The sequence below is a fragment of the Gossypium hirsutum genome, chromosome D11, assembly GCF_007990345.1.
Source record: "Gossypium hirsutum isolate 1008001.06 chromosome D11, Gossypium_hirsutum_v2.1, whole genome shotgun sequence".
In the NCBI taxonomy this organism is placed as follows: domain Eukaryota; kingdom Viridiplantae; phylum Streptophyta; class Magnoliopsida; order Malvales; family Malvaceae; genus Gossypium; species Gossypium hirsutum.
In genome coordinates this window covers 17,498,836-17,643,014 of record NC_053447.1, presented here as the reverse complement: position 1 = coordinate 17,643,014, position 144,179 = coordinate 17,498,836, and the positions used below count along the sequence as shown (strand labels likewise).

The following is a 144,179-nucleotide window of genomic DNA, read 5'->3' as shown; positions in this document are numbered from 1 at the left end:
TTGGTTAAAATATTGAAGTCAATTTTTTTCTAAAAAATACTCGTCCTAATTTATCATGCCAAAACATCTTTTTCTTTTGTGTTAGAGAGATTTTTAAAAGAAATTCATATCATCATTTTAACTGAAATAGTCAAGAATGTTAACTATTTGGACTAATGAATGTCATGGTAAAAGTAGAGAACCAAATTCTATCAATTTAAAATATAAAAACTAAATCCAAAGGTGAGCATAATAGGGGATCAAAACTATAATTTTACCATTATCTTATAACGACAAAAACGGGGGAAAGGAGTTGTGTCATTTGTTAGTTCAAATAATTAGCACCCTTAATTGTTTGAGTAGATGACATAAGTTTTTTTTAAAAAAAATACTTATTCCAATTAATTATGCTAAAACAATTGTTAGAATAATATTTTTTAAGAAAAAATCATATCAACAATTTAATCCAACTATTTATACAATATTAACTATTTGGATAACTAATAATATTAAAAAAATACAGGGCCAAATTATGTTAGAAATAAAAGTATAGAGACTAAATTTTAATTTAGGCATAGTAGAAGGATAAAAAAAATCAGATTTGACTTTTTCCTGAAATATAAAAAACTGGAAACTAAATGCCATGTGTCAAGAGAAGAATCCTTTTTGTCCTTCTATTTATATACTGGTATGATTTTCACTTAAGCTTCGCGTTGGGTTAATTCTTTATTTCTTGACTAAATTATAGAGTAAAAATATAAAAGTTATAATTTGTTCAAAGTTCTTTTACTTTTCGTATATTTTGAAGTTAATCTCCATATTTTTATTTTCAGCAATTCCGTCTCTTTACTTTTTAAAATTAAAAATTTAGGTACATTTGTTGACATTATTAAAATTTTTTTGTTAAATTTGTTAGTGTAATATTTTGAAATAAAAAAAATTATGTGGTATCAATGCAACAAAAAATAATATTGTAACGAATCTAGATTTAATAAAGAATTTTAACATGCTAAATAATAATATTATAAAAATTAAGTTATTAAATTATGTCAAAATTAAAGTATATAATTAAATCTTAAATTGGATCAAATTTTGATCATTCTTCGTTATGTTGTCAAGTATAGACAGGTTCCTTTGATATATATAGTAGTATAGGTAGTTAAATAGATTAGAAAAAATTGTAATAGGCACAGCTAGCAAAAGAAGTATATATTCTTTTGAAAATGTAAGGTAAATGACTCCAAATTCCAACCATAATAATACATTATAGAAGACACATTTTTCTATTAATACTGTAGAAGAGACAAAATTAAACACACTGCTATTCAAGACAAAAATAAAATAATGGCAAATGACAATAAATTATGTCATATGACATGGAACACAACCCATCCGGTCCTCATTCTCAGCAACGGAGTTGGATCGCTCACTTTCTTTTGAAAGACATGGATTTCTCACTTCTATGGATAGTTCACATTCTTGGCAAACATCTTTAACAACTTATTAGTGAATATTCCTCATCTGTGAACATACTTTTAAAGGATATTAGATTTCACTTTAGCTTCGTACTGCCGTAACAAAATGAGTTTTATTGTACACGTCTTTCACATATGGGTTTGGCTCCAGTTTATTACTTTTTCATTCATATATATCAAATATATGTTTAATCACCGTTCATAAGTTGATTTTTACATTTAATAAATGGGCCTTACACATTTAAAAGATAATGGTCATTATATTAGATATTAATGAATGAACAGATAATGGAATGGATCTTAATCTTTCACATACTCCCTGTAGCAACTCTGTTGGAATCTAATGCCCTTAGTGTAGTATTTTTGTCTATATGTATTTATATTTTTTTGAACGAATTGATTTAATAAAATATATATCAGTTTCATTAATATACTTGTATATTGTCCTTAACTGTTTTTTTCTCACAAAATAAATTGAAAGTAAATATTGACTCACTGATTATTTATCGTTTAACTAATACTAAGTGATATTATGCGATTAGACTATAATACGAAAATACAATTTATATTAGTAAATAATCTAAACACGCATTTAGTCTAATCAGAATTGAATAAATCGATTGAAAGATTAATATATCGTCTATCAAGTTCAATTGGGGAGATACATTATCTTGAGTATCAGAACGGATGACTTCCAGAAAATAGAGATATAGATGAGATGGACTAAGCTGATGGTACATCGGACAAAACCCATGTAGAATAGATCCTAGATCTTTATGGATCCATTCACCTGTGACTTTCATAGTGTGACATATTTAATCATGAGTTGATGATGGATTATGTATGTGTAACTTGTATACTTTGATGCAAATGAAAGATTGAATCCAAATAGATAAAGAATTGAAAGCTGGTGCGTTGGGTATACGACTTTTGCAATATGTAGCGTCATTCACAACAACGGAATTCATAACTCAATTAAAAGGTAAATGATATCCTCTCATTAGCATCACATAATAAATGAAAAGTAATGTGACCACATATCATTTGTGTTGGTGATAAATGATTTAATTACTATTTATTAGTAATTGATTTTCCAAGAAGGAATATATAATGATTATAATGAGATAAATTAATATTATATTGGGAGAACGAATTTATCCTAAAAAGATTAAGAATATACTACAAGAATAACACACTTACAACAGGGACATTGGACGAGCACTCAATGAGTGCTTTTGTAATGATATATAATAAGGGAAAGCTCAATCACTATACTTTAGTGAAATGAATTCGTGACTAAATAATGTTGTAATTAATAAGCAGAAAGTTGAAACTTAATTACAAATTTTTATCATTTTGGGATCAAAGTGTAATTTTACTATTATTAATTTAAATTTTAATAAATTATAAAGGAGTCTAAATAAATTTTTTCCATTTTAAGGGGGTCTGGGCCACTGCTAGCCTCTTCACTTCGTTATTGATTATAAGTGAATAATAACATGACATATCATCATTAAATAAAATAAAAAAAAATATGAAAAACTTTTAAATAAATACTAATAATTCGTCTAAACATTGTAACTATTATAAATAAATTTTAATAATTTAAATTTTAAAATTAAAAGTTGAAGATATCTTAATATTTATTTATTTAAACAGTTATTGAGAGGGTGTGAAATGGTGAGATAGTAAAGTTCGGATTTGCAGTTCTGGTTTTGTTTTATTGGGAAATGTGTAGGGTAAGCAAATACTTCAATCTTAGGCTGTAGAATGTCATTTTTGACCCTCGTAGGTCTGACAAATCATGTGTTGCCTCTTGTTAAAGGGTAAAGTAAATTACAAAACAATCTACAAAGGTGAAACTTATAGCATAGGAAGAAAATATACAAGGCATTGTTCCCAAGAGCCTACACATTAGAATTTGATGAGAGTACCTGCTTGTCACATATACTACAAATTATGAAAAGAGATTAATGAAACCAGAAATATTTATGCATATATTGAAAGAGATGTTTCTCCTCATCCTTATATACACACATATATATATCTTGATAAATTGAAACACAATATACCAGCATAGCAAGAAAAAGTAGTAAATCAGTGGCAACCAGCTCTGGTGTATAGTGAACAATTTGGAGGTACCTTTGTGCCTGGATTACTATCAGGTTCGCAAGACTTGCCAGTATTACGGTCGCAGGCAGCTGGAGAAGGGTCAAGGGCTCTGGTAGTTGGATTTTTACTGCTGGCGAAGTCGATAGCTGCACTTGCTTCAAATACCATTTTGCTTGCTTCTGAATCCATCAACAGCTCCATCGTTTCTATGTCGTCCGAAAGCTGCAGGCACTCCTTATTTGAAGAATCATCGCACCAGCGGCTGCTCATGCTCTTATTCTTCTTAACCGCGTCGGCCGCACAGTGTCGGTTGGTGCTCAATAGCATCATCACCATCAGGATTGCTAAATTGAAACCTCCCAAGATTCTCCTACCAGCTCCCATACTTGACGAAAATCTCTAATCATAGAAATTCACAGCCTTTGAAGTTCATATATACGGAACCAATTCTTATACAGTGAGCACTGAGCAGATAAGTAGGACCAAGTTAAACATAAGCTACATATTCTGAGTTTGCTTTTCTATTACATAGCTAACAAAATTTATCAATAAAGTTACGACTAAATGAAAGTTAGTGCAAATTTTGTAATAAATTATCCAAATAGAATTGATTTTGTTTATCCAAATCCAAAATTGAATCTCTTTATTATAATTTTAGAAACTTAATTTTTTCATGCATTCTCAAATTTATATTCAATTGTTCCGAAAAAAGATTTAATTACAGGAACCAACCTTAGTTTTGGTGAGATCTTACGTTTTAGCTAGTAATATTCAGTATTGTGCTGTATGCTTCTTTTTTTTCGTTCAATCATTAATCGATTATTTGCATAATAGAAAATTTAGTCCAGATTCTATTAATTTATCCCATTTCTAAAAAAAACTTTTAAATAATGAAAAACTATGAAAATATGAAAAGCTGAATATAATAATAAGGTTTCTTGATCCTTCTTTCAGTGAAACAAATGAGACCTGCAGGCACATTTCATAAGCATTTGGATTGAAGTATGATGCATGGCCATGGAACGAAAAGCAAAGACATTATGCGAAATCCCATAAATTATTAACGTAATGAAGTTATATATGTATAGTAGATTTATGTTTCGACCTGGTAACCGAATTCCTTTCATTTGATTTACGTTTGGATTTTCATGGGTTAGAAATTATTTGTAATTTAAAATATTAGTAGGTATAATATTTTATTATTTAGAAAAGTTTAACATATTGATCAGATAGTTGTGTTATTTCATTAAAAGATACATCCATATATAAATAAAAGGGTAGCTCATTAAAATTATAATTTTTTTTTATTAAAAATAACAATACATACAATTAAAGTCTAATGGTTAAATATTTTGAAAAATTTGACCCCTACTCTCTTATTAGGTCGATATTGTAATTCTTTAATAAATTTTTTATAATTTTTATGATTTTTTAAAATTTTAAATTGATTTTTTTAATTTGTTACTAATTTCTAAAATTCCTAAAATTAAAAATTTTTTAATTTCAAAAATTTTTAATTTGCTTCCAATGAAAGAATAGATGTCAATTTGAATAAATGTGTAAAGATTGAGAGCTAAATTTGTTATTATACATTATATACAAACACCAAACTAAAACGGATGAGCTATTTTGCTCACTCATCCAATGTACATGGGATAATTTGCCCTTTTTTTTCAATAGAAAGGTTTAAATGCAATCCAATGTATAGTTCAAAGGGTTTTGTGGTACTTTTATACACAAAGAAATTGCAAGATAAGTCCCTTAATTAGTGTTTTCCTATTATTTTTATAAGGCCTTCCACCTATTTTAATTACAACCTAGGCCCTTCCGATTTTATATCTATTTTAAATTTTGACATTTCAGCATAATTAATTGTAGCTTTTGACCCTCCATGTTTTTAAGATAATTTTCAAAGGTTTTCGTTTTTAAACTTATAAGTTTAGTCCTCCAGGGTTTTAAATGTTTTAGAATTTTGAAACCATGGCTTCATTATTTGCCCAATAAGTCTTTTTGTCTCCAAATTTACTATAAATTTTGAAATTTATCTTCTTCTTTTTTTCTCGTTATTCATTATTTCAAAACAACTTTGAAGTTTTTCCAAAATTTTACATGAATGTTTCCTTACTTTTAATGTAATGATCCAAAAGTTAGTAGTGTCAGAAATGGCGGTTTCAAAATTTTATTTCTCTAAATCGAGCCTATAAACATTAATAATTAATATTTACGAGGCTAGTATTAAATTTTATTAAAGTTTGGTCCTTTAATTTTGATGAATTGATAATTAATTAAGATATAAAAACTAAATTGTAAAACTTTATCGCTATAGATTTTTAATTAGCCAAAGGATCAAATTGATACTTAAACCAATTGCTATTAGTAGATAGTGGAAAAAGATGGTGAAATCCACGATGTTAGATTAATGGCTTGGTTAATTAAGTAAACTATGTTTTAATTAATTAAAATAAGAGTAGTCAACATAAATCAAAGTCTAAAAGATAACTTTAAAGCTTGTCATCTTTATTTTTTTCTCCTTCATCACCGAATCTACAAAGAAACAAAGGAGAAAAACCAAGCTAGGGTTCCAAGCATGCAGTCAAAATTTGGATAGGTAATTTAAGTCTTTTTTTCTTGTAACTTTTATGTTTTTGAGGTCATGGGAGCTTGATTTAGCTAGTTCATGTATCAATTTATAAAATTATTAAAGTTTTTGGAAGTTACCATTGTTTATTTCTTGAGAATTTTGATGTTAAATTGATAGATTTTAAGCTTAGATGTGAAAAAGGATTAGATTATAAAGTTCAATCCTTAGTTTTGTAAAAAACACTAAATCGAATAAAATGTAAAATTGATAGTAGAAATAAGAAATAAGAAATAGGAGGTCCTTAATGATAAATTGGGAAATTGGATTTTAATCCGAGGGTTTAAATTGAAAGTTTTGCTTCTCACATATTTAGGGACTAAATTGAATAAATTGTAAAACTTGTATGAATCAGTGATTGATTGTGAATTGGTCGGAAATTGATAGTACTGTATGTTTTGTGATTATTCGTAGCTAACATTGACCCAAATCCATCGAGAGGGAAAGGAAAAATCCAAAGTCATCGACGAGTAGCTCGTAATTCTGGTTTGTATTTCTGTGATCCGATTCAATTTAATTCTTGTTTGTTAATGTTAAATTGCATGATTTAGTTATGAAGTAAGTATATAATGCTTGTATGTAATGGCCCAAATTCAAGGTTATCGGAATAGTGGTTTCGTAACCACAAATCCGATTTAAAGAGAAATTTATTTTAATATTTTTGCATGAATATTGGTATGAAAGGAGAATCGTATGAAAATATCGATAGAAAAATTTTACCGATTTAGTGGTTAGTTAGAAAAAGAAATTATAGAAGAAATTGGGTAAAAACAAGGTATCGAGAATTCGATCTAGTAAAACCGAATCAAAAATATTTTTATAAATATTTATGAAGTATTAGTAATATGGCATTAAAATTTCGTTAGAAAATTTTAATGTTTGGGTAGTCAATTAAGTGAAAAGGACTAAATTGAAAAAGGTGTAAAAGTTACTAGAAGGATTAAATAGCTCAATTGTTAAATGAAGAGGGACATAAATTGAAAATAACCCCAAAAGGAGATATTTTGGGCGGCATACGCTGAGAAAAATCAGGAGAATTGAAGAATTAAGGGTAAAATTGGAATATTGCAAAATTTGCTTTAAAAGTTAGGACTAAAGTGGAATTATCTAGATTCCTCTTTATTTTTCTACATTCCCATCAGCCAAAAACGTCCTAAGGGTTTCTTCAAGTTGGTTTTTCATAATTTTTGCACCAAGTGAGTTAATACTTGCCTTTTTCTTATAATTTTTGTGTTTCTAAGACTTTTACAACTAGGTCCTATTACTAAATTCATTAGTTTTTGATTTTGTGAATGAATTTGAAAGTTGCTATGAATGTGTGCTGGAAGTTTATGATGAAATAGGATGAAATTGAAGCTTTAATTTGTTTATGAGATGATTTTATTAGGTAATTTCAATAGAAATTGATTTGTAGGACCTAATTGTGAAAATGTTTGGAATCAAAGTCTAGTGCTGAAATTCTGATTTACAAAGGTTATAAAGTAGTCTAAAGTGATGGGATAAAGTGTTAATTAAGAAAAATCAGCTCAATTGAGAGGTTAATTGAGCACGGATGAAATTATCATTTATTGAAAGTTTAGGGAAAAATGGTAATTAACATCATACACTAAAACAGTTTTGGACAGCAGCAGTACTCTAACTTTGAAAAATCACCAAAAATTGTAGAGATCGAATTAGAGGATGAATAAAATATGAAATTAAATCTTATTGAGTCTAGTTTCTTATAAAAGAAACAGTGTAAGCAATGGAATTGTAAATCATGAGATATAATAGATTTTGTAAGACAAGGTCATAATGAATTCGGGTTCCCCTGTTCTGACTTTGGAAAATCATTAAAAATTGTAAAAAAATGATTATGAGTTATAATTTATATGGTTAGAATCCTTAATGAGTCTATTTTCAGAAGAAACAAATGGAAACATCATCCGAATTCTGTACTATGAGATAATTAATTTTTAGTGAAGAGAGGTTGGAACTATCGAACAGTGAAACAGGGGAAACTTTAAAGAATAAACTGTACTTATTTGCTAAACCAAAAATTATGAAAATTTTATGATAAGAAGATATGTGAGTCTAGTTTTATGGAAAATTATAAGATCTTAATTTGGAGTTCCGTAGCTCAAGATATAAATAATTTAGTGACTGTGACCCAGTGAGACAACTTTGAATGCACTATAAATAATAATGGAATTATAGAGAATGTTACATATGAACATGAAAAGTATTAGATTAATGATTAAATTTATTTATTTAGATTCAAAAAATTCAAATATGAAGCAAGATCGAGGAAAAGAAAAAGTTCGGGATTAGTAGATTTTTGGTTACGAACAAGTGTCGAGGTAAGTTCGTGTAACTTGAATTATATTCTTAAATGCTTGAAATGTTTGTTATTGATGTGAAAATGAGTTGGATGTTTATTGTATGATAATTGATGAAGTATTGATATTCTTGATGAAAAGAGAAAATAAATCCCGGTTGAATGAAAGGAAAATTTGATGGATCTCTGAAAAGGAATTGACGGTAAAAAGGATCTAGCCCGGACGGGTGATCCTATCCTGATATAGCCTTCCCGAAGAATATGTGGAAAATGGATTTAGCCCGGACGGGTAATCCGAATTGGGGTCTGAATTTAGCCTGGACTGGTAATTCAGATCCATGCTCATTAGAGTAATTGTCGTTGCAGGGGATTTAGCCTGGACTGGTAATCCCGACAATACTCTATGAGTTTATCTTACAGGAGATTTAGCCTGGACTGGTAATCCCGCTGTAAGGATGAGGTTCGCGGGAGTGTGCTCTCTGAAATGAAAATGTGTGCACATGAATATGAATTGACGGACCCGGATTTGTACACTAAAGTGTACCTCTGAAAATCCATCGAAATTTTAAGAAATTCAACGGGATAAATATGGAAAAATAACAAGGAAATGAGAATCATGGAATTGATGAGCTCATCAATCATGGTATAAATTATTGATACATGAAAATTATTGGACTAATTTGAATGTTGAGCTTGTGCATGATAGGGGAATAATGTATTGAATGGATGTATGAATGTTTATTGTATTGTATTGAAAATATTAGGTAAGTATAAATCTTGTTACATGAGCTTACTAAGCACAAAGTGCTTACCCTGTTTTCTTTTCCCCTATTTTGTAGTGTTAAGAGCTCAGAGGTCGGATTTGGTCGGAGACGCATCACACTATCAACCTCAAGATCTCGGTATATAAAGAAACTTTATTTTAGAAATCAATGGCATGTATAAGCTAGTAAAGTAGATGTTAATGTGAAATGAATGTATAGTTAGCCATTGGTATGGCTAACAAATTTTAGTTTTGGTATGTGATGAGATTATCTTATAAATATGATAAATCTATCTTGAAAATATATTGAAATGGATTGGTTGTGTCGGATTGGTCTCGATTTAAAATTTGAAGGGAAGATTTGATATTTATAAAGGGGTTATATTAAAAAAAATTCAGTAAAATCTGGTAATGCCTCGTATCCTATTCCGACGACGGAAACGAGTAGGGGGTATTACATTGTATGAGTTAAATGAAGATGATGGATATGGTATATCGAGATAGAGGACTAATGAATAGAATAAAAAGTTGTGTGGCTTACTTGATATATGAAATTGAGTTGAGATTTGTTATATACGGTATTGGAATGGTGAATTGATGATGAAATCGAATTGAAAGAATATGAATTGAACTTATAATGAAATTACAAATTGGTTACTTATTAAATGTACAGGCTATACTTTGATTTATCCGATGATGCACTATGTGTGCCAGTATAATTGCTTCGGTATATCCGATAATGCACTGTATGTGTTAGCATAATTGCTTCGGTATATTCAATGATGCACTATGTGTGCCAGTATAATTGTTCTGATTTATTTGATGATGCACTACGCGTATCAGTATAATTGTTTCGACTTGTCCAATGATGCAAAATGTGTATATTTCCTTTGGTTTATCCGATGATGCACTATAGTGCCAAATTAGGATGCAAGTTGGTTAATTCATATATCCATCTTGAAATCCGAGTAAGGTTAATAGTATTATATAAACATAATTTGGCTAGGCTATATGGTTGATTGAAATGAAATATGAACGATCTGGTATAATTGCTCATATATGAATTGTGACATTTGATAGCATGTGAAAGACCATGCAGATTGGCTAGAAATGAGCCTTGAGGATCAACTGAGTATTTACGAAACAATAGACTCGAAAATGATTGAATTGATGAGATGAAATTGAACATGTAAATAAAGAATGTGTATGTATATATATACGTGAGTATATGTTTATTGTAATGCCCCTAGTTTCATAAGCATGGTATGTTATCTAATGTTAAATAATTTAAGTTGGATCAGTGGATAGGTATTGTGATTATATGTGGGAGGTTTGGTTTTTGAATCCTGTGTTGCGCATGTTTAAATTATTTTTGTTTCAGCTATTGTTTGGAAGTTGAATTCTATTGGAAGTCTATTAAAAATCTGGTGGTTAAATCCTATTTGTTTTAATTGATTTAAATCTTATCAAAATTCCTTTTATTTCTCAACTTGGTAACCACCCATTTCTTCTTTTCTTGCTCTCATGTCTGCTTTTGTTATTTTCATCATCTTCCTTTGCTACTTTTTTCTTTTTTTTCTTTCTTTTTCTTCTTGAATATTTGGGTTCTCTTTCAACTCTTTCTTGATTTGTTCTCTGGGTGCATTTCCTTTTTGGTTCAATGTAGGGGTTTAGTGTTGGATTTGTTGCAATTTTGGTTCATCAAAAGTGTAAATTGACTATTATTTTTCTATTTTTCTAGGGTGTTTTTCAATGGGGTTTGAGTTTAAGTTTGAGTATTTGCATTATTTAATATCGTGTTAAGTATTTTCCATGGTTTTTGGATAGACAAAGGTTTAGGGAATCAAGTTTTTCCAACAGAATTTGACTCATCTGGGATACTATTTTCGAGTGGTAAGAGTTCGATTATGATTTTTGAGACTGGAATTTTGGCAAATCATATGTTAATTTTGATGGATTTTAGTGGTTAAGTGATGTGATGTGTTAAACAAACTTAGGGTTCGTGAGTTCCGGACGTGTGGGAGATTGATTTGGATATCAGGTGTGTGAATACAACTCAAAAAATCACTTTGAAACTCGATGAAATCGTAAAACATAGGCTATTACGAAACTGCCCAATTTCCACACGGCCGTGTGGTAGGCCGTGTGAGGTACACGACCGTATGCATTTCTATAGACCGTGTGGACTACACAAGCTAGGCTTTTGGGCCATGTAGGCCACACGATCGTGTGGGCCTTTTGGCCAATTTTAGGGCCCAAATAGGGGTCGTTTAGAGGATCCGATATTTGGGTTTGAGGATGTCATAAGAGTAAAAAAAACCATAAGTTTAACATGTAAGCTCGTATGTGTATCAATAAAAGCATGATAAACATTGTATGATGAAATTTAACTATAAGATATGTTATGCATAAATGAATTTTGTACATGAGCATGTCGTCTGTTTATGATTATATTATGTATAAAATGTATGTATGTTTTGTTTATGCATAGGATGGGATATAATGTATTGGAGGAAGTGTATATAGCAGTATTTACTACAAATATGGTAGCTGGACCGCAAAATTATGTGTAAGGCAGTCCAACTACAATTATAAGAGTGGCATACCGCCACATCATGGTGTGATTGGATGGACGGACTTATGTAGTCCAACATGTGTGATTGGCTGGATAGTGCTGGTGTGTAGCAGATGGGGGTAAGATATATTACGTATGATATGTTTAATATGATCTAGCATGAAATACTGCCTTATGTTAAGTTATAATGTGCTAAGATATGAATAAACTGAAATTTTTGCGATATGTGATATATTGATTGATATATATATATCATTGATGTATGATTTTTGGACTTTGGGCCAAAATGCACACTGGGCTATTAGCTCACGTTTTTGTTTATTTCAGGCGATCCCCCAGCTTAGCTTTGGACGGCGTCACTGGAAACTCGGATTTCATGATTTTAATATACTATATTATGGTATTACTATGTGTTTAAATCGAACATTTCGAACTCTATTGTGGTTTATTAATTTTTGGACATTTTATGTTTGTTTAGTTCACAAGGTTTAAAATGGATAGTTTAAATAAAGCTTAAGTGATAAATAATTCTTCCTAAAGAGACCAAAACGAAACTTTAAGTTTTCAAGTAATTGTCTCTACAAACTAAGTTTGAGGTTTTCATTAAAAATAATTTTGGCAGGCTACGTTTATAAGAGAATTTAACTTGATCTTTTGACATGTTTAATTTTTTTTCAAAAAGCGAGACAATGAAGTTTTAACCTGCTGGAATTGGTTCTTCAAAACAATAGTACTTTCTTTTATCTAGTGATATGACCTTCATAAACCGACCGTAACGTCTAGGTCGGGTTTGGGGTGTTACTTTTATAAATGGTGATATTAAATGATCAAGTATGTATAAAGTGAAGTCTGTATGGAAAATGTTTAGATAGGTGCAAGAAAGTAAGATATGAAATAACCAAATGAATTGATCACTAAGTCTATGTTACAATTTGGTATACGAATTAGTTGAACAATAGACTTGAATTGATTATTTACATTTGAATAACATTTATGTTATATTGAAGTATAGAAATACCACTGAGTTTTATCGCTCAGTGTATGATTTGTTTTTCCGTGTGTAGGTTAGGTCCCAAACGAGATTCCTGAGTACTAACTTCAGCATCCAATCAAGATCCCAAACTCGAAAATGTTTGTATAAATCTCTTTTGCTGGTTATAAGGCATGTACCTAGGTTGAGTCAAGTTTGGTATATAAAGTTATGTGTATATGCACTTATGGTTTAATGGTTAATGTTAGAATTTGGTTGAAAGTAGATGTGATCATGGGTTGGGCTACCCGGCCAGGCCTGATGGCCCGCCCGAAAAATGGGAGGCGGATAAAAATATAGGCCTGGAATATGGGTTTGGGTAAAAAATGAGGCCTGTTTAGAAAATGGGTCGGGCCTCAAGTAAAACTTTTTTGGCCTGGGCCCGGCCCCAACCCGAATTATATATTAAATATATATTTTTTATTTTTAATCAAATATACTTTTTAACTTTCATGTTTCACTTTCGTCATCAGATCGTGCCCTCTCTTTTTTCCCAATTCCAAAATCAAGCTTCAAAATCCCTAAAATTTTGCAGGTTTTTTATACTATTTTGGTGTTGTAAAATTTAATATGGGCCGGGCCGAGTTGAGCTCGGGCTTAGCAATTTTCTTTTGAGCCGGATTTGGACAAATTTTTAGGCCTATATTTCGGGTCAGGCCGAGCCCAGGCCTAGAAAACGGACCTAATATGGCTTGTAATGGAATTAAAGGTAGTTTGAATTGGTATGAAATGTTGCAAATAAATATCTATGTAGTTGGTGAAATAGGTAAGTATGTAAATGATTTAAATGGTTTGCAATAGGTAAATGGCTTGTAGGTGATAATGTATTGGCCTAATATTGTATAAGGTATTGAGTTGCAGGAATTGAGGCTATATAGTTGCAAATATTGGTTGGTTAAAGTTTGAATCCGTTTAGAAACTTGGTTGGAAAATTGCAAGTTGACAATTATTATAAAATTATAGAAACAGTATGTGATGTTGTGACGAGAAAATGCTTATAATGTCACGGCGAGACGAGGAACCCCGTCGTCTGGACAAAATCAAACAGTTTGTCACATCGTGATGAGAAACTCCCTCACGTTGTGATGTCAATTCTGTATTTTGAAACTTTTGCAATTTTGTCCTGATTCTATCTCGGGTTAAACTTAAAGCTTCCATAAACTTGCATAAGACCCGGGAATGTTTACTTATCATATTGTTTGCTTATGATGTTTGTATTTGAATGTTAAATGGTTTGAATCGTGTTTATTATAACATTAGTTGCTTTAGCAACGAATGTAACACATCGTAGCTCAGACCCGACGATAGGGTCGGATATAGGGTGTTACATTTTAAATGCTTTTGCAAACCTATTATATTTTTTAAAATCTAACATGTAGAAAAAATTATTATTAAAAATTAAAATTGAAATATCATTTTATCAATAATATTAAAACTAAATTGTTTTAACAAATATTTGAAATAAAATTTTTATATGAATTTTTTGAAACTTCTTAAAAATTTTAAAACTATTTTTTATATTTTTTTAAAAAAATTCTATTTAATGCTCAAAAAATAAAAAAAAAATTTTATAAAAAGATTAAATTGTCAAAAGTTTTATGCATTTTAAAGTTTAAGAAATTTGAAATTTTAAAAATTTTCAAAGCTCAAAATAAATGTCTTTATCAAATTTTAAATAGATTACATAAGTTTAAAATAAATTTGTATGATTGTGACTGTTATTTAAATAAAATTCATCAGCAACTCAAGTATTGCAGGGGAAAAGAATTAGTTATTGTGATATTACCAATAAAGAAAATGGATTTAGATTTTCTTTTGTTGCTTCTTTGGTTTGTAAACTTTTGATTTATATCAATGAATAAATATTTTAAAGCAATTATTTGTAAAATTTAATTTAAATAACGATTGTTTTGGACATAAAGTTAGATAGAAACATGACCATCCAGCTTTTTGATTTGATTCCAAAACAAAAACTAGGGGTTTAGTGTGGAATAATTGCCTCTTCTTTAAAGGTATGGTCCCTTTTGGATCACTTTAATTGGCAAAGAGAACATGGAATTCTCCACATGAGTTTGGTAATTGCCAAATACAAGCCTACAAAATAAGGGCTTAGACCAATTGGTCCATTCTAACAATAATGTTATGTATAGTGGTAAACACACTAAGTTATGTAATCATTTTTTAAAATATTTAACTTAAATTGGTAACATTGAGATATTTTGATTTTTATTAAAAAATATTATAATATTTTGAGTTCAAATTTTATTAAATGTAGGTATTTTTTTAGAATTTTATAACTTTACAATTGAGTTGGAACATGGTTTGGTTGTCCTCACCATTTCCATCTACAGGATGAAATTTGTATATCTTTCATGTCTGTATTTTTCTTTGAATTTGTGTTCATTTTGGAGATAAAATTTTCTGTTGAATCATAAAGGACTGAGATTTGTTGTCAATATATATACGTGAAGTATTTCTTTTCTTTTTTTAATTTGATTTAGTTGAAATATGTTTTTGTTAGAGTTGTGTGACTCAAATACCTATTTAAATAAAATACAAGTGATAAGAAAGGGGATCTGTGAGGGCCAAAGCTGAGGGCTAATAGTGTTTTAACCTTACTGCATTACTTTTATTAGATTTTGATTAGAATATAGTTTTACAAACCTATAAATAGACATAGTCTATACTCCTCTTGTATCATTTGAATTTGACATAGTGAATTTTCTTCTCCTCCAATGGTTTTTTTCCCGATATAGTTTCCACATAAAATTCTGTGTGTTCTATTTTCTCTTTTTCTTTGCGACTTATTGTCATTATCGACGTTCAATTTTCACAGTTTTATTGTTAAATTTGAAAGTAATATTTAATTTAAATTTAGAAGTGAAATTAATAAGATTCAGAATATCAATAACAAAGAATGAGAAAAAAATGTAATAAATAAAACAAACTAATATCCAAATTAGCTGAGGAAATGAGGAAATATAAAAAAATATAGCAGTGAAAATAAAAAAGTCAGAGAAATGGAGGGTTTTTTTTTCAGAAAATAAAAGAAATAAAGAAAAAGGAAATGAAGACAAATGGGGTTAACTAACTTGAGGTCCCTCTCATTATTTGGATTTTTTTAATAAAAAAGTAACACGTGAGATTTTATAATTGGGTCACATATCGAGACAAATCAAAACTTAACACCGTCACTTAGAAATTTCGGATTGATTAACAACGTAAAAATACAGATACCACATTAAAAAGATTAATCAAAGTTTAAGGGACAAATATATCATTATCTCTAAAAAATTAAAGAATAATATTTAATATATTATTAAGTTACGAATTTCATGTGCTATCCATGTATAATAAAATGATAAACTTTCACCCAAAAATAATAATTCATCATTAATTAAAATAAAAATCAATAAATGAATTACAAATAAATATCAATAACTTAACATAATTGTATTAATTAATAAATATTACAATATATTTAATTCACTTAAATAGCCAAGTCATTTCGGGTGTATTTAACCCGCCATAGTGAAGCAAAATGTTTGGTTGGTTGAATGGTCATTCAGCAGGACTAAGTGACAGAGTCTAGTAATTACCATCTGACACACCGTCTCTTAAAATATATATATTTTTACCTAAATTAGAAAATCATCTAAAACTCCAAAATTAAAGAAATAAAATCAACTAACATATGCCGACAAATCATATCGCATGAAAAGAAAACATAAAAAAAAAAATGAAGAAGAGATTGGTGAGATTTTGAGTTCCAGAAGTGGGAAGAGATGAAGTGATGTTTAGTGTTCATGGGTGGTAGTAGACGACGATGGAGGTGACGGAAGAAGGCTGAATTTTGGGTTTTTATTTTTCTGCTTTTTGAATCTGGACCAAGAGACTGAGACCGAGACTGTGAGAGAGAGGAGATGATTGTGGGGGAGAAAAATGTTTAAAAAAAAAAACATATTAATAACCAGGCTAAAAGCAAATTATTTTAACATTAAATACTATATAATATTTTTCATTATATAAGTTTCCATTAAATTTAAAAGATGACTGTTTAATTACATTTGCAAATAATTTCTTTAAGTTTAATTTCTTAAATATATTTAATTCTCACCTCATAACTATTTAATTCTTGTAAACTAAACATGTCGTTGAAGTTAATAGCATATGCAATACAATGTTAAAACACAAGGACGAAGTCAAAAACTTTTCATGGTTGTATATTTTTATGAGAGTTGTGTTGCAGGCCCATTTACTCGGTGGCCCACTACCCGTTACAAGCCCAAGTGACAAACGGCCCAATAAGCCCAACCGGCCCCAAACTCAGTCAGACTAGGGCGGAAACACTAGCCAAGCCTAGCGCCGTGCCCATCCCTCTGCCATCGCCTTGTCCCACGCCACCACCAACTCCCTCACCTGCCCTCTAACTCCCTGCAAATGAAAGAACACGCAAAGCAGAGACTAAGGGGGGAAAATAACATTTTATTGTATCATTTTCGGGGGATAAAAGGGGGGCTTCATCACGGGATTTAGGGGATTTTTTCTTTTTTTGTAAAAACCCACATCAGAAATCAAAAGGGAATAGAAATTTTAAAAGGTTGAATCCTTGCTATTTCTTCTTGGTTTTCTCTTATTTGTTTGATCTTATTTTGTTTTTTTCTTTGCAAATCTATTCTAAAGTAATTAAAAATCAAAAAAGAGCAAAGAAAAGAATACCTGAATCGGCCCTTGGACTGGCCGGCGATGGTCCTTTGCCGTCGTCGGATTCGGCTCGAGAGGGGCCAAAGGTCTTGTTTTCTCCTCGACTCCCCTTTCAAAAGTTCAGGCCCTCTGAATATGCTTCAACTGCGCAGACCGGGAACTCCGTCGCGTGACGCCGGCCACCGGCCATGGCGGTGATTTGGAGCGGTCGAGAAAAGGGATTGAGGGGTATGGGATTTTCAGTTCGTCTGAAAGAAAAGAGAAAGAAATGGGGGCTGATTTGTTTTTTAGGGTTTTATTTATTTATTTATTTTTATTTATAAGATTCCATACGGCGCCGTTTAAAAGGGAAACCTGCGCACTTTTGCCCTAATGGGTAATTTGCGCCTTCAGTCCCTCCATTTCGCGTTGAAATGCAATCTGACCTTTTTATTTATTAAAATTTGGGATGCGAGTTCTGTGCCTGTTTCAATTGGGTCCTCTGACCATGTGTGCCCTTTGCACTGAAACGCCGCGCACAAGGGGGCTTGGGATATTTTCTCCTTCGCTCCCTCATACTTTCAGCGTATGGCGAGTTGGTCCCTCTTTCCTTTGTTTCTTTTAAATTTAACCCATTTTTCCTTTATTTTTTGGTTATCTTATTAATTAAATTGATAAATGTGATATTATTATTTTTATTTACATACTGTTATTATCCTTATTTTTTATTTTTATTTTACTTCAAATTTTACTATATATATACATATTTAATATTTATATACACATACGCTTACATTTATATATTATAACTTACATACATATATGTATTTGCCTGCATACTTTAAAATTCTATATATGTATATACTTATATATCCTCTTTTGTTTTCATAAATATATATACACGCATATTTATACATATTCTTTATATTTTAAAATTTATTTCTTTTTATGTATTTTCTATTTTTTATAATTCATAAGCATACATTTTAATATATATATATATATAAATATACGTTTTATTTTTTTTTAAAAATAAACATATATATATATGCCTATCTTTAGGTTTTATTTTATTTATTCATTCACTATTTTAAATATTAATTTTGTTTATTTTAATCCTTGCCATTATTATTGCAATTTCATTCTATTAATTATTTATTTGTCATCTTCAAATGTTTTAAAATCTAAATCTATTAGAATTGTATTTGTTTTGTTATTATATTAATATTATTGTTATATTGTTTCTTACATTATTATTCATGCATTTCGATTTATTTGTATCTATGTTATGTGTATACTTTATGACGCATATTATGTTATGGATTTTAAGTCTATGTTGCATATTCATTATAGGTCGTGTACGGTATTCTTTTCCTTCTGAACAATTTTTTTTTTTTTAAATATAATCAAAATCGCACGCATTTGTTTTTTTAAAAAAATTTCCACTAAATCATACTCAAAATTCAAAAGGGTAAAATTTCAAAGATAAAGGCAATATTCCGTATTTAGAAGATTCGAGAAATCGTGCCCTAACTTTCTGAGCTTCGATTTTTCTCGCGTTGATCTTAAATAATCGAATATCCTTTTAAAATTAAAATAAATGAGGTTTAAATAAAAATGAAAAAGCAAGCTTACTCTCAAAATACGATGTGTTGTGTCCTAACTTACTGGATGCGACATTTTGTTACTTCGAGATAAGAAGGCATTTTTCCATTTTGATTTATTCGAGTAATTTTAAAATAACATTAATAAGAAGGATCGTATTTTAAATTCTTTAAAGTTCTCAATTTCCGACACCAAGACATTAAGTAATTAATTAGGTACCAATTTTGGGCGTATCGAGGGTGCTAATCCTTCCTCGAGCGTAACCGACTCCCGAACCCGTTTTTCTGAATTTCGTAGACCAAAAGCGTCGTTTTAATAAAAATTAAATTGTTTATTAAAAACAACCACTTTTCGAGGTGACCCGATCACACCTCATCAAAAAAGATTGGTGGCGACTCCCATTTTCGTTTCCTTTTTCAAAATCCAAGTCGACCCCGTTTTTATCCGAAAAAAGGTGTCAACAGCTTGGCGACTCCACTGGGGAAAAGCACAAAAGTCAAGCCATGAGTTGATTACTTTTTGTCTTTTTGTCAAAAATCAAAAACCTAGTTTAAATATACGATCCTTTCATTGTATTTTTATTTATCTTTATTATGATCTTCGTCATTGTGATTCATAATTGCTGTGTTTAAGTTCAGATGTATTTTTGCACATTGCATTGCATGACCGTTGGTCATACCCTTTTAAGTGGGAGTGAGAAGCTACGCCTTCGTGAGGTTTTCACCTCCGCATGGGATAGTGAATCGCTTTCGGGATACATCCGTACCTATGTCTTCGTGAGATTTTCATCTCCGCATGGCCATAGGGAAATGTATTCCCCTGAACTGAACTCAGTCCGTATGAGCCTATAATGGGTGAGGATCGAGGAATCTGCTGGTTCGGGTACCCTTACTTTAGAACCAACCCTCATATAGTAGACTTAGGAACTTAACCTAGGTAGAGCCACTCCAAACCCCTATTATCTACCCGATTAGGTACTTTTTGTTTTCTGTGCTTGCTTATGTTTTGTACTAACCCTTCTTGTTGTGTTTTGATTATGATTGCATTACATTGCATTTGCATCTTAGGAAAGAGATATGGATTCAAATCCAATTACTAAATTAGAAAGCTTGTCATGGAATACGAATTCCTTGATAAAGTGGAAAACAATACGACTTCCCAAACATATTCTGAGAAACACAAGAATGGCGATGGAAGAGTTCGTGACCTTGCTTGGTGGCCTGGGGATTCGAGACGATTGTCCAAAAACCTTCAACAAGCTGACGAGCTTTATGAAGATGGGCAGATGATGGATCGCGACCAAGATCAAGAAAATGAGCTAGCAATGGCATCTATTGGTGAGATTACCTCAAACATGCGGATGAAGAAAAAATCGATGTTGTTTCTTGGAATATGAGGGTAAGGTCGTACATGTATCCGTTTTATGTAAGGGAATTTGCTTTCTAGAAAAGTTTCCTAAATGTAATTGAATCAGAATCAACGTCTCTTTAGGCATTCATTTCATGCATCTGCATTACATTGCATCATATGCATTAGATTTTCACGAAGTGACCCTAATTATGTAAAATTATTTCAGCTAATCTGGAAAACCAATCAACCAAACATCCTTACGGTACTCGTCGCAAAGCCAAAGAAATGGATCAAAGATTAGAGAAACTGGAGCAAACGCAAAAAGAGATGCAAGACCAGTTACAGGTGCAAATGAAAGAACATATGGAAAAGATCCAGAAAGACATGGCACAAAAGATGAAGGAGTCTCAGGATGAACTAATGACTAAATTGACGCAATTAATAACCAATGGAGTGGATAAAAAGAAAAATCCTGTGGTTTGCGATGAAGAAGGAAACAATGATGAGCCACTTTTTTCTCCAGGATACACGCCTCCGCAAGCGCAAATTCAGATTGAACCACATCCACGAAGATCTTCTGTTTCGATTAGGCCTCAGCACTTTCAAGGTGACGCTTCAATACCGAAGAACCTTCAGGGCAGATCTGGTTCTAGTCCTGACGATAATCTGGTTGTCCCGGACTTCGATGAAGTAGCGGAGAAAGACAAGATGAAGGAGGAGTTACCAAAGCAGTTTGAGGAGAAATGGAAATGGATTGAAGAGAAGTTTAGGGCGATAGAAAGTATCGACGGCTATCGTGGAATAGATGCGAGAGATCTGAGTTTAGTTCCGGATTTGGTGCTTCCTTACAAATTTAAGATGCCGGAATTCGAGAAATATAATGGGACCAGCTGCCCAGAAGCTCATATTACTATGTTCTGTAGGCGTATGGCCGGATACGTCAACAACGACCAACTGCTCATACACTGCTTTCAAGATAGCCTCACAGGGGCAGCGTCTAAGTGGTACAATCAATTGACGCGTATCCAGATTAGTTCTTGGAGGGATTTAGCACAAGCTTTTATGAAACAATACAGTCATGTAGCTGATATGGTCCTTGACAGAATTACCCTTCAAAATATGGAGAAAAAGCCTAATGAAAGTTTTAGGCAATACGCACAAAGGTGGAGGGAGGTCGCTATTCAAGTTCAGCCGCCACTCCTGGAGAAAGAAATGACGATGCTCTTCATCCACACATTGAAGGCCCCGTTCATCACTCACATGTTGGGAAACGCTTCGATGAGTTTTTTAGACATAGTCATGAGCGGTGAAATGATTGAAAGTGCCGTGAGAAGTGGAAAGATTGATGCTGGGGAGAATACTAGAAGGTCAGACTTAAAGAGGAAGGAAAATGATGTGAGCAATGTGAACACCTACAACAAATCGATTACACAGCCAAGAAAGGTGATTACTAGTCAGCAAGGTTCATCTAGACAAGAATCGTATGTGAAGCAAGGCACTGAGAACCTTCAATTCACGCCAATTCCGATGGCATATAAGGAGTTGTATCAAAGCTTATTCAACGCACGTGTTGTTGCCCCTCTCTACACGAAACCTCCACAGCCACCGTACCCCAAATGGCACGATGCGAATGCACATTGCGAATATCATGCGGGAAATACGGGGCATTCCATAGAGAACTGCATAGCCTTCAAGAAACTGGTTGAAAAGCTCATCAACATGGGTGTCGTCAAGTTTGGTGACTCATCTAATGCAGAAAATTCGCCACCCAATCATGATTAACAATGGGGTGAACGCAATATATGAGAAAGTGTTGGGAAGTTGTCACATCAATACCATATATGAAGGCATAATTGAAAAAGGATCTTATTAGATGTTCGCTCTTATAAGACCTGGGAGTTTTCTAAAGAAACCTTTGTAGTATTTAGAGCTTACTCAGAGTAATATTCAAAACACACTTGTTGCTTTCAGCCTAGAGCAACAAGAAGTCTTTTGTGAAAAAGGCTTATGTCTGAACGTCATTATGGAATGCATCTTTGCGATCTTTTGAACTAATATTTTTTTCATTGATTATACTTCTATTCTTCCATCCAAATCATTCTTTCATTCATTCATAATCATACTATGCAGATAATTATTCTTAAATTCATACATTCTTATATATATTATCTTGTACCTACAATAGGTCCCTGGATATCAACGACATGAATGACACTGCTACAGACTTAGAACCTCCTTTTGAGCGAGATATGTGTTTTGAGGGATCTCACGACTTTGAAGATGACACAGATCGTAGCTTATCTCCAAACTTGTTGAGGATGGTAGAACAAAAGGATAAACAGATCCTACCTCTCAGTGAATCATTAGAAATTGTGAGCTTGATGAAGACTAGAATTGACCTGCCTACAGAGACGAAAAATTCAAAGATGTCTTTGTATGATCATACCAGGGTATGCCTCGATTCTTATAATAAAACCTGCACAACAGTACGATGTCAGAAATTTACAGTGCGAACGATGCAATTCTTTACCGGGGCAATACCGTTCTCGTCAATTCAGCATAGCTTTGCCCATTTGAAGTCGAATTTCCATCTCTTCAGGTTGTTGTTGGGTCCATCCTGATCAAAGAGGAAGATCCAAAGTTTTTGTCGCAGTTGCGGCCCAAAAGGCTTAAGAATAAAAAACAAAAAGAAGAAAAAATCAAAATCAAGATCAAAATGAAAATGAGAAAAGAAAGAAGAATGAAAAAGAGAAATCTAGATGAAAAATCAGAATGAAAAAGAAAAGAAAAAAGGGAGAGGCCAAAGCGAAAGCCCGCAAAGGGCATTTTATGACCAAATAAGGTTTTGAGATGAAATCCCGAAAAAGGTGACTCAAATTTTGAGCACAATGGGGCATGGACATCACCATTATCGAAGACTTCTAATGGGCATTGTTTCATTTTGAGAGGCTACTTCATGAGCTAAAGTCATCGTATACCGATACAGAATTTTAGAGAAGAGAGTATTGGAGAATGCATTGAGGTTAAACAATAGCACGATAGCTGAAGTCTCAAATTAGCTCAGAAGTGGACACCACGATTCGTCACTGAAGTTCCTAGAGTTGAACATCAAAAATTGAAGGAAAATGACTGAGACTTACGAGGATTGACGTGAGAAATTACCATTTACCCTAATTGTTTGTCGAACATCGGTATTGGGGCAACACTTCTCTTTTTGGTTTACAGGATTGAGGTAGTTCTACCTATTAAAATCCCCTCGTTGCTTGATGAAGGGATCCAATCGCAATGTGATTATTGGCCCTAGGAAAAGGGTTAAAAGCTATTCATCAGGGTCAGATGTACCATAAATAAATAATATGAGCCCATAATAAACGTGCTCGTCTCAGAGAATTCCACAAGAGGGCTGGAGGTTGAAAAAGACTCTTCCTTAAACGAAAGGATTCTAAAGGGAAATGAATGCCAAACTAGGAAAGTCCCTATGTTGTAAAGAAGACCATTTTTAGAAGAGCACTGATCCTGAGTGAGATTGCTAATCCTATAAACTCGGATCCAGTCTAGAAACACTTCGTTTAAAGAAGAAGGAAGGACCAAGGTGAAAACCTGCAAAAGGGCACTTTGATTCAAAAAAAAAAAAAAAAGAGAAGAAGAAGAAGATGAAAAAAATAAAAAAATGAAACAGTAAAAATGGAGAGGCTAAGGGGAAAACCCGCAAAGGGCACCTTAGGCCAAAGGGGATTTGAGTTGAAAACCGAAAAGGGCGGCTCAAATATTGATCAGAATGGGGCATGAGGTGATATAAGCTGCTCAAGTTTTGTTCATATTGAGGCATGTGTTGATCTTGCCATACCTGAATCAACAGGAAAGGATAGGCGACATCTTGGGGGCATCGACAGAGCATTGTAGATCTCCTAAACACATGTCCAACTCAAAAGGGTCTTCAGAAAGTTTGTGTAGAGAAATCTAAGCTGTGATATCTGGGGCACCTAATTCTCATGTTATTTGTTGTTCTTGGAATACTTTTTCTTTCTTTCCAAGATATACATTCCCAATTAATTCTTTTGTTGTCCTTCTTCACTATTTTCGATAATTTGTTCTTTCGAGCTATGCTCAGAACCAACTTTATTCTTATCCATTGTTATGACCTTTTTGCAAGCATTGGAATAATGATTAATGGACTAATAAAACTTTCACAAAGGAAGTTTTGCATATTACTCTGAAAAGTTTCTAAATAATACAGGAACCTGAAACAGGACTATTGTTTAGAACATGCCAAATTCGAAGGTTGGAAATTTGAGAAGGAAGAGTCTAAGTTTGGACTTTCTCTTCAGATTTTGTTGTCCAAATATTGATTGAGCAAAATGACAAGATGTCGTGTTGGTGGCAAAGCTTCAATGAGCCAACAAGTGATGTTTACCAGGCAAAAGGAGAAGGTCTTCTGGGAGAAGAAAATTTTGCAATTGTGCATGAGCATTTGGTATGACACCTTGGGAATGAGCGAAGCAGATCGAAGACACAAACCTTGCCTCTTTCGGTTGTGATAGAGCTGGTTGAAGACAAAAGATCTTGCCTTCCTACATTAACAGCGAAGCAGATTGAAAACAAAGTCTTGCGTCCATCGATTGCAGTGGAGCTAGTTAAAGAAGCAGATCTTGCCTTTCTGCATTGACAGCGAAGCAGATCGAAGACACAAACCTTGCCTCTTTCGGTTGTGATAGAGCTGGTTGAAGACAAAAGATCTTGCCTTCCTGCATTAACAACGAAGCAGATCGAAAACAAAGCCTTGCGTCCATCGATTGCAGTGGAGCTAGTTAAAGAAGCAGATCTTGCCTTCCTGCATTAACAGCAAAGCAGATCAAAAACAAAGCCTTGCCTCCATCGGTTGCATTGGAGCTGGTTAAAGGTTACAGATTTTGTCTCCCTAAGCCGTAGCGGAGCAGATCAAAGACAGCAAATCTTATCTTCAGGTGTAAGGAAACGGATTCAAACCACAAGTCCTATATCCCCGACCTGTAGTGGAATAGGTTGGAAATTACAAATCTTGTCCCCCTGAAGTCACAGTGGGGCAAACTAAAGCCAGAAATCCTATCTCCCTGAAGTTACAGTGGAGCGGATTAAAATGAGGGATCTTATCTTCCTGAGATTACAGCGGAGCAGACCGAAGACACTATCCTATCTCCCTGAAGTTACAGTGGAGTGGGTTAAAATAAAGGATCTTATCTCTCTGAGGTTACAGCAGAGTAGGTCGCATCAAGTCTTATTTCCCTGAAGATGCAGTGGAATAGATTGAAAACCACAAACCTCGTCCCCCTGAAGTTGCTACGAAGAAGATAAAGGCTACAGGACGCATCTCTCTAAAATGCAGTGGAATGGATCGAAGCAACAAGACCTAGTGGACTGGAATGAAACTACTTGAAATGGAGAAGTACCAGAACAAGTCAAGACTCGGCGAGACCGGGCAGAATGGGCCTTTCTTAGTCTTTGCTCTGTTATCGTTACACGACAACGAGCAAAGAGGGGCAGCTGTTGCAGGCCCATTTACTCGGTGGCCCACTACCCGTTACAAGCCCAAGTGACAAACGGCCCAATAAGCCCAACCGGCCCCAAACTCAGTCAGACTAGGGCGGAAACACTAGCCAAGCCTAGCGCCGTGCCCATCCCTCTGCCATCGCCTTGTCCCACGCCACCACCAACTCCCTCACCTGCCCTCTAACTCCCTGCAAATGAAAGAACACGCAAAGCAGAGACTAAGGGGGGAAAATAACATTTTATTGTATCATTTTTGGGGGATAAAAGGGGGGCTTCATCACGGGATTTAGGGGATTTTTTCTTTTTTTGTAAAAACCCACATCAGAAATCAAAAGGAATAGAAATTTTAAAAGGTTGAATCCTTGCTATTTCTTCTTGGTTTTCTCTTATTTGTTTGATCTTATTTTGTTTTTTTCTTTGCAAATCTATTCTAAAGTAATTAAAAATCAAAAAAGAGAAAAGAAAAGAATACCTGAATCGGCCCTTGGACTGGCCGGCGATGGTCCTTTGCCGTCGTCGGATTCGGCTCGAGAGGGGCCAAAGGTCTTGTTTTCTCCTCGACTCCCCTTTCAAAAGTTCAGGCCCTCTGAATATGCTTCAACTGCGCAGACCGGGAACTCCGTCGCGTGACGCCGGCCACCGGCCATGGCGGTGATTTGGAGCGGTCGAGAAAAGGGATTGAGGGGTATGGGATTTTCAGTTCGTCTGAAAGAAAAGAGAAAGAAATGGGGGCTGATTTGTTTTTTAGGGTTTTATTTATTTATTTATTTTTATTTATAAGATTCCATACGGCGCCGTTTAAAAGGGAAACCTGCGCACTTTTGCCCTAATGGGTAATTTGCGCCTTCGGTCCCTCCATTTCGCGTTGAAATGCAATCTGACCTTTTTATTTATTTAAATTTGGGATGCGAGTTCTGTGCCTGTTTCAATTGGGTCCTCTGACCATGTGTGCCCTTTGCACTGAAACGCCGCGCACAAGGGGGCTTGGGATATTTTCTCCTTCGCTCCCTCATACTTTCAGCGTATGGCGAGTTGGTCCCTCTTTCCTTTGTTTCTTTTAAATTTAACCCATTTTTCCTTTATTTTTTGGTTATCTTATTAATTAAATTGATAAATGTGATATTATTTTTTTTATTTACATACTGTTATTATCCTTATTTTTTATTTTTATTTTACTTCAAATTTTACTATATATATACATATTTAATATTTATATACACATACGCTTACATTTATATATTATAACTTACATACATATATGTATTTGCCTGCATACTTTAAAATTCTATATATGTATATACTTATATATCCTCTTTTATTTTCATAAATATATATACACGCATATTTATACATATTCTTTATATTTTAAAATTTATTTCTTTTTATGTATTTTCTATTTTTTATAATTCATAAGCATACATTTTAATATATATATATATAAATATACGTTTTATTTTTTTTTAAAAATAAACATATATATATATGCCTATCTTTAGGTTTTATTTTATTTATTCATTCACTATTTTAAATATTAATTTTGTTTATTTTAATCCTTGCCATTATTATTGCAATTTCATTCTATTAATTATTTATTTGTCATCTTCAAATGTTTTAAAATCTAAATCTATTAGAATTGTATTTGTTTTGTTATTATATTAATATTATTGTTATATTGTTTCTTACATTATTATTCATGCATTTCGATTTATTTGTATCTATGTTATGTGTATACTTTATGACGCATATTATGTTATGGATTTTAAGTCTATGTTGCATATTCATTATAGGTCGTGTACGGTATTCTTTTCCTTCTGAACAATTTTTTTTTTTTTAAATATAATCAAAATCGCACGCATTTGTTTTTTTAAAAAATTTCCACTAAATCATACTCAAAATTCAAAAGGGTAAAATTTCAAAGATAAAGGCAATATTCCGTATTTAGAAGATTCGAGAAATCGTGCCCTAACTTTCTGAGCTTCGATTTTTCTCGCGTTGATCTTAAATAATCGAATATCCTTTTAAAATTAAAATAAATGAGGTTTAAATAAAAATGAAAAAGCAAGCTTACTCTCAAAAATACGATGTGTTGTGTCCTAACTTACTGGATGCGACATTTTGTTACTTCGAGATAAGAAGGCATTTTTCCATTTTGATTTATTCGAGTAATTTTAAAATAACATTAATAAGAAGGATCGTATTTTAAATTCTTTAAAGTTCTCAATTTCCGACACCAAGACATTAAGTAATTAATTAGGTACCAATTTTGGGCGTATCGAGGGTGCTAATCCTTCCTCGAGCGTAACCGACTCCCGAACCCGTTTTTCTGAATTTCGTAGACCAAAAGCGTCGTTTTAATAAAAATTAAATTGTTTATTAAAAACAACCACTTTTCGAGGTGACCCGATCACACCTCATCAAAAAAAGATTGGTGGCGACTCCCATTTTCGTTTCCTTTTTCAAAATCCAAGTCGACCCCGTTTTTATCCGAAAAAAGGTGTCAACAAGTTGAAATATAATTTTACAATTTTAATAGTTTACATATTTATAATTTTTAAAAGAATAAATAAAAATTTATCGCTTTTGGGAGACAAAATGTGCTTTTAACTTTACTAAATTAAAATATTGTAAAATTTAAAAGGGGAAGAGTTAAATTATACATTTTAAGAGCCATGTTAAAACATGATATATTTTGAGAATTTAAACATTAATTTGCTTCAAGAGTGTGATTGATTGGGTATATTTGCAGTTTCAACATTTAAAGTTTTGGGTTTTCTTAATAATTTTTATATTTTTATAAAAAAATTAAAGGGTATATTTATCATTTCGACATTTAAGATTTTTAGTTTTTTAATATTTTTATAAAAATAAAAACAATGATTCATTAAATTCCGTCCAACAAATTATTATTATGCCTAATTAATTTAATTATAATCCTATTCCATTTTTACAGAAGGACCATTTCACTGTAATTTTATTCTATTCTAGTGAATCAAAAATGTTGTTACTGTCAAAGGATTGGCGTACAGAAAAGATGAGAGAGGTCAACCTCCCGACCTTTTTGCAATTAGGGTTGGAGCTCAAGATATAAGAAAACCCAAAATTTAGACGGAATTGAGCTGTAACTAAGCCTGGCCTAATCTCATCAGGCCTAACCCATAACAAATCCTAAAACTTATAGGTTGATTGTTTGCGCAGATTACAATTTATTAAATTTTAGGATGGTATATGTTGATAATATTATTCATTTTTTAAAATACTATTATGTTTTAAATTTTTCGATAATATTTTTATTGGTTTAAAAACCCCTTATGTAAACATAATTTTTTAAATGATTAAGATATATTTATAGGCAGAATAATAAGAATATGCTGAAAAACAAATTGAGAAAGTTTTTTTTTTAATTTATCGATATAGTTTATTTTTGGAGAAAGAAAAAAGTTTTTATTGTCACATTAGTGAAAACGCATCCTGTAAGACGCGTTTTCAAAAGAAAGAATAAAAACGCGTCCTACGGTAATTATTCCAACTGTAACTTTTCCAATGGCTAAAATGATTTCAACAGCCATAATTTTTCCAATACAAACCTCTTTAAACTTCATTTTTTTTTCAACCAAAAATACTCAATACTCATTCCACAATCCTAAATTCATCAATTCTCAATTCTTAATGATTTTTAAATTCTTTTTTTGAATTTTATTCTCTTCAATTTTATTTTATTCGTTATAATTTTTAAATAGCAAATCAACTTATTTGTTTGAATGACAAACATATCTCCCACATTCAATTACAAATGGTAAGAAAATATTAATAAATTATTTAATTTTAAATAGTTAATTATTATGATATTTAGATTTTTTTTATGTTTATATATTCAACTCAAATGTCAGATTTTGGAGATGTACATAAACAATTTAAGCAAAGGTGCATTGAATGTCATTTATGGACACTTGCGAGACACATGATTTTTAAACGTGACTCAAATGCTCGGGGGACTAAATTCAATCCCCCACTGATCAATGCTTTGGTCGAAAGATGGAGATCGGAGACACACACAGTCCATCTTCTTTGTGGTGAGTGTACAATTGCACTCGAGGATGTTAGTTTATAACTCAGTCTACTAATCAATGGGGGAAGTCATTAATGTTGGATCTGGTGCCCTAAGTGCAATATTTTCGTCTAAAGACACTTGTAATTTTTTGAACAGATTAGTTAATAAAATTATTTATGAATTACATTAATACTTTGTATTATTTTCCTCAAATAATTTTTGTACGCAAAGCAAAATGGAAGCAAATGTTGCTCACTAGTTGTCTAATGTTTAACTAATATTAAGCGGTATTACGTGGTCGGATCGTAATACAGAAAGACAATTTGTATTAGTAGATGAACCTAAATATGTCATTAGTCTAATTGGAAATGAGCAAACCAATTGAAAGACTAATATGTTGTCTATCAAGTCCAATTGGGGAGATGCTTTGTCTTAGGCATCGAAGTGGATGACTCCAAAAGATAGAGACATAGATGTAACTGACTGGACTGACAATACATCAAACAGGACCCAAGAAGAATAGATCCTTAATCCATTTATGGATTTATTCACTCGTGACGTTCATAGTGTGGCATACCTAAATCCTAAGTGGACGGCGGACTATGTGTGTGTGACTCATACACTTTGATTTAAGCAAAAGTTTGAGTTCAAATAGATAAGGAACTGAAAGCTGGTGCATTAGGTGTACGACTTTTGTAGTATGTAGTGTCATTCACATAGTGAAATTCATAGTCCAAAACATGGGTAAATGATATCTTTTCATTGGCATTACATGGTTGATGAAATGCAAACGTGACCACGGGTCGTCCGTTTTTGTGATGGATGACTTGATTACTATTTGATAGTGATTGACTTTTCATGAAAGAAGATGTAATAGTTACCATGAGATAAAATATGATCATATTAGGAGAACGGATATTATCCCAAAGAAATCAAGGATATCCTATGAGGGTAACACACTTATGACAAGGTCATTGGACGAGTATTGAGTATTTGCTTCCATAATGGTATATAGTTGGCGAGAGTTCAATTACGATACTATAGTGGAATTACTTTATGCCTAAATGAATAATTAATAGGATAAAAGCTAGAACTTAATTATAAATCATTTGAGCCTCAACTACATATGTCCAATCGGTCCCTCCACTAGCTCGTTGAAATTATAAATGAATTGCGTGTTTGAATAGAAATGAATGGAATGAATAGGAAAAGAAAAATAAGAAACATTCAATAATGATTATGGTTTTCTCTGAAATGGAGAAATAGAATCATTTGAAAATAAATATAGGTTTCAAAAAATGAAAAATGAAATAAAAATGGAAATGGAAATTATTCATTTTCAATCCTATATGAATTACTTAAAAATGATTGCAATAATGAGTTTATGTTTTTGGACTATTTTGAAGCCCGAAAATGAAAATAAATCATCAGTCATAGTGAACATGTTAAGTTGTGAAATATTTTTAAAAGAAATAAAACCTAAATTAAAATCCTAAATCTACTGACTAAACCCTAAAAATAGTGTTGGGTGTGCCTCATATTTTCGGCCAAACAAATAGTTTGTGACGATGGACAACATTGTGACGATGCGTATGGGGACGTTGCGACATGGCAACATGTTTCCCACATAAATTGGGTTTCTTCTCCTAGTTAAACTCTACTATTTTTTCCCAATTAAACTCTTATTACTCTAAGGATATTTTAGTATGATTTGACCTCTAACCTTAGCCTATTTAAAGGGGCTTTATATCTCTGCTTTGTGCGGCCAATTAAAAGGAAATTAAAAATGTATACTATAGGGCTTTTCTTTTGGGGGCGACAAGATATAGTCGCATATGGAGTTTTGGTGAAAGTTTGAGAGAATTTTGTGAAACCCTTTTTGTGAGAGCTTTGGGTGTGAGCTTTGTATTCGGGGCTTGGGTTTTTGTATTCTCATTATACTCTCGTTTTAATATTAAGTCGATGCCTCATTCGCCTATGGTTTTTTGTTCTTCTTTGAGGGGTTTCCACGTAAAACATTTGCGTTCGTTCTTCTCTATTTTTACTATATCTTTGTTTATACGGGTCGATCCCCAACAAATGGCTTGGCCAAAAGCACCCAAGCTTAACCTATGCTTAACTATATTTAGGCAAAGTTGTTCAATTTAAGTCAAATACAAGTCTTAATCACACTAAATATGGATTGTGCGGACTGAAACACCCTTGATTAATATTTCCTTCCATCAAACATGTATCGAGACACACAACTTTGAATGTTAATTCCGGAATTGGTTCAGTTGTGTTGCGACCCCATAAGTTTGTGTTGCAACTTGACTGTCATTCCTGATGCTTTTGGGCTTAAAAATAGGTGTCTTGCACACTCAATGAAGCTCATTAAAATCACCTTAAGGTCAACATTTGCCCAATAGGTCAACTATCTCGAAATATGGCGTAAAAATGATTATTTTGCAATAATTTAACTTTAAGCTAAGAAAACTGAAAATGCAATAAAATATACTAAAATAGCTAGGAAACAAACTCATTAAATGCCAAAATGTACTTAAATTGCCACTACAATTTATTGTGGTAGGTCAACCATGTAATCACCAAAAAGTGCACTAAGAATGAGCCCAAAATATATTACTTTTGACACTAATCAAATATCAAACGAACCCTAAAACATAAATCTTGCATTGGCTTTTGGGTATGGCTACTTTGATCACTTATGCAAATATACTTTGTCTTTTATTGGTAAAAATACCATGAAGGTCCTTGTATTAAGTGTTAGACTGCAATTTACCCTCTTTCACTAAAAAAATGGGTAACTAGTCCTTATAAGTTAGATAAAAATTTTAATAGAAAGAACTAACGTAATAATTAAAGAGCTGCACGTGATGCCATGTGTGCATCATGATGACGTACATGGACCTGTTTTTAACAATAGAAATAGAGGATACTTTTAATAAAATAACTAATTTACTTTTTGATTTAATATACAATAACTAATTTATCTATTTTTTAAATAAAATAAATGACATGCAATGTGGTGAAGGTGTTTTCTTTTAGGCTTTTTTTACCTAAGTTATACAAAAAAAATAAAATTAATAACTGAAATGGTATGCCCATAAAATTATTTACCAAAATGGTATAGTTTTACCAGTGCCGCCTATCAAATTGGCAGCACTGAACTGAAATGTAATGATCTAAATTATTTAGGGACCTGTTGTGCAATTTTTTCATTTAGAATGGTTGCTGAAAAGAAGGGAAAGGGTGTCGCCTGACAATGTAGCGGCACCAAACTTTATATATGGCTAATTGCCTTGTAAGCCCTCCTTATTTATTATTTTCTTTTATTCCCCTTCAACTCACTATATTGTTTTTAAACAAGCCCTTAACCTATTCTTGTAGTTAAATAAGCCCTTAACTAATGGTTTTTACTCATAAAAACCTTTTATTTTAATATTAAAGTAAATATATTTTACCCAAAGTAAAGCTATTTAAAAAAATATATAAACTAATTCACATTTTATGTTGATGTGTATTTGATGAGAATAGTTTATTAAATAAAAATAAATAAAATTTTAAAATTTCTTGAGAGTGCTTATATACATGATATTTTTAACTACTCTTTTGAAATTTTTAATTACTTTTTTAGATTTTATGTTGATGTTAAAGTGTATATAATTTCTATTGCATCAACAAAAAATTAAGATAAGAGCTTGAAATTCAAAATATATTTACTTTAATATTAAAATAAATGGCTTTTATGAGTAAAAACCATAAGTTAAGGGCTTATTTATCAACAAAAAATTAAGATAAGAGCTTGAAATTCAAAATATATTTACTTTAATATTAAAATAAATGGCTTTTATGAGTAAAAACCATAAGTTAAGGGCTTATTTAACTATAAAAATAAGTTAAGGGCATGTTTAAAAATAATATAGTGAGTTGAAGAGAATAAAAATAAAAATAAATAAGGAGGGCTTACAAGACAATTAATCATATTTAAAATTTGATGCCGCCACACACTCTTTCTCCCCTTTTTTTTTAGCAGCCACTCTAAATGTAAAAATTACATAACAAATCTCTAAATACTTTAGATCATTATATTTTAATTCGATATCCCCAATTTGACAAGTGGTTATGAGCATATTTCACCTTTTCTTTTATTTTAATCTACTGTGTTATATTATAGGACAAAACAAGCCACCCACCGTTGTCTGATTCTCCATTGTAATAATGCCATGTTGATGTAATCTCTCAACCTTGGAAGAGATGCTGTACGTTACTTTTTCTGTTTTTTGAGAATTGGACGTTACTAATTTAAACACTCAAATTTGTTTTTACTTCAAATTCAGATAATAACAAAAATGGTAAGCAGCTAATAATCTCCACTTAATAGTAAAAATTTAGTATCTATTCCAAATAATTTCATATCCCACCTCCAATTATAGAAAAACAAGATGGTGGTGTTAATCCTTTTACTAATGGGGCCATCTCCATTTCACAATACTAGCCTTATATTTTGATAAACCTTCCTAATCAGTAGAGCAGAAAAGTCTCACCTACCACCTACGGGGGGCAATAATGGGAAAGCACTGCAGCAGCCAATTTTCTATAAATTGAAGAGGCCATAAACGCTGTTAAATGCAGTGAGCAATTTGGATACAGCAGTCAGCCAAGGACTACAACAATGGTGGTGAAGGTGTATGGCCCAGCCTTTGCTTCTCCAAAGCGAGTGATTGCATGTCTTATTGAAAAGGAGATTGAATTCGAGACTGTCCCTGTTGATTTGCTTAAAGGAGAGCACAAAGACCCTGAATTTCTCAAGCTCCAGGTCACCTTCTTAAGCTTCCCCCCCCCCCGCTTTTTTTTTTTGGTTAAGAAATTCCAGTTCTCAGTGAAAATTAATGTTAAACAATCAATCATCTCAATCTCTTCTTTGCAGCCTTTTGGAACAGTTCCTGTCACTCAAGATGGAGATTATGTTTTATATGGTAAGTTATCTCCTGTTTTTCTTACATGTAGATTCAGATGCTATCTTCTCCCCCAAATTTTTTAGGGTCTTTGAGAATATATAAGATTAAAAAAAAGGGGCACTAAAAATTTATTCTGAGTCTAATAAATCGTTGAAAGCTGAGTGTTCGCAATGAATAATCTGCCTCTAAAAATTTGTGTGGTTTATTGATTGATTTTTTTCTCTACTAAAAAACTAAATAATTTAGTTGTGTTAATAAAAATTGACTAATAGGTGGTACGTCACGTGCATCATAAATAAAAATCAATTTTTAATAATAAAAATAGATAAAATAAAATAATTAATTTATTAAAAAAATTGATTTATCTATTATTTAGTAAAAAGAAAAGGGTAAAATACAATTTTACTTACTATAGTGAATGACTGGTTGTCTGGTTCCAGTGTTTCATATTATAATGCAAGTCATAGTCCTTTTCCTAGAAAACAAAGACAGTAGTGGTCCCGGAGAATTCCATATTTTCTAATATATAGAATACGATTGATAAATGCACCTAGAAAGACTTTAATTTCTGAGTGCTCACTCTTTAGCAAAGAAAGATGACATTCTAAACCACTTTCTTAAAAACTAATCTTTCTTACTTTAATATTTATATTAATTAAACAGCACCAAATGATGATTTTTACAATTTGGGTTTTTGCAGAATCCCGTGCAATCATAAGATACTATGCAGAAAAATACAAATCACAAGGGACTGATCTACTGGGAAAGACAGTAGAGGAAAGGGGTCAAGTGGAAAATTGGCTAGAGGTTGAGGCACACAATTTCAACCCACCAATTTACGCCTTGACCCTACATTTGATGTTTGCTTCCAAGATGGGGTTCCCTCCTGATGAAAATTTGATCAAGGAAAGCGAGGAAAAGCTAGGCAAAGTTCTGGATATTTATGAGGAGAGGCTGTCAAAGAACAAGTACTTGGCCGGTGATTTCTTCAGCCTTGCTGATCTGAGCCACCTACCATTTACTCAGTACTTGGTGGGTCAAATGGGAAGGGAATACATGATAACCAGCAGGAAGCATGTGAGTGCTTGGTGGGATGATATTAGTAGCAGACCGTCCTGGCAGAAGGTTCTCCAGCTCTATGCTCCTCCTTTCTAAGAATTGAAAATGATGCAATCTGGGGATGGGATCTTTGCAATGATGTCTGCTTTGTGGTTTAGCAGTTTGGTTTGGTTTGGGGTCTGGTCTTTGTTTGAAGAGGCCAACTAGTTATCCTATGTTAGTTATAGTTCAATAAAATGTTGATACGGGTAGGGGGCCGGGTTACAGTTATCCTTGTGTTTGCCTATGTTTGATGTTATGAATAAAGATGAAAAAATCATGGAGATATCAAAGAGAATCAAGTGCTCAATTGGATGTGCTTCAAAGGCAATTTTTTTCTTTTATTTTCTATGGTTTTATTACTTATTGATTTTCTTTTTGTTGGTTTAAATTTTTGAAATAATTGTCCAAAAGGTTTTGGTAGTGTTGGCATTGGAATTAATAAAAGTTGAGCTTAATAATAATGTGATTAGTATAATTTGAACCCAAATCACATTTGGAGGCAATTTACCAAAAAAAGCCCTTTTTTCAAAATTTACAGAAATAGGCCGATTTTTTGATTATTTACCGGAATGGTCCATTTTCTGGGAAATCGCGCCACGTCAGCGCGATGTCAGGGTACATGGCAGGACATCGCGTCCACGTCAGCGCGACCTGCTGACGTGGAAGGAAATCGCGTCGCGCCCTCAAGGACGCGATTTCCTTCCACGTCAGCAGGTCGCGCTGACGTGGACGCGATGTCCTGCCACGTAGCGTGTTCCTGGGGACGCGATTTTGACGTATTTTTCACGTTTGGTTTTTTTGGCTTTTAGGGTTTAGGGTTCAAGCTTTTTAGGGTATTTAGGTTCCGAAATAAATTATATCGAGTTGACGTTTCTGGTCAAATAGTATAAAATCGCTTCTACCAGGATGCTATTTGAGAAGAAATTGTGAAATCGCGCTCTCGTGGACGCGTTTTTGCTATAGTAGGTCATGTAAGAAATAATTTTTTTTCTGACGTTGCAGAGCAAATAGTATAAAATTGTTTCTACAAGGATGCTATTTGAGAAGAAATTGTGAAATCCCGCCCTCGTGGACGCGATTTTGCTACAGTAGGTCATGTAAGAAATAATTTTTTTGTTGACGTTTCTGAGCAAATAGTATAAAATCGCTTCTACCAGGATGCTATTTGAGAAGAAATTGTGAAATCGCGCCCTCGTGGACGCGATTTTGCTACAGTAGCAAGTTTGGACTGAGGTTATATATTAGGCAGAAAATGTTCTTAGAATGCATAAGTCATAGCAGAAACAATTTAGAGAGGCTAAGAAAGTTAGAGTTTCAAAATGAGTGAACGTATGAGTGCTGTTATTTACTTCGATTGTGAGGTTTGCCACACCAAGAATGGTGTTGTTTTTTTGTCAGAGAATACGATGCGACTGTCATTTAACCAGAACATAGATTTGACAGAACTTCGTAAAAGAATTAGGCGTAAAATCTTCGGAACGACGCCAATGAAATTCTGTCAATCACGTATCGGTTTTGTTCTTGTGTTGATCCGGTGACATATGACTCGTTCGACATAAAATGTGCTTGTAGCTTGGAGGCAATGGTGCAGACTCATCTTGCTAGTGGAGCAACTTATATTGAGTTATATGTACAATTTACGTCGCCAACTGATGTACTTCGTCCGATGTTCGAGATGTTTACACGACCCCTGGCCGACACTCGGTTAGCGGGTTACAAAATACGGAACAGCCCATGTTCGGTAGCGGTGTCGAATGAACATCTCCCGCAAGACACTCTGTCGGTGGATGGGACATGTACGTCGGTGGCTCGACGTTTGATGCTGAAAATACGTACTGGGGAACTGCGTCAAGTTCTAGTGGATGGCAATCTACATCCAATTGGGGACGTTATCAAATGTCCAGAAGAAGGGATGACGTACTACCTACGACGTCAACCGGTGAGGGGACGTCGTACGCTGCAGATGATTGTGGGTTAGAAGATGACTCCGATGTGGATCCACCTCGAGAGCCCGGGCCGGATGTTGCAGAAGTGGGATTATTTTCTGAACTGGAGCCTATTTCAATAGAAGGTGAAGATGCTGAAAGGAGTTCAAATGATGAAGAAAATCTACGATTCAGAGCATACTCACCTCCAGCCCACATACATAATGTCGATCTGACAACAGATGATGCGTTAGAGTTTCCAGATCTACCACACCGGTTGCGCGATCGTACAAGTTCGAAGGTAGATTTTGGTGAACTTGAAGTTGGTAATCAGTTTACCAACAAGGATAGTTTTATTGGTGCTTTGAAATAGCATAGCATCAAAAACGGCGTTAATTACCACATCCTTAAATCAAAATCTGATAAGTTTGAGGCGAAGTGTGCGGTGCAAGACGGCACATGTTCATGGAAAATCGTCGCCTCGTTAAGGAAAATGACAGGGTTGTGGGAGATAAATAAGTACAAAGGTCCACATACATGTGCTGCAGGTACATGATTGAATGTATCTGAATAATAATTTTATTTTGCAATGTTGCATTATTTAATGTACTCCCTCTGTAGGTGTTTCACAAGATCATCCCAAAATGGATTCAGCTATGTTAGCCAGCTTGATAATGCCCACGATAAAAACAGATCCCAGGACTTCAGTGCCGGTGATAATTGCCAATATCCATAGCCAAATGGATATTGCCTAAGACATGTTGCTTCGAACTACTACAGGCAATATCCATCCAAGAGCGAACGACGACAAGTGACCAACATGGGTATTTAGTTTATAACTGTATTATTTCGTTTGCCAAATTGAATTAGTTTTATTGGTAGAAGTGGTATAAAATATTCACTATTATCTTATATTGGTAGGGTATGAAATAAATAAAGATCGTTTTCAAGAGATGTCGGCAATTTTACGATCCGAAAACGGAGAAGGGGCGGACTACCTTTGTAACATACGTTTCGAACAGTGGACACAAACATACGATGGAGGCCTCCGATATGGCCTTATGACGTCGAACCTGGCTGAATGCATAAATTATATTCTTAAAAGAATGCGCCATCTACTGATAACATCGGTTGTGCGAGAGATATATTTTCGTTTGGCGACACTAATTCCAAAGCGAGCAGCAACTTATGCTGGCCAAATGCAGGGTGGCCATGTATGGTGCAGTAAGGTAGTTCAGGAAATTAACAAGGCGAAGGCAAGGGCAAACATCATGCACACAGTGTGTCACGATCGAGACAATTTATGGTTTCGCGTGACAGAGTTTGACAGACCGCACCAAGGTGTTGTTGGCGGGCAGTATCGTATACACTTGCGAAACAGGACTTGTGACTGTGGGAAATTTGATGCACTTCGTTATCCATGTGCTCATGTTATTGCAACTTGTCAGAAACTCCGTCTGGATCCGATGAGTTATGTAGACGAAGTGTACAAACTAGAAAACATGTACAACATATGGAGACACGTTTTCCCACCGGTCCCAGATGAACGTAAGTGGCCGCCCGTATCTCTTGCTCCTTTTAAGCTGTTACCGGATAGAGAATTGCGTCGCAAACCAAAGGGTCGACCTTGCTCCACTAGAATACGGAACAATATGGATATCCGAGAAACATCTAGTCAACAGAAGTGCGGATGGTGTAGGAACCCAGGCCATACAAGTCGATCATGCCCTAATCGCAATAGTTGAATGTAATTTTAGAAAAATATATATTTTCTTCAATTATTAATTGATAATTGTATTAATTGTTAGTAAAATTAAAAAATTAGTTTAATTTCTTAATTGTTAGTACCAGTCAAAACATTTTACCAAATCTAATATTATGTAAAATTATGTAAAATTATTAAGCCAAAAAAATTGTGTTAATGGTTACTAAAATTTATCAAATAAACTAAAATTATTAAGTTCAAAAATTGTGTTAATGGTTAGTAAAATTTATCAAATAAACTAAAATTATTAAGTCCAAAAAGTGTGTTAATGGTTAGTAAAATTTATCAAATAAACTAAAATTATTAAGCCAAAAAATGTGTTAATGGTTAGTAAAATTTATCAAATTAAGTTAGGTTAGGGTTAGCGTTTTTAATTAAGTTAGGTTACGGTTAGGTTAGGGTTTTCAATTAAATTAGGGTTAGGGTTAGGGTTTTTAATTAATTTAGGTTAAGGTTAGGGTTTTTAATTAAGTTAGGTTAGGGTTAGGGTTTTTAATTAAGTTAAGTTACGGTTAGGTTAGGGTTTTTAATTAAATTAGGGTTTTTATTTTATTATATCAAATAATATCAAAATTTTCTTCAAAAATTTCTATGCGTATTACATCAAATAAACTTCTATTTTATTACATCAAATAATAAATTTACATACGGTAATCAATGTCTATGCCCGGGGGATTCGGTTCCACATGGCGGTCGTCGATGGTTGCGCGCTGGATTCTTCCTTCCTCTAGCTTCCGGTGGCAGTTGTTCTTCCTCCGGTTGTGATTGTGGTTCTTCCGGTTCGGCATCTGGTTGTCGGACTTGGGACGATGATCCACCTTCAAAGAATAGTGTATGTGGAGGTGTTTGCATCATGAACGGCGACGGTGTTTGAAAGCCATACGTTGATGGCGATTGGTAAAAAGGAGAGCTCCCCGATGGCCCCCCTTGCGATCCCTCCTGCACCGCTAGCCTAGATATCGACGATCCGCTCGGCATAACAGGAAATGGAGCTGAACCGGGCATTTGGCTCCAACCTGCCATAGTATTCGGAAAAGGATACATGTAAGGGTTAGGGTACATATAAGGGCTAGGAAACACACCTGGCATCATAGGGAAAGACGGTTGCGTGGGTATCATCTGTTGAATTGCTGCGTCAGGTGACTGCGTCGGTGCTCTCGTTGGGGCCAGTGATTACATGCCCGCTGATGATGAGCCGGGTGACTATCTGGGCCTCGTTGAGGGGCTGCCTTTGAGGTCTTCTCGTCTTGGATTTAGAGGCCCGCGCCTTTCCCTTCTAAGACGTAATTGCCGTTGCCTCTCCTCTGGCCTAAGTAAATACGGCTTACCATGAATCCTAAACCATGGCATGTATTCTGGAACACACGCTAACTTCAGAACGATGATTTCTTCCCGAGTAGGTAGATATTCATACCGATTTTCCTACATTTCTGTGTACTCGGACCAGTATCTAGGCCAATCCGTACCCAATAGCCGAAGGTCGATTTTGTGGTGCTCGTCAAACTCCTTAGGGTTCGCAGGAATCGGTTGTCTACATCCAAACTGTCGTAGCACTCTGTCTGTCTAGTGGGGCTTCACGGTTGCATAGTTGATCAACACCACTTTCACGTGGCAAGCGTTCGGATTTTGTAAAAACTCTTCCGGGATTACTGCCCGAATTGCCGGATCCTCGTATGGTGTCCATTGAAACTATATGAACATGATAGAAATATGAGTTATATACATAATACTAAATACTAAATACTAAATATCAATCGACTAGCGAATGTATGGAAATATCCATTTGCAATAATACTTACTTTTGCTTCTGACCGTTGGTCCAATAGAAGCCGTATATCTTCAAGTTCATACGGTAATCCACGATAACTTACCGGATGGTTCCACCTAATTAAATAAGTTTTTAGCATACTTTTATTCTTACAAAATCTACATAATAATTCTAAAATGTAATATAAAATTTACCTCGTTATGAGTGGGAATGTATATGGGTGGTTCACTCGAGGACGTAGAAATGGAAAGCGAAACTGTGCCCGTGATTGTAGTAGTGACAGGCAACCTCCGATGTTTGCTCTCCTCGGTCGCGTCACCCCGCACTTCTCCCGATATAATGTTGCCAAGACGACAGACCCCCAACTAAATTTACCGGCTCTCCAAAATCAACGAGTAAAAGTAGCCACCTTAGATGGACACGGTTCCGTGACGTGTCCGGCATCAGATAACCTCCTATTATTTGAAGAATGTATGATCGAGCATATCAGATTCTTTGGATTTCGGTTGAATTTGCATTCGGATCGGGGAAGGTTGCACGTAACCAGCCAATCTCGACCTTACCTTCATCCATTTTTTTCGGAATAGCGCCCAAAAGCTCGTAGCACACCGCCTCCCAATTGCTAGATTGGGCAGACCCGGTGACTGGGTGCCCGTCCATCGGCAATCTCAACTGCATGCTGACATCTTCTAGAGTGATAGTGCACTCTCCACATGGAAGATGAAATGTGCGCGTCTCGGGTCTCCACCTCTCGATCAACGCACTAATCAGTTTCGGGTCCAACTTGCATCCCCGGCCTACCGTCGCCACGTGCCAAAAACCCGCTTCCCGCAGGTAGTTCTCTACTAACGGTGATGGAGGAGCATGCATATTCCGAATATGGCATTCCAATACCCGATCTTCAGACTTTTATAACAAATAATAAATTAATAATTATCTAAAAATACATAAATAAAAAATCTTAAATAATAATTACAAATTAAATTTAATACTTACCATTTTCATTTGCTCCACCGATATGTGATTCCTATCAAAACGAATCAATGATCCGGCCATTTATGAAAATATAAAAAAAAATTAAAATTATTTTAAATAAATATAAAAAATTTATAATTATTTTAAAAAATGGATTTGAGAGAATTTTCGAAGGAAATAGAGAATAAATTGAAACTAAATATGGGTTTCAGAGAATTTTGGAAGGAAATTGAGAGAATTTTGGAATGAAATTGAGAGGATTAGAGAGGAAATATTAGATAGGATTTGTTTGTGAAAAAAATAAAGGGGTGGGGGGTATTTATATTTTTTTTTGACCGTTGGGGTGGGGGCAATGGTCAAATTTTTGACCGTTGGGGTACTGTTCACGCGCGGAGGACATCGCGTCCACGTCAGCGCGATATACTGACGTGGACTCGATGTCCTGCCATGTACCCTGACATAGCACTGACGTGGCGCGATTTCCCGAAAAATGGACCATTCCAGTAAATAATAAAAAAATCGGCCCATTTTGGTAAATTTTGAAAAAAAAAGGGCTTTTTCTGGTAAATTGCCCCACATTTGGGATGATAAATACTTTATCCATCAAGTTACAGGGTTCAAGTTAATTATAGTGTTTTTTATTGTTAATAATTTATACAAAATTTATGATTATAAGTGGTGTAAAAAAGGTAAATTATTTACTATGATATCAAACAAGTGAAGTGGCTTAAAAAAAATTGGAAATTTAATTTTCGAAAGTCAGGATCCTACCATTTATTTCCTCTTTAGCGAATTTGCTGCTCTTTGAGCTTAGCCTTATCTAATTTTTGTAAACATATCACTTTCTTTTACTGTAAGAATGAGGTAGAAGCTTATTAATTATATTCATTCAATTTGCATGGAAAGATATGTATTAAAATTTAATAATAATTTACTTTAGAAAATAAATAACAATTTATTTTTAAACTTAATAATAATAATATGGAGTGTTTAGAGAAGTGCCATAACAATGGCCACTACAATCTGGCATAACTCATTCCCATAACTTGCCATGTTTGCAAATTGGTAAATCTTGTAAACAAATATCTTTGAGGTATGCTCTTTGTTGATATTTTGTACCCATGTTTGAAGAGCAAAACTAATCTATTTTGAAGATTGATTTGGGTTTGATCAAGTAAATCGAATTTCTGTTTTAAAGAGATTGGATAACTTGAATATTTGAAAACTTATGTTAAACTTATTGAAAATAATTTCCATACTCATTATCATGCTTTATTTACTTTATTTATGAGAAGATTGATTGTAATTGATTTAGTATATTATGGCAAATCAAAAGTAATTTAAATACTTGAGATTTGTATAGCTTTTGTAAAGAGTGATTTAGCACTTATTCCTCCTTCCTGAGTAACTTGATTTCAGCCTAAGTTTCAAACTTAGAAAAACAAGATTCTAACTACAAAATTGGGGATAAATCTCAAAATTATACATGAAATTGAATTTAATATGCAATTGTATATATGAATTTTAATTTCGTGCAATTATACACGTGAAACTCTAATTATGTTCAAATCTAAACTTGAAGTTTTAATTTTGATTTAATCATACACATTTAAATAAATAAATACATCAATTTACTTTTTGCATTGGATAAATATAATTATTTATGTATGCAACATATAAAATAAAATGATGTTATATCGATAATTGTGTTAATAATTTATAAGAATTGGACCAAATCAAAATTTTATGTATATAATTACACAAAATCAAAGTTCATACATACATACAATTGCATATTAAAATATTATTCATGTATAGTTTTGAGATTTATTTCTACAAAATTGAAGTTATTGATTTGGTGAAAGTTAGAATTTGTAGTCACTTGTATGGAATGTCGAACCGGATAAACATATAAGTATGCTAATGTTTTGTTATTTAGCAATCTATAAAGCAGTTGGTAATTCACACTGCTTCTAACACTACTGAAATTTCTTGCAAGTTTTTATCTTTACAATCTGATTCAATTAGGGTTGAGCTAATATTATATTTTTTTTTGTTTGAGATAAATTTTTTTTGACGAATATAAACTAAAAATAAGTATATATATAAACAAATAATCACACATTTATTAAATATGCATATTAAATTAGTATTCAAAATTTTTTGATGGTTTCCTATTGAGTCTTAGCTCGATTAATATGAGTATTATTGTCAATATAAGAGGACGTGTGTTTAAATGTGTTGAAACATATTATCTTCTTATTTATACATTGAGGAGGGTGTTGAAAATTATAGATTGCAAATTAATTATTCATGAGCACTTTTTAAATTAAAGTGATGATTCATCATCTTACAAATTTAATTATTCATCAGCACTATTCAAATTAAAAGTGATGATTTATTATCCAATGAATACATTTCCATGGGACATGTTTCTCCCAAGATGTATATCCAATATGAAGGGTTATGGCTCTTCAAAATTGTATTCATTGAGTGCATATAAATAGAGACATTATGGTGCCCACAAATTACACAATTACAATCAATCCTATTTGCAGAAGCTAGAGTAAGAGTTAGAGAATTCCTCGATCTTGCTAATCAAAGGAAATTCAAAACTTCGTTGTATCCCGAAAGGACCTTTGTCTTGACCTTCTAGCAACTTTGTGTGGGGGCAAATAGTTCTCTTTGGAAATCGTCATCCACGCCTCGAAGTTTACTATTTATTTCCATATAAGTCTCTGATTCTATCGTTTCCACTCAAATATCCAACAATAAAAGAGAACTATGTTGGAGATGGCGACGGGGGCTACTACTACATTCAAAATGATGAACAAAGAGTTTGTGAAACTTGATCGATTTGATGGTTCAAACTTTAATCCCTTGAAAGACAATATGTTGTTCCTTCTTACTGTCTTAAATGTGGCGTACGTTCTGGATCTAAACCTACAACCCCGTGGAGGATCTCGCTACCAATGCAAACTCCGAGGAATTGCGAAAGTGGTTGAACTCAATAAGAAGTGCGAAGAAGACAATTTCACATGTCGAGGACACATCCTCAACCCCTTGTCTGATCGATTTTATGATCTTTACATGTCGATGCAATCCCCAGTAGAAATATGGAAAGCTCCTGAAGAGAAATACAACACTGAGAAACAAGGTACTAATAAATTTTTAATGATGAAGTATTTTGAATTCAAAATGCTCGATAGTATCCCGATCATGGATCAAGTCCATGAATTATAAGTCCTTGTAAGCAGGCTTCGTGGTTGAAAGTTGTTATTCTAGAATTGTTACAAGTCGGGGTTATCATCTCGAAGTTGCCTTCGTATTGGAATAATTATCGGAAGAAACTTCTGCATATGACAGAGGACTTCATTGTAGAGAAAATACTTAAGTATTTACGTATTGAAGAAGAAACTCGGAAGCCTGATATGCTGTATCCTTCCCAAAGTTCTAAAGTGAACCATGTGAACGAGTCCAAGAACTCTCAAAATGGTAAGCGAAAGGCCACATCCGAGACCAAGGACGTGCAAGACAAGAAGAAAAAATCTCACAATTGTTATAATTGTAATAAGAAAGGACACTATATTAAGGATTACAGACTTCTCAAAAAGAAGCATGACTGATAAGTCCTGTAATTGATGGCTCAACTTTGGAGCTACTGCCCATGTGTGTAATGATTGACAATAATTCTAGAGTTATGCATTAGTAGCAAATCGTGAAGTGCTTATGGGTAACTATCAATCGATTAAGGTGCTCAATTAAGGGACAGTGGAACTCAACTTCACAACTGGGAAGAAATTGACTTTGACCAATATGTTACATGTTCCCGATGTGAGAAAGAATTTAGTGCCCGCGATTATTCTCTGTAACAAGAGTTTCAAGATTATCTTGGAATTCGATAAGTTTGTCTTACTTAATGGTGACATATATGTAAGAAAATGATATTGTAACGAGGGTATGTTCAAGTTGAGCATTTATATGAATAAAATTAATTCTTCTGCTTATATTGTTAAATCTTATCCGTTGTGTCATACGCGTTTAGCACATTTTAATTTTAAAACTTTACAATATATACAAAAGAATGATTATATAAGTCTAAGTAATGATAAGTTTGTGGGAAAATGTAAAATTTGTATTCAATCAAAAAAGACCAAGAAGCCGTTTCCTACTAAGTGTGAAAGGAAATCACAAGTGTTAGATTTAATTCATTCGGATGTTTGTGAATTAAATGGATTAGACTTAATTCATTCGGATGTTTGTGAATTAAATGGAACACTAACAAGAGGTGAAAAACGATATTTTATCACTTTTATATACGACTTCTCTAGATTTACTTATGTGTATCTCATAAGAAGTAAAGACAAGGCTTTTGATATGTTTAAATGTTTTAAAATTAAGGTTGAAAATTTGTTTAGTAAGAAAGTCAAAGTGTTTCATAGTGATAGAGGTGGTGAATATTTTTCAAATGAATTTAATATATTTTGTGAGGAACAATGTGTGGTACATGAATGTTTCGTGCCTTATACTCCGCAACAAAATGGTTTGGTGGAAAGAAAGAACCGTACTTTAGTAGATATGGTTAACTCCATGTTGTTAAATATTAAACTTTCATAAAATCTATAGGGTGAAGCATTATTGATTGCGTATTATATTCTTAATAGAATACCATCAAGAAAATTAAAAGTATCTCCATATCAGTTATGGGAGGGTCGGATGCCAAAATTAGATTATTTCAAAGTGCGGGGGTGTTTGGCTTACTATAGAGTTCCTGACCAACGAAGAACAAAGTTAGGTCCTAGAGCCATCAATTGTGTATTCGTCGGATATGCCTTACACTCTAAGGCTTATTGTGTTCTTGACTTAGTGTCAAATATGAAAATTGAAACAAGAGACGTTGTATTCATTGAAATGAAGGTTTTTAATAATCTAACAGATTCGGAAAAAGAATATCAGCCAATGATCTCAAGTGATCAAACCAAAAGAAGTCTTTGTGATGATAAGGATACAGAGCCAAGGAAAAGTTAAAGAACGAGAAAAGTAAAGGACTTTGGTCCTGATTTCATTTCCTCAAAAAATCTCTAGCATTTCTTGTTGAAGGAAATAGAGAATCCGTAATTAGGAAGATCCCCGTAATGTTTAATGTGGATGATGATCCCCTCTCCTATGGGGAAGTTATGACTTTTAGGGATGCAACATTTTGGAAAGAGGCAATCAATGATGAAATAGATTCAATATTATTCAACAATACTTGGATTCTAGTTGATCTTCCTCAAGGATCGAAGCCTATCAGGTGTAAATGGGTGTTTAAAAGGAAGAATACTCCAACAGGGGGTTCTCCAACCTTTAATGCCAGGTTGGTGGCTAAAGGATTTAGGCAAACAGAAGGCCTAGATTATTTTGACACTTATGCACCAGTGGTTAGGATGACATCTATTCGAATTCTTATAGCACTTGCATCTATCCATATGTTACATGTACATCAAATGGATGTTAAGACAACTTTTTTGAATGGTGATCTTGAAGAAGAAGTCTACATGGAGCAACCAGAAGGTTTTATGCTTCTTGCGAATGAACATAAGGTGTGTAAGTTGATCAATTCATTATATGGTTTAAAACAAATGCCTAAATAGTGGCATGAGAAATTTGAATCGGTTATCTTGTCATATGGTTTTTTACATAATGGTGCGGATAAATGTATTTACACTAAATTCGTCGATAGGTATGGTGTAATTATTTGTTTCTATGTAGACGATTTGTTGATTTTTGGTACAAACATGGAAGGTGTTTGTGAGACCAAAAAGTATCTAGCCTCGAAATTTAAAATAAAGGATCTCAATGAGGTAGATACAATTCTAGGTATGAAGGTGAAAAAGTATGAAAAGGGCTTTACACTAAGTCAGTCTCTGTAATAGCCCAAATTCAATCGGAATAGTGATTTCGTAACCATAAATCCGATTTAAAGAGAAATTTATTTTAATATTTTTGCAGGAATATTGGTATGATAGGAAAATCGTATGAAAATATCGATAGAAAAATTTTACCGATGTAGTGGTTAGTTAGAAAAAGAAAGTATTGAAGAAATTGGGTAAAAATAAGGTATCGAGACCTCGATCTCGTAAAACCGAGTCAAAAATATTTTTATAAATATTTATGAAGTGTTCGTAATATGGTATTAAAATTTCATTAGAAAATTTTAATGTTTGGGTAGTCAATTAAGTGAAATAGACTAAATTGAAAAATGTGTAAAAGTTACTAGAAGGATTAAATAGCTCAATTGTTAAATGAGGAGGGACATAAATTGAAAATAACCCCAAAAAGAGATATTTTGGGCGGCATAAGCTGAGAAAAATCAGGAGAATTGAAGAATTAAGGGTAAAATTGGAATATTGCAAAATTTACTTTAAAAGTTAGGACTAAAGTGGAATATCTAGAATTCTCTTCATATTTTCTGCACTCTCATCAGCCAAAAACGTCCTAAGGGTTTCTTCAAGCTGGTTTTTCATAATTTTTGCACCAAGTGAGTTAATTATTTCCTTTTTCTTGTAATTTTTGTGTTTCTTAGTCTTTTACAACTAGGTCCTATTACTAAATTCATTAGTTTTTGATTTTATGAATGAATTTGAAAGTTGATATGAATATGTGATGGAAGTTTATGATGAAATAGGATGAAATTGAAGCATTAATTTGTTTATGAGATGATTTTATTAGGTAATTTCAATAGAAATTGATTTATAGGACCTAATTGTGAAAAGGTTTGGAATTAAAGTCTAGTGCTAAAATTCTAATTTCCAAAGATTATAAGGTAGTTTAAAGTGATGGGATAAAGTGTTAATTGAGAAAAATCAGCTCAATTGAGAGGTTAATTGAGCAGGGATGAAATTATCATTTATTGAAAGTTTAGGAAAAAATGGTAATTAACATCATGCACTAAAACAGTTTTGGACAGCAGCAGTAGTCTAACTTTAAAAAATCACAAAAAATTGTAGAGATCGAGTTAGAGAATAAATAAAATATGAAATTAAAGCTTATTGAGTCTAGTTTCTCATAGAGGAAACGGTTTAATCAATGAAATTGTAAATCATGAGATATAATAGATTTTGTGAGACAAGGTCATAATAAATTCGGGTTCCCCTGTTCTGACTTTGGAAAATCATTAAAAATTGTAAAAAATTTATTATGAGTTATAATTTATATGGTTAGAAACCTTAATGAGTCTATTTTCAGAGGAAATAAACGAAAACATCATCCGAATTCCGTACAAAGAGATAATTAATTTTTAGTGAAGAGGGGTCGGAACTGTCAAATAGTGAAACAGGGGAAACTTTAAAGAATAAACTGTACTTATTGGCTAAACCAAAAATTATGAAAATTTTATGGTAAGAAGATATGTGAGTCTAGTTTCAGGAAAAATTAACGGATCTTGATTTGGAGTTCTGTAGCTCAAGATATAAATAATTTAGTGACTGTGACTCAGTGAGACAACTTTGAATGCACTATAAATAATAATGGAGTTATAGAGAATGTTACATACGAACATGAAATGTATTAGATTAATGATTAAACTTATTTATTTAGATCCAGAAAATTCAAATACAAAGCTAGACCGAGGAAAAGAAAAAGTTCGGGATTAGTAGATTTTTGTTTACGAACAAGTATCGAGGTAAGTTCGTGTAACTTGAATTATATTCTTAAATGCTTGAAATGTTTGTTATTGATGAGAATATGAGTTGGATGCTTATTGTATGATAATTGATGAAGTACTGATATTCTTGATGAAAAGAGAAAATAAATCCCGATTGAATGAAAGGAAAAATTCGATGGATCTCTAAAAAGGAATTGACGGTAAAAAGGATCTAGTCCGGACGGGTGATCCTATCCTGATATAGCCCTCTCGAAGAATATGTGGAAAATGGATTTAGCCCGGACGGGTAATCCGAATTAGGGTCTGAATTTAGCCTGTGACTGGTAATTCAGATCCAAGCTCATTAGAGTAATTGTCGTTGCAGGGGATTTAGCCTGGACTGGTAATCCCGACAATACTCTATGAGTTTATATTACAGGGGATTTAGCCTGGACTAGTAATCCCGCTGTAAGGATGAGATTCGCAGGAGTGTGCTCTCTGAAATGGAAATGTGCACACATGAATATGAATTGACGGACCCGAATTTGTACACTAAAGTGTACCTCTGAAAATCCATCGAAATTCCAAGAAATTCAACGGGATAAATATGGAAAAATAACAAGGAAATGGAAATCATGGAATTGATGAGCTCATCAATCATGGTATATATTATTGATACATGGAAATTATTGAACTAACTTGAATGTTGAGTTTGTGCATGATAGGGGAATAATGTGTTGAATGGATGTATGGATGTTTATTGCATTGTATTAAAAATATTAGGTAAGTATAATTCCTGTTACATGAGCTTACTAAGCACAAAGTGCTTACCCTGTTTCTTTTTCCCCTGTTTGTAGAGTTAAGAGCTCGGAGGTCGGATTTGGTCGGAGACACATCACACTATCAACCTCAAGATCTCGGTACATAAAGAAATTTTATTTTGGAAATCAATGGCATGTATAAGCTAGTTAAATAGATGTTAATGTGGAATGAATGTATGGTTAGCCATTGGTATGGTTAACAAATTTTGGTTTTGGTATGTGATGAAATTATCTTATGAATACGATAAATCTATCTTGAAAATATATTGAAATGGATTGGTTGTGTTGGATTGGTATCGGTTTAAAATTTGCAGGGAAGATTAGACATTTATAAAGGGGTTATATTGAGTTTAAAAAAAATTAGTAAAATCTGGTAATGCCTCATACCCTATTTCGGCTACGAATACGGGTAGGGGGTGTTACAGTCTCACCATATCGAGAAAGTATTGGAAAAGTTTTAACACTTGAATATCAAGGATTCAAACACTCCATATGACTCGGTTTTCAAGTTAAGTGAGAATAATGGCAGGGCTATAGCGCAACTTGAGTATGTCAGCTGCAATCGAAAGTCTAATGTATGCAATGCATTGCACTGTACCTGATATCGCATTTGTTGTGCACAAATTGGTGAGATTTACAAATTGTCCTAGTATTGATCATTGGAAAGGCATTTGTAGTATTTTTGGCTATTGTAAGAAAATAAAAAAATTGGGATTATTCTATAGTGATTATCCCGTAGTACGAAAAGGTTACTTGAATGCAAGTTGGATTACAAGTCTATGTGACAATAAGTCCACATCGGGATGGATTTTTACAATTGGAGGTAGAGTCATTAGTTGGGCTTCCAGGAAACAAACTTGCATATCACATTCAACTTTGGAGGCTGAATTTATAGCCTTAACAGCTATTGGCAAGGAAGCGGAATGATTAAAAGATCTCTTGCTAAATATAAAGTTGTGGCCACAACGTAAGTTCCATTTCTGTATATTGTGATAATAAATCTACCATGTTTCAAGCATACAATAAGGTGTACAATGGAAAGTTTAGACATATAAGTTTGAGACATGAGTATAGGAGACAATTGATTAAGGATGGTGTGATAACTGTTACTTATGTTAAGTCAATTGACAATTTAGTGGATTCATTGACAAAAGGTTTGTCAAGGGATTTGGTTAAGAGTACCACCACTAAAATGTGATTAAAATCATTCTAATCATGTCATTGATAATGGAAACCCTACTTTGTTCTAGCCAAAAGTTAGTTTCAAGGTTCAAAAGGTAATAACAAGTTATCGAATGACAACGTACACTAAGAATCAGGATTTAGTGTTTATATTTTAGGAGGATGAATTTTACTCTTAATGGATGGATATTAATTGTCATGAAATCCACCTATTTGCACATGAAGTGGTGCCACTTCAACGAGATTTTCTTTACGGTTTTCTCTTGTACATGTTCATGAAACGGGATGAGCACATGGTCATAACGTGCTAAAGTAAATTAAACTCTTATTCTAATACTTTACGATTATGTGTGAATTTTTTCGATATTGACTTTAAGAGCGACTAGCCACCATTCACTTTGTTGATACTCTTAGAGTTTGCACTAAAGGAAGGTTCAATCTGTGGACACCCTTCTTTATTGATAATCGTTGTGTACTTATTTTTTGAAATTAACAATATAATGGGGGATTGTTGGAAATTATAGATTGCAAATTAATTATTCATGAGCATTATTTAAATTAAAAAGTGATGATTTATCATCTTACAAATTTAATTATTTATAAGCACTATTCAAATTAAAAGTGATGATTTATCATCCAATGGATGCATTTCCATGGAACATGTTTCTCTCAAGAAGTATATCCAATATGAAGGGTTATGACTCTTCAAAATTGTATTCGTTCATTGCAAATAAATAGAGGCATTATGGTGCTCGCAAATTACACAATTACAATCAATCCTATTTTTAAAAACTAGAATAAGAGTTAGGAAATTCCTCAATTTTGCTAATCAAAGGAAATTCAAAACTTCGTTGTATCTAGGGATAACCTTTGTCTTAACCCTCTAGCAACTTTGTCTACTGTTTATTTCCATACAAGTCTTAGTTTTTATTGTCTCCACTCAAATATCTGACAAAGGGGTTATGAGTAATTCTACGTGTAAAAAAGAGTAGATATAAGAAACTATAATAATATTGTTCAAAAAAATTGATGGTTTATAATTTATATTTATATTTTAGAACCTTCCATAGATTTTCTAAATACATCTAAATTTGATATTTATTATTAAAATTAAATAATTAAATCATTTACATTCAAACATAATTAATTTTTATTCCTATATTTAATTCAAATAATTTACTTGGAAGGTGTTTTTTTAAAGAGGTTTTAATTTTTTAATACTTCAACATTTTAATTTTCCGATGAGCTGAAGTATCGGGTAAGAGGAGTCACTCTGTCTGCTGCCCGACCCGTAAATTTAATGAGAAAGAAAGGGAGGATGAGGATCAGGATGAGGATGCGGAAACTTTAGACGGCACTTTTTTTTGAAACCCCGACACCAAAAATACCAGTCTTAAGGATTTGAGTTCGAACCCCCCCAGAGCCAGACATAAACCTCTCCTCTCACACTCGCTTACTATAACTCACTAAATCAGTTATCAAATTTGTCAAGTTTATTATCGTGGACATGGCAGGGGTAGTGAAAGCGCCGGGTGCCTTTGCCATAACTCCACACAAAGTTTCAGTCTGCATTTTGGTTAATATCTATGCTTCACCTTCTCAAATCTCAGTCCCTTTCCCTTTCTCCTCCGTTTCTCAGCACAACCGCCTCGGCTTGTATTTATTAGCTCTCACCAAGGTATTTCCAGCGTTTTCCCCCTTTTCTTTCCAAAAATATCCTTCGCTTTTGTATATATATTTTGCTTTTGGAACCAAATGGCAAGTGAAGCTTAAGTTACTGGCCTTGATGTTTGCGGTGTCCAATTTTGATGTTGCAGTCATGTGATGACATTTTGGAGCCAAAATTAGATCAGCTCATTAACCAATTGAGGGAGGTTGGTGGTTTACTGGATCATTGGTTAACTGATCATGTAACTAGTCGGTTATCTTCTTTATCATCTCCTGATGATCTGTTCAATTTCTTTAACGAGTTGCGAGGTTAGCTTCTTCTTTTTATCCCTTTATTGTTTTCATCACTTTATCATCTTCTTTTTTTTGCTATTATTACTGCTATTTATTTATTTTTTTGTAGAAACACTTGGGGGACCTGATTCAGGAGTTATGGAAGATGACCAGGTTATTTTGGACCCAAACAGTAACCTGGGTATGTTTCTTCGCCGCTGCATACTTGCTTTCAACCTCTTAACTTTTGAGGTATTTCTATCCTGCCTCATAGGTTGTACATATGTTTTGAATTCAATTTTATGCTTTTGTTGGAATAATCATCTGTTTTCTGTGACTAAGATATATATGAAATTGTGATGCAAGAATCAGTATAGAGATAGATATTAGAGCATATTGTTGGTATCACCTTATGGGCTTCGTGGCGGCCATTGAAGTATAAATCTGTCAATCTATATCCTGTTATTGATGGTTGGATGCATATGCTTATGAAAGTATTGAAAGGTCGGGAATTTAATTAACATTATACTCAGCTGTTCTAGTGGAATTTAGTTACATTCTTTATTGTTGAGTTTGTATATATTATACTTAAATGTTATAGGCCCTTGTTCTGTGCTTTTCTTTTAAGTATTTATAATTTTATTTTTTCAGTTAATTTTCATGATCATTATTCTTTTTATGTATAAATAGAAGGTTGAATGTACCGTATGATGGATTCTTGTTTAAGCATAGGCTATGTTTATGACACTGACATTTGTCATGTAATGCAGGGTATCTGCCATCTTTTGACAAATATAGGGATCTATTGTAAAGAAGCCATTTTGAGTTGTTCATCTTACGAGTTGCGTCGGGTAGACGACTCTGGTAATGACTTGGAATCTTTATCTGAGTATGAGAATATGGATCTCAATCTTGTTTTCAAAAAAATAAATGAAGAAATGGAAGCAAGGAAAAGAGCCACTGAACAAGTTTCTTTTCATCTTCATCTTCCAAAGGAACTTTCGACATTGGTGGAAGGTAGTTCCATTCTTGTAAAGCATGTGTTTGTGTTTGTAATTACTTTATGCTGTTTCAACAGGAGACTAATGGTTATACTTGTCATGATGATATGGTTGTAGTGTAATTTTTCTTTGACATATTGCTAATGATATATGCTAGATCACAAAAATTGTATAGCAGAAGCCAATGAATCTAGTTGTTCACTCCAAATCTACTTTCTTCAATCTTAAAGTGAAATATAAGGGATTTTTGTGGGGCAATGTTTAACCATGGCAAGCTCATAAGTAATTCAAAATGTCCTATGCTTAAGATGCCTCAGTTCTTGTGGTTGATGCAACTTTATTTTTAGTTCTTCTCATCCTCATAACCTTAATATGCACATAATTAGGTTTCTTGTTCTGCTGTCTAAACTTTTCTTTTAAGCAAGGTGCCTTGAACTGGAGTTGTCGGTTTTGAAATATGCTTTATTTATCAAAATTGAATGACTCTAAAGTTATTTTTGGTGAATTTGTGTCAAATCTTTACCATTTTACTGGTATTGCTTAGTAGTTTTGAAACTATGCATGCAGATATTGAGGTTTTTGCTGATCCTAAATCAGAGCACAATGACAAAGGCAGAGAATCTTCTTCATATGCTTCTGGTGAATTATTGAGAGATGTTGATCCCAATGGTGGGGTATTTTTGCGTACCAATTGGCAAATACAAGGTTACTTAATGGAGCAAGCTGACGCAATCGAAAAGTAAGCCACTTATTGACTTAAAATCTTTTGCATTCAACTTTTGAAATGCTAATTAAATTGAACTAAACTGCGCGTCTTCTTGTGGCAGGCATGGCAGTTCTTTCACTTTGAATGCCTTTGAACTGACTCTAAGGCTGCTTCAGAAGCTGGCCCCTGAGCTCCATCGTGTAGGTTGACATTTTTTTTAAGTTGCACGTGCTCTTTCTTTCATCTTGCTTTGAGTTGGTATATGACTTGTCTTACTTTTTGCCTCTGTTTTATTGTGGTGCAGGTCCATTTTTTGCGTTACTTGAATAATCTTTATCATGATGACTATTTTTCTGCATTGGAGAATCTTCATCGTTATTTTGATTACAGGTGACTTGGAAACTTATTTTCTTTTTGGTTAAATTGTGAATTTGCCACTATTCTATAGGTGGATATTGAAATTTGGCTCTAGATTTACTTTGATTGATACTTGTAATCATACTTTTGGGTTTAAGAGTAAATTTACTTACTATAACTCATTATTGAAATTTGCCACTTTATTTTTGTTTGAGTGAATTTTCTATTGAAATTTGATTTTTTATTGAATTTTGCCACATTATCTGATGCTTTAAAATGTTTAAGAGTTCATATGGGCTATTCTCCTTAAATATTGAAACCTTTTTGTTTTTCCAGATGTGTCCACCAATATTATTATGGTCTGCAGGTTCATATATGTCCGAGGATATGTTTCTTTTATGGCTTATCTTTTTTTGTTATTCTCTTGGCTTCCAAATATAATCTTGGATGGAAGAAGCTACCTGCTTGAAATTAACCATTCTGATAAATTTTGGCAAAATAGTGCAGGAACTGAGGGATTCGATTTTGTTCCTCCTGCTGGTTGCAATAGTTTTGGAAGATATGAGATTGCTCTGTTATGTTTGGGGATGATGCACTTTCACTTTGGGCATCCTAAGAAGGCTTTGGAGGTAACATGAGAGGACTTTCTCCCCTACAGTATGCCTGATTTGTGCATAACCTGGTAATTATGAAACAGTGGTTGGTAGGACTGTTGATTCGTTGAGGTGACTAAGGCTTGCCCATTTGTTCTGGTCTTTTGGGCTATGCATTTGTCTAATTAATTAATTATTTTTTTTTTGGGGGGGGGGGTGGGGGAGGTTGTCAAATATATTTATCCTAAATCAACAATGCCTAGTCTTAGGTTGTCTCAATATTCTGCTTTGGCTCTCTATGCCTAGGCCAATCAGATTTCTGATGTTATTGCTTTTGGTTGTTGAGCTCAGTTGAAGATGAGAATTGAGATCCTTTTTTTTTTTTGGCTAGAATTTCATCTCCCAAGCGTATTTTTGGAAACCATTGTAACTTGCCCCAACCTCAAACTCAGCACAGCCTTACTGACAAGCTCACTGGAAGCTGACTTTCTTGCCATATTTGTTTTGAAATGGTGATTTTTGTGATGATTTCAGGTCCTAACTGAAGCTGTTCGTGTCGCCCAACAGGTAATTTCATTCTATCAGTCTGATGGTTTTGAATGTTAACCTGTCATATATTTCAATTTCTTTTCATTCTACTAGGTCCAATGGTTTTCAATTTTTGCAGCACAGCAATGATACTTGTCTGGCCTACACTTTAGCTGCTATCTGCAGCTTGTTGTCTGAGATTGGTTTCTCAACCACTAGTGGAATACTTGGATCGCCATTCTCTCCTATGATCAGTGTAGGAACTTCTTTGTCTGTTCAGCAGCAATTGTTTGTTCTCCTGAAAGGATCTCTAAAGAGAGCAGAGAGTTTGAAATTGAAGCAACTGGTAGCTGCCAATCATCTTGCAATGGCTAAATTTGATTTAACGGTAAGAATATGTACCTTTACTTGGCAAAATTTCCTTTACAACTTAATTACACAACCCCCCTTCTACATAGGTTATGCATGTTTGTCATTCATATTACCTTGATTGAAACAGAACTATTTTCTACATAGGTTATGCATGTTTGTCATTCATATTACCTTGATTGAAACAGAACTATTTTCTTAGGAACGAATTTTGCTGCAGCTATGTTTTTGTCTGTAAAATGGACAGCTCTTTGTACACTACTTTTTGTGCATAACAAATTCTCTTATTAAAGAACTGTCTACAAACTGAAATGTTACTGCACATAAATCTGCAAAAGTACAAGCTTTTTAGGGCAAGTGCTAGATCATTTGTTCAAGGCTTCATCTCAAAGTGTATTTTTGCATTACCATCTTCTAAACTTTGTTTTCAGAGGCCTCTAGCTAGGCCTCTTAAAAATCTTCCCCGTGGAATGTGGATGACATCATAGCGATTTGACTGATTGACGATGGAGAATATTCTAATAAAACTTGTAGCCATGCATAGTTTCCTTGGGTGCCATGCTCATGTGTTTCTTCCTATAAGGAGATAGAGAATATCTGGGAGTATAGCGATGTTTATGTATGTTGGAACTCCATATATTATAGGATACTTTCTGCAGTTAGGAAAGAATGCATTTGGAACTTCAGAATTTCTGGATTTGTCTCATTTATATTCAGTTCTTTAAACCTTTACACTATCTTATTTTTTCCAATTTATGGTGTGAATCCAAAACAATCACATTTCTTTATTCTGGACTTGCATGGAAATACTTTTTGGGTCTTATGGGCAAGGGAGCTTGAGTGTTCAAATAAGCTGCATGTGCATGAATATCTCATTTGATTGGTTTGATACAATTGATTTTTAGTTATGTTGATAATTAGACTTTAGAATACTAAATTGAAAGGAAATATTGTACAGCCTCTGTTCACACAATGATGTGAATGAGATATTCATGCACACAAACAAGCCCGTGCATAGACAGATTAATAAGCTTTATGGAAGAGGGGACTGATGCTCATAGCTTTTATGATGGGTCAAAATTTATTTCATTTTCTTTTCTCCTTTTATAAGCACACCATCACCTATGTAGCAGCATTAGAATAATCTTTTCTTATTGGTACTTTTAAGAGTTCTTTCCTTGTAACATCATAGACTCGAAGTTTGTCATGCTTTAGTTTGTATTTTTGTGGGGAATATTCCTGATGAATGTTACTATGAACCAATTCTAATATGATTTCTTCATGAACTTGTGTTTTGGTGTGAAAATGTTTGACAGAATATTTGGAAGGTGATTTTCTTTCTCTTTCTCTCTCTCATACGTCATATGTAGTGAGCATTGAAAAATGCCAAAAGTATGCATTATAAGAACTTCAAAAGAAAAAAGGTTAGTATCAGTAGAAGGAAGGTTCCTAAAGTCCAAAACATATGCATGCTTAAAATATAAAACGCATGAAGAATGCCATATCTGAATAAGCTATAGGCTTACTTGCATATCATGTCAGTCTCAGTCTTTAAATTGTTAGCTGCTAGGTTTTTATTTATGGGGTTCATATAAACCTAAATCTAGTTAGGAAATTTGTCCTTTTCTCCAAGTTTTTTAGTCTTAATATGCAAGAAAGAGCTAAATTTCATACAGTAAAGAGAATTTTCAGCCTTGATATCACCTCAATCTTCCATTTTTATATAGCTTTGGTTCTCTGCTTATCCTTGTGTCATGTTTCCTATTGGATTAATGAAGTTATCTTTTAAGATGTGGCAGGGAACTTATATACTTGTTTCTTGTAAGGTTAATGAAATCTGTTGTACATAGGGATTTTTTTTTTCTGATTTTTTGTTCCTTTAATTTTTGAATCTGTTGTTCCTTTAATCTTTTCTATTGTTTTAAAATATTTAACCTTCTTATTATCACATGCAGCATGTGCAGAGACCTCTGCTGTCATTTGGTCCCAAGACTTCCATGAAGCTTCGGACATGCCCAATTATTGTTTGTAAGGTTAAGTGCTGTTCTCTATGGCATGCTGTTTCTTGTATGTATGAGGACTTCTGCAGTTGAATTCTATTTCATAATAATATATTATCTTTGCAGGAACTACGATCTGGTTACCACTTAATCAGTGAATTTTGTTGTGAGGGCTCTACTATGACTGCAGATGGTGCTTTTAGTACTGCATGGCTTAAGAACTTGCAAAAGCCCATGGGTTCATTAGTGCTGTCCCAAGATAATGGTTCTAGGAACAATTCTAATCCTTTTCTATTCTTTACACAACCAAGTTCAATTCCTGGATCTGTTATGCAGTTAGTAGGTTCTTCGTATCTACATCGTGCTACCGCATGGGAGATATATGGAAGGTGAAATTTAACAAGCACGTCTTACATATTTTTTTGTTGTTTGTTGCACTGCTTACTTAAGATTGTCCAGCTTTGACTTGTCATTCTTGACCCCCGCCTGGCAATTTGTGCATTCGTGCCATGTTTGTGTATATTCTCACGTCATAATTGTGTTTAAGTTATTTTATATGGATTGTCATATTTGTGTAGTTCTGTCGTCTTTGTGTTTCTTTTTTGTCTCGTGTTGTGTTAAATATCTTGTCTAGATTATCTTTTAGTCTAATTATGCTCCAGTTCTTGTACTCTTTGCATATTTGAAATTTAGTCACTCTACTTTTAATTCCAAGACTTTAGCCCCTCTACTATTTTGGTTTAACAATTGAAGTCCAGTTGATATGATTGTAAAAATATTTTCTTTAAATTGGATTATGTGTCATTTAAAACAAACAAACAAACAAAAAAGCTCATGTGACCAGTTTAAAACTGTGTGGAAGTCATGTGAGCAAAAAAAAGGTATCGAATTTTACTCTACTTCTCTTGAATATTGCTGACTTACAACCCCAAATTTAGAAACCTTACCACTCTGGATTCAACATTTTTATTTGCTCTTTTGACCTTCATGCATGTAATATTTTCCCTGTGAGCAAATTTCTTATTTTAAAAATGTCAAATAGTTCAATTTATTGGAAATCCTTTAACAGTGTTATCAATCGAATTTTAATTATTAAATTGAAAGATTCAAGGAACTAAATTCCTGGGACTAAAAGTAAAGAGACAAAATTTCAAAAGCATGAAGAGTACAAGGACTGGGAGCTTAATTAGACCTTATTTTTTTCCTTGTCATATTTGTCTCTTGCTATTGTGTTGTGTCCCAGCATTGGCAGGTCTGTGATTCTTCTATTGCAGACATTCTTTCCAAGTAATTGACATCAAGGGATTTCTTTTCTAAGAATGATAGCTTTAGGCATTGTTTGATAAAATGAATAAATTCAATACTGAAAATTCAAGTAGTATTCTTTTAACTCTGAGAATTTTAAGTACTGAATTAAGTTATAAGTTGTTTGATACACTATTGAAATGTAAAATTTTATTAGATTTTTATATACAAATTTGTCAATATTTCCAATTGGCAAAAAGTTGAGGAAACAAATCAGTAGTGAACGTAAAGAATATAAGACTAGTATAATTGCATATATTTTTCCTTAAATATTCACTTAATACATTAAGTACCTGAAAACTGCTTAGCATTCAACATTTTTCCTTTGAAAAATGTTCCATTAAGTGGTTTCATAAATGCTGATGATTTATTAAATGCATTGAAAAGATTGAAAATTTTCAATGGTTTATCAAGCACTCCCGTGGTCTACAAGTAGGAGTTGATCTGGTGATGTAAGCTACTGGTCCTCTTGGTAATACTATCAGAGTTCTTGATGCTAGCATGGACCTTTGGGTGTCTTGGTGTTTCATGACTCCTTTCGTCGCCTTTCTTTTCTTCATTGTATCTTGTGGCAAAATCAGTAGAACTAGGAATTTTGCTCTTTGCATTTACTACCTTCACTGCTCTTTACTCGTTTACCATTTATATATGTTTGTTGTGTTTAGGTTTTGGTCTAGCTCAAATAAATCTAAGTGCTTGTTACAATTGATTGCTTGATATTTTTCTTCTTTTTCTTGTCTATACTTGTCAGTGCTCCACTTGCTCGGGTGAATGCTTTGGTTTATGCAACTTGCTTTGCTGATGCTTCAAGGTAATAATCATGCAAACCGACCTAGTATTTGGCTAGGTTCTGTGTATTTCGTTTTTACTATATTTGTGTATCTAAGTCTTTCTTAACTTGAGGTTTACCAAACATTGGACATCCCAGTTCATCTGATGCAGCATTAGTGCATGTGAAACTTATTCAACATCTGGCAGTATTTAAAGGCTACAAAGGTCAGATAAAATGTTCGAATGCGTTGCTGCTGGCATTACATTCCTGCATTTGTTTTTCCTACTCTGCCTTTTGCTTGAAACAGGTTGATTTCTTTTTAATTGATGATTGTGTATACCTGGTTCCACTTTTACTGAAATTTGAGACTGCCTCCCAACTTATATTTGCAAGTTGAAATATTCGTTAATGTCTGGTTTTAGATAATATTAACTTTAGGCAGAATACATCATGTTTATTTTGTATCCAGATTCTGTTATCTCTTGTTCATCTGGTCACTGAGACATAACCAAGGATGTGAAATAGTTAGAGAGAATGAAGTGAATTAATCTATCTGATTATTTCAATTTGATTGAAATGCTCTTGCTTCAATAGAATTTCTTGATCACAACCATGTGCACATTCTAGCCTATACCTAAACACATGCATATCTGTTGTTATCTCTGTAATTACTTTATCATCGATTTTTAGTAATTTGTTATTTCTATACATTTTTAGAGGCTTTTGCTGCTCTTAAAACTGCGGAAGAGAAGTTTTTATGTGTATCCAAATCACGTATATTGATACTGAAGCTACAGCTGCTCCATGAGCGTGCATTACATCGGTAAGGTTACATAGTAAAATTTATATATGCAGCACTCTTCCCATATTTATTGCAAGTTTTCAATTGCTTTCATTTTTCTGATGATACTAGAGGACATCTCAAGCTTGCCCAACAAGTATGTGATGAACTTGGAGTATTGGCATCATCTGTCACTGCTGTGGACATGGAGCTGAAGACAGAGGCAAGCCTTCGCCATGCTCGTACATTGCTTACAGCAAAGCAATTTAGCCAGGTATGTGCTTGATATGCATGCCACATTCTTGTGTTGAGGTAAGTTGCTCAATTTCCAAAAATACAAGTTAGAGGCAATTTGTAATGCAGTTTGGATTTACTATTTTGATTAAAAGTTGCTACAAATTTGAAAGGGAAGGCAAACTGAAGCTGATTCCAGGGCGTAGGTTTTTCTGATGCATATTAGTCCTCAAAAACTTTCATCGCTATGCTCATGCAAAAACATGCAGCATTTTTGACACCTTTGAGTTGATAAAACTGGAGTGTGGAAAATATCGCACGCAAGTATTTGAGATTTCATAGAGTATCATCAAGAGTTTGACAGCTTAGGTTGTCAGCAAGGCTAGAGGCTACCAAATGCTATTAACTATGACCAATAAAACTGATTGATCTTTATGTTTCTTGAACAAATGTGATTTTTCTGATTTTGTGTTGTTAGGTTTCACAGTCATCCATTGGGTCCTTAATTTCTATTATTGACCAATATATTTTTACTGTTCCTGGATTTCCCATTTATTATCGATGATTTTTGCAGGCAGCTGCTGTGGCACACTCCCTCTTTTGCATGTGTTACAAATTCAATCTTCAAGTTGAAAGTGCAACTGTTCTTCTTCTGCTTGCTGAAATTCACATGGTATGATCATGTACTTGACAGCTATATATGCAATTTGAGATGGAACATAGCTAAATTGAAATTTAACTATCTATAGTGCTATTATAAATTGTAACTGTATTGCATGAAACTGTTTTAGACATGATATTTATATAAAGACCATCTACATGTCCATTCTTCCCAAATAAGGTACATATATGTTTTTTCTTTTTTTTTTTTTGGGGGGGGGGGGAGGGGGGGATTGTAAATTGAAACCACTAATGTTTCAATGGCTTGCGCATTGTCATCCAACCCCATTAAATAAAGAGAAATTGAACACCATAATTTAAGGCATCCTCTTTGTGTCAGTTTCATTTTGATTATTTGGTCTTCCTTTCTTCCAACACAGGCATTGTCTTTGTGTCACATCTTTGTCAAGGGGAACTTATACAAGCATTTTGTGCTTGTAATATCCGTACCTTCTATCTACAAGCATTTATTTACAATCTCATCTTTCCCTATAGACCAACAGATTGTTTTATACCATCCTTATCTGTGTTATACGTGTCCAAGATGTGTACTTTTGGGAAGAAAAATGGATTATTGTATAGACTAGACCTCAAAGTGTTGAAATCTTGATATTTTCCTTATTTGGTGTCACCAGAAATCGGGAAATGCTGTCGTAGGCCTTCCCTATGCATTAGCAAGCCTTTCGTATTGTCAGACATTTAACTTGGATCTTCTTAGAGCATCAGCAACTCTTACACTGGCTGAATTATGGCTTTCACTTGGATCCAATCATGCAAAGACTGCTTTAACACTTTTACATGGTGCTTTTCCAATGATTCTTGGCCATGGAGGTTTGGAACTCTGTGCTCGGGCCTATATTACAGAAGCAAAATGTTATCTCTCAGATCCAAGCTTCTTAGGTATTATTTTTATCATCCTCTTACGGCATTTATACCTAATTTTATTAATAAGTAGAGCAGGTGTGCCTTCCTCTTCTTTTAAGGTCTCACAGGATTGGGGATGTAGGAGAGGTATATCATGACTTGTTAGATTGACAACTATCTAGCTTGTGTACTTTTCTCCGATGCATGTATGAATCGACTTACCTTTCACCAATTAATTTGATTAGCATTGAGTGTTCTAGATTTATTGAAGTGAATAGACCTCTATCTTTGGTGAAAAATGAGAAATTATGCATTAAGATACATATTTCTCTGTAAAACCAGACAGTTACTTAAACTTCTAATTTATGCTTAGAGGCAGTTGAGTTTTACCATGCTCATTATCTAGGTTTGGATTTACATGAAAAATGAAGACTGAGGAAGTTCTTTTGGAAATAGAGAACTAGCTACAAAGGGTATGTTGAATATTTGCAGAGCATGGTATGTTGGAATTCAAATCTAGATCGGAGAATTGAGGACTGGGAGCAAGACATTAGTCCCTCAATAAGGGGTCAAGTTTAAGATGAGTGGAATAATTGTTGTTTGATTATATAGAAGATGCAAATAAAAAGTGCAGTTACAAAATAGGATTATTTAATAGAATTTGAAATTATGAAAAGGAAATTAAGTGGTATTGATTTGACTGGTTTAACAATGGAAATGGATGCGGTAAAGGTTGTGAGAATGAGGATGTTTCTTAAACTTGATGGAGGATATGCTTACAAAGAGCATATTGGACCAGTCATTTTTTCAACTACCTTGTATGGTTTACAGTGCCTGAAGTGAAAACTCTTGTCAAAGGCACTGGACTACTGTTTCTGGTCAGATGGTATTCGTCAATGGGTGGTATGTTAGGTCATTCTAGATTGAGTTGGAAACAAGTTAGAAGTGTTTTAGTTTAAGTTCTTTCAGAACAGGCTTTGGATCAGTCTAAAGCAACTTTTCTTATCGAATGATGCTACAAAGCTCTAAAAGTAATTCATCTGATCAGAGTGGTTAAAAGTTCAATATTTCAACAAAGACATAATTATAATTTTTAATGACTTGTAATTGAAGTATGAAGTTCTTTGGGTAAAAGATCCCAACTTTTAGGATAATATGAAAATGGCCCAATGTTTTTTTCCCTTTTCCTCCATATCCTCCTTTTTGTTAAGCTTGTTTGAATTGTAAATGTTATGTACTTACACTGCACTAACTTGTTGAGTTTCCTCACCAGTTTCCAGAAATCCAGAACTTGTGCTGGATCCCTTAAGGCAAGCTGCAGATGAGTTGCAAGCTTTGGAGGTTAGTTGACTTTTGATATGGAATGTCTACATTCTTCTTTCCCCTTTGGAATGCTTAGCATTTATGTCTTCAAGTCAAGTTCCAGTATATTTTCTGCTCTTAGGTTTAGCCATTGACAGAAGTAAGAATTCCATAAAAAAGAAAAAAATGAAACAAGAACCTATGCATTTCATTGATCGTTAGTATTCATATGATCCAATTGTGGGTACATATAGTAGCAGCAACGCATCATCGTTGCTTGCTTTTGCTTTCATAGCAAGTATTGGCATTGTTATTAATGGGATGAAACTTGTTTTGGTCCTCAGCATCATGAATTAATGGCCGAAGCTTTCTACTTGATGGCCATTGTATTTGACAAGCTGGGGCAACCAGAACAGAGGGAAGAAGCTGCATCTTCTTTCAAGAATCACGTTATGTCTCTTGACCATCCTCATGATGTGGAAGATCCCATCCAATCCGATACCCTCTTAAACGCCTGAGCCCCGAGGAGCATAATTAAAGTATGGTAAGCGGGTGTTTTGCCCATTCCTTTTTGATGAATTAATTATAAGGCTGATTATATGATTGCTGAAAAATGGATGGTCTTTTATTTAACACAACTGATTGAAAAATTATGTTGATTATATATCGTGATTAGGTTATTGTGTTTGGTGAAAATTCAGTGATTTTAGGCGAGGTTGATCATAGATTTGCTTTGCCTTTGACAGTGATTTTGTTTGAATATAAAATGATCAATAACTTGTAACCCGAGTAAAATGAAAAATTAATTATACCGACTTTATTAAGGGAATTAAAATTTTGTTCTCTCAAAATGATGATTAAAAATTATTTTAATTTAATTAAAAGATAAAATATGAGGATTCATAAGTAGAATTTGAATGGATGATCCATGAGTCCTTAAAATTCGATTGGTTGGAACTCCATTAAAAAGATTTAATTGGTGATTAAATGACATCATAAATATTAAATGTAAATGATGTTGATTGAGTTTTAGTTTGGTTTGCATTAGCATTGTTTTAAGTGTCAAAGACATGAGTTCGAATACATTTTTTTCTTATATGACAGTTAGAATTATTCAAAGTCCATTTTTAGCCTTTAAATAGAAAGATAAATCCGTGAAAGTATGTTTAAATTTATGTCATTTTGCATTGATAATAATATCAATTAAATTAAGATTCAATTTATAATTTTAAGCAATTTTATATAAAAAAAATAGTTATAATCATTCGAATTTTGACATCTCTCTTATCAAATCTTAATTATTTACCATCAAAATTTTGAAGTCATTTTATCTCAATGGTAAAAAAAGTTACGTATTCCGTATTTATCAAACTAGTACAAGTTTTGATGAAAAAGAGAAATTGACTTGAAATCAATTTTACCTTTATTAAATTTGATAAAAACAAGTTATTATTTCCAAGATTATATATTATTTATAAATAACTCATCATTTATAGCATTATATATTTTAAGTTCTATAAAACTGAATCTTATAAAGGTATTATAAAAAAATATAGATGTTTAATATTTTATAATGTTATTGAATTAATTTTTAATTTTTTAAATATATAGTGTTATAAATTATAATTTATTTAAGACTAATATTATAATATTAAAAATGATAGGTTTATAAAAATTATAAAAATCTTTGGGTGAGAAAAGAAAAAACTTTTATGCACATCCATCAATTAGTCATTGTATTATCACAAGTTGTGGATCAAATTTAAGAATAATATTATAATATTAAAAATGATAGGTTTATAAAAATTATAAAAATCTTTGGGTGAGAAAAGAAAAAACTTTTATGCACATCCATCAATTAGTCATTTTATTATCACAAGTTGTGGATCAAAGTTCATGACCATAGTGCACAACACATTCCATGGAGGTCAACTAATTAAATAGGGTTCATTTGACCCACTTGAATTGACCCGATTCGTGAAATTTATGAAGAAGCTCATCTACTTGAAGCCTTGGTGGTTTAATGAAACACTTTAGTAAAACTAGAGTTATCAGGGTAAGTAATGTAACTTTTAAGGGATAAAATGTATAGAGTTTAAAACTCATAGGACTCTCATCTTGTAGATAGGCACTAATCTCTATTTTTATAATCATCTCATTGGATTTGGGGGAGTTCAACTATAAATAAAGGCCTTCCCCATTGTATTTTGTTCTTGAGTTAGAGAATATATTTGAGAGCATTCACTCGAACACTTAGTGTGCATTACTTTCTTGTGGCTTTTCAAGCTTTTTCATTACTCCTTTGCTTTTGAGTTGCTTTCGTGCTTTTGAGTTGCTTTCGCTCTATTTTCTATGCTTTAGAGAATTTCTTAAAGAATTCTCACTTTTCGACAGTTAGGCTGACTTAGGCAAATTCGAAGTAAGGAGATCACTTAAGGTCGCGGGGTTTGCTAGACTTAAGTTCTAGCCTCGTGATAGTTGGTATTAGAACCAGTGTTAAAAGGTGTCAGTTGAGATGTAAAAGGGAGTAGGCGAATAGATTGAGACTATGAAGACCAGTGGGAGGGCAAGAAAGCTAACAGCTTGAGGGATATACTGTCAACTTTGGAAGGCAGAGTTGTCAAACTAGAGGGTTCTATGAGTGACGTATCACAGAGCTAAAATCGAGGCAAGTTCAGCTCAAAAAACAAGTGGTAGAGGCCTTAGTGCTAATGTTGATTCAATGCAAAGGGTCCTCAATATCATTGTAGGTGAGTTGACTGAGAAGAGTTATGCTCTCGAGGCTATGGTGTTGACCTTGAAGGAATACATTAAGGAGCTCAAGGGAGAGCTTAATATTTGCAAAGTTGCTTTGGGTAATAGGGTGTTGGCTACGGCACCCAAGCCTAAGGTAGATGTTCCAAAGTCGAAAGAGTTCAATGGGACGAGATCCGTAAAGGATGTGGACAACTTCTTTTGGGGAATGGAGCAATAGTTTTATACCAAAGGCATCACGGATGATGCTACCAAGGTAAATTTTGTTGCCATGTATTTTATTAATGTCACTTTATTATGGTGGCATCGTAGGCCCATAGATGAGAGATGAGGTGATATCGTTATTGGGACTTGGGAGGAGTTTCAGAATGAACTCAAGGGGCAGATTTACTTGGAGTATGCTGAGGATGAGGTTCGGGCTAAGTTGCACTAGTTTTTGCTACACTGCACAGTTGTGGAGTATGTGGATGAGTTCAATGAGCCAATGCTCCAAATTTCTGATTTGGGTGAGAATGAGGCATTTTTCTCATTTATGCATGAGCTAAAGCCACGAGTGAAGCAAAAGTTGCAATACCGTGAGTTGCAATAACAATTTACTGAATTCTATAAAAAAGAGATATTTACTTTCCTACTAAAAGTAAGAAAAATATTCATGATTCTGTGTTTGATTTGAAATTGGTCGAGTTCACACTCAAGGTAGTTCATGGTACGAGAATAGCGGAAAAAGTCATTTGGTTGAAAGCCGAGAATGTCTAGGATCCGTCTCGCTTAAAGCACAGATATTATTGCAGGAAAAAAAAAGGTTTATTGCTATAATATTACAAACTGGCTTGACTTTCAAAATTTTTATTTTTCTTCTGTGCACAAAACGGTTTTCGAACCAAATTTTTTTCAACAGTTTGCCAGATTAAGTTCTAGTCCCGTAACATATCATATCCATCAATAAATATAATTTTATTAAGTTAAAAATATGTAAAAGAAAATAAAATATGTTTGATCAAACCGATTCCCCTCTCCAATAAAACATGTACTAATTTGGTAAATATTGTAAAAGTTATATTAGTTTGATTCTTTTATTCTTTTGTATTATTTGGATAAAATAACCGTGAAATGGTCCAACACATATATATTTATTATTTTGCCAGAAAATCTTTTGATTCCTATAATATCTCATTTGTTCATATTTTTGCATTTTTTTATAATTAATATTTTAATAATTTAACAGGTGAATTTATAAATATAATTATATTTTCTATGTATATAATTTTTTAAATTGATTCGATATTATATTATATAAATAAAAATACTATTTATATTAATATATTTAACAATTGAAATTTTTTATAGAAATCAAATATAAAATTTTATTCATTCAAAAATTGATATTTTTGGTCTATATAAATAGAACATGAAATATAATTGATTGATTTATTAAAATTTTTATTTTATTTTTCTCTAAGTACATCAATCTTAGCTAGATAAGCATCAGGTAAAGGTTAGTTTCTCAATATTTAGAGTGTGCTTGGTTAGGTGAAAAAATGAAGGGATAAGAGGAGAGAATAGAAAAGTGAAAATAAAATAAGTTTGGAGTGTGTTTGGTTAGAAAGAAAAGTGAGGAAAGAAAATAGGAAGAATGATCATTTTTCATTCTAATGCATAAATCAATATTTCCAAATTGAAATGATGAGAGGAGAGAAAATGAGAGATGTGTATGTTAGTTCAAATTATACATTTTTTAAATATTTTATTTTTTTTCTTCTATTTTTCAACTCTACCAAGTAATGAATGAAACATTTTCTTTTTATTTTTCCATCTCTCCTATCAAGTATACTTATGAAAAAAATTATATTTTCCATCGTTTTAAATTTTCACCCCCATCAACTTTTCATCTTTCCATTTTTCTTTTCACCGTAACTTTAGAGCTGACATAACACTTGCTGGCGATATGTTGAATCTGCAGCCTTATTGGCTTTACGAGGCACACGACAAAAACATACCTTGCACCGTCGCTCCCTCATCATATGCACCAGACCAGAAGAACTCGAACCTCCCGCATGTTTCAAAACAAGCTGAATTGGCCAAGGCATTGTCTCCTTCCAGTATAGCCTGTGCCTCACTAGTGTTGGGGTTCATTGCATCATCACATTTAATTTTAACCCACCCTCTTACAGTTGCTTCGGATTGTTTAATTTTAACTTCCAGAAAAATTACAAAAATGTATAAAATTACTTCGATTTACAGAGAAGTGTAAAATCCCTTTTAAGAACTATTACAGGTTAAATAAAGAGCGAGTTTTTTTTTTTTCAAATTCAAACCGATCTGAGTTGAATTATTAATCAATAAAAATAATTTTTATTAAATTTTAGTTATAAAAATTAAAAAAAAAAACATTTTATCTTTTAATAAATAAACCAACCATCCAGACCAGACCTGATTTTAACCTGCCATTGCCATCGCCACCGCCACCGCCTATTTACTATAAGAATTGGAAGAAGAGGCTGGGGGATGTTTTGAGTGACGTGACCAAATTAAGAATTCCATAACAGAATAAATGTAATGAGTTCTCTTCATATGCACAGATACCATCCAAGCTTTGTGTATATTAAACTAGCGACTTGAAGTCATATGAAGCCTATAAAATACATATTATTATTGCAGTAGTAAAGAGAAGAAAATCATAAACTCAAATCTCACAGTTAAAAGTGAATAAATAAATAATAAATACTACAACAACAAAAGACCTAGTAGTTAAATGGTTACTACTTGAGTGAGTTTATATGTCGTCTTTGGGGCCTACAGCAAATTTGGCTATGAAAAATCCAATAGTATCAAGTTGAGATGAGGGATCAAACCTCTGAACCAATTCCTCCTCACCTGGTCTTAGCCATTCTCTGTATAGTATCAGTATCAGTATTAATATTAGTATAGTATATAGTATATGGTATAAATCAGCATCACCGAATACCTTTTTTAGTTGGTTAAAGAAAACAAGATCGAGTAACAAGAAATACTTACTCAACATATCCATCTGGAAATTCACAACGACCGACAAGACCAGCTCCTCCAATTCTTGGATGCTGGAAAAGTGTGTATCATCAGACAATTAACTAAAATTGAATCTATAACATCGTTGTAATGCCAATGGTAAAACCTTATAAAAACCATCCAAATGATAGTCAACTCTCTCTCGAGTTTTCCCAACTTCAATATACTAAAGCCATGATGAAAATCAATAAGTTTACAATTTAATGTGTTGTGGAGAGGTTAAGTTAAATTACCTGTGGAGCTAAAGACAGGAACTTGTATGTGTCCAAAGCATATCGGACCAATGCTTCATTCTCACCAGGATTGATTGTACATCTAACAATATTTCAGTATTGAGAGGAAAAACAACAAACATCAGTTTTACCAGTAAATAACATCTAACTACCTCAATTTTAGTAAAGCCTCCAATATTAGAATAAATTCAGCCTATCAGAAATGTCTAAAAGCAACATAATACATTTATAATTTATTAAGAGAACAGTATATTTATAATTTATATAAAGAAATATAAATTTGTCAAAAGAAAGCAAACTAACGTTGAGTACACAAGGACTCCACCAGGGCGAACTAGCTGAACAGCCTGATCAAACATCCTCCTTTGATACTTACCATGATTTCTCAATGACTCTATGGTTTCCTGTATGCCAAAGAAAAACAGCAAACAGCAAACAGCCAAAACAATTTTATTTGATTCAGTTAAAGGTTTTTCTTTTCTTTCTGTTTAATCAAAATAATTTAAAGAATATTAAATAGAAGAACTAAAAGTAATACAAATTATTTAACTTTTAGACGATTAAAACTGAGAAAATGAGTTTATCCATTAGACCAGACTGTCACACCTGATTAATATAGCCTCCCCCCCCCCCCCCAACAAAAGAACAAATAATTAAATGAAAACACAGAGGCAACATGTAGAAACAACAAATTACAAGCCAAAAGCTTTGTAGAAGCACCAAATGAGTGGCTTAATTTATGAAACAGCAGTAACTAATGCTTGCTCATGATACTCTGGAGGAAGATCAATTGGAGTAAAGTTCACCTACTTTATAACCATCTTGATTCTCGCATTAAAAAAACTAAGCAACCATAGGGAATATTTTAGCAATCTGCTTTAAAGATTGAAAGGTAAACAAGCAAATTGTAAAATCATATGCTCCGTTACTGAAAGACATTCAGAAGAAAGTTCCTGCAGCTAAGCAGATACTAATTTACAGGTAACAACACTCCAATACCAGCATAGTTCACATAAATCAATCCCTTAAAAGATAACAAGTCTACAGTGTATACATATACAAAATGTAGATTTTATTTTTTATTTTATTTATGTGTAACAGCTGTCTTCTCTATAGCCCAGATCTTCTAAGACTGTACAAATCATTTCTTGAGTTAAGGACATATATTTTCATCACTCTATTGATGCTAAGCATGTGAATGGACAGAATTTAGAAATACAGTTATGTCACGGACATAGGTTTCATCACTACTGATTTTATGCATGGGAATGGACAGAATTTAGAGTGCAGCAAAATAACCAGGAAGAAGAACAAGTTTCAGTTTGTAACCAGTATAAACATAATATCCTACCTCTCCAGCAAATAGCCGAGGTCTCAAACCAAGAGCGGAACAAGGAGCGTCAAGAAGGACACGATCAAAGCTGTTAGGAAGGAAGCCTTTTGAATTCTCAACTCTACCACCCAGGCTTTGATTTCTCCCTGGGCCATTCCTCATTCTTCGCGTGTTCTTCCTAATGTCAGCTTTGCTGGTGTAAGTTCTCTCATTTGCTTTTTCATTGCTAACTAAAACATTGAGAATCAGAAACAAAAATGTAACTCTAAGCCTTCTACTCATGCAAAACAAAAATGGTAGAGAAAGCATTATTTAACAACAAAATGAAATTCAGAAGATATAAATGATATAGAAAACTCATGTCTATAATTCTTAGCAAGGGACTTGACTTGAATGTTGATTTCATTATCTTTTTGAACAATTCCATCAGAGTCTAAATATAAGCATAAAATGCACATTTAAAGCAAATATAGCGATAGAATTTCTGAATTTCACATAGATGAAAAAAGGTCTTTGAGTAATTGACTATTTATTTAATGTGGAAAATTTGAACTTATAACTTCACACCAGTCATTCATGCTTAAGCGTGAAAGCAAATTAGCCATTGTTCTGAAAATCTTACAACATTGATAATAGACTAAAGGAGTCATCACCAAAAACTTCATTTGTAGATCTAAAATATTGAATTTACTGCAACTCAGAATATCAATAAAAGTGGTGCAAAAACTTACATGCTAAACTGAAAAAGACTAAATCATAATTATTGAGAATCAAACAGAAAAGAAATCAAAAATCATGTAAGATAACCCAAAAGGTGGTTCAGTTTTTTCCGTGGCACAGGCAAAGAAAGACAATCCCGTCAGGAAGGATATAAAAAAGCTGTCATTCAAAAGCCTAACACCATTTCAGCAGTTGCCATTCACTCAAGGAGAGGCTCTAATGCACAAAACAAAGGTTCAGTCTGCCTTTAGGTAGATCTAGTATAAATCCAATCATCTTTGAAGATAATGTCTGGAAAATACACATTTCCCACCTTCACCCTACTCGCCCCAGAAAAAGAAACAACAAGAAAGAGGGGAAAATATATATTTTTTCTCATGAACAATTGACAGGATTTACATACCATTCTCCTTGAAAGTTGTATCAGCATTTGATCCTACAAATGTAGTAGATGACACTCCATTGCCAAGAGGCCCCGAGTCAGACCTTTGATTCACAACATCATTGTTATCCTTGTTACAGCACAGAGTGGTCATATCACTTGAACCATTTCTTTTACGAACAGCTTTGAGAGCATCTAGTTTATATGTTGTTATACAAGTCAAACCCAACTCAGCTGCCAATTTCTGAATATCAATCACCTATAAATAAAGAAATTGGAGTCCTCAAACAAAGAGATTATAGATTCTAGATTCAAATATAATAGATTATCCTAACAGTAGATTAAAGTAGAAATTTTTTTCTCAGCAATCAAGTAAAAAATAATAAAGATGTGTTTCTTGTGGCATAATTTGTACTTTTAAGCCAAGTATCCTCATACAAGACCACCAGTCGATCATTAGGAATATGGAAACTGAGAAACAATTTGTTTCATATGCTTAAGTAAAATTAACTAATATGACCATTCAAAGGACCCCACCATGCTTTTTTTCTCAAGGGGATTGAAAATCAAATGCCAGATGAGTTGACAAGGCAAGTTCTGCAAGACAAATACAAGGAGGTTGGCTAGTCTTTGACCATTAGGGATCCTTTCATTGATAGGTTATCTCTCTAGACAGAAAGGACTTTTTGCAAAATAAATGTTTGGTGAAAAGCGAAAAGATATTCTATCTATACTCGAAGATAGGGGGGCTCCAAGACAGATGTGGCACAAAGGAGGCTTGAGGGAGTAGGGACACACTATGTCAGAAAGTGCTAGCTCTAGCACATAAAGCCGCATGATGTGACAATTTGAAGATAATTCCTTTTTGTCACGAGCTCTATGCTTTGCCCCCAGGGTCCTTACTACAACTTCATTAAAGGGTCATAGAGATCATGGGTTCATTCCACACGTCTTCCTGATCTCTGGTGAGAACACATGTCATCTTCTTCAAGCATGGTGGAAATCAAGCATAACCTATTTAAGTAGGGCGCAAATTCAAGTTTTGCACACTCATGAAGAAAGGATGAAGCGGAAACCAAGCGTTGAACATCATATTTTCCTTAAGAAGACAACAAATATTATGACCAAAGACCAGAGGTCAAGAGAAAACAAGCAGATTAAGTCAGTCTTTATGTACTTGAGCCAGTACTTTCCGAAACAAGGCACATCCTTTGAGCCTCCTTTGTATGTCACAACCATCATGACAACCCCTCATCCTCAATATAAATAGAGTACCCCTCTTCTCTTTTCACCAAGCACAACATTCTCCACTAAACTCCTTTCTTTCTTGAGAAATAAGCTCCCAGTTCCACCAACTGATTTAATCATAGGAGGAGGTCTCACCAGACAAACAGTCTACTCAAGTGACATTGAGTTTCAGTTACCAAGGGAAAAATAAATAAATAATAGGCATGTTGAAAATTAAAAGCTAGAACACCTAGCAGAAAAAGTCTAAGCCATAAGAAACAGTATAACTAGAATGACTTTCTAAGAGAATGATTAATTCTTACCTTTAATTGGTTGGTCCAGTTTGATTTTAAAACACTGCTTTAAGTCTCAGAAAGGTAAGCACGAAGTAACATGCTTATGTAAGTATTAGTTATGCAAATGATGTTAACAGCGTTGGTATGCAAACTATAGTGTATGAGAAGAATCAACTATGATTACACTGATGAAACCCAACAAAGAGTATACAATTTATGCAGCCTCTTTTGCAAGAAAACAGCATAAGTCATTTGTTTACAACATCAACAGCCAATCGATCAAGCAAACCTATTAAACTATACAGTCACATGTACAAATCTAGATGATAATCAACTAATTCATTTAGATTAAGATTTTCACCTTATTATGGGATCTATCTGCTGCAATCACCTCCCCTTCATCCTTCATAAGTATAGCAATTGCAGTTGTCTTCCCTCCTGGAGCTGCACACATGTCTAGTATCCGCTCACCTTTCTGAGGATCTGAGACAAAAAAAAGACCACACACACAATGACCATGTTTGGCAAAAAGTTCACAATTCAGCATCCATGTGAAGAATACCTCAAGCAAAGAATACTCAAGACAAAAGAGAAACCAGTCAATCTTTTTTAGAGGGAAAAGATTGAAACAAAAGGAGAAAGATTTTCCATTTTCCAAAGATTATATCTACACACCTTTAAGAAATATATTTCAGCCAAAGAAAAAAAAAGGGCAACCAAGCGCTTAATATAAACTATAGAAGCCATGGTAGCAGCTGCCAACAACCATTCATACTACTACACCTTTGAATAGCTAAAAGGAGTAATGAGGTTTGACTCCCTTCAATATCTACAATATTGCCTTTGTCGAAATACTTGAGGCCACAAAAGCTGGTGCAGACAAGCACAACTCAAACCTACCATATAAGGTGACTTCAGGAACTCCTAGCCGGAAAATCTAGGACCTATAAATCAGAGACATCTTTAGTGTTTCTATTATTAATAGTTCTTCCTTGTCCGTCCAAACAGCATAAAACTTTTTCTTTTCCAGTCAGAAAAATTCCACCCCCGTGGTGGTCTATAATAATTGGAAAGCAGTAGTGTTTATGGAGGATATTCAACTTTCGGTCATAAGAGGAAACCATTTTTATTTTGGGAGGAATGAGAACTTTTTTTGGTAAGCATCATTCAAAATAATAATTTAAAATATTGGTCTACTAACTCTAATTGCATGTTAGCTAGCATTAGTGATGATCTTGAAACTTCAACCTTTATGATGAATAATCACCATGCTCTTCTGATTTAAAACTTCAGTAGTTTTGGCTTATTAAAAAGTAAACAATACCAGAACCTCAATCAAGAATAAAAAAATGGACACTTGATATAAAATTAAAAAAAGATATATAGAAATCCTCAAACCCAATGAAGAAAAGTCAGATTTCAAGACACTTAAAGCATGTTTTATGTCATAGGAATCAGCTTGCAGTAGCTGGCAACAGACAATGGGCTGCAAAAAGATATCAAATATAGCCTACCAGAATTGGTACCCAATAACTTGTTAAAGCCTTGGTTCCAGGACCAAGGTCAGAGATTCAAACCTCTAGAATACCTTGGCACTCGAACTGGCAACAAAAATAAGAACACCTCAACTTACTGCATTCAATCCCACTTCATTATCACAATAACAGATTAACATCCACCATAATGTTCTTCAGTGCCTAATTTAAGTTCCAGGACCAGAAAACATTTACAAAGCACTACATAATAGTTCTTTATCAAAGATATTGAAAAAGAGAATTGAGAAAAATGAAAAAACTAGCATAGAGATATATAACATGGCATAGCTTAAAAACAAAGAATACTAGACAAGAAAGTGAACTTGTAAAGAAGCCAAAGAAAGAAAGGAACAGGATTAGGAGGTAGATACCAAGAGCATGAGCAGCAATAATGCTCGGCAGGTTTTGAAGAAATATTTCCCCTTCAAGAACATCTGTGCAAAACAAAAGAGAATAACAAGAGCAATCCAAAATTTCAGAAAACATCATCCAGAACTTAACATAATTCCATAAGTCCATTCAAGCATTTTCATATGTTTTCAATAAGGGATGAATTATACCATAAAATGAAGGCAACTTAAATACTCGATTATTCATATCAACAGCAATTCCTTGAGAAGCACGGAAGATCCCGGCTCTTGACAACATTGTTGTTCCTTGACCAATGTATAATCCATGTCGCTCAAAGTGATAGGGATCTGCAGTGTATCATAGCATATAATTCAAGAAACTTTAGCTATTTCACAGCATTAGAAGATACATGCAGTCAAATATAAACCATATATACAAGAAATGCTATATAAGGTAACACACATGTTTAATCAAACTAATTACTTAGTCTTTGGGTTCAATATGATGATCAGAAAAATAAAATGATTCAGGATTTAATTTCTCATTTGCAAAATATGAGAAGCCCCTATCAAAAGTGCGGCGAATTGCGCTTGGCTTTATCTTGCTTTCTCTTCTTATACCCAAATATCCTTTTTTCCTAATATTTACTTCAGATTAGGTTATATTACACTTAGTCTAGAGAATGGATTGCAATTGATGCAGATACATCATTCCTTGCGACCAGGTAGTGTCATTATTATTCCTTGCATCCAGTCTTAAAGCCTTGTATCTCTTTCTTTTTCCAAAACACCTAAAATTTATAGCATCAACATCTTGACCCTCTTTTGAGATGCATTAAGAAAAGACAACAGAGTAGTTTAACTAAGTATCTAACAAGATCAATCATACACATCTGTTCTTAAAGCCACCTAAAATTAATCCTTCCAATCTACATATTTACAAAACAAGATCAACTAATTTTTTTTTTTTTAAAAAGGAGAGAGATAATAATAAGACAATAATATTCTTAATTTGTTAAAATAAATCCTAAATCTATTTAGCATCCAATTGCTGAAAACCAAAGGATCAAAATGGTGAAGCATTGATATTAAAGCAAAATATATACTACTTACCGGTTGGCAGTCCCTGCAGAACAGTCCCACGTGTTATACCAAGTCCCCATCCACCGTCAGGAAAAGGCTGCTCCACAGCAACTGAAACTGCAACTAGATCCCCTTCCTCAACATAAGAACTGCAGGCCATTATACCTGGAACATATACCTACAGATAAACAAAGAAGAGAAAACAAAGGATGAATTTTTAAGTCAACGATGAGTACTAACAACACGATATTCTACAAATCCCTCTGGAATCCCTAAGAAAAGTTGTTGATAACTTTTAAAGAGAAAAGATAAACCCTCAATTTTTAACTAATACACAAAGAACCAAATGCAGAGCTTTCATGCAAAATACAAAGAAACCCATTAATTCCAAATTTAAATGACAGATAAAAATGAATAAAACTTTAGCTTTAATTACACATTAGAGGGAACACGCTGTACCTGAGCACCTCGAAGAACTGCTTCAGCACATTTCCTACTAACAAGCACCTCCTTAGGTGGTTTGTCGGGCAAATAACCATAGTCAATTTCATGTGGTCCAGAACCCTTAACAAATACAACGTATTCTAAACCGGGTATCTGACATTTAGTGATGGACTCATTTTGTAAGCTCGATTGCTTCTCAACCATATCCAAGTCAATATCATTACTTGCTTTATTCTCCTTCAAATTTATGCCTACAACATCATTTTGAGACCCCGATTTTCTCATGATTTCCTGAAGTTTCTCAATGACAGCATCACTTGTTGACTTGAGAGTGTTCACCCGAATACAAGAATAGCAAGACGGCCGCCTAATCAATAACCAGTAATGGCATAACCGAAAAAAAAAAGAAAAGAATGAAAGACAACATGAAAAATCAATGGACTATGTTTTCATCCATTTAAAAGCTTTCTTTTGCTAAATGCCTTTTGCCCTTGAAATCCCATTAAAAAAAAAGCAAAAGCATATAGTAAGAGGCAACGTCAGAGTATTAGGTACAGCACCACCGAGATAGAAGTATATATATAAAGAAAAGAGTATTGGCTTAACAAGCAAAAACGAAGGAAGCCAAGGAGTAAATGAGGTGCTAAGCTTATAGGTTATTTATTGATGGGAAAGAACGTACGTTAAGGCTTTAGAGATTTGAGCAAAATGGAGAGACCCGTATGCTTTGATGAAGTAATCTTCGACTTGAGGGTTCCATCGCAATATGGGGTTGTAACTGTAACGCGCTGATGCTGCATTCAGCTGTATCTACATAAATAATAAATCAGAGCATTCATTCATATATATAAAAAAATGGATTGATTTAGAATCGTAAAGTGAGAAAGAGAGTGTGGGTGCCTGCCTCAGCCTCGGCTTCAGCCTGGGGAGTCATGTTTTGGAGGGTGAGAAAGGTTTGACGGAAAGCTGCAAGTAAATTTCTCCCTTTCTTCTTCATTCAATGAAGGAAGGAACCAACGTTATACCATCTTTTGGTCGACACTAAAGAGAAAATGAAAAGAGTAGAGGTGGGCTCGCCCTACCCACTTTCCAATATCTGCAAACTCAGCCCGAGTAGAGCTGGTTTGGTTTTCTGGAAAGGCCCATATCCTTTGACGAAGCAATTGGGTCATCCTAAGCATGTAGTTTGAGATGGGGATGTACTTGTGTGAGAGTAAAAAGGAAATATTTTGAAGTCATCTATAAACTTAGAGCCAATCAAGGTGAAAGAGATTCTTGGAAGCAGAAAGCTGAGACGGTAAATGGACAATCACTTAATAACCACTCTACCTGGATTTCTCTCTCTAAAATAGAAAATAAAAGTAAAATCATGCAAAAGTTTAATACATATACGATAAGGACATATTCAAAGGAAGTTACCTAAATAAAAAAATTTATTTTTTTGCTTCTCCAAAAAATTTCTGAATAGTTTTTACGAATGAACAATCATTGATCATTAGATTAAATACTGAAATTCAATTGAGTCGGTTAAGTTAAAAAGTTTAAAGAAACAAGAAAAGAATCCTCTTTCATTACTATTATTTACATGGATGGGTTGTTAGTTGCATGGGATTCAAAACAAGGCATGTATCTTTAGGTTGTATTTGGTTTTAGGTGTAATTTATTGTAATTATCCGTGTTTGATATGTTTAGATAAGTATTGTAATTAGTTGGTTTCTTTGACCCAAGTATAAATAAACATCTCAATTATATGGATATGTGGGTGATTATAAACAATTATACACAAATTGAATTGCTTTATGGCTTTCCAAGCATACACACATGCTTTAAGCTTAAAAGTATTTGTTATACAATAATAATATTATTCTAATTTTGATACCTATGTTTATTTTTTAAATTATAATTATACTTTATTTTACTAATCTCATTTAAATAACATAATTTTTTATTTACGAGAATATTTTATATACATTTTGACCTATTAAATATTAAAATTAAATTACATGATTTTAATATAAATTGTTTATATTAATTTTAAATTAATTACATAATTTTTATTGTTAATTATTTATACTTGGCAAATGAGTAACTTTGACGACCCGATTTGTAGCGATATTAGAAAATTAGATTTCGGACTGGATTTATTCAGTTGAGCTAGAAAATTATTAAAATAAAATAATTATGAGTCAAGTACGGATAGAGAAGGTCGAATTATTAAATGTTATTGAATTAAATAAGTTAATAAAATGATACAAAGACTAATTGATTAGTGACTAAAATGAAAAGAAATTGATTTTAAGTTGACAAGTGCCTTAAATGGCAATTAAACAAAGATTATATTAGCAAATTGACCATTAGTAAATTATGATATCAAATTAATTATCAATGTCATCACTTCCCACTAAATAATATTATACCTATTAATCATTTGATTAGTAATTAATTAGGTTGATTAATTAACAAAAATACAATGTTAATTAAAGTGTATATATATATGCATGTTAAGTCGGGGGAGAGAAAGAACATTTGTTTTCATCTTTTCTTCTCCGCAAACCGATTGGAAAAGAAAACAACGAGCAACACTCATCTTCTCCATTCGGTCATTAATCTAATAAGCTAAGACGATGTTGAGATGTCGAAAAACAAAAGAAAATCCAAAGTTGTCTACGAATAGATAATTTGGTTTGTACTATCACAATTTGAGTTCGTTAGATAAAATATTATATATATGCTTGATTCATTAAATGTTCGGAAATGGTAATCTAATTGTTGGGGATCGACCCGTATGAACAATAAGATAGTAAAGTAGAGAACAATAAACACAATAATTTACATGGAAAACCTTCACTGAGGGATACAAAATCACATGTAAATGAGACTTCAACTTTTCATTAAGCATCAAACAAAGAGTACAACGATAGAGAGTGTTCAACCCGAACACAAAGAGTAAATCCAAAAAGAAACTCAAATATCCCAAATTCAAAATCTCTCTAAAAAACTCTCCCTACAAACTCTTTAACAAATCTCACACAAGATATATGTAACGCAAATCTGATTATCTAAATTTGATTATACTAAACAGAGTTCCAAAGGCCCTTTAAATGGACTTGGGACGTGGATCCAATATGACTAAATATCCCTGTAGGAAATAGAGTTTGATTGGGAGAATGAGTCCTATTGAGAGTAAAAAAGTGGTTGTATTTGAGTAGAAAACATCGCCTCATTGTGACGTAGCCTACCTGCTCGTCACAATGTCGTAACCATGCTTGGCTACCAAGGGTGTTGTGTCGTTTTGACGTCGTGTGGCTTTCTGCTCCTTTTCAGTTTCTTGTTGATTCTCATCTTAAGTGCCTGCAGTGTATCCGATAAATGCGAGGCACATCCTACAAATCTCCAACTTGACTTGTATTTATCGTGTTTCGTTTACCAAAGCCAACTACGAGCCTATCTCAAACTTTGCAGGATTCTAATCGAGTTCAAGCTCTACTTGAACTTTGAAACTAGAAGACTTTTAGTCTTTTTCTTGTGCACCGCCTAATCAAAACTGACTTGTTTTTTCTTCCCATGAATGTAGTGTTCTGTTTTTCTAACTTTTGCACACGAAAGAGAACCTCTCTTGTTTAGAAAAATCATACATTTTTTTGCTTGTATGACTATGTCGTTTATGCCTCAAATGAGTCGAATCTAACTCTTTAATAAACAATAAACTTGCAGTTTTATCATTTATCATTGATCATTGCAGAATATAAAGATTGTCATTCTTTTGACCTCTTATCAAAACGAGAACACCATGAGGCACCTTACTGTCGTTTGACTCGATGTTCATTCTACAACCCTTTGAGTCCAAATTTCACAAGGAGATGAGATTTCTCTTTAAATCAGGAACATGCTTGACATCTGACAGTGTCCTGATTGTCTTGTCGTGTATCCTAATATAAATGAAACCAATACCAATAACCTTACAAGATTGGCCATTCCCCATATGCATAACTCCACCTTTAACTAATTTGTATGTGGAGAACCAGTCTTTATTATGACACATGTGAGAAGAACACCCCAAATTTTAGACCCACTCGAACGTAAGTTTGGAGCTTTTGCTCGTTGACACCAATAAGAAATCATCACCTTTTTCTATAGCCATAGTAGCATTGGCTACCTCAACATTTTGCTATTCATCCTCGTCGCTTTCGGCAGCCCTCTTATTTTTATTTCTCAAAGTATAACATTGTGCCTTTATGTGACCCAACTTTTTGCAGTAATTGCATCTCTTGTCACGGTTCCTTAATTTCGACCTTGACCTAGACTATTGCATGCCTCAGACAACTAAAACCGAGGCTTTTTCATCATATTTGCTGCTTGAGCCTAATTCATTGTCGAGTTTTTCCTTGCTCAACAAATTTCCCTTCACATTGTCAAGTAACAGTTTACCTCTGCCATAAATCAGAGTCTCCATGAAAGATTTATACTCAAAGGGCAAAGAGTACAACAATAACATAACTTGATCTTCGCTATCTATGTTAACCTCGACGTTTTTTAGGTCATTCAGAAGTGTAATAAACTCACTAATGTGAGCCCTAATGGACATTCTTTCGTCCATACGAAATGTGTACAAGCGCTACTTCAATACCAGTTGGTTAGCCAACGATTTTGTCATATAAAGGGTTTCTAATTTCATCCATAAAGCAACCATTGTCTTTTCTATGAGTACTTCATGTAGTACATTATCCGTGAGACATAACTGAACCGTAGATAGAGTTTTTTCATTAAGCTTTTCCCATTTTGATTGTTTCATACCTTCGAGCTTTTTACCAGTAACGACCTTCTTTAGGCCATTCTGAACTAGAAGTGTTATCATCTGAACCTACCTGCCATCCTGAACAAGTTAATTTACGAAAGTTGAACTGGGCTCTGATCCTAGTTTGTTAGGGATCGATCCGTATAAACAATAAGATAGTTAAAGTAGAGAATAATGAACACAAATATTTACGTAGAAAACCCTCGATGAGGGATAAAAAACCATGGGCAAATGAGGCTTCAACTTTTCACTAAGAAATAAACAAAGACTACAACGATGGAGAGTATTCAACTCGAACACAAACAGCAAATCCCAAAAGAAAACTAAATATGCTAAATACAAAAGCTCTCTAAAAAACTCTCCCTCAAAACTATTTAACAAATCTCACACAAGAGATATATAACACAAATCTAATTCTCTAAATATGATTATACTAAACAAGGTTCAAAAGGCCATTCAATTAGTCTTGGGACGTGGGTCCAATATGACTAAAATATCCCTATAGGAAATAGAGTTTGATTGGGAAAAGAAGTCACGTTGAGAGTAAAAAAAAGTGGTTGTATTTGAGCAGAAAACATGGCCTCGTCGTGACGTGGCCTACCTGCTCGTCATGACGTCGCAACCTTGCTTGGCTACCAAGAGCATCGCATGGCTTTTTGCTCTTTTTCAATTTCTCATCTTAAGTGCATGCAACGTATTCGATAAAAGTGAGGCACATCTTACACTAACAATGTGAAATACTCAAAAGGTACGTATATACGTGATTATGTGAGTAGTGATCATTTGGTTGGTTGAATACATGTATTTATGCTTGTTTGATGAAATATGATTAATAATAATGATATTTGCCCTATTAACATTGTCGAATAAAGTCACAGATATAGTCAGTATGTCATAAGGTCTACTTTGATAGGTGAGAGATTTAGCCCTATATGTGTACATATGAGACAATTCCCTAATACCCTAGGGGTCGAAAACATATCACTGACTCAAATACCCTGGGGTACAAGCGTATTCAGGTGTGGTAGGTGGAATTGGTGTATTTATATCCGATTAGCAGTTCACTGCATATTTGGTGTGAAGGTAAATTGATCTAAATATCCGCATTATATCCGATTTGGTTAATAGGTATTAAAACATGACATGTTGAATATATATTGAATTGAAGTGGATGTTAATGTAAATATAAGCCATTAGCATAGACAAAAAAAAACACTTATATCAAAAAAAAATTTATTAGCCAAACACATAATAGAAAATTAAAAATACTAATAATCATAAAAAGTTGAAATTACAACCATAGTAATTACAAATTTCATCTCATTTCTAGATTATTTCCAAACATATCATTAATTTTAAATTTATTTATATTTTTTTATAAAAAATATTATTATAAAAATATTAACTGAACCATATTTTTATTCATATAAATCGTGTTAATAATTGCACATGTGATTTGGTCATTTAGCATATTTTATTATAACAACCAGGCGGATGGGATTTTTATTATGTATAATAATTATTTTTAAAGTAGTATTAATTCTATATAAAATTTGATAATTTAACCTTGAATTAAATTAATAAATTATTTTATATAAATTTTAGCTTATTTATATTGCAATATCATTAATTTTAAATTTTATATTATATTTAAACTATTTTAAATCATATTTATTTATAATATATTTAACCTCTTGAATTGATATAATGGGTAAGGTAGTCAGTATTGTACTAGTGGATGTACCATTGTTTTTATTTTGGTACATACAGATACTAATATGCTTCGATGTACCATTTTGAATATATCAATACTTTTACATATTTTTAAAATTTAAAATATTAAAATCTTATACCAATCGATATAAGTTGGTATGTACTGGTACAAATCAAAATGCACCGATACAACAGACACTGACTGAAATTTAAATTAGAACATAAATTAAAATTTGTTATTTCAATTTATTACCAGAACAAGACGTTTCAAATCATATAGAATTAACTTCTTGATTACGAGTGAATAAGACACCAATTCAATTAAAAAATAATTAAAAATTTATTTTAAAAAATGGTAAATATAATTATGCGAGTGCTTTTTATATTTTTCCGAAATAAAGAGAAAAATATTTGAACTTCAACAACCAAAGACTTCAAATCCTACTTTTTGTGGGCTTAAATGGGCCTAGGATTTCAGCTCCACCCCCAAGTTACTCAACACTCTCGTAAGCCCACAAAAAGCTAATAGGGAAAGAATACGTAGGGTTTTTTTTTTATCCCTGCCACTGCGCTGCCATAAGAGAAGTACAGGGAGAAACCAGGGAACGGGCCATAGCAGTGAGCGGCAGCTTATCTTCTTCTTTATTAAAAAAATGGTTGCTTTCAGGGTAAGTTACCAATCAATACCCATTTCCATTATTTGTGATTTTTTTTAATAAAGCTGTAATGGGATTTTTTGTCTTGATTTTTATTTGAAAAAAAAAACATAGTTTCATCAGTACCAAGTGGTGGGGCGAGGTCTCCCAACAGAAGCAGATCAGCATCCTAAGATCTACAGAATGAAGCTTTGGGCCACCAATGAAGTTCGTGCCAAATCCAAGTTTTGGTCTGTAAAATTACATTTTGCTGATCATATTTGTTATTCTTGTTTCTTTTTCCCTTCATTTGATTTTTTTAAAATTTAGGTATTTCCTGAGGAAGCTGAAGAAGGTGAAGAAAAGCAATGGACAAGTTTTGGCAATTAATGAGGTATTGACCATTTCTTGTCCTCTACATCTCTTTTGAAAGTTTTAAACCCTATAAGTGAAATGGTGTTTCAGTTGGATGTAGTTGGAATTTTTTAGCTGCTCGAGTTAAGTTGGTTGCTTTATTTAGTATGACATTTACATGTTGGATAAGCGATAGTCTTCTAAAGAAATATGCGAATTTCTGCTCGGGCTTGAACTCGAAATCCAACATTCTATCTAAAAAATGTATGGACCAATCTGTTTACTTAGATTTAAAGGAAGCACTCTGCTAATGAAGGTGGCAGTTTGTTATTCAGCTGAGTTTTGTCTCTTTGGTCATTAATTGGACAGAATTAAGTACCAGCGCTGATATATACCTGTGTAGGAGACAACATACATGCGTATATACCCGCGTTGACAGTTGAGTACAGGGAAGAAAATAATGTTTTATACATTACATTTGTGCATTGGTGGTGGCTCAGTTGTGTTCCATTGTTATGAAGGTGGCTTGTCTCTATATATATAAACTTGATTGGTCATCATAAGTTAGCATTCTTCTTTTTTCCCTCTTGGTGGAACAGGATCACATTTGTGCTATGATCATTGAGCCAGATGCTTGAGTGTTATTTTGAATCACATCTAGTGATTTAACAGATATTGATATTTTCTCATGCTATGTTCTATATTGTAGATTTTTGAGAAAAACCCTACCAAGATCAAGAACTACGGCATTTGGCTCCGATATCAAAGTCGAACTGGTTATCACAACATGTACAAGGAATACCGGGACACAACTCTCAATGGTGCAGTAGAACAGATGTACACTGAGATGGCATCTCGTCACAGGGTGAGATTTCCATGCATTCAAATCATCAAGACAGCTACTATCCCAGCAAAACTTTGCAAGAGGGACAGCACCAAGCAGTTTCACAACTCCAAGATCAAATTCCCACTGGTATTCAAGAAGGTCAGACCACCTACTAGGAAGCTTAAGACAACATACAAGGCTTCCAAACCCAACTTGTTTATGTAGTAGTCCATAATTGATGATGGTAGGGTAAAAGGCCATTTAGGTTGATTACTTGTCCTTTAGATGGATAGCATACATCAGATTTTGAACACTTTATGTTTACTTTTGTAGTCCCTTATGTCTTGGAAGATTTTGTAGTTTGAGAAGTTTATTTTTAATTTGATTACCATGGTGAATTACTATTTATAATAATATTGGACCATTGTCTAGTTGGTGAAGTTTCTGTTGGTTATCACTTTGCTATCACAAAATACTTCCTACAAGCAAAAAATATGACTTCTAAATTTACCGTTGAAACTTTACCTCTTAAATCATTTTTGAAAGAACTAAATACCAAATTTCCCTATTAGAAATACTGTAAACAAAGTAAAAAGTACACTAAAAATGAAAATAAGTGACTGGATTGCTTCTCAGTTAAGAGTTAAAATTCAAGATCTGCCCCAAAATTACCCTTCTATTTTTATCAATAGTACCTCCATCAAAAAGTTTCCCGTTGCTGTAAAATGCTAAAAATACAGATGTGGACAAAACAATCTATACAAAAATCCAGTTAGTCCAAGGAGGGAAGCAAGATTCTCAGACATGTCTTCTGGACTAAAAGCTCTCATATTGTCCCAGAGTTGAAGACATACAAACCTAGCAAAGCTCGATAATGGCCTTTCTCGATATCTTCTTCTTTAACCCGATGCAAAAGGAGGGCTTCAATAACAAAATCTTCCCAATCAATTTCACTGGCTTGTCTTCTCTTTCTCTTCTTCCCACCACAAGCAACTTCTGAAGAGTTTAGATTGTCACTACCATCTGAACCAGCATAGGATGGATCCATTATCTTATTGATTCGCACCTTAGCGGCGTTAATCTTTTGCCTTCTCCTCTCATTTGCCTTGCAACCGGCAATAAAAGATGGTGGCATCATATCAAAACCTACTTCTTTTTCCAAAATTTGCTTTAGAAGAAGCTTTTTACTTAATTCTGATTTCCCACTCCACCAATCCTGATATGCATATGGCTCGAGCCCCCATCTCTTTCGCACATGAATCTGTCCACTTTGTCCATTCAACTTCTCAGCATCAACCTCGTTTGAAAACGTTGAATAAATCAAGGACAAGCATTCATGTGAAAGCTTAAGGTTATTTCCATCATTATCATTGGATAATGTAGGAAAATCGCTTCTGTTCCTTACCTCAAAATATTGAGAATCACCATTAGAAAGGTTCTCATCATTCCCATATGCAGCAACTTTTTGCAAACACTCACTAATCACATCTTCCATATCAAAAGGCTCAACCCTCTCACCTCCTCCTCCAGGCACTTCCATCGACTTTAGCTCCATATACTGAATAACAAATGGTGCATACTTGACCACATTTTTCACTGAAATATCTTTCCCCCATGGCAACACTTGAGCAACCCTGACAAGTGCGGCCAAGAGCTCCTTATACCTCAACTTACAAGTAGACACCACGGCATGAACATGCTCCGCCACATCCTCGATCTTCAAACCATCCACCCCATTCAACTCGGCAACAAACGCCATCACTGCTGCCACCACCGGCAAAGGCCTCCTTCCTGTGGTCAAAGACCACTTGACAGCACAATTGACCAAAAACATACCTTGTTTCATCATCATCTCTTTCTTATCCTCATCCACATTTTTCCTATTCATATAATTATTGAATTCTCTTTCAAACAAACCGGCGATACTAATCTCAGGCAAACTCAATTTCAGAAACTTAACGACACGAGCAATCATCCTACCTAATTCATAAATATCACAACCAACAGCCTTGGCAATCTCGGCGGCGGGAAAAAACTTCTTGTCTCTCCTCATAACAACATAAGAACAAGCACCGATTAGAACATTAAACCAATCGCCTTCACCGAATTCCCCATCGGTGATCTCCTCGATCATAGAAGTAATGCCGCTTTCAGAATAAGTTATGTCAAGCCTCAAGGCGTATTGGTGGATTAAGGTTTTGGCTTGGTAGATTTTCCTGTCTTTGTAAGAGATGCAAGAACCGGTACCTGCGTAGCCGATGTGGATATTGGTGCCTGTGGGACCGGTGATGCCGCCGATTTGGGCTTCGTAGTTGTCGAAATCGAGGATGGTGTAGCATTTGGAGCAAACGAGGTTGCCCGTCTGGTCGTCGCGAATGGTCGAATGACTTCCGCATCTACACGGCATTTCGGTTTGGGGGTTTTCCTAATGGAATCTTTGGATGTCCGGCAAAGAAGCAGAGCTGGGTGGATTTTAACGGCGGTTGGGTAGGCTAAATACCCTAAACTTCGAAAACAAAATTTGGATAATTCTCAAAATTATAGATGATGTTTGATTCAACGAGGCATTGTATATATAAATTTTTAATTTCACAAAATTTTAATTACGATTTAAATATATATGAAAATTTAATTTTGATTTAATTATACAATTTAAAAAATAAATATATTAATTTATTTTTATATTAGATAATTATAATTATCTATGTATGTAATATATAAATATAAGATGATATTTTATCAAAAATTGTGTTAATAATTTACAAAAATTGGATCAAATCAAAATTTTATTAATAAAATTGTTCAAAATCAAAATTTATGTATACAATTGCACATTAAATCATAGTTCATGTATAATTTTGATGTTTATCTCATAAAATTAAAAATTAAAAATAAAAAGAAAAAGGTTAAGTATTGAATCATTTTGGAAACTTATACCTACTTGTAATTTTTTTTTTTATCTAATTGATATTTAAATTTGGAAATCATAAATCAATTTGATTTTTTTAGGTTCATCACTAATATCGTTTAAATATGTTGATTAATAGTATGGTAACACATAACAGTCTCACATTTTGACATGTGGTAAAAAATAAAAATAAAAATAAAAACTTATAATTTTTGCTATGTATCAAAATGCAATGTTGCCGCGTGTTATTATATTATTGATCGTCAGTGTCACATTATTGCTACATTAGCACTAAATTTGGGTACCAATTAAGTCCAAGAAAAAATATTAAATATAAATTATCACATTCAAATACCTAAAATCTAAAATATCTAAATATCAAAAGCATAACTTTTAAATTGTCGTTTTATTTGCGGGATATCAATCATGGAAGTTAATCCCATTTTGGAACTGCTCGTATCGACAACAAATTTTAAGTTTCGCTCCAGTGTAAATTTTGGTTGGAACCAGCCATACCGATGCACACTAGTTGGAATATTGTGTATTGGTCGGTACAAAAAATTCAATTTAAAATATATTTTAAATTTAATTTTTTATAATTTTCGTTGTTGTTGAATTATGGATTGCTATATGCATAGTTTGAGACAATCTTAGGAAAAGGTACTAAGGGACCCTTATATTAGGAGTAAGATTGCATTTAACCTCCTTTATTAATAAAAAGATAAATTAGTTCCTGTATGTTAAATCAAAGAGTAAAATGGGCTTTTTGTTAAAAGTTTCATCCATTTCTACTATTAAAAACTGGTGCCTATATGTCAACATGAGGTACAAATGACATGCCACATGTAATTGTTTGGTTATTCCGTTTACCATTGTAACATCTCGATACTGGACTCGATCGCCGTGTCCAAGTTACAAGGTGTCACATTCGTTGCCGGAGCAACTAAAATCGATAACATCCAATTCAATGTCAATATACATTTAAATACAAGTAATTCATGCTAATTAAATAATGCATTATCATTTTTGGACCTAATACGAGCCTACGAAAGCTCTTTTATTAACCTGGGGTCAAATTGGATCAAATTGTAAAGGATACAAAATTTTGAATTGACGTCGCGACTTCGGGGGTTTCCATATGTGACGTGACTCTCTGAATAGGGTTTGTTGTGACCTCGAGGCTACATCGTCGCAACATGAGCCCTAAACTGATTCTCGTCGTGGCTACAACGTACCCCTGACAACTCAAGAATTTCAATTTGGTACCTAAATAAATCATACCAAAACTTCACCAACAAAATATACACTAATCTTAGGACTTCAATTTCAGTCATTCACCATTAAAGCAAGCCTGAAATACAAGGTTCAAACATTAACACTCATCAATTCACAAAATCAACACATATGCATTTAGAACTTAACCATTTGTGATATTAAACAAAATGTCCCTAGGTACATGCCGTAAGGCCAAAATGAAATACACTTTACAAAACTTTTTAAGTCGAAAATGGTAGTTTGGTTGTTGACTTCAAGTTCTGGGGCTTTGAGGAATACCTGAACCTGTGCATAGATAAAACAAACCTAACATTGAACAATAGGGCTCAGTGGTACATTTATGATTTAAGAAATTATAATTTAGTATAAAGGCATGGAAATAAGTATGTGAACTCAAATTGTAACTTGTATAAGTTCATATAGATATATACATGAACGTGTGCATATCCTATTAGGTAAGCCTATTTGCTTAACATTTCAACATTATCATCAAAGCTATACTTTTGCTGCTCACCTTTCAATTTCATACATAACAAAGGCATTACTTTAATCAACTTGTCATGATCTATTCCATTACTTACCATATACTTACCGGTCAATCCGTTTCTGGAGTTTATCGACTTGTTCGCATTCGTTTTAGCCCCTAAGGCTTGATTCCATTTGCTTTGCATAATAAGATGCATGCTTCTCCTTTCAAATTCATATATGAACATATTCAAAATCTCATGCATCATATTAGTTCATTTCAATATAAGTTACCAAACTTATTATTAGTGACCTTTATTAACCTAACTCAAATTTCAAGATGGATACACAGAATAGACAACCTGTATCTTAATCTAGCACCGTAATGCATCATTGAATATACCAAAGGAAAGTTATTGGCACACATAGTGCATCATCAAGCAAGCCGAAGCAATTATACTAACACACGATGTGCATCATCGGACGAACCAAAATAATTATACTGACATGCATAGTGCATCATCGAATAAATTGAAGCAATCATGCTCGCATATAAGTGTCATCAGATGTTCTGAAGCAAATATATTGGTATGTAAGTGTTGGAAAATTGTCGGCGCGACTCCCTTAACACTTCGAATCGTCAATGTTTTGCTTGAATGGACCTGGCTTGTTCAACTATTGTCGGTTCTATCCAGTCCAATTTCATACGCCAAGCCCGATCCAATCAGTTTAAGGTTTCGATCTTGGCTTTTGGTTATCAGGTCCAATTTTCAAATTCAAATTCCCATTAGGCCAATTGTCTGACTTGAAAATTAATTTCAAAAATATCATCTTCATTTTAATTAATTTGATTAATTTAATTTTACTTGATAAAAATTAAATTTCCCAAAAACTATTGAGATTTTCCAAATTAATTTTCCAAGAAAATTCTTTAATCAAATTCTCTAGTTGAACAAATTCTTAATTAAATTATTTCCAAAGTCGTAGAATTTTCTTCTAATTTAAATGTAGTCTGATCAAGCTTTTATTAAGCTAATGGAAGAATCAGTCAAACATATACAATTAGACTCGAGTAATTGCAATTACGTCTAGAAGCATCGTTCCAATAATTCACAATTTACTTAACCATGGAGTCAATCTACAAGAAGTACTATGATTGAAAACTCCTTATTGTATACTCTTTATGAAAATAATTCATCCAACTATTTTGTCTAATGACCTCGTCATATGTGTGTTACCCTTATATGATGTCTTTGATTCCTTTAAGTTAAATCCGTTCACTCGATAGAATAATATTTTATCTCATTGTCACCATTGTGTCTTCTTAATGATTAATATGATCATTGATAACTAATGACTATGATAAATTGCTTGTTCAAGAACAAGTAACGATAGCCACGTTCCATATTTATCAATCCACATAATGCAAATGAGAGGATATCATAAACTCTTTAATTGAGCTATGACTTCCATTGTTGCTAGTAAAGCCATGCCATACACAAGTCATGTACCCAACATACTAGTTATCAATTCGATCATCTTTAGAGCATAAGCCTCCACTTTCATCAAATCACGTGAGTTACATTTGCATGGTTAATGACTAACTCAGGATTTAGGTAAGTCATACCATGAATGTCACAAGCAAATCAATTCACAAACCGATTTAGAATTAATTCAGCTTGGGTTTAGTCCAATGTATCATTCTTCCAATGAGTATATCTATATCTCTGCCTGTGGAGTCAACTACTCCGATAGCCAAGACTAGCTATCTTCCTAATTGGAATTATAGGCAACATAATAATCCTTCTAAGTATTTGAATCAAATGCTCACTTTGATTCTTTTACAGGATTACAAACTCATTTAGATTATTTACTCAAGTATGTTGCCTTTTTTGAAATGTAAATGTTCTTACAGTGCCACTTATCAGCAATTTGAACTTAGACAGACAATCAATGAGCTAATATTTGCTTGTCATAATTTCGCTATATATGCAAAACATCAAAGACAAAAACACAAAATATATAATAGTGAAATGTGAATTAACTTTATCTATTTATTCATCGTTCAAATACATAGAAAATAGTTACATGTTTACTACAATATAGACACATTTCCCAACAATTTGTGCATCATTGAATATACCGAAACAATTATACTAGTACATAAGTGTATCATAAAATAAATTGAAGCAAATATATTGGCACGTAAGTGCACCATCGGCTAAACCGAAGTATAAATATGTACAGTTAATAGAGTAACCAATTTCCAATTTCATTACATAGTTCAATTCACATCCCATCATTCTCAATTCAACATCAATTCATCATATAATATAACATAATTCATCTCAATTTCATACAAATTTCCTATATCAGTTAAGTCATACAACTTTCTATTCTATTCAATTTAGTCTTTGTCTTGATATTTGATTTCAACCATAACATTTCAACTTAATAACCATTAACAACTCACCTCAACATTATATAATGCAAAATGTCATGAATATACAATAATTAGAGATACAAATCAAAAGCTCCCGTCACTCGTCGTCGGCTCTCGCATTTCATTTCTCTCTCAATAGTCCTGCGTCGTCTTTAGCTACGAATAATAATTCAATAATAACACAATATCAAATTTCATATCAAATCACATTCAAATTCAAAGTCATACATATTTTGTAATTTATTCAATTTAGTCCATAAACCTTTACTCATTAGGGACCTCTTATTTTCTATTCCTACTGAAATTTCATCATAGTTAAGCAATTTTTTAAAATTTGATCCCTAATGTACGAAATCAACAATTAACCTTTACAATTTAGTCCTTTTTTAAACTGAGCTTAATTTCTATCATATTCACACCTAATTCTTCAAGAAAACAATGATAACTTTCTAAAACTTTAGCAATTTCACAAATTGGTACATGGGCTAGCTAAATCAAGCTCCCATGACTTGAAATCTATAAAAAATACAAGAAAAATGACTTAATTGAACTTACCAAATTGATGGTCAAAAGCTTACGATTTTGAAGCTCTTCTTTAGGTTTTTCTTTCTAATATTTTTGATGGTTTAGGGGGGAAGTTGACAACTTCCCACTGGTGTTTTCTTTATATACTAACATTAATTTCTTAATTAAGCTTAATTAATCATGATTTATTCTTTAATTAAACTAATTTTGATTAATAAATTAACCTTAAACCATTCATCATTATCGTACACTAAGTAATTGAAAAAATTGGTTTAATAACTATTTTAGCCATTGGGATAATTGCTATCTAAGTCCTCAATCTATTTCCTAATAAAAAATTTATAGCTATTGGACTTTTACAATTTAGTCACTGGGCCTTAATTACTGACAATTTCGGCTAATTCGCTTAGCCAAATTTTAATTCATCAATATACTAACTCCGTAAATATCCCTATTTAATATTTACAAACTCAGTTTATGAAAATGAGGTCTCGAAATCATATTTTTCGAGACCATTAAATTTCGAATTGATATAGCCACTCCAGTTTTTAATAATAGAAATAGGTGAAGTTTTTTTTACAAAAATGATTGGTTTCCTCTTTTATCTAATGTATAGGACTAATTTGTTCATTTTTTGAATAAAAGGGGGCAAAATATAATTTGACTCCTAGTACATGGGTCTCAATGATACTTTTACCAATGTTCTTGTTGTTTAATTTAGGCTTAATGGCTTATTTGACTCTCCAACTTTACAAAAAAGAAAAAAATCGTTTTAGCCCTCCATTTAATTTTTCGTCTTTTTAAACCCTTAAACTTGTGTTTTTTGTCAACTCACATGTATTGACCATGTACTAAAGAATATTGTTTAATGATGGATTGTACTTTTGAAGCTAATTAAAGAATATTTTTTTATAATTGATGAGTATTTTATATTAGGGATTTATTTAATCTCATTATTTGATATTTGTAAATATTTTTTATGTACACATATCAATTGCTTTTCAAAAATAACAATAAATCCAAAGTAGCATAGTAAAAATACATATTAGTACTAATAGAAAAATAATATATCCATCGTTGCGGTACTAACTACCTTACTATCAACAGAAAGGAAAAACGTTTATTGGGTTATGAAAAAAAAAACATTTTATTTGCAGACTATAAATTGTTTCAAAACTTTAAAAAGAATACTTTAAACTCTCCTCATAATTTTTGTATTATGTCTAGGTTATAGATTTAGGCTTCATTTGATTTCTAAAATTATTTTTTATTTTCCTTATTAGAAAATAATTTTTATTTTTTAAAAAATTGAAAAATAAGTTTGATAAATAATTTTTTTTTCAACAATAAAAAAGACGGCTGGTAATTATTTTTCTATAATAGAAACATGGGAAATAAAATAAATATATATATTTATATGTCAATTAGGGTACCAAATTTAATATTTGAAAAATTGTTAGAAAAAAATATTTTTATATTTATATGAGTTTGAATATGGGATAATTGATTTAAAGTTAAAAGCTATTGTTTTTATTATTTTCATTTTTACAAAATATTTTTAATGAAAATAACTTTTTTATTGTTTTCCAATTTTCACACTTTTTCATTTTCTAAAAATCATTTTTAAAATGTTCAACTAAACACATTTTTTAGTGTTCTCAAATTTCTAAGAAAATGAAAACAAAAATGACCTTTATTTTCTAAAACCAAACAGAGCCTTTCAAAATTTCATTATTGGCCAAATGGTAGGCGTTAGATTCGTTAGGTTAAATTATGCTATTTCCAAAATTTTATATGAGAAATATATTATCACACATGTAATGAGATGTCAACTTGTTATTATACATATTGCTCATATCAAAGCTAGTTATTAGAATCAACCACTGTTGTTTATATTAAAACTAAAATTTAAAATTTGGAAGCATAGGGATTAAAAATAATCAAATTGGATAACACGGATTAAATGTACAACTTAACACATAGTACATGATTAATAGCAAAATTTAACCACACAAATTTAATTCTATTGTTTGGATTAAGACAAAAATTTAAAATTCAAAAAAATATAAAGTAAATAAACTAAAATTGACCAATTAAAATATTAAGATTAAATCTATAATTTATGCATAATTAAGTGACTAATAGCAAATTTTGACTTAAAAAATAACACTTCAAAGAGAGTAGTAGGTACTTCAAAAAAAGAAAAATAAAGGAAAAAAGGGTTAAAGTACCTAAAAGGTCCTTGTATTATAGGGACAGGATAAAAATGGTCCATCTATTATTAAATGAATCAATTTAGTTATTATACTATTAAAAAGAATCAAATAAATCTAGATTGTAACAGATTTAACAATTACTGTATAAAAAATGTCTTAAAAGTTATTTTTTAATAGCAATTTAATTCCAAATAAAAAATTTCATTTACAAAACCATAAAAACTTTAAAAATATTAACTTTGTTAAACAATAAATGTTAAATCTATTCCAATTTGGCCTTGTTAGATTCTTTTTACAAGTACATGGATTAACTTCGTCCATTTAATAGTACCAGGTCCTTATAATAGAGGGACCTTTCAAGTACATTCATCAAGGAAAAAAAAGGCTATAAAGCAAAGTCCTCATGGTAAAAACACTTCTCCAATCACTTGGAATTTTGATATTGAGTAAATTGAGCAACTAAAAACAATTAATTATGACAATTAATATTTTCCAACAATAGTATATAATTTTGATTAAATAATAACAAATCAAGCTTTCAGTGTTGACATATTTTATTTCCTTCCATCATTCCGTAAGTCCATAGATTTGATTCTATAGAATCTTTCTATAACAAATATTTATATATAATTTTTAAAAAGAATTAAAAAATATAGATCAAAAGCCAAAGATATAAACTTACTATTTAACCACCTGAAACTTTGGAACTTAGCTCTCCTTTCTATATATGTATATATAAATTGTATATAATGTTAACAGGTTTACCTTGAACTATGATTTTTTTTAGCCCATTTGATATCAGACTTTAGCCTCAAATGATACCCAGTATTTATAAAAAGGAGATCCTGAAAATGGCTTTCAGATCAAGATGTTGACTGTAGAGCAATTTACGGTAATACTAAATTTGCTTAAAGAGGTGAACTTCAAGACACCTACCAATGGCGATAGTTCTGTAACAATGAAAAGTACTGATGGTATATAGAATTGAAGCGATCTCACTGGACAACAAACAATACTTCTTACGAAGGAAACTCAATTATCCTATAACACTAAACCTGCTATCTCATTAGGGGAAAATGATTCTATTTACAAACAAGCCTTGTAGAAGAATGGAAGTGAAACTGGTATTTGTTTATTCATGTATTCAAACAAACCCCATAACTAATATCCACTCCCAGTACCTCCCCCCTTTTTACTTCCCAATTCAATACAAAAACTGCTTTAATGCTGCCTTCAGAGACACGGGGTAAATTCTTAGAATAGAAGGTCGCCCTGCCCCACTCATTACCATCTCTTCTCAGAAACCTGAGTCAAGTAATAAGCAACTACTCTGAAACCATGACTCACAAACTATCAAAGAAGTTGAAGAATGAGGGCTTTATCTGGTGCCAGCGGGGGAAACTGCTTTCAACGAGACAGAAGATATAAGCATTTGGATTTGGGTCAAAATGAATATAGAGGCAGTTTAAGAACCTTGAATTTGTTCTTCACTTTCATTGCAGCTCGATGAATCCCGTGAAAAAAAAGCTGTGTTTCTTTTCTTCTCTTCAGGATTCATGCGCATTCTGTCTTCTTCTAGTTCACTTTTCTTTAGAAGAAAGAAGAAAAAAAAAACAGTAGGCAACAGTGGCTGCATCTTATGGCAATTTGATGAATCCTCAGGTTGCTTGGTTTGCAATTATCAATTATATTAATAGGTCATGTCAAGCATACATGTACGTAAAATCAAGAAGAAAAATAAAAAGAATGCTTGAATAAAGTTCTATTCCTAATCGATGATCTCGTATTCTTTAGAACCATAACCAAAATTTTTAACTGTAAATGAAGAAATAGCATCATAAAACTACCACAAAGCGTGCATAATTAAAAACAAAGTTAAACAGCTGACTAGTGGACTCCATTTTCCTTTTGCTGAATAAACAAGTAGTTTAATGTAAGGAAGTCAGTTTAATTCCAATTCATAACTTGCAATCGATTCAATATCACTGTTATCTATAATTGGATAGGTTAATCAGAACTCAGAAGTGTCTTGTGCAATAGCAGATATTCCAGAGTTTCCTTCTACACCGTCACTGTCTACTCTAGATTTGTGTTGAGGAACAAAGGCACACAACGACAAGAATCTGCTTTCTCTTGAAGTTCCAAAGCACGCTCTAGCATCAACTCCACTTCACCCGTCTCAGGCCGTGAATTTCCCTCTCGACAAGTACAGGAATAGGCGATGTCGACGAAGATAAAGAAGCACTCTGTCGCTATCTGCCCCATCAAATATGGATCTATGATACTACAAAGGGTTCCATCTAAAATTGACTGACGGGCCCAATAAGCTAGATGACATTCATTCTCGTTCAAACGCTGGCGATCGATTGGCTTTCTAGCACACAGCACTCCGAATAAAACAATGCATATCTCCAGCCTCTGCTTCCATGGAAGCGGATCATCCCCAGAACCATAGATATGATCACGTAGTGTCCCATTTCTCATGTATTAATACACAACTATCATCTCGCCCTTATCATTGCAGAACCCTATAAGAGGTACTATATGTTGGTGGTGCAGATGGCAGAGCAACAGCAGTTCAGTTTGGAACTCATTAAATCATTGTGATGACTCTGGATCCAAGCGTTTGACAGCAGTAATCAAGTTCCCATCATTGAAAAACCCTATGTACACAATGTTGGTAATGCAAAGAAATTGATAAAAAAAAAGAGAGGATACTCTGTTGAATTTTAGTGAAAACTTTATTTGAGTTATTTCCCCGAAGTTCAATAAATTCTGTTTTCCACGAGTAATTCTATTTTACATGAGTACTTGTAGTACAAATTTGTGAGATTATAATTGCATGCTATTTGAAAATTATAATTTAAATTTGTGACAATGAATTTTCCATTTTTGGATTCCCTTAGAGAAAGTCGACTTTCCCTACTAAAAAGTCTTGGTTTTCATCTTGTGTTTGGTTCTTAAATAGAGCTCATTCTTTAAGCATATGAGAGTTCAATAATAGCGTAAAAGAACATTCACTTGAAAGCTAGAAGGATTTAGACACTAAATCTAAATCCAAGATTAAACAAATCTCCCTAACTCGAAAATATAAGTACTAAATTTGGTGAAATTTATTACTATAGATATCACAATCAAAATCTAGTTTTGTGAAAAATTCTAAAATTCCTCTATGCAAATAAAACTATTTTCCATAACTTATTTTTCCAACATTTACACCCGTTTTGCTAGATCACAAAAATCTATACTTCGAGTTGAATATTCACTTGGTACTTTCAGCTTAAATTTTTCTTAAAATCCTTCTTTTCATGCTTCCTTTCATGTTCCCTAAGGAAGCTTCACTCTTAAAAGGTCATGTTTGATTGGAAAATAACTCCATTCATTCGAATACATATCTCCGTTCAAATGAATTTGTGCCAATAGTTGATCTATCATCTTGAGGTCATCAAATATTACGTTTTGAATATTGCAAAAAGTTTTATCAATTTAAAAAATTCTTAATAAAAACGATTCTAGCAATGCTTACTACAATGGCAACCATAAATAAAAATAGAACACAACAAGAGAAAAACAACTTCTCTCATCCTTCTGTTCTTTAGATTCTGTTGTTCTGCAAAATTACACAAGAGGAAAATTCTGCCTAGGAGATTGAGTTTTAAGCAAGACCATCTGTGACCCCTTCAATTTTTCATGGGAATTGAACCTAGTGTGGTTTTGTCAGTTTTCTTCCATTTTATTTTCCGATCAACTACTTTTGATTTTTCAGTTTCAATTCCTTTCAAGAAGAGTAATACTAATTGTGTTCCACATTCTTTATTCGAGTGTACGAATATTGAAGTACTGTGTTAACCTTTGGAGGCGACGTCCACTACATGATTATGTCGACTAGGGCGAATTTGCTTCTAAAACAGTGGTTCTTCCACGACACAATGATTTCTTTATTTGTTTACACTCAGTTTGGTTTCCTATCAGCACTAACAATTTTATTTTGTAGTAGATATTTCCAACACACAAATCCAAAACCACATTTGCTGATAATTAAATCTAGATCAAAGTTGTAGGTTTGCAGATTTTATCTCAGCTAGAGAAAATCGGTGGCCTACTTCTTCAGGAAGAGCCAGTCTAGCCAGCTTCTTATCTCTCTCACTTAATTTCAATTTGTATTACCTGTTTCTTTCTTAAAGATACTGAAAAACTTGAAAGAAAACACAGAGGATCTCCCATGTTGGAAGCAGATAAGTAGCAAAGGAGTTGGGAGGTGTAACTCTATACTTGATTGCTATTTGAGGTGTTAATATGTCTTTTTATTAGTCCTATAGTGTGAAATGTACTTTAACGATGGTTCACCCGTTAAGTGGATGTTTAACACTTACCAAGGATGAAGAAAAGACTGACAAATAGGAGAATATCAGAAGAAACAAAAAATGTCTATTTATTTAATTGAAAATTCTAATATCTCAACAGAAACAAGTCTCAATATTAATACAAGAAGTCTTTTCTTAGCATTATTAGTTAAAAAATTTTGTGAGGGTTCAAAGGAAAGTGGGCAGGATTCATGTAAAAAGACCCAAACAAAAGAAACCTGAAACGATAAAAATCAAATTAATGGCTCAACTTTGGTGAGTGAAAATTCATACGATGTAAAATTAAAAAGTACAATTCATATTGAAAAGGAGAATGAGGAGAAAGAGAGAACCTAATCAAAAGAGATGAATGATTATGTTTTCACTAATCTTAACTTAAATTTGTCCAGTGGACTTGTTTAATTCTTTTAAGAATTTGTTGATCGCTTGAGAGGAGCGAAACATTTCCATTTATGATAAACATTTTGTCTTGTTCGATGAAAGACAAGAGTCGAGTATAAATATTTTCAAATAAAGAGGGAATGATACATGCACGAATGCAGTGACATTTATTTAATTCAATTCACCATAGCTGACAATTTTCAAGTTTAAAAAATTAGTCAACTTGCGACGACTTTTTGGATGGAATCCAGACATTTTTAGGTTGATATGTCTTCATAGAGTTCGAAGAGATATATCTTAGACTCGAAACACACTTTAAATCACTTGATTTCGAGTTCGCAAGCTCAAGTTATTACTGTTTTAATGAAAACTGCGCAAGCAGAATATCTGGACGAGATTATTACGAGAAATTATGAGTTTCAGGCTTTAATTCAAGTTTAAATCATATTGGGTTCGATTTTTAGGTTTAATTTCGGCTACATATTAGCATAATATTGTATCTATTAGATTTTATATTTTTATTGTTTATTTATTTCAAAATTTAAGATTTTTTTAAGTATTTTAAGCTGCTTAAAAATTTATATTTCTTAGTTAACAAGAAAGTTATGTAATCAGCTAACCTATACAAAAGTCTCTTCATTATTGATTCACATACATCTTGATTAATAAAATTTCATGTTGTGCGGAAGAGTGTAAAAGAGTAAAATTATTGTACTAAAAAATCACACTAAGTTCAATTCCTAGGAAAGAGAGGTAGATCACAAGGTTCGCTTAAGTACCAGGTCTTTCCTAGCCAGAATATCCCTCAATCGTAATTTAATAGCACAATAAATCACTACAATCATAATCACAATTCATGAAGAATAATACAATAAAGAACACAAGAATTTAACGAGGTTCAGCAAATTTTGCCTATGTCCTCGGGCACTACCAAATATATTTCACTCTAAAATACAAGTGAGAATTTACAAAGAGAGAGAGAGAGAGAGAGAGAGAGAGAGAGAGAGAGAGAGAGAGAGAGAGAGAGAGAGAACAATGCCTTAAGTAGAGAATGGAAAATATGAGATACAGAATGAGAGATGGTTATGCCTATTTATAGTTGATGTTCAGGGATCAACTTGCAAAGTCAATTTGCAATTAGGGACCAAATATTGCAAATATCTCAGATTTCTTATGCCAATATCTCGATACCCATATCTTTGATTTTCCAATATTTGATACCCATATCTTTGACTTTCCATTATTTGATAACCATATATTTGACTTTCCATAAATACAGATGATTGCCAATAATCTCCACCTTAAAGATTTGATTCGAATAATCTTATCTTCACACAATTCTCTCTGCCTTTGTCAACAACACTTGATAGTGCCTTCTTCAACTGTTAAACATACAAAATATTGATCAAGTTCAAACAATGTTCGAACTTGATTGTTGTTACCACCTTGGTCATCATATCTGCGGGATTATCTGTAGTCTTAATTTTCTGAAGGTGAATTTTCCCCTCATCAATAATTTCCCGCACAAAATGGAAACGTACGTCGATATGCTTTGTACATGTATGATAGACTTGATTCTTTGCTAAATGAATAGCACTTTGACTATCACAATATACGTTAATATGCTCTTGAACCAATCCCAAGGTTTTAACCATACATTGTAACCAAATAGCTTCCTTTATAGCCTCTGTTACAGCCATGTATTCAGCTTCTGTGGTTGACAATGCAACTGTAGACTGCAGTGTAGACTTCCAACTTATTGGTCCTCCGACAAGTGTAAATACATAACCAGTGGTTGATCTTCGTTTGTCCAAATCACCAGCATAATCAGAATCAACGTACCCAATAACACCTTTACCAAGTGTAGTACCCTGCTTGAATAGTAATTCAATATCCATGGTATTCTGAATATACCGTAGAATCCATTTCACAGCTTGCCAATGTCCTTTTCCAAGATTATGCATATACCTGCTCACTATACTAACTGCCTGTGAAATGTCGGGTCTTGTACACACCATTGTATACATCTAGCTACCTACTGCATTAGAATACGGAACTTGTAACATGTATTCTTGTTCCGTATTTGTCGAAGGAGATAGTTGTGCAGAAAGCCTGAAATGAGAAGTCAACGGGGTACTTATAGCTTTTGTCTGCTCGTTCATGCCAAACTTCTGTAGTACCTTCTTCAAATATTGCTTCTAAGACAAACTAATTCTACTATGAGCTCTATCCCTACATATTTCCATGCCAAGAATCTTCTTAGTTTCACCTATGTCTTTCATCTCAAACTCAAGGTTGAGTTGAGTCTTCAATCTCTCAATTTCAACTTTACTCTTAGTTGCTATCAACATATCATCAACATATAAGAGCAAGTATACGAAAAATCCTTCTTGTAGCTTCTGAATATACACGCAATGATCAAATTTACTTCTTGTGTACCTTTGCCCTTTCATGAACTGATCAAATCGTTTGTACCACTGACTAGGAGATTGTTTCAATCTATAAAGCGACTTTGTCAGTTTGCAAACCCAATTTTCTTTATTAGGAACCTTGAATCCATCTGGCTAAGTCATATAGATTTCCTCTTCCAAATCACCGTGTAAAAATGCGGTCTTCACATCGAGCTGAACTAGTTCAAGATCATATTGCACAACCAATGCTAGCAAAATTCAAATAGACAAATGCTTCGAAGAAAACACTTCATTGTAGTCTATTCCTTCTTTTTGAGCATAACCCTTTGCTACCAATCTAGCCTTGTATCGAACTTCATTTTTACCAGGAAATCCTTCCTTCTTTGCATATACCCATTTGATCCAATTGCCTTCTTTCCTTTGGGTAGCGTCACAAACTCCCAAGTTCTATTTTTATGAAGAGACTCTATTTCTTCATTCATAGCTTACTTCCACTTTACACCATCAGGGTTACTTCTTGCTTCTATGTAAGTAGAAGGAATATCATCATCTACAATTGGAAGTGCATAGGCCACCATATCATCAAAGCGAGCAGGCATACAAATCTCTCTTCTTGGCCTCTTATATGCAATTGAATCATGTTGCTGTAGAAGTTCTTGGACCGAAACTTCTTCATCATTTGTTCCTTCAATATTAGTTGGATCATCATTAACTTTTTCAAACTCCATCTGCTGCAAAGTGCCACTGGTTTTGTTATCCTTTTGTGAATCCTTATTCTTCATCATGGTTGATTCATCAAAAGCCACATATCTACTGAAAACAATCTTCCTTGTATCAGGACATTAGAGACGATACCCTTTTACTCCACCAGTTATACCCATGAATAATGCTTTTTTTGCTCTTGGGTCTAACTTAGATTCTTTTACATGATAATATGCAGTTGAACCAAAAATATGTAAAGAATCATAATCAGTAGCATGTTTACCAGCCCACCTCTCCATAGGATTTTTTTTCATTTATTGCAGCTGATGGCAACCGGTTAATTAGATGGCACGCATATGTAACTGCCTCAGCCCAAAATTCCTTACCCAATCTAGCATTGGACAACATACATCGAACTTTCTCCAGTATAGTCCGATTCATACGTTCTGCCACCCCATTCTATTGTGGTGTATCTCGAACAGTGAAGTGTCGCACAATGCCCTCATCTTGACATACTTGTAGAAATGGATCATTCTTGTACTCAGTACCATTGTCTGATCGAAGTCGTTTGACCTTTCGACCAGTCTGGGTCTCCACCATCTTCTTCCATTTTAGAAATGCATCCAAAACTTCATTTTCCTTTTCATTAGATACACCCATACTTTTCTTGAATAATCATCAACAAAAGTAACAAAATAGTGCATACCTCCCAAAGAAGCCACTTTAGTAGGTCCCCACACATCACTGTGGACGTAGTCCAGAATTTCTTTTGTATTGTGAATTGCGGAACCAAATTTTATCCTCGTCTGCTTGCCCAGAACACAATGTTCACAGAATTCCAATTTGTAAGAATTTGCACCTTTCAACAAGCCTTACTTCGCCAAACTCTGCAAAGTTTTTTCACCAGCATGTCCCAATCGCATATGCCATAACCTGGTAGCCTCTGAATCTGCATCTTTCGCAGAAGCTGTTGATGTTGATCCAATAACTATACTTCCATTTAAATAGTACAGTTTATTTCTTCTTGTGCCTTTCATCACCTTCAATACCCCAGCTACTACCTTTAGTAATCCATATCTCAAAGTGATTGTGAGCCCTTTAGATTCTAGAACCCCTAATGAGATGAGATTTTTCTTCAAGCTAGGTATGTAGCGAACATCTGTCAAGACTTGAATTGAGCCGTCGTGATTCTTCAATTGGATGGTACCTACTCTCATTGTCTTACAAGCGCTGTCATTGCCCATAAAAATAACTCCACCTTCTAGTTCTTTAAGACTAGAAAACCAGTCCTTATTAGGACACATATGGTAAGTACATCCTGAATCCAAAATCCACTCATCTGTATGACATGCCATTGCCATGCCAACCAAGCTAAAGTCTGACTCCTCATCATGCTCCGCTACACATGCATCAAAAATAGCCTTGCCCTTTTATAACTTAGGACAATTCTTTTTCCAATGCCCTTTCTCACGACAAAAAGCACATTCATCTTTGACAGGTCTCCCTTTGGACTTACTCTTTCTACTAGATTTGTTGCTGTGCGAACGACCTCTTATTGTTAATACTTCTGTAGTTGTATCTCTGTGATCTTTTTTATCTTTCTTTCGAGTCTCAGATCTATACAACGCACTACAGACTGCATCAAATGTGATCGTATCCTTCCCATGAAGCAATGTGGTGGTAAGATGATCATATTCATCAGGAAGAGAATTCAACAATAGTAATGCCTTGTCTTCATCTTCAAATTTCTCATCCAAATTTAGCAAGCCTGCTAAAATTTTATTGAATGAGTTCACATGGTCATTCATCGACATACCGGGTGCATACGTGAATCGACAAAGTTTCTTTTTCATATAAAGCCTATTTTTAAGACTTTTTGTTAGAAACTTTTCTTCCAATGTATCCCACAACTTCTTCGTTGATGTCTCCTTCATGACAGAGTACTTCTGCTCTTTGGCCAAACATAGGCGAATTGTTCCACATGTCTGTCTATTGATCTTAGCCCACTCATTGTCATCCATCTTGTCAGGTTTTCCTTCAAGGGCTATATCTAGCTCTTGCTGACATAAGACATCCAGAATCTCACATTGCCACATACCAAAATTATTGGTACCATCAAATTTCTCTACTTCAAATTTTGCATTGGTCAAAGTAGTCTTCGCTGATGACGATATCTTTTCTATTTTTCTCCTCAATCCCAACTACTGTACGTGAACAGTGCCGTGAACGATCGTATTCCCCAAGTACGAATCTAGCTCTGATACCAATTGTTGTGCGGAAATGTGTAAAAGAGTAAAATTATTGTACTAAAAAATCAGACTAAGTTCAATTCCCAGGAAAGAGAGGTGGATCACAAGGATCGCTTAAGTACCAGGTCTTTCCTAGCCAGAATATCCCTCAATCGTAATTTAATAGCACTATAAATCACTACAATCACAATCACAATTCATGCAGAATAATACAATAAAGAACACAAGAATTTAACGAGGTTCAACAAATTTTGCCTACGTCCTCGGGCACTACCAAATATATTTCACTCCAAAATACAAGTGAGAATTTACAAAGAGAGAGAGAGAGAGAACAATGCCTTAAGTAGAGAATGGCAAATATGAGATACAGAATGAGAGATGGTTATGCCTATTTATAGTTGAGGTTCAGGGATCAACTTGCAAAGTCACTTTGCAATTAGGGACCAAATATTGCAAATATCTCAGATTTCTTATGCCAATATCTCGATACCCATTTCTTTGATTTTCCAATATTTGATACCCATATCTTTGACTTTCCATTATTTGATAACCATATATTTGACTTTCCATAAATACGGATGATTGCCAATATTTCAACTCTTTGAGTTATTTCTCTTTGTGAGATTTCTCTTTTGTTTATTTAGAAGTAAATTTTCTTCTTAGTTTTCTCTTTGAAGTCATGGGAGAACTCTTCACCCTCGAATTTATTAAGGTTTGACCCTAAGGGGTTGGTTAGACCTATTGATTGAGTTTGTCGAAAATCTTTTTCAAAAGGTTCAATCGGACATTTATTCATCTATCTATAATATCCATCGGTTTATTCGATCGATCTTCCATTTTTTAATTTCTATTTTATTTATTTACTGTTTTGAATCTTTATTCTTGTTCTTGAATTTATTCTTTTAGTTTATTTTTGTTTTCTTTATTTTTCAAATTTATTTGGTTTTTTCTTTTTAAATCAGATCTGAATCATTTTCAAGTCGAACAACTCGAATACGATCTTAGTCTATTGCCCTTATTGAATATAATCCATCATAAATGTGCCCTTTCGAATATGTAAGGCGATCACTAATTCTCTAAAATTCAAATAAACCAAAACATTTAAAATAAAAATCAGAAGGTTATAATCTTATAAAATGTTTATAAAATTCTTATTTTGAAAATAAGTTTCAGTAAATTAAGAAACCTTAAAATACCACTTAAACTTTTAATGGTCTAGTAGTATTGAAAATCTTAAACTTTGAAATATCTTAAAAGTTCTTAAAAAATGCAATAATATCTTAAATCATCACTCACTAAACTTCTCATGTTTACAGGCAAAGTCAAAACTTATAAAAAAAATATTAAAAGAGGAAGTGAGTTTAATTACTCGCCATTTCAGGGTTAAGCATGTACGAAAACATTTAGGCCAATATTTTATTGAAAATATATAATTCCAAAATTTATGGGTAATCTGTAACAAATAATTCAAAGCATATTTCATGTTAAAACTATAATAAAGACAAATTAATAATTTTTAAAATACCAATAGATAGAAATCAATCTTAACATTGGTGACAAAGATTGAAAACCACAATTAACACCAATGACAGTGGGTCGGAACAAAAACTACAATTTACTCTAATGACAATGGATCAAAAACCACTATTCTAAACTGGTGGCACGATTGAATTTAATTTCTAAGTACAAAATACAAATTGACATGACCAACATTTAACCCCATTGGCAAGGCTGGAACATAACATATTAGAAGAAAATTCAAAATCATGAAAGTTGGATTACCCATAATTTTTCAAATTATACAAAACATCATATAAAAAAAAATTCAATATTATACTTTCCCAAAACATATTATATATACACCAAAGAGTAACATAAGTATACCAAAAGCACAATCTGATTACTTATTTCTCCAAAAATGATTATACTAGCATGTTTAACCCGATTTTCATAAAACATGGATAAAAAAATTATGTATCATGGATATGACATAAAATATTGAAAGTTTGATTTTTTTGAGGAATTAAACACCAAAGGAGTATTAAGTCACTTATTTGATCTACTGAATTGATACTTAAGCAACGATTTTTCACAAATCCTCAAGTAGCCTAAAATTTAAGAATAAAACACGAAAATTAGAATCCAATTAATAAATTAGAGGCTCAAAATGTACAAATTGCTATGGTATTCCCGAGGCATTTCAATTGTGTGACAATTGTACAATATTTTTTTAGAAAGAAGAAAATATTTAAAATATATATTGTAATATTTCAAAATAAGAAGAAAAATATAGTAATAAATTACATACTAAAAATATAAAAGTAGAATAGATGAGGATTATTAATTTACAAAATTACAATTTTATATAAAGTTATTAATTGTGTTTTATAAGCTTTTTACCACAAACTTGAGTAGAACAAATTTATTTAAATATATATGTATAAGAAAATTCAATAAATTAATAAAACTCAGTTTAATATGGCTTTCAACAAAATAATGTATATTCAAATTGAAAATATGATTAAAAATCGAAATTTATTGTTTGACTTATACCCATTCAAACTCATGATTTACTTGATCCTTCAGCCATGAAAAAACATGAATTTAAATATTAAATGTAATATTAAAACTTAAAAATTTGTTTTGTCAAAATTGTTAAATATTAAAAGTGAAGATATAAGAAATAATCGTATTTTGCGTAGATTTTTTTATTTGGGTTAACAATTTCGACTAATCTACTTTAGAGTCTCATATCTTTTAACATAGGACTCATATAATCGAGATAACAATACCAAATGAAAGTACAAACTTTGCACTATAAAAAAATAAATTTTTTTGAAACAAATAAACACTTAAAGATGGATTTCTCGTGCATCAAAGTCGGTTATTCGAAACTATCAAACCCCCCCCCCCCCCAAAAAAAATAAAAAATTATTCTCTTAAATTGCTTAACCAAAATGGATGCCACACATATCATTTTGGTACCATCAATGTCGTCAAAATCTCACCGGAAAGTCACCGGAATTTGGTAAACTATTAAACTAACCCAAATAAATACATGAGTTTTATGAAAAATAGTTTAAGTTCCGTTTTAAATAAAGAAGGAAAGTAAAAAACAATAGAAATATGAGAACAAATAGAGCAAAATGAATTTTATTCATTGATGTGATATTTACATTGCTTTTCTAAAGTCTATATTTATAGATACAAGAAATATAAATGATATAAAATGCTATTTCTAATTGACATTGAAGTTCTAAAGCATACGAAACTTCTCACTCTAATAGACATCCACTTCTATAATAATAAAATTGATACTAAGGTTTTTTTTTTCTCACTTATAAAGCTTTTTCCTTTTAAACATGTTACTTTAGGTAAAAAAATACCGCAAACCCCCTTGTACTATACCATAGATTGCATTTTAGCTTTTTTACTGAAAAATAAACAAATTATCCCCTATACATTAGATGAGTGAGCAAAATAGCTCATCCATTAAAATTGCACTTTAAATGTTTGTTTTCTTGTGTATATATAAGGTATAATAACAAAATTAGCCTTCAACCTTTACAAATTTATTCAATTTGACCTCTACTATTTTATTGGGAATAAATTAGAAAATTTTGAAACTAATTAGTAATAATTTAAAAAAAATCAATTAAGCCCTTTTAAATTTTAAAAATTATTTAAAACATCATAAAAATTATAAAGAAAATTTATAAAACAAAAGAGTAAGGGTCAATTTTTTAGTTCCAATAAATTTTAATTTACTTCCAATAAAAGAGTAAGGGTCAAATTGAATAAATATGTAAAGATTGAGGACTAAATTTATTATATACCATATATGAAAATGCCAAATTTTAATAGAGGAACTATTTTATTCAGTCATCTAAGGAGCTAATTTACCCAATTTTTTCAATAGAAAAACTAAAATGCAAAGTTGATAAATTTTTGGTTGTTAGAAAACAAATTTCCTTCATGGAAGTGTTGTGTTTGGCGTTGGGTTGGGTGTTTTAGAAGCGGAAGCAAGAGAATGGTAAATAGATGGGCTTGCATCTGGCGGTGAGATTTTTGGCAAACACCTAAATTCAATGAGATTTGACAAAAATTTCAAGAAATATGGGGGTTCAAGTTTAAAACAGCCCTTCCTAAGCGTAAAAAAGTAAGTTTAATTTGTGATTAATTTACATTTGAGTCATCATTAGGTTATTGACTTGTAAAATTAACCCGACCTTAGATCTCATTTATTCAACTCATTAATGAATCCAAAAACACAATCTATCAACTTATTTGTCGCCATACTAATAATTTTCTTATCAACTATCATCATTCATTGCTGAATTTAAGACAACAAAGGAATTCAAGTAGTTGGACAGTTCCAATCAGATGAGCTAGAGAATCCATAATCATAACTTCTCAAAAGGAACTAAGGATTATGAATATATTTCACGTATTTCTGCATTTTCTTATGCCATGCTCCTATTTTATATTTTTATAATTTTCGATAAATTCTGTGTTCATTCCCCCCCCCCTTTTTATTCTACTGAATTTTTGGACCAGTAATACGGCATCTTCCAATGTTTATATCTATGGAAAGTTTTAGAATTAAGCTTTATTTGCCTTTTGGAATTTCATTTCCCTACCCAATTAAAAGTGCAGTATCATTTTCTTTCAACTTCATGATTATGGGTTGGAAAGGCAATGCCAACAAATGTTAGAAACTAGTTATGATTGAATCATGTTATATGTGAGTCCAAATTAAATCAACCCTTGAGTGGAATGTTAATGCTAATGATGTTGAATTTTATTTGTCCCCCCATCATACAACAACTCATATTCCATTTCTATTAGAGTTTAATTAGTGCGAAAAGTGATTTCTTCATAATTCTTTTTATTATCATTTTTAAATTATAATAAAATCATCAACTGCTAAATGCAATTATAAGACATATTGCACTTTCAAGAGAAAAAAGCATGTTCATACCTTAAGATAATATTGTTAAAAGGAGCAGCCTTGAACCCCAAACATAGACTGTAAAACAGATATGAAAAGTACAAGAAAAAATATATAATAAAAAAATTACATAGAAGTTCATAACATAAGACTAGAAATCCTATTATAAGCATATGCGTGTGGAAACCACGAATTTAGAACACATATGTGTTTAAAAATAACATGCAATAAATAATAAAATGTACGGTTTGGAACTAATTAATCATAATAATTCATATGTATAATATTTGAATAAAAAATAGATTAAATTGTATAAAACGAAATTTAAACACATAAATAAATCAGATAAATAATACTAAATGCACTACAATTATTTATTATGGTTTTGTCAACAATTGTGAGTTAGTACTCGACTTGTGACACCAATTCAATCAATAACATTATCTATGCTATTTATTAAGTGTTTTAATGAATTGGTGTCACCCTCAACTAAATAAAACTCTTAATAAATAGTATAGATTAACAACTAACAAAGATAATAACTTGTCGATATTAAAATTAAAATTTATAAAATAAAAATAAAACTTTGGTTGAGGGGTAAATTTAATGTTTTACTAATCCAATTGACATGGGTTTAAATCCAACAATATGCATATTTTAATTGATTTTTGCTAAATTGAAAAGAGTAAAATACTCTCAAATATTATAACTTATTTTAATTACAACCGAATTGATAACCCGATTGAAGGTGACATCAACTCAATAAAATACATAATAAATAATATAGATAAATGTACTCTACGTAGTATTTTGATGGGACTTCTGTAATTTTGAATTTTGGTTGAATAATTGTAAGTTATATGCTCATGTTACAATATCAATGGAAGTCATTGTTACTATGAGTAATAATTAGAAGGTGTAATTATGGTTTTAGTCTACTTATCATGCTAAAATTTGTAATTTAAATTTTTTTATTTTAATCTTATATAATTTGACAATTTATTTCTATAATGTTATTAATAGATCTAAATTAATAATACTTTAGTTGCGCTGTTAAAGTCATTCATAATGTGATTTAAAAAAAAATTAAACGGACTAACATGTAAATTTATTATTGATTAAACATGTTTAATTATATTATAAAAGTTGAGGATCAATTTATGTCAAATCAAAATAAATGTATCAATCTCGAATTTTAGTGCAATAAAGGGACTAAAATGAAAATTAAACTTACTTAGAAACATGCTAAAATTAATTATAAGTTCATAACAATTCTATTCTTTCATCATGAACTTAATAGTTTCACATTAATATTTTGAAGAGAAGTTAGATGAGAATTATTTAGGTCAAACTTGTATAAGTTATTATTATTATTATTAAATTTGATTAAATAAGTATTAAGTTTGATATACCCCATATTTACATATTTCTCATGCTTGATGAGATCATCATCACAACGCTATCAAGTATGACCATCAAGAATTGGGTACAATTGTAAGGTACATTGTACTTTCAAGGAAATTACACATATTCGTAACTTGAAGATAACATTATTGGAAGGAGCAACCTTTAACCTCGAACATGACAGTAAAACAAACATGAAAAATACAAAAAATAAAATAAAATAAAAAGGATTAGATAGAAGTTCATAACATAAGATTAGAAATCTTATCACACCTGTGTGTGGAAACTATGGATTTAGAACATAGATGTATGTTTAAAAATAACATGCAATAAATAATGAAACGTATGGTTTGGAACCAATTGATCATAATAACACATTAAATATATACAATGTTAAAATAAAAAATAGATTAAATTGTGTAAAATGAAATTTAAATACATAAATACATAAGATAAATAACAATAAATGCACTACAATTATATATCATGGTTTTGCCAACAATTGTGAGTTAGTGTCAAGTTGACTCGTGACACCAACTGATTAAAACACTTAATAAATAGTATAGATATACAACAAATGACGATAATAATTTGTCAATATTAAAATAAAAAAACATAAAACAAATTAAAATGAAGTTTTAGTTAAGTGGTAAATTTAATGTTTTATTAATCTAATTGATGCGGGTTCAAATCTTAACATATGCATAATTTAATTGGTTTTTGTTAAAATAAAAAGACAAAAAAATGTCCCAAATATTATAACTTATTTTAATTGCGAGAGAGCATTTCATAATTTCTTAATCGAATTTATGATCAGATTGTGGGTGACACCAACTTAAATAATATAAATAAGTGAATTTTAGGCAACAATTCGATAAATCTAATGTAACATTGAATTTTGGTTGAATAATTGTAAGTTACATGCTCATGTTCCAATCACAATGGAAATCATTGGTACCACGATTAATAATGTAATTATGGTTTTAATTTATTTTGATGCTAAAATTTTTAATTTAATCTTTTTATTTTAATTTTATATAAATTGACAATTTATTTTTATAATATTATTAATAGAATTAAATTGATAATACTTTACTTACATCATTAAAGCCACGTCATGGATGAATTTATGCCAAATTAAAGTAGCTGTATTAATCTCAAATTTCAGTATAATAAAAGGATTAAAAAGAAAGTTAGACATACTTAGAAACATGCTAAAATTAATTATAAGTTAATAACAATTCTATTCTTTCATCATCAACTTAATAGTTTCGTATTAATATTTTGTATTCAAATATTTCTCACGCTTAAACATATCATCACGATACCATCAAAGATAACCATCATATTTCAATTTCCTAAGCTAACTAGCCCGAAGTGAAGCACTTTCCAAGTTAGTAGAACAATAAAGCGGTGCTGGGGGACCAATACATGTATGATTCAGCAGTTTTAACATATCTACTAGTCTTGGATGCTTTGGGTTAGTTAAAAAAAAAATCCCCCAGTTTCTGCTTGAAAATGGGAAGCCCTTAGTTGATGCAGATGAAATTAGCTATAATTGAGAATAAAATTATCTCAATTTACTCAAGAACTACAGTTTACTATTATAAAAATGAAAAGGTATTCCACGGAAGATATTGTCTATAAAATGGAAGTTCTGGAAATATAAATATTTCACCATAATTAGGCAACTCTTCTACCACCTCTTAAGTCTTATCGGTTCACTCATAAATATAAAACATGGTTGAATTATGGGCACTTCGTGATGGTCTCTCTTACTAACCAACTTAATATCTCTAACCTCCTTATTGAAGTGGATACCACCTCTGTTATTAGTTTCATCAACAACATTTATCTGAAAAAATTGTTGCTTCATCTTATTGTGACTGATTGCATGACTTTGCTGAATGACTTCCATCAAACTCCTCTTTTGCACATCTTTAGGAAGGGCCCTAGCTAATAAACACAACTCTTGCTATGGACAAATGTAATACTGCTAGTATTTCTGTTGTTTATTTTGAATAAGAAAAAGTTCCAAATAGTAATCACGGGCCCTAAAGGAATTGAGTGCATTAACTATATGATGAAGTGAGATGAAGAGGGCCACAATGTAACACACCCCGCACGTAGTTTTCCATTCTTTCTTTCATTTAAATGATAGTATCGTATAAATTTATCTATAGAAAGTGCATCAAATACAAATTTATATATATTTTTATTTGTTCATATTGATTTTTAACTAAATCTAGAATCGAATCAGGTCAAACTCTTAAATGGAAGCAAGTTCTTCCAACAAGAATCGATCATTCGACCCCAACAGTCATTATTACACATTTAAATAATTTACTATTTGCTTTTGGAATTTGTAAGCAATCATCGAAACCAAACCAGTTTTCCACATTTCATGATGCAGATATTATGATCTTCTAACAGCTCAGTTGAATTTATGGTAATAACAAATTATTAACAAAGAGTAGGCTTAACCGACGAGATTTGACAGAATGGTTATCTTCTCGACTTAATATCAAATTGAAGTTTATTCATAGTGTCTCCTTGCAGTCGTTGTAATAGTAATGTTATGCATTCAGGGTAAAGTGGTAAACCAGTCCTAACCAGGGATCGATTATGATAATAATATTCTAGAAGTGAACCCCCCATATGGTTGAAATTTGAAGTTGCAATCTATTCCCATTCCCCCACATTCTTTTTCAAGTCAGCTTATCATCACAACATTGACGACACTTTTTCACCATTGCCCTGCACTGTATTTCACTGCTACTTAATGTCCTATCACAGACTTCAAATTCAGAGCTTCAACATCAACATACATTCATCTTTCACTTGTTAAAACAAGAATGCAACTGGTCTTTTTAACCATGTCTATAGCTCTTATAGTCATACTTGTTCTACCATTTGTCAGCTCATCTCAACAACATGTGGAATCCATTAATGGCAGCAATACAAACGATAAAGACAACATTACTAAGGTAATCTATTCATGTTGTTAACTTAGAAGCTTTGAATTGATGGAGTTTAATCCTCTTTGGAATCACCTAGTCTGAAGCTTGAGAATTCACACAGGTGAGTCATAAACTGATGTTTGAGATTATATTGCATGGGATTATCCTTTGGGCATCAATGGGGTTTCTGGTGCCTGTTGGGATACTTGCTATTAGAATGTCGAACAAAGAAGAAGAATGTGGGACGAGACATCAAGTTCTTTTCTATGTTCATGCAGTGTCGCAGGCAAGTTCATCTTTTACGTTTAGGTATATAATTTATATATGATGCAGTATTGGCATTTAATTTTGTATATAGTGCAATATAATTTATTAATTATGCATAAAATTATATAATATTAATGAATGAAATATTAACTCATATATATTATAATTTGTGTTACAACTAATGGTATCTCAGCTTAATTTGGATAACCCTTTAGCTTTTTCAATGATAACAAAAGAGAAAGCAAAAAGAGCATTTCTATGTATACGGAGCGTGATTCGTGGCATTAAGATATATGTCTACCCTCACAGTTTCTTCATATCCAATTAAAACCAAGAAAACTTTAATTATTTGCTTTTAACTTGAGAGAGGCAATCATTTTACAAATATTTGCTTTAATTTTTATTGAAATGGTAAAATTTATTTTTAGAAATTATTTATTTATTTAAATAATACGTAAAAAAAATTATTTATAAAATTGAGGTGAGGAAATAATTATTTACAAGCATGGCTTAAAATGAATTGTAAAAAGCAATGTTGCCAACCTATTAAAAAAGTATTTTAATAAAAATAAATAAAAATATTTTAATTTAAGAGTGTCGTTATGCAGGCAGACGACACCCTCTTTTAAAAAATATATAAAATTTATTTAAAAATATAAAATTAAAACTCATGCATAGTGCATACCCCTTTAGTTAAAATATTATTATTTATTTATTTTTAAATTATATTAATTATTTTTATTAAAATATTAATTTTTATAAATGGTGACAGGTTGGTGATATCGTTTTTTACTATTCATTTAAACTCATTTACATTAATAATTTTTCTCTCACCCTAATTTCCTAAATAATTTTTTCCGTATTATTTAAATAATAAATTCTAAAAAGTAACAAACAATAATAACTATTGAAAATTATAATTTAAATAGTAGAGCCTTTTGGTCATTTTTCAATTCAATTCATATCTAAAGGTGAATTTAGTTAATTACTTTAATATAATATTTAATCTATAAATAAATTAAATATTTATATCATAATTTAAATAGTTGTTGTGAATATGCAAGGGCCTACTTTTTCTAAAATGAAAAACTTTTTATTTAGAATTATTTATAATTTATAAAATTTTAAATTAATAGTAATACAATTATACTTTGGCCATCCAAAAATGATAAAAATTTGATTTAGTCTTTTTAAAAATTATAAATATATAAACTATTAAAATGGTGAAAATGTATTTTTTTTACTATCATAAAATTATACAATTTAATTCTACCTCAAAAAATTTCCTAGCTTTGCCCATGTGAACATGATTCTTTTTTATACAACATGTTTTAAATCATGTTTTTTTTGCTAGTGTTATCACAGTTATTGCAATCATAAAAAATGATTTTTAAATTATATTTTTAAAAATGATTTATGATGTATTATTTATAAAATAAAATTATTCACAAGTTACAATATATTTAGTATATACATGTAGTTTAATATCATGTGTTTAACCGCTATGAATCGTAGCCATTTGGGTATTATTACGGTAAATATCGACGGTAGGAAAAAATCAAAATCATAAAATTAACATAATTGTGATTGCTATTTAAATCGGATGCATAATTATTTAATGATTATTGATATAATGACGGATCAAATTTTTTAAAATTTTGAGATTTACAAATACATGATTGTTAAATATTAAGGATGACAGTAAAATTTATGTTGAGCAGATACTTTCTGTACTTCTAGTTACAGTAGGAGCAATCATGTCCATCAAAAACTTCAATAACTCCTTCAACAATCATCACCAAAGACTAGGGGTAGCTTTATATGGTATCATATGGTTGCAAGCTTTAACCGGGGCTCTACGTTCATGCAGGTAAACCTTCATAAATGATTTGCCTTTGTAATTTAGCCCTACGGCTTTGCTTGTTAGAGTGATAAAAAAATTGGAAAGAAGAAAAATTGAAGGGATCGAAAACATATTTTTTTCTTTTCATAAGTGTATTTGATGGGAAGGACGAAAAAATAGAAAGAAAAATATATTTTCTTTCAATATTTTTTCTTTCCATACATTGCTTCGTAGAGTGAAAAAAGAAAGAAAATAAAATTTTTGAAAAATGCATAATTTTGAGCTAACATGTATTTCTATTTCATTTTCTCTCCTATCATTTTATTTTGGAAGGATTAATTTTTACACACTAAGATGGAAAATGATCATCTCTCCTATTTTCTTTCTTTTCATTTTTATTCCAATGAAGCCCACTCAAAATTTATTTTCTTTTCACTTTTTCACTCTCTTCTTTTATCCCTTTATTTTTTTACTCAACGAAGCACACCCTATATCAGCTTGCATTTTGGGATATAGAGTGCAAAGTTGAAGCATTTATAATGCATTATGTTTAGGGGATCCAAGGGAAGAAGTGCATGGTTTATTGCACATTGGTTACTAGGAACTGCAGTGTGTATTTTAGGTGTACTCAACATTTACACAGGATTGGGAGCATTGCATGAAAAGACATCAGCAAGCACAAAGCTTTGGACCATAATTTTGACTGCTGAGATTTGTTTGATTGTTTTCATTTATCTATTTCAAGATAAATGGTCGTATTTACAGTCACAAAAGCAACCATCATTTGTGCGCCGTGAACCTATAAGACCCTACCCTTTCAGAACAAGAGAATATGGTCGTGGAATTAACTACTAAAAAAGGTTTTGGTTAAAAAATACGTAATTATCACGGGTTAATATCTAATCCATTATTTTCCAATACATGGATCATCGTCATTTATATGTGTAAGGTTCGCTCATGAATGATGTAAATTGAATTTATGAATGGTGATTAAATTTGTATTGGATAATAATGAATAAAAACAATAATAGAAAGGAGCTTTGCCCGTTATTACTTAGTAACAATTTTGTTATTTTTTCTCTTCTATAGTTTGAATTTTTTTTTTCTTTGAAAAGATTGGTCTTTAGAACATAATAAGACTTGTAAACAGAAATTTCTATCAGACTTTTTATTGAGGGTATTTTTCTGTTGTTTCTATTCATATAAGTTATTATCAGTAAGGAAGGTTGAAATTTACACAGTTCCATTGGGCATGGTGGTTAACTTTCACTCGTTTTAACATGTCCCCAATTTAACTAAATTTGTGTTTAACGGATTCTTATAGTGCATGTGTCTAGTATTTGTGTGTTACATACTATAATCCGAAAAACCTTTTAATTTTTTTTTTGAATTTACTGCATTAAATATATATATCAATATCCATAACTCAAATCATATCCACAAAAAGTGAATGAGACAACAAAAGCTTATCTTTTTAAAAAAAAAGATGCATATTACGAATACATATACTAAAAGCAATGTGTATAGAACAACATCAGCTGATGTGTAGTCCCAAAATGAGGCAAACCTGAGAGCAGTGTGATTACAAGACAAGATAGCAGAATAGAGGAAAATGCTCTTTGCCCCAAACCGGTGGATGACCTTCTAGCTACCCCAGACTTTGATTGATGAAAGGGATGGATTTATATATTCGTAGCAGTACTACAATGGGATCAGTCACCCGCCCTGCCTGACTTTGTGCTCATTAGACCTAGTGGAGCACCAGGCTGTGTTATCTCTGCTATAAGAAGGGATACGGAGGTCTTCAGAAAGCTCTGTAAGATCGAAAGGAGCATTGAGGCATTAAAAATCAATCAGTGAAAAGGAATGGAAGCAGAAACGTACGTATTGGAGGTCATTAATTGAAAAGCATTGGTTAAAGAAGGGAGATATGTGGATGCTCATTTGTTTATATACATTACCTTTTATTGCACCGGCTATGAGCTTAAGAAATATTGAGATGGTTGGGCTTGGAAGAGACTTAAGTCAGATGCTCCCTTAAAGCAGTGAACCCCAGGCCATTAGTTTTCAAGTAGAACTCTTAGGGGCTAAAGAATTAGCTAGGCCATATGTGTATATATATACGGGGAGAAAGCTTCTGTGGGATTGAAAAAATGGGCGTCTCACCTTTAAGTGAATAATAGGTGATTATATCTGTTGCCACCGAGGAAAGAAATGCAGACAAGGAGAATGAATATGGGCAAGTTGAAGCAATGGTGGTCTGATTACTTGAATTTCCAGCAGGTAGTTGAAACAGGTAAATGAAAACAAACAAACAATTTTTATACATCAACTGACTCAAGCATATCCGAGAACACAATCGCATGTTCCTTTCCTTAACAAGTAGACAAAAGTCCTGTAATTTGAGAAAAAAATTGGTGTATACATGCTAATGAGAAAGGGCACTAATTCTGTTAACAAATTTAGAAATGGGTTGCATAGATAGATATATGAGTTAAGATCTTCAATAGCAATAGAAGAAGAAACTTTCTATAACAAACAGAACACTGCGTAGTTCCCATAGACATCAACTAAAAGCACATATGTTTTGTATCTTCATACTTCAATGGCTATTAAATCCCCAACTGCTGTGCTATCATTGCCAGAAATTTTATCACACTTCATGGCTTTTCATTCTTCAATGTTATTAAGGTGCACAAAATAGTTCATCTTCATACATGACCCCGCTGTGAGGAATTATACTTTTCATTTCAGAGTCTGCTTTCTTCTGCAGTTCCAGTGCATCCTGTAGAGTCGCCTCTACTTCACCCATGGATGGTCGTTCTTCTGCGCTATAAGAGACACAAGACATAGCAATCTCCACATACTTGTTGAAGCACTCTGGGGCTATCCTTCCCTTTAAATATGGATCAATATTGTGATAAAAGGTCCCATTCTCGATACACCAATTTGCGCAGGCTGGCAGAGATATTTTACCACAAATTACTTCGAGTAAGACAACACCAAATGCATAGACATCATTTTTTCCTGACAGATTTTCTAAATCAAGGTATCCGAAAGTAGCCCCCACATCTAGTGACTCTTTTTTAATTGAAGCTTTTGACATGCTATGAGGCCCTAACCTGGACAAAAAGAACCCAGAAAGCTTAGGAACCAATTCATGATCTAAAAGAATAGTGTTGCTGGTCACGTTGCGGTGCAGTACTATGTACTTTGCTCCGGTATGAAGGTAATGTAATCCACGCGCTGCACCGATGCAGATTTGTAGCCTCTTTTCCCAGGGAATTGGATTGCAACTGATACCATTACCATGGAGACAATCAGAGAGCGATCCATTGCTCAGGTATTCATAAACAAGGATTGTTTCCCCCTTCTCATTGCAGAATCCAATGAGAGATTCAACATTTAAGTGGTTCAGCTGGCTAAGGAATACCACTTCAGTTCGGAACGCACTCAGACTAAATTTCATGCGTCTGATAGCAACAGTAAAGGTCCCATTATCTATAACCCCTTTGTATACAGATCCAAAATTACTTATACCAAGAATCAAGCCTTCATCGAAGTTGGCAGTCGCAGCTTTGATCTCTGCTAGTGAAAACTGACGAATGCATAGTTCCTCTGGAAGCGTAAAATTTGGTTGACTCCCCCGTCGCGAAACGAAGCCAAATGCCTTTTTAGAGACTTGAAAGAAATGTGAAAGTGACATTGAAGAAATTTCAATGATGGTAGTTGAGAATTGAGGATGGCGATTCACGAGGCTAGAAGAGACTTGGTTAAAATCAATGCCGTCGCTAGGTTTTACCTTACAACATCTGCTCCGTCTAGTGGTTTAATGTTATTCCTTCAAAAATGCACTGACCAACATTAAACCATGCCATCAGTGGCTGCACATCCATCAAACCAGTTTGGGATCAACTGGATACTGTTGGACCTCATCAGATAATATAGACATAGAGGCAAAGTGGTTAGAGCATGGTTTTAGCCAACTTGGTAATGCAAAATGTAACACCCTAACCATATCTGTCGCCGGAATAGGGGTATTGAGTATTTCATTACATATCAATATTCATTATAAAACAAATCAAAATCATATATACTGTCTTTTATACGAGCCTCAGAACTTGAAATACGCATTAGAAACAAGTTGGAACTAAACCGGTAACTTAGAGAATTTTTCTGAAAAAAAAAAAGAAGAAAAATTTCAAAGCTGAAGGGTCACCACTGAAAAAAAATCGGCTGTTACACAAAATGTACTAACATTTGTGTTATCCACATGGGCAATGGTATTCTCGCAACAAGTTTGTTAATGAGGGTTTTAGTTAATCGGGTTCAGATATGGTTAGCTTAATTAAATCTTATCTGATGAAACTCAAGGCACTGACCAATTTCAGATTACCCTCTGCATCTCTTCGGACTGTGAGTTAGGACCCCCTTGTGTTAAAATAAATTTTGATGTTGGATTTCAGCTTGCAACAAATTTATCAGGATTGTAGTTAGAAATCATGAAGGACTGGTTATGGTAGCTTCTGCGTTGAAAAATAGTAACGTATCGGGTTCTTTTGCAGCAACAGATTTAGCGGCAATTCAAGTGCTCCAGTTTGCTTCCGATTAGGGTTTCAATCACGTTGAACTCGAGAGAGAGAGCTTGACAATTCTACAGAAGTCGAAAGCTGTAGAAAATAATAGATCCGTAATCAGTGCTTATATCATATTGATGGGAAAATTATTTCAAGACAATTTCATACTTTAAGTTCTCATATACTCAAAGATTTGGAAACACTGTAGCTATTTACTAGCAAAGAAAGGACTCACGGTAAACGAGAATACTTACTAGATGGAGGAAGCTTCGCCAGACTTGCTATCGCACTTGAGGTTGACCGCCGTGGAGTAGACCCTCCAGATTGAGCACTTAGCAATCGAAAACGACAATGGAATGCTTCGAAAGACGATTTCATGGGGGAAAATGGATTGCATGTTATTTTTTCATCATAAATCTTCCACCAATATCTTTTAATCGCGCTTTTTAATAACTTGATAAAAAAAAAAACTATTGGTATATGTATATATAAAACAAGCTTTAAAATTTTAAAATATATAATTTTTTTAAAAAAGAAACATACTTTATACTTAAAATTTGGAGGAAAAATAATAAATAATTTTTTTCTTCTTCTCTTGCCATACACCAATAAGGAAAATAATGATAAAAATCTTTTCATTTTTTCTTTTCTTTTTATATATATATATATATAATATTACTTATAAAATTTTATTATTTTAAGTAAAATATTAAATAAATATTAAATTATTATTATTTAAAAAATATATAATTCAAAAATCATCATGAGTAATTTAGCTTCTTTAAAAATATTTTTCTTTGTCTTTATCAAGAATAATTTTTTTAATATTATTTTTAATACTAAAAGAATATTGGAGGGCCTACTTGTATTGTCACGAGGGTTATAATTTATATACAAAAGGGGAAATTGCAAATATCTTAAACATTGGGGGGCCTACTTATATTTTTGGGAGAGTCATAGTATATTTACAAAAGACTAAATTGAAAAAAAATTAAACTTTGGATGCCCCCTAGACCTCTACTTGGCTCTGTCGTTGAGCTGAATTTCTTTGCTTTAGATAAGGATAAAACTAAAGAATTCTTTTATTTTTGGGTAAATTCATAATTAGTCACTAAACTATGGGTCAATTTTCGTTTTTGTCATTTAACTAAGAAAAGATACAGTTTGGTTATTGAATTATTTAAAAATTTTCATTTAAGCCACTAATCTATTTAAATTTTTTTAATTAAGTCATTGGACTATTAAGTTGTTTGTTTTTAAGTTCTACTTGCAAACTGTTAAAAAAAAGAACGTTGATAATGACAATATATCACAAAGTAAAGATAAAGAAAAATAAAGAACACATAGATTTTACATGAAAACTCTTTTAGGAAAAAAAACCACGGGCAGAGGATAAGATAATTCACTAAATCGAATTCGAATGATTACAAGAAGAGTAGACTATGTCTATTTATAGGCTTGTAAAACCATATTCTAATAGAAGGAGTGTAGTTAGATTGAAACACCTTATTCTAATCAACATCAAATATATGAAGTGTAATAAGATTGAAAAACCTTATTCTAAAATAAAATAAAAGAAGTGTAGTTTTATATGGATTTTACTTTTATTTTATTTTATCACTATATTTTATTTTAATAAGGATTCAGGTCACTCAATTCTAACACAAACGACGATTCTGCAATCGATATGGTGGATCAGTCCTCATCGACAAGTAGAAAAACATACCTCAGATCCAATTTGGTCTAACGATCAATGTTGGAGATCAAAGAAAAAAATTGTTTGAATTTTGGTTCGCTGATTCGTGACGATAAAAAGAACTAAACTGTAGAAGAGAATGGGAAAGAGAGCTTTTGATTGGTGCAAGTAACGCGAACAGAGAAAGCCATATAGCATCAATTTTAATAGCACAGTGGCTTAAATGAAATTGAATAGTTCAGTGATCAATTTGTAATTTTTTTAATAAGTGATCAAAACAAAAATTTATTTATAATTTAGTGAGTAATGGTGTAATTTACCCTATTTTTTTTCAATTTCCTTAGTTTTTTCAGTTTCATTTCTTTAGTTATTTTTCTAACTTTTCAGCTTCTCTTTCGTAAACACTACAGCAAAGCAGGCTTGTAGCAGCGTTTTTTAAGTGCCACTAAAAGTATTTACGGCGTTTTCACAAGCACCGCAAAAAATGCCGCTATAGACCATGTCGTTATTTTTTGTGGCGTTTTTCTCACATAAACGCCGCTAAAGAACATGATCTTTAGCGGCGCTTTTACCACAAACGCCGACCTTTAGCGGTACTTTTATAGCATTCGCCGCTAAAGGTCATGTTCTTTAGTTTAGCGCTGCTTTTTATCAAAAATGCCGCTAAAAGTGCTGTTCTTTAGCGGCGTTTTACAGAAAACGCCACTAACTTTGGTAGATTTCTAACATCCAATTTTCATCCATATGCAACCCTTACTGTAACATGGAAACCAACCAAAAACAGCAAATCTGATACTTCAAATTCAATGAATGATATATGATATAAATTGATAAATGAAGTATAATTCAAATTATTCTTGCAATAATGTTAAAAGTTAAAATGTTAAAAATATTCATACAATAGTCTAAGATGGCGGATTTTGCAACTGCTGAAACATCTTCATCATGTTCTGAAGCTGTAGTTGGAGTGCGTCGTACTTTCTGCTCTTCTCTGCTTCCCTCGCTGTTGCCTCTGCTTTAAGTTGTAGCTGGAGTTCTTTATATTTTCTTTGAACCTCAACTTCTCTCGGTGCTGCCTCCGCTTTAAGTTGAGTAATTTGCTCAAATGTGGTCGCTTGTATCTGAGCCATCTGGTCTCTTAACCTCTGAACTTCAACTTGAGCTTGACTCCTCGAAGGCATGTATTGCTGCGATCTGGATCCAAAATATTGGGTTGGGTTAACAAAAGATCCTTGAAATCGAACCCGACCGTACCTTTCAGGACCCAAAACTTCACTAATAATCCGATTATCAATGTCATCAACATTAACAGAACTATCACTTGAAGCAATCGCTTCATACTCCGCCTTTTTATCCTTTAGTTTCTCCTAATAAATTAATCAAAAAGTTAGAAACGAAATATATAATAAAAACAAATACAACATAATGTAACATTATTTGCATTACAAACGACGAATTAAACCATTATAATTAAACACTATAAATATTTAAAATAATTCAAATTTTATTAACTAAACATACCATAATTTCTGCAGCTTCAAAAATCATAGGAGATCCATCTTTCGTCCTATGTGTAATGTCAAAAAGCTGAAGGCGTCCAACTTTTTGACCAGATGACAGTTCCTACAATATAGTAGTAAAAATATTATTTAATGGAAAGTAATAAATTAAAAATACTTCGGCCTCAGCTACACAAGCAAAACTTTTCGACCCAGCTGTGTGAGTGAATTTCTATTTTTGCCTGCTGCTTGTTCCAACTCATTCACGATCCTACATTATGAAATTATTATTACGTATATATTAAATACTATAAACCGAAATAATTATAAGAGTTTGGAAGTACATAATACCTCTCCTTTCTTTGAATTCCAAAATCTAACCGCATCTTCCCGTTGGTACCTCAGCATTCTCGGTGGGACATTTCGCAATTTCTCTTTGAAGGTTGTTTTTGTTTTAAAATATTCTTTCTTTAAAGTACTTTTATGGTTTCTCCACCTTTTTCCCAATGCCTTCTTGACATAATTATTCGAGACCTCTGAAGCAAACCTCGCCTACAAAAAACACAAGTTTAGAAAGTAAGTATTAATGAAACTTAAACCAAAGTATTATAAATTACATTAAGGTTTTGTTACCTTAATATTATCAAGAGCTTGATTTTTGTTACTATCAGGCATTTGATGCCATGACTCGTAGTTGATAGGCAACATATTGGCATTTCGTGCTATAATGCCCAAATATCCTGCTAAAAGTCGAGCTTCTGATCCAACAGGCTGACCAAAACTGTTTCTACATACTTTGACACGCTCGACAGGATCTAACTCGTATAAATCTTTAAGTAGCGTACGCCCTCGACCTCTGCGCGTCCCACCACTTTCAGTTGAAAAATGGTATATTATAATATAAGAATTTGAAAAAGAAATCAATAATAAAAGTCAACACGCATGTAAATTAAAATTAAAAATACTTTGAAATTCTGCAGGTTCGTCAGGTGTATTTGGAACATTCGAAGATCCAATAGCAGTCTGTTGTTCACTATTTGTTTCTTCCGAGTTTGGAGTATTTTGAACAATACTTAGATCTCGCAATCTTCTTCTAGGCATTTTATCTGCAATACACATAAAATAGTTGAAATATTAGTAACTAATTACAACAATAACAACACATATAAAATAGTTGAAATGTTTAATAAGACCAAGATTTAAATTATGATATTACATATAATTAAAAAATCGTAAAATCTTACTACATCATAATTCGTAAATATCTTCATCAACATCTTGGCGAACCCATTAAAATTGTGTACTAGTACTAGGGATATTTTCATTTAAGTTTTGTTCTGAAAAAGGCAAAGTTTCTGATCTATCGTTGATGTCATCTCTACTTCCATTGCCCATGTCAAACAAGTCTCTAGGGATGTTTCGGATTACAACGTACCAACCCTTATCAGTTGGATCTTTTGAGTAAAAAAATTGTTTTACTTGAGAAGAAAATACATACGACTCATCTATAAATTGTTGTCCAGTGTGAATCAACCGAGAGAAGTTCACCATTGTAAAACCAAATTGATCTTGTTTAATTCCGTGAGCAGTATTAACATCAGCCCAATCACATCGAATAAGACAACTTTCTATTTGCCATAATAATCCAACTCAATAATGTCTGTAAGAAGTCTGTAATACTCCACATTTCCCTCAACAGGATTACTGTCCCTAGCACTAGCATAACTTGTAATTGAATAATTAACAACTATTCCACAATTTTAAGGTCTCCTCAATCTCTCCCGATATTTTGTATGAAATTTAAATCCATTGATGAGGAAGGTATTATATCTTTTTACTACTCTATTCGGACCTTGGGAAAGCCATTTAACTTCGTCATTGACGTCCTTCCCAGTCTAAACCTATTGAATCGAAAGTAAATTGAGTAATTATAAATGTTATGAGAAAACATTATTATTTGTCAATGAAAGCTTCAATTGCATACCGTTTGGCTTAACCATTCATGAAAAGATTCTGTGAATAACTTATTAATCTCTCGATGTTGTAATCTTCGGGAGCGTGAACGAGATTTCAAAATTTATTTGTACTCATTATGTTAAAAGGAGGTTTACTTTGTTAGAAGATAAACAAATTATAATTGATGAATATTTATCAAATTCTAGAACTTACTTGCGTAATGGTTCCATTGAATCGTGGTGAAAAAGAACATATCGATGTACTTGTACCCATGATCTATCATCTAATTCTGAAATTTCAACTTTGCTGATTGGTTCTCTATAACTTTAAAATAAATAAGTTTCGACCAAGTTATGATCAGTGAGCCCAGCATTTCTACTTGGTTTGTTCATTCTTGTTTCAAAATCTTCCAAATATCTAGAACAGAAAGTCATACACTCATCAGCTAAGTAGCCTTCAGCAATTGAGCCTTCTAGATAACGCTTATTGCGGAAATAAGACTTCAATTTGGATAGGAACCTAAACACGATATACAACATTATCAAATGTTATGTAAGTCAAGGCATAGAGGTGAATGAATGAATAATTTACAAATAAATCTACACATTTCTATGGGATACAGAATGAATGAATAATTTACAAATAAATCTACACATTTCTATGGGATACATCCATTGATAGAAGACGGGTCCACCAAGTATTGCTTCATGAGGGAGATGGATTAGCAAGTGCACCATAATAGTGAAAAAGGAAGGTGGGAAGATCTTCTCCAAATTGCATAAAGTCAATGCGGCTCGATCTTGTAGTGTCTCAAGTTCTTAAACATCCAAAACTCTGCCACAAATGGCTTTCATTATATTGGATAGTTCAATTATACAAGACGTCACCTTTTTTGACATACAACACTGCATAGCAACTGGCAGTAAATCTTGCATCAATATGTGATAGTCATGTGATTTTAAGGCATATAGTTTTCGATCTTTAAGACTCATACATCGAGATATATTTGATGCATACGCATCCGGGACCTTTATATCCTTCAACACCATGCAGAACACTTCTTTCTTCGTCTTTGACATTGAAAAAATAGAAGGCGACAACCAATATTTCCCATTCGAAAGTGCTTGGGGATAAAGATCACGCCGAATTCCCATGTGGACTAAATCAATTCGACTATGAAGATTGTCTTTCAATTTTCCATTGACATTCAAAATTGTCCCAATGATGTTCTTGCAAACATTTTTCTCAATGTGCATGAAATCAAGATTGTGTTGTAAAATGTGATGCTCCCAATAAGGTAACTAAAAAAATACTTATTTTTTTCCGCAAGTCTGCCTCATTAGGATCATCCCCTTCATTAGATTCATCATTAGATTAATCTCTTGATCTTCTATTTCTTTCCGTGTTGGACGGTTGATTCATCTTCCCATAACTGAAATTCATATCTTTTAATATGAACAAGATTTCAGATCCACCGGTCTGCAAAAGAGCTTCTCTGAACTCTTCAGTACCGTCAAATAGAGTACTCTGAAATATAAATCTATGATTTCCCGGTAACCACCGATGATGCCCCATGTAAGAGAACTTCTTCCCATTATATAACCATTGCGAACATGTTTGCGCAGCACAACAAGAACAAGCATAACGTATATTGGTACTCCAACCAGATAAATTGGTATAAGCCGGGAAATCATTAATAGTCCACATCAAAGCTGCACGTAAATTAAAGTTCTCCTTTCTCAGTACATCATATGTCTCAACACCAGTCCATAATTATTTTAACTCTTCAATAAGTGGCTGCAAATAAATGTCAATATCATTTCCGAAACCTTTCTCTCCGGGGATAATCATAGATAAGATAAAGGAAGATTGCTTCATGTAAATCCATGGAGGCAAATTGTAAGGAACACACACTACAGGCCAAGTACTGTACACAGTGCTCATGATTTTGTAAGGATTAAATCCATCAGATGCTAGTCCAAGCCTCACACTCAGAGGATCACTTGCAAAGCTTGGAAATTTACTGTCAAATGATTTCCAAGCTAAAGAATTAGCGGGATGCCTTAACAATCCATCATCGGTTCGTCTATCATGGTGCCACGTCATAGACTCGACTGTCTTTGACGACATGAAAAGCCTTTGAAGCCTTGATATTAGTGGAAAATACCGTAAAATCTTAATTGGCTTCTTCCTTGACTGTGCATTATTTCATCCTCATTACCATCTTCTATATTTTTATTCATCTAACAGGATTAACCGCATACATGACAGCACTGTTGGTTTTTTCGATCGCCCCAATACAACATGCAGTCATTTGGGCAACTATGAATTTTGTTGTACCCAAGGCCTAAATCTTTTATCAGTTTCTTCATATCTTTGCATGAATGAGGGATTTTTGCAAACGGAAACATATCTCTCAAAAACTCTAGCAGCATTGTTAAAGAGTTTCCGGTCCACCCTCTCAAACTCTTTAACTGAAAAAGACGAATACAAAAGGACATTTTTGAAAATTTTGATCTCTCATAAAGTTCTTCATTCATTTCATTAAGTAGCGTGTAAAACTTTGCCGCTTCTCCATTCGGTTCTTCATCAGGTACACTTCTTCCCGTTTCGGCAAAAGCATTTCCACCAAGATTACAATCATCTGATGCAACAAAGTTGGGTGGAAACGATTGCAAACCATGACTACGCATGTTAAATGCATCCCGCAACATACCTTCCATGTCATCTTCTCTAACAGACTGATGGTAAGCACTACGAGGATAAGCCGGATTAATCTTTGAATAGGAAGTACTAGGTGTGCATTCTCCATGGAAAAACCATTTTTTATACCCTCGAATAAACCCATCAACAATTAGATGCTCGTAGACAACTTCACGAAAATGTCAATTGATGTTGCCACACTTCTTACACGGGAAAAAAATAATATTCTCTTGGCTTGCATTTTGAAATGCAAAATTTTGAAAAGTTTGTACTCCATTTCGATAGTCGTCGCTTACCCTTGACAAATTCATCCAAGACCGGTCCATTTCTTAATTCTTGGAGTCTAAAGTTGACAATAAATTACACGGGTAAGTTGTTTATTTACAAGTATAATTAAGTTATGTAAGTTATGAAAGTTATTAAATTATGTATAAATTATGTAAGTTATGTGAGTTATTAAGTTATGTAAGTTATTAAATTATGTAAGTTATGTAAGTTGTGATATGATATATATTTATGTATTATGTAAGCTATTAAGTTATGTAAGTTATGTGAGATGCATAAATTATATATTAATTTATGTATTATGTAAGTTATTAAGTTATGTAAGTTATGTAAATTATATATTAATTTAAAATATAAGTTTTAATTTTCAAATAATTCAAAGATCATTTTGTAGCTTTTACTATTAATTTTGTGACGGATATAATTTATCTTATTTTTTATTATTGAGTAATTTTGATTTTGCTTTATCCGTAATACTCGGGGAAGAAATTAAGTTATGTAATTCAAAATATAAGTTTTAATTTAAAATATATTAAAATAAGAAATTAAGAAATTATATATTAATTTAAAATATTAGTTTTAATTTTCGAATAATTCAAAGATCGTTTTGTAGCTTTTACTAATAAATTAGGTAAGTTATTAAGTTATGTAAGTTATAATAATTTTTTATTATCCGTAATACTCGGGGAAGAAATTAAAATATAATTAATTTGTCTATATTTTTTAAAATAAGTAAATTTAAAAAAAATTAAGACTTTGAGTTGGCATTAGAAAAAAAAACATATTTGGCAAAATAATATAGATTAAATAGCCTATATATGATAAATCGATCATTTATTTGAATATAGACAAATTCTTAATCATTAACATCAAACTAAATTCGATTTAATTAATCAAATATAAAATCGATGATTTTTTCAATTAAATCAAAAAACGATAAATTAGTCAAACATAATTTATTCAATTAAATCAAAAATCGATAATTTATTCAATTAAGTCGAAAATCGATAATTTATTCACATTAAACCAATTAAACACATGTATATGCAGTAAATAATGCGATTAAGAGGAAGGGGGTATTTGATCATTATTCAGCCAATTTTCTTAAACAAAATGAGGAAGGGGGTATTTTATCATTATACAGTGGATTGGTAGTCCCAATCTAATCTACCTACTACCTGGTGCGACTGTTTTCTTAAACAAAATGAGGAAGGGGGCATTTGATCATTATTCAGCCAATTTTCTGCTAATAATTCTATCAATTACATAGCTGAAGGTTCCCCCTGCACCATAGACATTTCATCTTTCAAAAGAAAAAGAGAAACAATCAATACCATTCAGACAACTAACTCTGTTTAACAGAAAGGTTCCTTTCTTTTACAAACAAAATTCACGAGTTATAAGGTCTCAGTAAAAGCAAGACAGATGCTCCTATGTATATGCAACATATAATGGAACAACATAAAACTTTATATACTAAGAAAGCTAGCGAATAGGGATGAATGTTCCATCATTAAGCACTAACAGAACAACAAAAGGAAGATTAAATAGTTGGTTAAGAAGAAAGAAATTATAATCAGAATTGTTACTAAAAGTCTTTTTAAAGGAAAACCCAAAAAATACTTGCTCTCCAAAAACTATTGACGAAACCAAACCAATTTTTCAAAAGAACTTTTAAAAAATAAATGAATAATAAAGAGCAAAAAGATGTTTGGCAACAAAAAATGAAAATAATTCCTTGGAAACAAAGAAGAACTTGATTCAATAACCAACACATGAAGGTCTGCTACTTATTTTCTTGCATTATGCAAATCAAGCATTTGGTTATTTTCAGTTTCATTCAAAATGCATTATTGTAAAGTATTCAACATGACGCTGGCTACCTTGTCTTTATTTAGTACCTTGGAACTCTTGATTGATAAATGTCAGTTTCACATTCAAATCTCTTATGTACTTGTGCAGTTTACGAAATTAATAATAAATTGAAATTTTTGAAAACCATATGTAGGAGAAATAGGTATTTTAACAAATTCATAACTTAAATCTTTTTTATTTTGTGCTTACAGATATAAAACACATCATTAGTAATTTCTAAAAAAAATGCTTAAAAACCAACCCTAATTATTGGATTACTAAAATAAATTAACTTAACAAGTTCAATTCTCACAAAATGAACTAGATACAACGTATTCATTCCAGAAACATTGACATACTCCCCAAAATAACAACAATAATAATAAGACTAAAACTTCAAAATAAACCCATTTCCAGAAACAGATAATTTCAATAAGAACAAATTATACAAAGCAAACCCAAAAAAATAAATATCGAAGAAAAAAAGAGACAAATTTTACTAAATTAATCCAGAGATGAGCGAAACTGACCTTCAAATACTGAAAATGGAGTCCGTGAATAGAGGAAGCGGGCGACAGAGGAAAGTAATGCTTAACAATTAAACATAGAAACAAATAATAAATTAAACATAGAAACAAAAATAGAGTCCGTGAATAGAGATGAGCGAAACTGACCGTGAATAAAGTCCGTCAACAGAGGAAGCGGATGACAGAGCGACCGCCGGAGTGGAGACGACTGCGACGGCAGCGGCGTTGGACAGTTCAGTTGGGAATTTGGGGAAAATGAAATCGGGGAAATCTGATGGGGGAAACCTAAGGAAATTCGGGGCTAAAAAAATAAAGTCGTTTAAGGGTGGGTTTGGATGGGCGATTAGGTGCGGTGCGGTGTGTTTAGCTTACTTTTTGTCTCATGCTACAGTATCATTAGAGTATCTAATCTCACCGCCACCTCTATTTTTACACTAACCGCAAGTAAACACACCGCCCATCCAAACTCACCCTAAGTTAGTTTAATTAAAATTTGCGGCGTTTATCAAAAGCGCCACTAACGCAGTTAAAATCGTAGATAAAAACGACAACTTTTTCAAACTCTTAAAACAAATTTGCGGTGTTTTTTAGTGAAAACACCACTAACGCTATCCTTTTGTGGTGTTTTACTAAAAACGCAGACAAAACGTCAACGTTTTGCTATCATTTAGTACATATTTGTGGCGTTTTGACCAAAAACGCCGCTAAAAACTTAATTAGTCATATACCCAAAACACTTTAAAATTATTTTAAATAATAGTATTTTAATTATTTTCATTTTTAACATATATTTTTCTATGTTTTTAGCTAAACCCTAAACCCCAAACACTAAACCCTAAACCATAAACCATAAATCATAAGCCCTTAAGCCTATAACCCTTAAATCTTAAGCTTCTAACCCCTAAACACTAAACACTAAACCATAAACCTACACCTTAAATCGTAAACACTAAACTCTTAACACTAAATCATAAACCTTAAACTTTAAACCCTAAACCATAAACTTATATCCTAAACCTTAAATATATACTACAAGGGACAAAAGTAATTAAAAAAGAATCTTATTACTTACCTAAACCCTAAAATAAATTAATTTTTTATCATTTTATCAAAAAATCCAACCCTTAAACCCTAATAGCCTAACCCGTAAAACCATGAACAGTACTAAGGCCTTAACTATAAAATAATAAACCCCAAACCACAAACTATAAATCATAAACCCTAAACTCAAAAATCTAATCCCAATATAATAAACATTATACCATAAACCCTAAAAACCCTAAACTATAGACATTAAACCTTAAATACTAAACAATAAACCTTAAAATAAAATGATTTTTCTTTACGATGTTTTTAAAAAAAAGCGCCACTAATGCCACTAAAGCTCAATCTAAAACGACAGCGTTGTGATTAGTTATTTATGGCGTTTTTCTAAAAACGCCGCTATATATCGAGAATTAGTGGCACTTTGTCCCAAACGTCGCTGTAGATCGAGCATTAGTTGCGCTTTCAAAAAAAGTGCCGCTAATGCCACTAAAGCTGTGTTGTGATTAATTTTTTTGCTGCACTTTTCTAAAAACGTCGCTATATATCGAGAATTAGTGGCACTTTGTCGAAAACGAAGCTATAGATCGAGAATTAGCGGCGTTTTTTAAAAAGCGCCGCTAATGCCACTAAAGCTTAACCTAATAAGATGGCGTTGTGATTAATCTTTTTGCGGCGCTTTTCTAAAAATGCCGCTATATATCGAGAATTAGTGGCGCTTTGTCCCAAACGCTGCTAATGCCATTAAAGCTCAATCCAAAACGGTGGCGTTGTGATTAATTTTTTTGCGGCGCTTTTCTAAAAACACCGTTATATATCGATAATTAGTGGCGCTTTATCGAAAACACCACTATAGATCGAGAAATTTCTCCAAATTCATTCTCACCTCCACCTCATTATTTCAATTCTCAATTCTCACCTCCACCTCATTATTTCAATTCTCATCAACAAGATCTTCGAATTCAACATGAAGTAACCACCTCGAAATAAAACAAAAGGGTCTAGTGCCACTTTGACACTCTGGATTAAGGGACACCAATAATGGTCTATGGTCTAACTTAAGCTAATGAAGAATAAGAACCAAACAATGAGGCGCGAACGAATCCTAAGCTGAATTGTCAATTTCCCTATCAAATCTTTGAGATAAATGCCTTTACTCCAAGTAAATTTTAGGCTGCAAGCACCCAAATCACGTAACCTACTATTAAACAAAAAGGATTGAGACCATTTGCAACCATGATGCATAAAAATTGCCCCCTATTCCTCTTCAAACCATCCAAAATAGAGTTAAAGTCACTAGCAACAATACAAACCATTCAAAATGGAGTTAAAGTCACTAGCAACAATCCATGGCTCAGAGATAAACACTGCAAGAGAATTCAAAACATGTCAAAGTTCACGTCTCATTGCTGCTTGTGTGTTAGCATAAACAAATGAACAAAAGAAACTTGTCGAGCCTTGCTCATTACTAACTTTGACATGCACCAATTACGAATGTGGAAGGAAACAAGGTAGGTGTGCAACCTTTTATGATCTCAGCCCAATTAAATAAAGAAAAACTTGTTGTTGTACGAGTTGTCAATAAGGAGCAAAATAGGAAAGTTTCAGGTAAGGAGAATAGTGTTTTTCTTTTTGGGGAATGGAGCAAAAATGTTGTCCATAAAGGGTTGCAAAGAATTTCAAAGGGAATTATTTGAAAGAAAAAGCCTCTAGATGGCATGATAGAAAAATCATCTCAGTCGATGGAATTCATGGAGGCAGTTCAAAGTATTGTCGAGGAGTTAGATCGGGACAATCAGATATAGCTGTAATGGCCCAAATTCAAGGTTATCGGAATAGTGGTTTCGTAACCACAAATCCGATTTAAAGATAAATTTATTTTAATATTTTTGCATGAATATTGATATGATAGGAAAATCGTATGAAAATATCGATAGAAAAATTTTACCGATTTAGTGATTAGTTAGAAAAAGAAATTAGTGAAGAAATTGGATAAAAATAAGGTATCGAGACCTTGATCTCGTAAAACCGAGTCAAAAATAATTTTATAAATAATTATGAAGTGTTAATAATATGGTATTAAAATTTCTTTAGAATATTTTAATGTTTGGGTAGTCAATTAAGTGAAAAGGACTAAATTGAAAAATGTGTAAAAGTTACTAGAAGGATTAAATAGCTTAATTGTTAAATGAGAAGGGATATAAATTACAAATAACCCCAAAAGAAGATATTTTGGGAAGCATACGCTGAGAAAAATCAGAAGAATTGAAGAATTAAGGGTAAAATTGGAATATTGCAAAATTTGCTTTAAAAGTTAGGACTAAAGTGGAATATCTAGAATTCTCTTCATATTTTCTGCACTTTCATCAGCCAAAAACGTCCCAAGAGTTCCTTCAAGCTGGTTTTTCATAATTTTTGCACCAAGTGAGTTAATACTTGCCTTTTTCTTGTAATTTTTGTGTTTCTAAGACTTTTACAACTAGGTCCTATTACTAAATTCATTAGTTTTTGATTTTATGAATGAATTTGAAAGTTGCTATGAATATGTGCTGGAAATTTATGATAAATTAGGATGAAATTGAAGCTTTAACTTATTTATGAGATGATTTTATTAGGTAATTTCAATAGAAATTGTTTTGTAGGACCTAATTGTGAAAAAGTTTGGAATTAAAGTCTAGTACTAAAATTCTGATTTCCAAAGCTTATAAAATGGTTTAAAGTGATGGGATAAAGTGTTAATTGAGAAAAATCAGCCCAATTGAGAGGTTAATTGAGCAGGGATGAAATTATCATTTATTGAAAGTTTAGGGAAAAATGGTAATTAACATCATACACTAAAACAGTTTTGGACAGCAGCAGACCTCTAACTTTGAAAATTCACCAAAAATTGTAGAGATTGAATTAGAGGATGAATAAAATATGAAATTAAATCTTGTTGAGTCTAGTTTCTCATAGAAGAAATGGTTTAATCAATGGAATTGCAAATCGTGAGATTTAATAGATTTTGTGAGACAATGTCAGAATGAATTCAGGTTCCCCTGTTCTGAATTTTGAAAATAATTAAAAATTGTACAAGCATGATTATGAGTTATAATTTATATGGTTAGAATCCTTAATGAGTCTATTTTCAGAAGAAACAAACGGAAACATTATCTGAATTCTGTACAATGAGATAATTAATTTTTAGTGAAGAGGGGTCGGAACTGTCAAATAATGAAACAGGGGAAACTTTAAAGAATAAACTATACTTTTTAGCTAAACCAAAAATTCTTAAAATTTTATGATAATAAGATATATGAGTCTAGTTTCAGAAAATTAACGGATCTTAATTTGGAGTTCAGTAGCTCATGATATAAATAATTTAGTGACTGTGACTCAGTGAGACAGCTTTGAATGCACTATAAATAATAATGGAATTGTAGAGAAAGTTACATATGAACATGAAATGTATTAGATTAATGATTAAATTTATTTATTTAGATCCGAAAAATTCAAATACGAAGCTAGATCGAGGAAAAGAAAAAGTTCGGGATTAGTAGATTTTTATTTACGAACAAGTATCGAGGTAAGTTCGTGTAACTTGAAATATATTCCTAAATGCTTGAAATGTTTGTTATTGATGTGAATATGATTTGGATGTTTGTTGTATGATAATTGATAAAGTATTGATATATTTGATAAAAAGGAGAAGAAATCCTGGTTGAATGAAAGGAAAATTCGATGGATCTCTGAAAAGGAATTGACGGTAAAAAGGATCTAGCCCGGACGGGTGATCTATCCTGATATAGCCCTTCCGAAGAATATGTGGAAAATGGATTTAGCCCGGACGGGTAATCCAAATTAGGGTCTGAATTTAGCCTGGACCAGTAATTCAGATAAAAGCTCATTAGAGTAATTGTCATTGCAGGGGATTTAGCCTGGACTGGTAATCCCGACAATACTCTGTGAGTTTATATTACAGGGGATTTAGCCTGGACTGGTAATCCCACTGTAAGGATGAGGTTCGCGGGAGTGTGCTCTCTGAAATGGAAATGTGCGCACATGAATATGAATTGACGGACCCGGATTTGTACACTAAAGTGTGCCTCTGAAAATCCATCGAAATTCCAAGTAGTTCAACGGGATAAATATGGAAAAATAACAAGGAAATGGATATCATGGAATTGATGAGCTCATCAATCATGGTATAAATTATTGATACATGGAAATTATTGGACTAATTTGAATGTTGAGTTTGTGCATGATAGGGGAATAATGTATGGAATGGGTGTATGAATGTTTATTACATTGTATGGAAAATATTAGGTAAGTATAATTCTTGTTACATGAGCTTACTAAGCACAAAGTGCTTATCCTGTTTCTTTTTCCCCTGTTTTGTAGTGTTAAGAGCTCGAAGGTCGGATTTGGTCGGAGAAGCATCACACTATCAACGTCAAGATCTCGGTACATAAAGAAACTCATTTTGGGAATCAATGGCATGTATAAGCTGGTAAAGTAGATGTTAATGTGGAATGAATGTATGGTTAGCCATTGGTATGGCTAACAAATTTTGGTTTTGGCATGTGATGAGATTATTTTATGAATACAATAAATCTATCTTGAAAATATGTTGAAATGGATTGGTTGTGTTGGCTTGGTCTCGGTTTAAAATTTGCAGGGAGGATTAGATATTTATAAAGGGGTTATATTGAGTTTTAAAAAAATCAATAAAATCTAGTAATACCTCGTATCCTATTCCGGCGACGGATACGGGTAAGGGTTGTTACAATAGCTCTCATGGAGGACGATATCCTGGATGAAGTGGAGGCTATGGACATTGTAATTGATGATAATGTAAGTTGTTAAATCAGTGCATAAGTCGAGGATTGTTGGTTTTTCTCTCATTTACTTTTGGACACGAAATTATTTTTGTGGAATTGTCAAGGAACATGACATCCTCAGTTTCATAAAATTGTAGTTGGGTATTGGAAAGAATTCAGACTTGATATTATTTGTTTTTGTAAAACCCATGTAAGTGGCTTTAAAGCAGATGGAATTATTTTGAGGCTCAGGTCCCTAACTCGTTTCGGATGGAGGCTAATGGTTTTTCTAGGGGGTCTCTAGGTGCTCTAGAGTGTCTTGATTTTGGTTGATATTTTGAAGTGTCATTCGTAATTAGTGCATTTCAAAGTTAGTAATGAGCAAGGCTCGGCAAGTTTCTTCTGTTTGTTTGTTTATGCTAGTTTACAAGCAGCAATGAGACATGAACTTTGACATGTTTTGAATTCTCTTGCAGTGTTTATCTCTGAGCCATGGATTGTTGCTAGTGACTTTAACTCTATTTTAGATGGTTTGTATTGTTGCTAGTGACTTTAACTCTATTTTGGATGGTTTGAAGAGGAATAGGGGGAAATTTCTATGCCTCATGGTTGCAAATGGTCTCAATCCTTTTTGTTTAATGGTAGGTTACGTGATTTGGGTTCTTGCGGCCTGAAATTTACTTGGAGTAGAGGCATTTATCTCAAAGATTTGATAGGGAAATTGACAATTCAGCTTAGGATTCGTTCGTGCCTCATTGTTTGGTTCTTATTCTTCATCGGCTTAAGTTAGACCATAGACCATTATTGGTGTCCCTTAATCCAGGTGTCAAAGTGGCACTAGACCTTTTTGTTTCATTTCGAAGTGGTTACTTCATGTTGAATTCGAAGCTCTTGTTGATGAGAATTGGAATAATGAGGTGGAGGTGAGAATGAATTTGGAGAAATTTTAATAGATAGTTATTAACTAGAAGAACAGGGTATACAGAAATATTTTTGTGCGCAAACGACATTTAATCTCTGAGTTAGCTCGTGTGAAAAAAATTAGACTTAACACCCTCTTTGAAACTACGCAAGGAGGAGTTGGAATTACATCAAGAGATAGAGGAGGTTCTTAAGCATAAGGAATTTTTATGGTTCTAGAAATCTCGGTCTAAGTGGCTTTGTAATGGGGACATGAATACTAAATATTTCCACAGTCATATGATGGGAAGGAGGAAACGGAACATGATTGTAGGGATAAAAATTGAGACGGATGAATGGTGTTTCAATGGTGAGGTCATAAAATTACATGTTGTAAATTTTTTTAAGGAGCTATATACCATGGATGAACCAGTCAATGGGGTTCTTCTTTGTCATGGGAAGTTTCTTTTGCTTTTATTGATAGAGAATGAGGGTTTGTTGCTGGTTACTTCGGATGAGGAAATTCGTAGATATGTTTTTAACATGAATCCAATGAAGTCTCCGGGTATTAATGGTTTTCACACTAAGTTTTATTAAGCGCAATGGGATACAGTGGGGAATTTGATCTGCTCTTTTGTTAAATGGGTGTTGAGTGGGTGTCCGTTGGATTCTAAGGTGAGTAGGACTCTACTTGTCTTGTTACCTAAGATTGTTGGACCGAAAAAAATTAATCAATTTAGACCTATCAATTTGTATAATGTGCTGCATAAAATCGTAACGAAGACAATTGTGAATAGGCTTACACCAATGTTGGTTAAGCTTGTTAAATAGAATCAAGTAGTTTTGTAGTAGGTAGGAACATTGTGGATAACATTATGGTTACCCAGGAAGCAATACATTCCATAAGAAGTTTTGAGGGTAGAAAGTATGATATGACGTTGAAAATTGACTTAGAAAAGGCTTATGATAGAATTAGATGGAGCTTTCTATTGGACACCATATTGAAAGTTGGGTTACCATCATTACTGATTGTCATTATTATAAATTGTGTTTCCTTGACCTCTCTTCAAGTTCTATGAAATGGTGAGATGATGGAAGAATTCAGAACTACACGTGGACTAAGGCAAGGGGATCATTTTCCCCTTATTTATTTGTATTGTGTATGGAATGGTTGGGGCATCTTATTGGGGAAACAGTGAGTAGGGGGAGTTGGTCACCTTTGTTTTTGTCAAGGAAATGCCCGACTCTTTCTCACCTTTTCTTTGTCAATGACCTCATTCTATTTAGTGAAGCTAATCGGTCCCAAGCAGTTCAGATTAAGGAGATTCTTAGTTTGTTTTGTCGTTTCTCTAGCCAAAAGGTGAATGAGGGTAAATCACAAAAAATTTTTTCTCGTAACACACCGAATGAGGTTGTAGATATTATTTGTAACTAGGTGGGTTTGAACACGTGAAGGGACTTAGGGTTTATCTTGGCATGCCTTTATTCCATAAAAGGGTGACGACCAATACATTTAAGTTTTTGATTAATAAGGTTTGTAATAAGTTGAATGGATGGGGTGCGAGGAGGCTATCATTGGTAGACCAAATAACATTGGCTAAGTTTATTCTACTAGCTAGTCCTAACTATTTCATGAATTCAGTTCGTGTCCCAATAATTGTTTACAATGAGATAGAAATGATTGCACATAATTTGTTTGGGGGTCTAAGCCAGATGCAAGAAAACCTACGTTGATATCTTGGGAGGACTATTGTAGGCCATTGGATGCGAAAGGTTTAGGGTTAAGAAGCCTAGCTGAGCAGAACATAATATTTCTACTTAACTTGGGGTTTTAATTACTTACCAATATAGAGGCCTTATGGGCACAATTGCTAAGAAATAAGTACAATATGCATGGTTTGTTACCCAATTCGATTTCAAGGACTAGGAGTTCCTTCGTTTGGCGGTCATTGATGAATGAATGGCTAGATGTGATAGGTAATGTTTACTGGTCTGTAGGGGATGGTAGACTTGTAAACTTCTAGAATGATGTTTGGGTTCAACGGCTTGGCCCTATTAGTAACTTCTTCAGGGACGATGGACAACCAGATGATACACTACAAGTGTGTGACATGGTGACGGTTAGTGGTGGTTAGGATTGGGATATGTTAAGTTATCTGGTGTCTGACAATGTCCTCGTACATATTGTGTCTATCTTACCACCATTTGCTAAGGTCAGACCAGATTAGTTAGCTTGAAAATTGACGGTAAAAGATAATTTTTCCAGTTTTGAGACTTACAAGAATCTTCATCATTTTTAGGGAGGTAAGTCTTCTAAAATTTAGAACTTGATTTGGAAGTCTAAAGCTTCTCAAAGGGTACGGGTCTTTTTTTGGAATTTTCAAAAAACGCTTCTAGTTAGACACATTTTTCCTGACATGTTAGTAGAAAACTCGTCAAACTGAATGCGCTTTCACACATTTTCTCAAAAATAGGTCTATTTCTCTAAATCTTAAAATAAGGATTTATTTAACCAATTTAAAAAAATCCAACATATTTAACTTATTTAACCTTCACTTAATTGGAAAATAATTTAAACAAAATTTTATAAAATAATTTGTCTTTTCATTATATGGGAAATGCCATTGCCATTGCTTCTCTCGAATCTCTCGCTACTTCCATTTAATACCTAACTCATTTAACGTTCATTTTTTTTCTATATCAGCGTGTTTGTTTGATTTTTTTCAGGGAAATGAGTAAACAATAAGAATGGGAATGCTAATATGAAACAACACATGCTATGCTACTGTCCTTGCAGCTTTGGATCATCTGTGAAAATGCTTTTAGTGAGGTTAAATGCAGTTGTAGCTATACGTGTAAATTTTAAAGTTTTTATATTATTTAATTTTTTCTATTTTAATTAATTATTTTTTATAAAAAAGTTAGAGTAGGGGAATAAGTTGAATATGAATGGGTTAATAATAATTTCATATCTTTAAAATCTGATGAAATTTTATTAAAATTTAAAAATCTTAATTTTTAAAATCATTTTAATAAAAATTATTTCCTAAATTTTGATATATTTAGGTATGAGATTTTTATTTACTTTTTTTACATTATGCGGAGTCTTTTAATCATAGCCAGAGTTTGTATTTAGTTTGTATCGGTCCTTAATTTCTTTCTCAATTGCAATCCTCCATGGAAGTTGGAGAATAAATTGGAACAGTAATAAAATTTCCCAATAAAAGACAAAGATATAATATATGTTTATATGTGTACATATATACATCACCCGTTCAACAGTATTTACAAAGGAGCCAAAGTAGAAACGAATACTGAAAAAACCATTTCTCTGTGCAATGGAAATGGGAAAAAGAAATACCGTCTTCTGGTTGTATACAATCTATTAACTAAATATCTGTATTTACGACAAAAACCATATACAGGCAAATTGAGATGGAGGTGAGAGGTAGGCTACCAGCTTTCATATCAATCCAGATAACTCAGTCATAAATACTCACCTCTTGCCCAATTTCAGAGTACACATTATCCAAACCCCCAAAACATTGCTCATCCGCATCAAGCTCTAAAAACGCCTGAAGATCCCCATACACCAATGAACTCTCCCGCTGATTCAT

At 32.8% G+C, this 144,179-nt stretch overlaps 7 protein-coding genes across 16 annotated transcripts; 4 read left to right on the top strand and 3 right to left on the bottom strand.

Annotated features, from left to right (window-relative positions):
• The first annotated feature begins 34,295 nt into the window (after window positions 1–34,295).
• Window positions 34,296–36,455, top strand: LOC107912678 (glutathione S-transferase F9). Its single transcript, XM_016840977.2, has 3 exons — window positions 34,296–34,917; window positions 35,029–35,077; window positions 35,760–36,455. Exons 1-3 carry the CDS (start codon window positions 34,774–34,776, stop codon window positions 36,212–36,214), a joined length of 648 nt encoding a protein of 215 aa, XP_016696466.2. The 5' UTR covers window positions 34,296–34,773; the 3' UTR covers window positions 36,215–36,455.
• Window positions 36,456–53,449: 16,994 nt separating this feature from the next.
• LOC107912677 (anaphase-promoting complex subunit 5) lies at window positions 53,450–70,650 on the top strand. 5 transcript variants are annotated; one of them, XM_016840973.2, is made up of 21 exons: window positions 53,450–53,898; window positions 54,038–54,197; window positions 54,292–54,413; window positions 54,932–55,178; window positions 55,730–55,901; window positions 55,990–56,068; window positions 56,173–56,258; window positions 56,728–56,854; window positions 57,353–57,385; window positions 57,486–57,734; window positions 59,671–59,748; window positions 59,842–60,104; window positions 61,772–61,831; window positions 61,949–62,016; window positions 62,510–62,615; window positions 62,706–62,847; window positions 63,382–63,480; window positions 64,103–64,367; window positions 65,605–65,672; window positions 65,978–66,172; window positions 70,348–70,650. In XM_016840973.2, exons 1-20 carry the CDS (start codon window positions 53,728–53,730, stop codon window positions 66,149–66,151), a joined length of 2,769 nt encoding a protein of 922 aa, XP_016696462.2. In that variant the 5' UTR covers window positions 53,450–53,727; the 3' UTR covers window positions 66,152–66,172; window positions 70,348–70,650. The 5 variants fall into 5 exon arrangements, with proteins under 5 accessions (XP_016696462.2, XP_016696461.2, XP_016696464.2 ...); XM_016840972.2 differs by having other exon boundaries at window positions 65,978–66,177; XM_016840975.2 differs by lacking the exon at window positions 70,348–70,650 and adding an exon at window positions 68,028–68,338.
• A 363-nt stretch (window positions 70,651–71,013) lies between these two features.
• On the bottom strand, window positions 71,014–80,146 carry LOC107912676 (rRNA (cytosine-C(5))-methyltransferase NOP2C). Of its 3 annotated transcripts, none has more exons than XM_016840969.2 (13): window positions 79,940–80,146; window positions 79,718–79,839; window positions 79,051–79,402; window positions 78,622–78,769; window positions 77,719–77,856; window positions 77,530–77,592; window positions 75,985–76,106; window positions 74,122–74,359; window positions 73,017–73,228; window positions 71,969–72,069; window positions 71,666–71,747; window positions 71,403–71,464; window positions 71,014–71,278 (listed from the first exon to the last, which is right to left on the bottom strand). In XM_016840969.2, the coding sequence occupies exons 1-13, from the start codon at window positions 80,030–80,032 to the stop codon at window positions 71,161–71,163; spliced, it is 1,851 nt and encodes a 616-aa protein (XP_016696458.2). In that variant the 5' UTR covers window positions 80,033–80,146; the 3' UTR covers window positions 71,014–71,160. The 3 variants fall into 3 exon arrangements, with proteins under 3 accessions (XP_016696458.2, XP_016696457.2, XP_016696459.2); XM_016840968.2 differs by having other exon boundaries at window positions 79,718–79,845; window positions 79,940–80,085; XM_016840970.2 differs by lacking the exon at window positions 79,940–80,146 and having other exon boundaries at window positions 79,051–79,359; window positions 79,718–79,845.
• Window positions 80,147–86,036: 5,890 nt separating this feature from the next.
• Window positions 86,037–87,798, top strand: LOC107912675 (60S ribosomal protein L18a). Its single transcript, XM_016840966.2, has 4 exons — window positions 86,037–86,211; window positions 86,314–86,429; window positions 86,509–86,572; window positions 87,242–87,798. Exons 1-4 carry the CDS (start codon window positions 86,197–86,199, stop codon window positions 87,581–87,583), a joined length of 537 nt encoding a protein of 178 aa, XP_016696455.1. The 5' UTR covers window positions 86,037–86,196; the 3' UTR covers window positions 87,584–87,798.
• A 167-nt stretch (window positions 87,799–87,965) lies between these two features.
• On the bottom strand, window positions 87,966–89,894 carry LOC107912674 (plant-specific TFIIB-related protein PTF2). Its single transcript, XM_016840965.2, has one exon. The coding sequence runs from the start codon at window positions 89,763–89,765 to the stop codon at window positions 88,185–88,187; it is 1,581 nt and encodes a 526-aa protein (XP_016696454.2). The 5' UTR covers window positions 89,766–89,894; the 3' UTR covers window positions 87,966–88,184.
• A 26,405-nt stretch (window positions 89,895–116,299) lies between these two features.
• On the top strand, window positions 116,300–119,885 carry LOC107911303 (cytochrome b561 domain-containing protein At4g18260). Of its 3 annotated transcripts, none has more exons than XM_041106329.1 (4): window positions 116,300–116,639; window positions 116,734–116,898; window positions 118,601–118,749; window positions 119,345–119,473. In XM_041106329.1, exons 1-4 carry the CDS (start codon window positions 116,508–116,510, stop codon window positions 119,382–119,384), a joined length of 486 nt encoding a protein of 161 aa, XP_040962263.1. In that variant the 5' UTR covers window positions 116,300–116,507; the 3' UTR covers window positions 119,385–119,473. The 3 variants fall into 3 exon arrangements, with proteins under 3 accessions (XP_040962263.1, XP_016694656.1, XP_016694657.1); XM_016839167.2 differs by having other exon boundaries at window positions 116,302–116,639; window positions 119,277–119,885; XM_016839168.2 differs by having other exon boundaries at window positions 116,303–116,639; window positions 119,366–119,499.
• A 777-nt stretch (window positions 119,886–120,662) lies between these two features.
• LOC107912673 (receptor-like protein kinase FERONIA) lies at window positions 120,663–123,734 on the bottom strand. 2 transcript variants are annotated; one of them, XM_016840964.2, is made up of 3 exons: window positions 123,554–123,734; window positions 123,105–123,392; window positions 120,663–122,644 (listed from the first exon to the last, which is right to left on the bottom strand). In XM_016840964.2, exon 3 carries the CDS (start codon window positions 122,426–122,428, stop codon window positions 121,409–121,411), a length of 1,020 nt encoding a protein of 339 aa, XP_016696453.1. In that variant the 5' UTR covers window positions 122,429–122,644; window positions 123,105–123,392; window positions 123,554–123,734; the 3' UTR covers window positions 120,663–121,408. The 2 variants fall into 2 exon arrangements, with proteins under 2 accessions (XP_016696453.1, XP_040962262.1); XM_041106328.1 differs by having other exon boundaries at window positions 120,663–123,392.
• Between the last annotated feature and the right edge of the window lie 20,445 nt (window positions 123,735–144,179).

Excerpts from the sequence above, each read along its gene's own strand:
- LOC107912673 (XM_041106328.1), bottom strand. The coding sequence starts at position 122,428 with ATGTCACTTTCACATTTCTTTCAAGTCTCTAAAAAGGCATTTGGCTTC.
- LOC107911303 (XM_016839167.2), top strand. The coding sequence starts at position 116,508 with ATGCAACTGGTCTTTTTAACCATGTCTATAGCTCTTATAGTCATACTT. Across the intron at positions 116,640-116,733 it reads ATAAAGACAACATTACTAAG|GTGAGTCATAAACTGATGTT; the intron begins GTAATCTATTCA and ends GAATTCACACAG. Across the intron at positions 118,750-119,276 it reads GGGGCTCTACGTTCATGCAG|GGGATCCAAGGGAAGAAGTG; the intron begins GTAAACCTTCAT and ends CATTATGTTTAG.
- LOC107912677 (XM_016840973.2), top strand. The coding sequence starts at position 53,728 with ATGGCAGGGGTAGTGAAAGCGCCGGGTGCCTTTGCCATAACTCCACAC. Across the intron at positions 55,902-55,989 it reads CAAGCTGACGCAATCGAAAA|GCATGGCAGTTCTTTCACTT; the intron begins GTAAGCCACTTA and ends TTCTTGTGGCAG. Across the intron at positions 57,735-59,670 it reads TGGCTAAATTTGATTTAACG|CATGTGCAGAGACCTCTGCT; the intron begins GTAAGAATATGT and ends TATCACATGCAG.
- LOC107912674 (XM_016840965.2), bottom strand. The coding sequence starts at position 89,765 with ATGCCGTGTAGATGCGGAAGTCATTCGACCATTCGCGACGACCAGACG.
- LOC107912675 (XM_016840966.2), top strand. Across the intron at positions 86,430-86,508 it reads CGTGCCAAATCCAAGTTTTG|GTATTTCCTGAGGAAGCTGA; the intron begins GTCTGTAAAATT and ends TTTAAAATTTAG. Across the intron at positions 86,573-87,241 it reads AAGTTTTGGCAATTAATGAG|ATTTTTGAGAAAAACCCTAC; the intron begins GTATTGACCATT and ends TCTATATTGTAG.
- LOC107912676 (XM_016840968.2), bottom strand. The coding sequence starts at position 80,032 with ATGAAGAAGAAAGGGAGAAATTTACTTGCAGCTTTCCGTCAAACCTTT. Across the intron at positions 79,403-79,717 it reads CAAATCTCTAAAGCCTTAAC|GCGGCCGTCTTGCTATTCTT; the intron begins GTACGTTCTTTC and ends GTTATTGATTAG. Across the intron at positions 72,070-73,016 it reads CTCGGCTATTTGCTGGAGAG|GAAACCATAGAGTCATTGAG; the intron begins GTAGGATATTAT and ends TTTGGCATACAG.
- LOC107912678 (XM_016840977.2), top strand. The coding sequence starts at position 34,774 with ATGGTGGTGAAGGTGTATGGCCCAGCCTTTGCTTCTCCAAAGCGAGTG. Across the intron at positions 34,918-35,028 it reads CTGAATTTCTCAAGCTCCAG|CCTTTTGGAACAGTTCCTGT; the intron begins GTCACCTTCTTA and ends TCTTCTTTGCAG. Across the intron at positions 35,078-35,759 it reads TGGAGATTATGTTTTATATG|AATCCCGTGCAATCATAAGA; the intron begins GTAAGTTATCTC and ends GGGTTTTTGCAG.